The sequence below is a fragment of the Varroa jacobsoni genome, unplaced genomic scaffold, assembly GCF_002532875.2.
Source record: "Varroa jacobsoni isolate VJ856 unplaced genomic scaffold, vjacob_1.0 scaffold_1193, whole genome shotgun sequence".
NCBI classification, from domain to species: Eukaryota; Metazoa; Arthropoda; class Arachnida; order Mesostigmata; family Varroidae; genus Varroa; species Varroa jacobsoni.
The window spans coordinates 13,458-157,636 of NW_019214095.1; the positions used below are offsets into that span (position 1 = coordinate 13,458).

At 44.3% G+C, this 144,179-nt stretch overlaps 3 protein-coding genes across 7 annotated transcripts in view; all 3 read right to left on the bottom strand.

The window, feature by feature from the left end:
* Positions 1-4,692: 4,692 nt before the first annotated feature.
* LOC111267479 (uncharacterized) lies at positions 4,693-100,562 on the bottom strand. Of its 2 annotated transcripts, XM_022845753.2 has the most exons (4): positions 99,549-100,562; positions 73,116-73,469; positions 9,573-9,765; positions 4,693-9,320 (listed from the first exon to the last, which is right to left on the bottom strand). In XM_022845753.2, exons 1-4 carry the CDS (start codon positions 99,757-99,759, stop codon positions 8,081-8,083), a joined length of 1,998 nt encoding a protein of 665 aa, XP_022701488.1. In that variant the 5' UTR covers positions 99,760-100,562; the 3' UTR covers positions 4,693-8,080. The 2 variants fall into 2 exon arrangements, with proteins under 2 accessions (XP_022701488.1, XP_022701489.1); XM_022845754.2 differs by lacking the exons at positions 73,116-73,469; positions 99,549-100,562 and adding an exon at positions 34,540-36,065.
* Positions 100,563-127,108: 26,546 nt separating this feature from the next.
* LOC111267490 (uncharacterized) lies at positions 127,109-130,902 on the bottom strand. Of its 4 annotated transcripts, none has more exons than XR_002684656.2 (3): positions 130,182-130,364; positions 128,219-128,390; positions 127,109-127,556 (listed from the first exon to the last, which is right to left on the bottom strand). XR_002684656.2 is itself a non-coding variant. In XM_022845767.2 (3 exons), the coding sequence occupies exons 1-3, from the start codon at positions 130,447-130,449 to the stop codon at positions 127,416-127,418; spliced, it is 309 nt and encodes a 102-aa protein (XP_022701502.1). In that variant the 5' UTR covers positions 130,450-130,902; the 3' UTR covers positions 127,109-127,415. The 4 variants fall into 4 exon arrangements, 3 of the variants coding, with proteins under 3 accessions (XP_022701502.1, XP_022701504.1, XP_022701503.1); XM_022845767.2 differs by lacking the exon at positions 130,182-130,364 and adding an exon at positions 130,395-130,902 and having other exon boundaries at positions 127,109-127,497; XM_022845769.2 differs by lacking the exon at positions 130,182-130,364 and adding an exon at positions 130,395-130,893.
* Positions 130,903-137,142: 6,240 nt separating this feature from the next.
* The window catches only part of LOC111267488 (protein turtle), a 107,768-nt gene continuing 100,731 nt past the window's right edge, over positions 137,143-144,179 (bottom strand). The window contains exons 11-12 of the mRNA XM_022845766.2: positions 142,668-142,817; positions 137,143-140,955 (exon numbers count right to left, since the gene is read on the bottom strand). Coding sequence (XP_022701501.1) covers positions 140,741-140,955; positions 142,668-142,817 — 365 coding nt within the window. The 3' untranslated portion in view covers positions 137,143-140,740. The remainder of the gene's footprint in view (positions 140,956-142,667; positions 142,818-144,179) is intronic.

Genomic DNA, 144,179 nt, shown 5'->3' on the forward strand with positions numbered 1-144,179 from the left:
GTTACGCTGTTTAGAGAGAAGCTTTGTTCATTTTAAAATTCGGGTGACGAACTTGCCGCAATAAACATCAAGTACGTTTTAAACAATCACCTACCCAAACCTTGTTATAAATGACGAACACATTTTCAGTTGAAAGGAGCATGAAAGAACGGCTTTGTGGATCTTGCACATTGCTTACCTTACACATCATTACTCAACTACTAACGGCAAAGTTCTGTGTGACGTGAGAGTATGCTTCTTTTAGCATAACCCCAAACGAAGTACGAGTTATTCTTCAACCACAAGAACTGAGTCACGCTTATCTCCATTTTGTTCTTCGTGATTCAAACCTCATGGGCTCGTAGATATCTGCATGCCTTCACAAAACACTATCAAGTAGCTATATATATATATGACTTTGGGAAGTGTTTCTCCAAAGCGTTTCACGAGCTCAGCGGAACACTCGAAATGATGAATCGCTCGAGTCAATATATCATGACATTTGTATTCAGTAGTCTAAGACTGCCGGTTTAAGTAGCCGATAGCTTTTAGAACAACGATCAGTATTTTCATACCGGGTTTAAGTTCGTGCTTTACTACTATGGAAACAATAACAAAAGGAGTGAAAGAGGTTATCACAATGTATTTAATAGTCAATGATGTATTGTTCAACTGAAATACACGTACCACATGAAGTAATGCAGTGTTGCAATGCAATGCAAGGCAATACAGCATCAATTTTCGGATATTAAAAACGATACCAATCGAAATGTGTTCAAATGACTGATTTTATCCAGCAATAAATAATGACTGGGTACGTTGAATTAAAGAGATAATTTAGGTTAGATAACTGTGATGGTTTGCTACGAAACTTGAACTTTTGCGAGACCGCATGAAGAGCTGTAGCGTTACATACTATTCATTGTGACATATTGCATTCACAGATCCGAATCATCCATCGATGATGAAGTAACTACTATTGTCTTGGCCGGCGGCTAGTTTAGCTGGATGCTAAATTTACCGCCTAAATTTGAATTAGAAAGGTTAAGCACCAGTTCGTACGAGACAGGCACTGCAACGGCCAGCGGAAGTGAAGGGGCAAAAAAAAGAAATCATTTAAAATTTGCCGAAAAATTAGTCGAACTTGGATCGAAATGTTTGTATGGCGCTACAAGGAAAGGACTTAATGATTTCCGCCACCGGAACTATACAGCCTCAATCGACATAATATGCCTAATTCGACCATGTGCCATGACCACACGTAGCATCAAGCGTATAGCAAACGAAACAGAGTAATCTTTATCCAGTGATAGATAATTGTTTCATTCGATGCATACGTTACTATTCGTAGGCTCGATGGCAAAGCTTTCTGAACATACGCTGTTGTTCATATACACCTAAATTAAGCCGAAGGTGACTGGGAAGACACGAGCCAATAAAACTGAGTATTGGTAAATCCGTATTCATGGAACATCGTACAAAAACGTATTGTTAACCTGAGAAATTTACAATGTTGTAGCTGCCCCGACCGCTTGCGATCAGTAAGTTGCTTGGCATGTCGCCATAGGGAATGGGTGGTGAAGGGGCAACAGCAACCAAGCGAGTTCTATCTATATGAAATTATAGTGGAAAACGCATATCGATCGCTTACTTAATCATGTACCGGAATGGCTTTGTAACTGGAACATTTTATGTTGACAACGTATTGCAGAGAAACAGTTTACAATAGAATAACTGCAATAACCTTAATAAACTTCATAATCGTTCGATATCATAACATAAATTACGGTAGAAAGATCATTGGTTGTATTTTTCTCAGCCTCGACTCAACAACCCGCACAACTCCACCCCAGCCACTATTGCGTTAAACGTTGCATGCTACATAATGAACAAGCTAACTCTAGTTTATTCAGTTTGTCAGTATCGAGTCGACTCACTATATTATCAAGCACTATTTATATATTTTCGAGAAAGCATAGACCACGTTCACCCATGGAACGTTTCAGCTACAAGCACACTATAGAAAGTTACTACTTTATTAAAACTAATGCACTATCCATAAACCACCCGGCCGCACGTTTCAGTAGACGCGATAGGAATGGTCCAGAGCTTCATTTCTCTTTATAGAAATAAAATACATGAGTACTATCCAAGTGCAGGTCGACACCTGTCGAGCAAAAGCCCCATTGTCGAAGGTCTCGAAGAATTCTGCGTTACTTAAAGTTCTCTATGGGCCTCGATATCCTCACCTATCGGAAGAGACGTCGGGAGCGAAACGATTGAAAACAATTGCCATTACGTACAAAATAATAGTTATTGACATACACACTTCTAATTGTCATTAACAGGTGATTTGTACGAATTAGTGGCTGTGCATAGAGCTGAGCTTCCGGTCTACACCGAAACATGTTTTTATGTGCATAACTATGTTCGAAAACCTCTCGGGCGCCTTTATAACTATATGACAGTAGTGCTAGGTCATTTTGGGTTCCGTACCAACTGAAAATATATCAGTAGCTTAAAAATTGCATCCTTTAGATGAACGGGTCTGTATTCGTTCAAGATTCAAGTCTTTCGATATAATCCCTACTGCGAGCTCCTGTTTTCGTTTTTAATATATATATAAATTTCATTTTAGAAAAACGAATCACAGCTAACGCTTTTGTTCTATTTCTATACAGACATTTGGATAGTTGCGTTGTAACAATTGTAACATAATACAATCCGCAATTAGGGTTCAAGCCAATCAAGTTCCTGCATGTCTACAACAATCTCTAATTATCTTGTTTATATCGCTGATATGCTGATCTAGGTTAAACAATAGCCTAAACGGTTAACTAAAAAAGAGAACAAGAACATCCTACTAGTTTCATTGGAAAAAATCAAGCGTATTTCATGGAACTTGCAACAATATTATTTCATAGAAGTTCGACGATCTTGGTAACCTGTGTTAATTTATCTGACCCGTACAAAGGACACTAGTCCATACATGTTCTGCGTTTGTTCGTATCCTCGCAGTAAATGCCTGTTATAAAGAGAAAAAGAAAAACAGTAGTAAAGATGCTTTATTTTCCGTGTTTATACGCCCGAATTGCTGATTGATGAAGCTGCTACCACATGTACGACGTTCCACGTCGCACGCGTAGTAGTAACTTTAACCATAACGTATCCATCTTTCCCCTGGCGACAGCTTTCAAGCTATTTTCAACCTTCCAATCGTTCGTAGCTCCAACGTCAGACCGAAGGCTTAGATCTTATCTGTGCACGTGCGCATGAATTTGCTATTTATCTCTACTATTATCTCTACTGAATAGATAGTATGAGTTGCACATTCTTTCATTCTTGATCATTTTTGTCAATAAAAGGGTTTTTTGATCTCTAATTTCACAAATCGAAATAGAAAGCAAACGATTTAGGTTGGCTTAAAATATACCACAATTTCGTCTCGGTTGCAACAAATTTATGTGGGCACTGCGCATATATATATAGTCCAGTTAGCTGAGTACTCAGGATGCGTGTTATTTACATATATATATATTAATGCATCGTATAGGGAGGTGCTCATATATAATTATACATATTTTTAAGGTATTAGGGAAGATATTTGTGAAGTGAAAAAATCTCGGTTTGACTATTCTAATGCTGACCTAATTAGATTTTATATATACTACATATAGATCGTTTAAATGGTTATAAATGCAGTTTTTATTTACATATAATCAATGTTTAAATTGTGTAAAGATCTACAATAACTTTTCGGGTTACCGTAAACCACAGATTTTCAAAATGATTACCGTTCAGCTCGATTCACAAGCTTTAGCAAACATTTCATTCGGTACTTTGGCGCGTTCTCAGGTGACTGCAGCTTTTGAATCTTCCAGTGTCTTCGGCTTTCTGGCGTAGATTTATCTTTAGCATCAGGTTTGGGGAACAGACTGAATATTCAATGGGATCTCTTCGACGAATTCATCTGTAGAAAGATCCTCATCAAAATCTTCTCCTGCATTATGAATTCGAGTGATCGCCAACGGTCACTGTACTGTCAAAAAACGATGGCCTCATTAACTTTTTGCCTTCAATATCACCAGACACTGTGATTCCTGGTAAATTTACGTAGCATTCCTATGTAATACGTGGATTTACAATTGCCCAGCAAGTACAGACAGGTCTATTAATTGGATTATCTAGTTTTAATATAGCTTCATCGTCCCAAGCAATCTTCTGCGACAACTACGTATTCTGTTCATATTTTCCCAAATGCCCTTCACAATGTCGTTTTCTTCGATCCGGCTCACCTTAATTGATAGCATGTAGCATGTAATGTTGAAACGTAACTTTTTTTTTTATCTACAGCGTGGCAAAATTCGATGGGCAGTTGGTTTAATTGTCTTCTAGCTTCTTGGGCTATTTCGCTTTAACTTCTCAATAAAGCTCAGTCCGTTTCAAACCTATCCTTTATCCAATAGATTCTAAGTCGCGTAGGTGCTAAAACTCCGTGCTATATATATATATATATATAGAATGTGTACATGGCTTAGAAATTAGGTGAGATTCGTATAACTAGATGTTTCAGTTTAATCGAATTTCAAAAAGTGCGGCTATTTGGGAACAGCTATGTTCCACTAAACTTTTTCTTAATAATGAATAAGCAAAATTATCATCGCCATACTTTTTTACATAAAGTTACATTGTAAGAAACAAACAGAAAGCAAGTTACGTTTTATAAAAGTGGTTATTTTAAAGTTTATTACTAAACATTAGACGGGCAAGGGTGAGATGGGGCAATATGGGCCACTCGTATATGTGTATATGTCCAGTTATAATAAAGTATCGCATGCTTTGCACCATATGTCGTTGGAGTCAGCGATATATCACACGTGGTTACTTTTGAAAAGGTTTTTAGTGAATTTATCGTTACGGTGGACGTGCCTGTACGTGGGTCATTCCCAAAACAGCTTTCGAGTGCACAACAAAAATTCATATGGGTCTATGGTAGCAAAATTATAAGTTCTATCGAACTAGATATTGAATACTTATAAAGCATTGTGTTCGCTAGTGATAATCACAGCCTCGTCAGATAGAAACGTATTTCTCCTTGTCTTCCCTAAATGGCTAACATCTTCGCACGAAATCATCAATCGTTCATATAGCTTGCAGTTGTTTTCGATCGTACGGTTAAGCAAATTTTGGTCCATATAACCCAACCTTTTCTTATATATATATAAACGTCCGAGAAGTGGCGCTCCGCCGTCGTTCAAAGAAGATTTTTGTATTTAAATTTCGGTGATTTTCTGTGCAAAAGCGTAAGCGTAAAAGATATAAACGAGTATTTATTTCAGAATTAAACGGCGATGAAGCGTTACCTCACAAGTGCCAGAAACACTAACATTAACCTAGAGCCCGTAGAAGACAACTCGTTTAAAACATTGGAAAAAAATATTTTTATTTGACATACACTCGTTTCTCAGATGATTTCCTCTGATTTCAATACACTTCAACATATTTCCTCATATATTCACTCTCGCTCTCTCTTATAGCTAATATATATATATATATATATATATATATATATATATATATGGAGATTTATATTCATATAAAATTTATTTATACTCATTGCTTATAAACATCGGTAGTTTCCCATTGGTCTGACCGGTTTAATTATATCATGAGGTACAGAACTGTACAGAACAACTTATCAACGTCAATTTATTAAAATACACTGGCCATCGTCGTGCACCTACATAACTGATCTATCGTAGAGAGAAAACCGTGAAATAGTTGCCGCACGGTGCGCAGTGTCCCCGTATTTTATCTAGACTGGACAGTGCACTATAAACCGAGCGCAAAGGGAGTATAATCGTTGAAACTATCGGCAGTGAATCTACTAGGTTTTTATTTAAGGTTTCGTTCTTTAACATCAACGCTCAAATTGATATAGATCCACCTAGGCCGATCCATCGAAGTCTGCTATTTTTGCTAATCCAACAAAGTCTCAACGAAAAATGGTAAAAGTCTTGTTCCATTGTCATCGTTAGTAGCCAATGTCGGCGCGCAGCATGTAGCCTCTGTTCCTCTTCATAACGTCACAGCTTTCAAGACCGCCCTGTATAAACACTTAACTATATATATAATTAAGTGTTGAATATATATATATATTTCATTCAGTTCTTTTACCTCCTGTTTTCTCCACCTTCGCAATAGTGAGAACAAACAACTGTAACATTTGTAGCGTTTGCCGGGGGTTACTCGCCTGAACGACGATGGGTTGGATGCATTTGGGGTCTCTCTGTGTATTGTACGTAAAGCGGATTACGGTGATAGAAAAAAAGGATTATAGGGTTGATGTGACGTCTAAAAGAATATAATTGTATTACATATGTGTGTAGTTGTGACGGTTGATTCGCAATGTCTGCCCAGTTTCAAAAATGCTTCCGTGTTATTGATCGTCTATTTTTTATGTTGCGTGTGTGGCTAGTCTACAATCGAACGGTGAACGAATATATGACATATGTCTGATGCGACATGATTCAGACATTAAACAAACAAAGACGACGATGTCGCAACACGGGATGTCGCATTTTTATCCTTCTATCAGTGACCTGTCCCTCCCCTGGAGAACTTCTTCTTTTCCAGGGGAGCTGCGCTCGGTCTTACCTAGCGCTTCCTGGTCTCGTCTATGCTCGTCATCTTTCTCTATATATAAATGTATCTATATCTATGTGTATATGAAATTTTTTATATATATATATATATATATGTATTTATATATGTACATTTCCTATATACATGTATGTGTACGTGTAACAAAGGTTCTATGATTCGCAACGCTTGTTCACAACGATGATAGCAATTCAGTTAGTTTTTTGGGTTATCCATTTTCTATATATCCACTACATTCGCTTCTTTTATGGTTATCGTTAACATTCAGGGACTGCGCGACCTGCTGTGTTAAGGCTCAATCATATATGACCTACTCTAATTAGCATATACACGCGAAGCTTATTTCGCGTTTCGCACGCCTACAGCGCATCAGACAGCTGCTGAGTCCTTCCCGTTAGTAAAGGCCGTTACTTCATGCGGCTTGCCGCTACCGAGATTCTGTATCGTCACCATGATCACCATTTGCAATATCTGTATCACTCCGATTATCAGAAGCGCTACTATTCCCTATTCAAGTAACACCAAATTGATTGACTGGGTAGAATTAAAACGCGAAATCGCGTCCTTTCCCCTCACAATGCAGACAAAGCGGGACCGCTGAAGAGTTAGCTATTCGACATTCGTCTATCTGTCGCACTCTACGCATGTTGTTATGTATATTTGGATAGATATCGTGTAAGACGGAGGCCTACGAGGCCTGCATACGACAGTTGCTAGTCCCGCTCAACTGCATCAATGAAGAAACGCTCTGCCACGCCGCATGGGCTCTGTATGCCAGCGTTGCAGCGAAGCCATCACAGGTCGCGTGTAGGGCATTAGATCTCTTTGTTTCCACACAAACTAGTGCACTCGTGCTAAATACGACTTTGGAAGAAGCAATTTATTGATTCATGCATTTATTGGGGGAGCGAGGTTGGCTGCGAATAGGGTTCTCTTGTTATGGGTCCGCAGGTTTTTAGTTGACAAGAGACGGGTAGAATACAACGGGTCGAGAAAAATCAACTAAACGCGTACGTACGTAACAAACGAGCAAAAGAGACACGAAATATTACGATCAAACAGACAACGAAAGAAATGGACGAATTTTGAGATCAGCCTCGCAAGGCTACAGTTAGAGAGAATAGACACAGCGTCGAAGAGTGATCCTTCCTCAAAAATAGTCCTTGCTCCCCTGTATCTATGATTTTCACTGTGGCTTTCTTTCCCATTATATATATAATGAGGTCGTTGTTTTTTTTTTCGTTTCGTTTGCTACGGCTGTGATATTCAGGTATATATGTATTGTCCCTACTTATAAGCGAATAATTTCAGAGTATTAGGTAATCGTACTCCCTATTATTCTTTGTCCTTTGCCGTTACTCTATGACAACTTATATACAAAACTATTTATGTTCGTAAACGTTTCATTGACAATCCCTGTTCGCCTCTGTCTACAAAGTTACTGTAGTACTGGTATGGATTTCGTCGGCGAGAAGATCACTGCCGGCAGCTCAAAAGGCGAATATGGAGGGTTTGGGAAGGGACTTAGCGGGGGGAAGCCGGCAAACGGCAGTCCACTAGCAGGAAATTGAAAATGTGTTGGCGATGAGCTGCTTGAGGAGTATCTGGGTGAAGGGAACGGCAACCCCGGTGACATGGGATAAAAGGTTGGCACGAGAGCAGGCTGTGTCTGCGAGGTTGGTGCCTTTGGGACCGTCTGCTGATTCGGCAAGAACGGGCTGGTGAAAGTCATTATGGGTGTCTGCAGCGAAGGCATCTTCGCGTTCAGTGGCGATGGGGGTACCGGAATAGGAGGTGGTTTTGGTTTGCACTTGATCACGGATACAGAGGGTACCGTTGAAGAGCTAGAAGATTTCGGACTGGAACAGCTGTCCGTATCCGACTCGTTCTGCGAGGCAGCCTGCATCTGCGCAATCATGGCCTGTTTGATTTTTTTGTGGATGGGTAGCGGAGAGGTTGGTTGAAGGCCGGATGACTGTGACTGACTGGAGCTGACCTCATCAGGTTTGCGTCCCTCATCGACTGAGCGCTTTCGAGCGCTGAGATTCCAGGCGCCGTGCTCCGAAATCCCGCCCGCTTTACCTGTATGAACAGAGCTATCCGAACCTGTTCGGTCACGAGGTCGGACACTTAGATCTTCAGCATCGTCGGCGCTAGCTGGTTCGCTCTTGATCTGAGGAGGCATCTGGGGAGCCACCTGAGGTGGAGGCGGTGGACTTGTCTGGTCTTCATTCGCTCGCCTTTGCAGCTGAAGTTCCACCTGCTGCTGTTGCTGTTGCTGGTGATGCTGCTGCTGCTGCTGCTGCTGCTGTTGCTGTTGCTCGAGCTGCTGCTGGTAAGCGGCTGCCATCTTTATCTGGTGTTCATATTCACCCAGTTTGATGGCATGCTGGTAGTTCATCGCCGCCTGCATCGCCGCCTGTCGGACCTCAGCCTGGCGAGGACTTGATGGCTGAGGCACGGCTGGGTAACTGTATGACGCGATCCGCTGCGGTGAGTACCCACCGGGCGAGTACGACTCAGAACTATACGGGGGTGAGGGCTGCGACGAAATTGACTCCATCTTCACATGGAACGGGATCTTGTTTTCCGTCTTCACAACTTCGGGGAACGTGACGAACCGGTAGACAAACTTCTGGCCTAACACCTTCTTGATAATGTTCTTGTCGTAGTAGTACCTAGTAGTAAGAGGCAGAGAGAAAGAGAGAGAGAGAGAGAGGTAAATAAGGTAAGGGAAAAGACCAAGTCACAAGGTCCCCCGCGCAGCACATCAACAAACGCACGGGCTTGCTAGTCAAACGTTCAAACAGTTACGCGTTAATTGATCCTATATCAACACTCATCTGCATAAAACAACTATAGAGGAGAACGAATAAAGACATGGAACGAGTAAAGGTGTTTTGCGCCAAATACTTCGGATACCGTCTTACCTGAGCGCGCGGGAAAGCTTGTCATAATTCATATTGTGTTTGTTCTTGCGTAAACCCCATAGTCGTGCAACCTCTTCGGCATTGATAAGCTTAAATTCACCCTCATTATTCGTCCACGAGATGATATGTCGATGCTGATTGGAAACTAGCAGCTCAAGTAGAAACTGCCACAACGTAATATTTGTTTCCATCCCTGAAACACCAATAACGAAGTAATCAATAGAAACAAGAGAACGTATTTCGTTAATATAAAGTGTTGATCCGTAAAAGACATACAAATATCATGACCAATGGTGCGGTCCAACTGCATGCATATGTTGGTTAGCAAATACCTCTATGTTTCGAGTTTTAAATCCGGTATCGCTGTAGCCATTCCGTCTGGCTGAAAATGGCTGGTTTCCAGTACGAAACGAAGTCTGTCTTTCTACGCCCAAGTTCGAACCTAGACTACAACGTATCCCTGAGATTAGCTTAGCCCACAGGGGCTAGTTAGAAAATGCCAGCCAAATAAAACCTATCTAAGAGAGCAGAAAATAACAACGCTCTAAAGAACAATGTAGAATCATGTGAACGTCTTTTAATGTGTTCTTTCTCCCTTTTCCTACATATACATCTATTTCTTCTTGATTACGCCAGCGGTATCATACTGGAAGTACTGTAGTCCCACAGGTTTCCCTATTGGCAGTAGGACAGCCCATAATAAACGAGATTACGGTGATTACATCAGTCAGGATACAGTGGCTTGCCAGAAAGGGCGGAAATGGATGCTGCTTACTACCGAAAGGCAGCCAGTGATGGTGACAGCCACCACGTTTACGGTAGCACCGATATCAGGTAGAAACACGTTGCAGCGTTCCCTTTCGTGGTGCCGCTATATTAGAAAAAAGCGGAGCACGTCGTTCAGTCGATCCATGTCGTCACGACAGATATAAATGCATCTATCGTCTACCTTTTACCCGCCTCCCCACGAACGGCTTTTAGCCGATTTAACCACATTGCTGAGTCAGCTAGAGGTGAGAAACGTTAGCGTTTGTTTAAGCGAACAGACCTGCCACTGAGATTAGGAATAATTTTCCTAATCTGTTGTGTTGCTGTTGTCTTGGCAGTGCCGGTGGATGGCGAGAGGTATGACGGAGAGCCTTCTATTGACGGCGGTATGTCATGCCACCTAACGCTGTAGGCTCCGATACGAGACGTGGTGTGGGAGATCATGGAAGAAGTGAAGAAGGGATCAACTCGGCCACTTAACACTGCTCAATATCTCCCAATTTACTGTCTGTCCTTTTATGTCCTATTCGACCGGCTTTCGCTCGATTTGTGATGTTGACCTTTTTTACGGCTTGTTTAGTGCTGTGTCACAAGCAGCGAATCGACCGAGTTTCTCGTTTTGCCGCCGACAAGGTTGCTCCCTCGCAGGACGCCACCTATCGAAAAGCATCTATATACATACCTATTAGAATTACCAACTGCCTCTCTGCTAACTGCTAACGGAACTCAATGAGTTCCGTTTTTCTAGGCAGATATCACTATTTAGGAGATCCATACCGCTTGTTCTCTAGGCGTGTTTGGCATCTCACGTTCTCGTCAATGCGCTTGTTGTACAATCAACCAATAACAGCGAAATAAGACGTTTGCTTCTATGGCTTCGATTGTAAAAACCATCAGCATCGTCGTTGTCGTCGTCATCTTTGGCGACAAAAAAAAAAATACTGAAAATCGCCGCATTTTTTTCGCTCGAACAGATGAGATTTACGGAACAAAGCGACGAGGATAAGGCCAGCAATCTGGACCCTGTCGTCGCTAGAAACAAGGACGTTGTAGCGATTTGGGTGACACATCATTGCAATGGCATGGAGCTGCACCAAAACGCACAGAGCCTTACAGCGATAGAAATCGCTGCTGCGGCTGATTGTCGGCGTAAACACAGACGTATCATAGATACTCATTTTGTACGTTCACGTTGTGCCCGCCTATTTACCGGCCCGTCGAGGTGAGCAAGCGATGAAATTTGTACGGAGGGAGCCCAGATGACACAATCAAGGGATGCGTGAGAGCGAAGAAACGGAAAGGATGAACGAGAGAACGGTAAACGATCCAACCACTTCCGCCGTGAGCGTCTAACGTCGCAGCTGCCTTCGGCTTAAATGTGTAGACGTGGAAACGACGACATACGAAAAACGATCGCCGAGCAGTGATAGCCAATACCGCTTCAATAGACAGTTCATGAAGAGCCAAGCAGACGGATAGACAGTGTCAGACAAAGAACAAGTAAATGCGGGAGGCAGATTGGTCACGCGGTACTCTGACCGATCCCGTATGGAGGTCGTTAGAATAGTAATCGTGAGGAACGCAGGAGTCGTGCCAGCGCAGACAGTACTCCTTGCGCCCCATCAGCCGCAAGTGAAGAATAGTGACAATTTTTCCGTTTTGGCCAACACCTCTCTTCTATTTTTTCCTCTTAATCTCTCTGGCTAGATCCGTTTGTGTAGTTGTGGCGGGGACGTTGCTGGTATCACGCTGCGTACGCCGACGCTCATGTCCTAGTGTGCTTCCTTTCCGATACTGTTAGCACGGGCTGATCTTGTCCACGACGGTAGCAACAGTAACCGCTGCAATAATAACGTAATATTGCTATAATGTCGATTGTGGTGGATGGACATGGGGCTAATGGGTCCATACGCAGTGGTGATCATGATTGCGGTTTCCGTTATCGGTTCGTCGTACGCAGCAACTATAGGGCGTGTTTCTCATCTCCCAGTTTGCTACGAAAGCGTCTTCGCTATTTATACTACTATAAGCGGGTAAGCTTGCCGAAACCGTCTGCTGGCCTGCTACCTACGGGTCATGATCTCGAATGCTATCGTAATGTTCCCATTTATCTTATAATCCTCTAATTCGTGCCGACGTGTATGACGAGAGATCCACTCACGCTCATTTGACGTGACCAATCCACGTACGTTTATTTGACGTTGACTGAGGTTCAGTTCCATGGAGTCCGGTGGGGGGTGCACCTATCGCATTTTACCATAACATGCCGATGCTAGATCCGATCTCGTCTATAGCAAAGATACTTTAATGTTACGCCACGGCGATGCACGGTGGAGACGAGACGAGAAGCAAAGCCAAAAAAACTATTCGTACTCATTAAACGTCATCTACGTGATTGATAACGTTCCGTTTGAAAATGTTTCACATTTTACAGCATAGAAAGAAAGATAGACTACCTATATAAGTGATTGTTCTCAGCCGCTTTCGTGGGCCACAGCTTATCTGGCGCATTTTTTTGCCACCGTTCTGGCAGCACTGTTTTATTCGAATAAAGTTGTGAACTCAAACATATAACTAAGCTCGTAATTTTAATAACCACTGGCTAATACCGTGCTGGTTCACGTACGTATCTGTAGATGCGTAAACCTCATATATAACCGTTACGACAAAGACTAGTAGCTTTCCTAACAATTTTTCGTACCACCATCTCCCTCTAGCATCTGCTAATGTTAGCGTTCATTTTGATCCCTTCAGGAGCTCCAATTGGAATGATAATATACACGAGTGCCAGACCAACGGCGAGTATCCAGCACTACTGAGACGACATAGGTCCTGTAAATGTGCATATACCTGTAGAATACTTATTTCTAAAAAGCTGATTTCACACACGCACAGCCATTGCATATTGAGTCTTGAGCTATTACGCCCGGTCTATTCGTTTACTTTTTTTGGAGCTAGCTCGGTGTTTTTCGTCGATCCTAGCTCAGTAACAGCTACTGACGCCAATACTGTCCACCCGTACATGACTGGTCTTGTCGCAAACCAGCTACGCCATAGATAGGTGGCGACTATCGAGGAACGACCACGTCTGCCATCTTACTGCTGCCGATACCACTGGGGCGGCTTTCTTTCTCCTAAGTGTCTGCCTTTAGTACGATGATGCCTGGCAGGAGATGATAATGAGCGTAACAGTAAACGGGGCGACAATGACAACAGCAGTAACAATAACAACAGCGACGGCAAGAGCAGCTGCGCAAATTCGCAGCTAGCCGCTCGACGCTAGCGACAACGAGTTACACCAGCCAGTTAGGTGCGAAATCGTTTCTTGGTCACTTGCGTCGACGGTGCCCCGCTAAAACAGCGAATCGGCAAATGCACAGCGGCAAGATGCCGGATGCCGCTACTTCCGGAAGACAACGTGACACCATTTTTGGGGTGAGCGGCTGTCAGATGCATGGAAACGACGGTGATCATCACGGCATAACTAGCACGGGCGGCGCCATAAGCGATAGATTAGGCGTCGCTCTCGCCCTGTGTGCACCTTGATCTTCGCTCGTATCTATGTTACGTAGCCAACGTCATGTTGCAAGCGAGTTAACGTTCGAAATAAATGTCTGGGCAAAGCGATGAGGGGTTGTCGAAGGTAAGCGTCTGGATAAAGCAAAGCTACGGAACATGTTCTCACTACGGGTTTTGATCTTTGTTTCGTGATATTCTAATCGAACCATTGGTTGTTTTAGGTGCTGCTTTAAGAACATTACAATATAATTAAATCCAAAATTTATTATTTGGTTACATTTCGTTGACAGACAGTAGCTATTCGAAATATCAGTTTCATCCGGCAAAATTTGCACACTGACCATTTGCTTTCTCATGATGGCGATGCGCATACAAGATTTTATATCGACCAAGCGTTTCTACTACCTTCTCTCTGTCTGATATTTACAAATCATCGGAAAATAGCAGGTATCTAACAATAGGAACAAGGGAACACTAAAATTTGGGTATGATACCGGTACACGTAGCAGCACAGGCCCTCAACGGATCACTCCGGTCGTGCTCGTCTGTTTAAAACGCATTTGGTATCTGTGGCTGTCGTCAGACAGGAAGTGACCGCGGAACCGCTCATAATTGTTATGATTTATATATTTATTCGGCTCAATTAAGTGGCCGATGTTTTTACGAGTGGTTGTCTTTTTGCATGTACCCGAAAACGATAGCCGTCAGCCATCAAATATTCGATGGGATGCACTCCAAATTCAGCTTATCTGAGGCTAGGTTTGTTAAGGACCTCTCTTCGAGTGGCTAACGTAATCTCAAGCAACCGATTTCTCGGGTCCGCACCTAGACGTCTTCGGTTACAATGCTATGGACAACGATATTCGTTGTATTTGAGCGGCTCTACTTACTAACTCCATGCCCCGATCTGATCGGCCGCGTCAATGGCACAGACAAATCCAATCACCAGTACCTAAAACTATACATTATAGCAGCGGGTGGCTTAAAGAGTAATCATAGATATCCTAGACGATTCACGGAGCTAGTCGAGAAGGGCTCTTGCCAGTCGTTGTCAACGGAAGCATAGATATGTCGATAGGATGCCTGCCAGCATTATCATCTCTCTAGATGTAGTCGTCCGTTCAGTTCAATTCTTTGACACTTGCTCTGACCCTTTCGTGTTTTGCTTGGCCGCCTATCCGACCCTGTCTGTGGCGCTATTACGAGGTGACATTTTCCAGCTTATGCCCGTCCTTTGGCGAGACTTGCGGGGCACGCAGACTTAGCCGCAGCATCTGAGACACATTGACGGAATGCGAGACGATACGATGGAATGAGACACGCCGTCAAGTCGTCGTGCTGACGACTCACTGCGGGGCCGTACAGGACGAGGCGGAGATGGACGCAAAAGAAACTCACGACGGCAACGTCTGTAACACAAGCGCAGCCCAACAAATGCGTGGTCCCGTTATAGCCGATAAACCCGTGGTCTAACCGCGATATCGACCACTCGGCAACGAGATTGGGAAGAAGGCCAGATCGACCCGTAACAACTGCCAAAGCGCGTAGAAAGTGGTCATACGCATCATACGTCTGGAATGCCGGAGAGACAGGCGCCGATAGGAATATTAGTAGAATCGGATCTACCCTGGTAGGCCTTCTTATTTTTCTTTTAAAGAAAGGTTAATAGTTAAATGTCTAATGATATGCTGAGTCTGCTTGATACTGTGGGGTACCTGCTATAATGATGAAGTTCAACAGCTTAGACGGTTTCCTGGAACCACTTGCAACAGGAAACCGCTCATTGCGGTTGGCATATTTGAAAGTACGGACTTTCGCGTTAAAGGGAACCCATACGTTGCCGTAATCTGTAAAAAATCTCAGCAGCATCCTAACCAAACGGATCGTACGAAGAGGGAATACACAAAAGCGACCAAAATTGAAATGTCAACAGCTGACAAATGGATACAGCTGATGCTACCGTCACCAACATGAATTGATAACGTTTATAGCAACGATCAGAGCCACAGGGGAAGGCGACGGTAGAATGGCCGTCAACTTCATTCGTTTAATATATACCTCGAACGTTCTATCATGTAGTATGTAACATTTGCCGTCTGACGTAAGAGGGCTGTCGTCAAAACACAGTCAAATGCACTCGAGGAGCCTCTCGTGACACAATCGCTACGGATCATATGTGACTATATAGAGCAGAGGTCATTTCAAGAACTCTATCTGTTGGTGGAGTGAGGCTTTCTAGAGGCAAATATCTTCAGATTACATCCCATTGATATATTTTCCTCTCTCTATTTTCTTCAGCCTTTGTATTCGATGTGTGCTTTCTCGAGGCAACCTCTTCATCGTTTTAACTCTATAGGGATAACGGCAGCGCGTTTACTCGACCTTGTTAGCGACGGTTGGATTTCGAGCTGCTAGAAAACTGCAGGAAAAGAAGCAATACGGCTATCTAGTCTACTGCACGCGTTTGTGTTTAATGTAAGTTGGCGTGTTTTCTGTTTGCAGTGTCCCCTAAAAAACACACAGGATCAGCGTCAGGACAAGACACTGACAGAAAATCGGCTTAAATATCTCAGTATTTAGAAGCGCCAATGAAAACGGATCGGGATCAATTACGGTACGTCCAAGATACGCGTCCAGCGCGTCTAAGCTTAGCCCTCAGATAGAGGATACCGCCTCTACCCAATTGACAAGCACCTTTTCATTCGTTTTTGCCGCGCGTTGCATCATGACATTCGATTATTGGCCATTTCATACAGTAACCGAGCATACCACTCCTGTTACTTAAGCAACGATAGATGAGTAGTACATAACTGGTAATGACCTGCTATCATGTTTATGTCATCGTAATGAAAAAAAACGAAGCGACATGTCAGCATAGACAAAATTTCCGAACGACTAACAGATATCTTGCAAACGCCAAGTAGCAGAAGATTCACCCTCGTAATGATACCGCGCAAGGACAAAAAGTGCGACGGTTTGGACGGGTTTAGCTTCGCAATACTATTCCAATGGGCCGCTTTGAGCTAGAACACGCAAATAGGTAGCAGCCAAAGAGACGAAAGGTGACCGGTAGAAACACAGTCTCATCGACGTACAATCTTCAGCGTGTATCGGTCACACGCAGTTAGCCGGTCTACAGGTTCCAGAGCTTGTCCTGCCAGGAAGCTGTTACGTGTCAAGCGGCATGCTTAGTTCAAAGCTGCCTCCTAAGCTCTGTGTCCTCAAAGACCTCTGTATTTTGCTTATGGACCCTTTTGCCACGCAATACTTCCCAGACTGCCTACAGGACTAAATGAAAATGCAACAGGTGTATTCTTTTAAAAGAAATTTCAACCCTCGTGAAAGCTCTCGAAGGCAGCTTTCCAAGACAAAAAGATCACGTAGCAAATCACAACTTCTTCGTCTTCTACTTGAGATGACGATATGAAATGACAGATCCCGAGAGCTGAAGCAATTGGATGTAATTAAAAGAAATATATAAAAAAAAATCGTATAATAATGATCGAATAATGCTATACAAATTGTATGCGTTTGTATGTGAGCGTCGAGGATGTCGCTCCGGAAAGCGCTCACGGTAAACGCAGCTCACTTGGCGAGTATCGTTTTGCGGCAGTCGACATACGAGACATCGACTGCGTCGTATTATGTTCGCCACGGTCACTTACCCTAGACCGGTCAACGCCACACCATTTCCAGACAGCTGTTGCTAGTATAGCAGGACTCACTTTGAACCATTCGTCTGTTTTGTAGAGGAAAAGCCGCTGGCTGGAAATCCTTGCTAGGAGTTAGAATCGAGAACTGAGTATCCTATCGATGGGGCGCGACTCGATCGTAATACTATAGGTTAACGAATACTGAGAAAAAAATAAGTTTTCACACAACATCCATACGATGTGTGGAACAATCAACGCAAAATACGCAAACTTCTTCTAAGGATCTCATGCGTAAACATTGTCACGTGGTCACGATTATGTGGTGTTATGTTATACACCGGTAGAATTTACACGATGCAAGGCTCCGGGTCCGTCCCCTTAATAATCAGCCGCTAGTAAGGCAATGTCGAAAAGGATATTGGGAGTGGCCTAATCGTCGATAGGGGCACAGTTCACAGGTTGTGGGGTACCTTCTTCGGAGGTCTGAGGGTAACCTCCCAAATACTCACTAACCTAGTGAGCACTACCTTGATACGAGCTAGTTAGTCAGCGCTCAGTTGAGCTGAAATCAAGTACATCTCAGCTATTTATCTCCACCGGAGCTGGTAACGGCTACTCGACTCACACAGACTAAGGCTCTATGCCCGTGTGTTTTTGTGCCGGAGGCAACATGTCCGGTTCACGACGTCAGGGGGCACCCTTCATATTCGAATCGATTATCCACTATGGACACGACCGGCTAATGCCGTATCTATATGGACTGCCGGCATGCTATCACTATACAAGCTGCTGACTCCGCTGATCTAACGTCTGCTATGAGATGATACGATGCGATAGCGGTGTCAACAGTAGCATTGACGGCAGCGTGCACCTATACGAAACTATAATATCTCCGCTTATCGTAGCAATATTCATAGCCGTAGTAGAGGTGGTACGGGGTAAGTAGCGCCTTAGCGGCAACGATTAGACATGGCTGTCCATTGGGCTATCTTTCCGCCCGACTGGCCAATGCCCCATAGTTCCTGAACGGAACAGCGAACGATAGTCGAGTGAGATCGTGGGCGCGCCGAAAAGTATAACAACAAAATTTACCATCTGCCCGGCTAGCCATGATACTACAGGTCCATCCCATACGGACACGGATGAAGTAAAATACGTGGACGCGTGGCTTCGAGGAAGGACGCGCTGAATCACGGGTGGATTGATGGACCAACGCACAACAAATAAAAAGCGTAGGCAAGTCATCACCAGTGACAGCCTTTTTTTCCCAGTTCATCCTACCAGCTTCAAGACCTAGACGAAAAAGAGGTCTGGCTTTCGGTCTGTCTGTGTCCAGCGATGTGATGCCACTGGTGGCTATCCGTTTTGACTTTAACCGGTGGCACGACTATTATTATCGATATTAGACCAGAGAGAATCACCGTGTTTGAGAGGTGAACGGTTGCTTGCCGGCCCAGGCATTTCTGTCGGTAGTGGCCTATTAAGTTCACTTGCTGGCTGAACACCTTCGAGATGCATGCCGACTAAGGCAAAATAGGAACGAGGGAGCGAAGCCTGCCCATCCGGTCTGGCTATTCGAAAAGTTTCGACGTCATGAGAACGGGAACACAGCCATCTTTGACAAGAAAAAAAAACTTCGACGGCTTCGAAAGTCGCAGCTGCAGCTGCTGTTGTTATCGTTTGTGCATTTGTGTCCGGCGTTAGCACGCATAGATACTGACTTCTTTTCAATAGACATATGCTAGTACGCACTCTTATACGTACCGGTGTATGTAGGCCTAACAATAATAGGTGGTTGTTGGGCGCGACGCACGAGTGATGCGGCGCTGAGCCATACCCGCGAACAGAAGGACGAGTCTGCCACAACCGGTGAAGTTATCAGCTCTGTAAACTTTCAAGGATATTTGGCTGAAAAAAAAAACGAGAGAGAAAAGAAATTGCTGGGGAGGCGGGGGTGAAGGAGGCAAAAAAGCAAGGAAGTGTTTTATATTTAATGGAGTCCGCTGATATGGTGGAGTAGACGACAATGCGTGCTCAGCACGCATAAATGGTGCGATGACAAAGCCACCTATAAAACACAAAATACGTCTGCCAAAAAACAGCAAATCGTTCAAGAGTATTGAGCAGGAGGAAATCCGAACGGCGAAAAAGGTTCCGTAGCATCCCCCGCACAGCAAACGAGGTTTCGTTATACCCCATATACTACACACATACTAGTATAGCGGACTCCTGTTTGTACCAAAAGGAACTACACTTCAGTGGTATCCACAGCAAAGAATCATATCAATCTATCGAACACACCGACATAAACGTCCTTTTTTCTATTTTAATTGTTAGACCTGGATTGTAAACGAGCGTTGCCAACGTCGGAGCGTAACGGGGGAAATTCGCTACGTTACGCATGTGATGATCTCACTTAACTAAGCTTATTACGCATGAGGTGGGTACTGGAGGAGACAGCAAGGCGCAATATTATTTATCTATTTTTAGATACATCATGCAGTGCATTCAAATCAACTTGACGGGATCTACATATGAATGAAGACGCGAATGTATAGCTGGCCTCATACCAAGCTCATTCACAGTTTCAACTGCTGTCATTCATTCAAGCACAGGATGCGCCAACGCTCCAGAACGACTCAACCTGAGGTCCATTTAAACGAAGTTATGGGACTCCGATGCATCCACGGTAGAGCGGATACAGAACGAGTACTTGTAATGATAAAGCTCTGTTTAGTGGTGATTTGTTGTTCTTTGCTTTTCAGTATCAACACGACCGAGTAAAACCAGGGGCGAAATATCCGAATCTCCTCATATTATAAATACAGCCACTGGACTAAGGGTAAAAACGTTGAAATGAAGGTATTTCCTCTTCTCGCTCGGCTCGAAGCGCGATTTCAAGAGCGGATACAAGTCGATACGTGCATCTTCAAGCAACGACCGTTGGAGTCCGCTTCGTCGGGAATAAGCAACGCCAAAAGAACTCGACTGATGGCGCCGGGCACGTAAACAGTGCCAGTAATATAACTCAAGCCGGATTGCCGTTGGGGGCGTCCAAGCATGGCGGGCATTTAAACGAAGTCCTTCCGGCCAACCGCCGTTTCGCGCACCTGTGGATATCTCGAATTGTGCAGAGCAATGGGATGATGATGATATAGATATTCTGTAGTTCGCTCTGGTGATAACAAAAAAAAAAAGCAAGAGAACGAAAAGAACGTTGAATGCTGTAGTATCTCGTATCGTTTTTTCGCTAGATATTTGCGGATTCACTGTTTAACGCCTCCTTTGACCCTGTGTGACACTGTACGTATGCAGAGCAGGGACAAGAGGACGTGCTTAACTTTCTGTTTTTCCCATGACAGCGCCATTGTCGGCAGGCAAGTTGTACGAGGTTAGGTCGTCCGAAACTGGTATAGACGGAAAATTAGACGACGGTTGACTGTTGAAGCCAGCGAAGCATGCACTACGATGTGATGGCCCTGGCCGTTTTGTTGCTATGTCAGTTAAACCCAGTTCACTTGCTACGTAACACTCTATCTTATACGAGACAATGGAACTCAATATGAGAGGTAGTCGCTATAAAGGGTCGGTGTCTTTCGTCAACGGACACATTTATCTGCGAACGTTCCGACCAGTAAAGCTTACGAAGATAGAATGGGACAGAATCCCTTGTTTGAGGACGGAAGCCGCCAAAAGAACGATGCAGCTCATCAATTGCTGTCACCGTCAGCATGCACCAGCGATGCACCGCCAGTGACTAGTTAAGATGAGAATCTTAATGGAAAACAGAACAGGCACATGATAAAGTTGGAGGCAGCCAGGGCAAAGAATCTTACTCTATGCAGTATTCACATGTCTCGCATAAGGCGTACATGTGTGCTTGAGTCCTTGCAGGAAGACCATTTCTTCAAATATTAGGTCCACATGCCGTCAGTGTAATTTAAACAGTAACAACGATTGCAATACGTGCATCAGTAGCAGCGGCTCAGCCGTTGAACACCAACGGCCGATGATACCCCTTTCTCCTCTATATTAGGGAAATCGTTTTGGCTTGTTTAATTAGGTACAGCCTAAGTGCCAGTGAGTGATATACTATCTGTTCGTGGAAGTGCATCATACAGATCCTGTTTAGCGAGCAGCCGATCGGCACCCATCAGTTTCGCTCACATTCATTTCCTCTCCGAACTCACCTCCGTGCAAAGAACACCAAGGAGCAAAAAGCGCCCAACCACAAGCGGGCTTCAAGCATCGGACCCAAAATTATTCTAATTCGCCGCTATCTATTCCATCGGAATATGGACATGTGTATGCCGACCAGTCTGCACTGGTCGTTGTTGCAGTGGCCGGCTTAATGCCTCTAATGAAATGTCTTCGTAGCGCGAACAAATGCATTGAGAACGTCGTTGCCACCGATACCTCATATATGTAATACTAACACTTGTTAGTACTGGTGAAAGTCCTATGAGGTTTGTGAGGACACACCTTCATCCTCTGACCCCCAAATCTAATCTACTTTTGGTGCGCGGGACGCCGTAGTCGGCCGTAGACTCGGGTTTAACTACAGACGTCGGCAAGACTAACCCAACGAATGTGATGATTGACTTTTTCCAGTTTCTGTACGCTTGAACAACATGGTTGGCGTGAAAGTATATAGACGGATTTGAGAGAGCCAAATCATCACACCAATAGCCGCTGTTGAGCTGCTGGCATGACATGTCAGGAACAGGAGACGAAAAGGAATAAACCGATCACAAGAATCTTCCTTTACCACAGTTTACTCTCGCATTCATGTGGCTGCCGTGTGAAAGCGGCCAATCGACACCAAACCAACTGGCCAGCTGTCCAATCCCGACCCATCAATGCCCAGCCATCAAAGCGATGTCGCAGGTCGCAGTGAAGACACAACAAGGGCGTCTGGTTTTCCTTCATTTCCGCTCACTTCCAACAACTAAAGATTACTATACAGATGTCAGCGTTCCGTCCTAGGCGTGCCCATGTACAGAACACCTTTTACCATTGCTTGTTAGCTGCAATAGATATGTATGCTTGTTGATGGATATCAGTAGAAATCTCTTCGAGCTGTTTTATCGAGTGGCGGACTATTCAGCCGATAGCCGTAGCCGACGGGATCGGATCGATGTCAGAGACTCAACAAGAAGCTAACAACGGCACCGTTTATTCAGCGGACAGGAAGAATAGAAAAAGCCAAAGAAAAGCGCGACCTCAAGAAGCGCCGATCGTTTGCTACTATCGCTCTAGCTCGAGAACGAGCAAAGAAGGATTGGGCCCAATACTTGTGACCTATTCCTTGGTACCCTCTGAGCGTACAGCAGTGCAGGCTGTTAGCCTGTATGACTATGTGAGAAAAGGCAAAACGCCAATAGTGGCGGTGTCCTGGGAGCCGTCCCAGCAGTTTGGACCATAGTTTTACAAACTCTGGTCATTGCTGGCCATCCAAAGCCATGGCCGCTCCCCCTGTAGCCATTCTGCTATTATCGATGAACTCACCACTTCCTTCTCGCCAGATCTTAGGGCTCTGAGCAGGCAAGCAACCGCATCCGTCCGAAGTCGTCCTTTCACTCGGAAGTGGTCCAGACAGGCGTGCACAGATCGACCATGATTGTACCAATAGGCTGCTAGATCTGCGCGATGCCAGCTGGCGTTGTGGTCGACCGGTTAGCTGAAACACTTGCAGAAGCCAGAATGGTAGTGGAGTTCAACAGAGTTGCTTAGGAGAACCGCTTTCTGTAGTTGTGCACCTAGACAATTAGGACAACAAGCAGCAAGAATCATCACATCATTGAAGCCTCAAGATCTACTGCGCTGAAACGCCACGCCGGATAGGATCGCAAAGCATCAGAAATCGAACCTTGAAGCCAGTTAGACAACATGCATGGAATGCTTGGTGGCCAATTTAGTTCAAGCATATCGAATAATCAATGGGCCTGCTTGTGACCACGTTCGGCCGTGAGGCAAACGCAAGAGGAAATCCATGCCTTTTCCACGAAGTTGATGACTTCACATTGGTCGTTTCCTGAAGACCTGTAGGGTCACTAGATTTATTATTTTCCCAGTAGCTATAGCTGTAGCCAATATGAATAGTTAAGAAGGATCCATTCAGATAGAAATACTTATTGGAATACGAGATTATGAGATATATAAAAAATTTACACGTAATTCCAACAACAAACCAAGCACTTCGACTTGTCATCCCTGCTACTTTCTTGTAGTATGACAGTCGTCTGTTGCTTCCACTTAAGATGGCCACCAGACAGACATGAAAGAATGATTCGAAACTTAGAAACGCTTAACTATACTGAAAAACGTAATGGCTATAGTCAAGCATAAGAAAACCTTTGCCAAAGCATCAGAACCTAGGTATCAAACCAAAATTATTTTTTACTTATTAATGTTACAAAAGCCATTTTCAAGTTGAACTAAATTATAGCAATGAAATGGCTATCAACTGAATCTATCCGATTAAATCAACGCCCTCTCACCCGTATTCAGGTGTCTGCTACTAACAGACGTATCACTATTGCAGAGTTACAGAAGTTTCTTTTTCCAGGCACGTTGACCATCAGTTATCTCTCGCCACATTACATCGTACACCCAAATCTTAAAGGGAAAGCAAATATCGTAACAAGTCCTTGTTATGAGTGTAAACATCGAGTGTGTATACACTAGATAGAGTCCCACAAGTAACCGCCACCTCTGCCAACACCGTTCTCAAACCGTTAGCAGTAAGGCGTTGTCGTAGGATCCACTGCCTCTACCGCCGCTGCAGCCATCATCGTCTGTAAGTGATGGGCCGCTCCCTCTCATAAAGTACAAAGGTAGACCCCATCGGTAAACGACCATGCAGACATACAGCCTGGCTGACAGACAAAGCCCACAAGAGTACGACGGCTAGAAAAATCGAGACCCCAACATAGAGCACCCTTTAAAGTAGAACCGGTAACAGTCCGCGCATTACTATCGCATCGCGCACTAATCGGCGGCAGCCAACGACGCGACAGGAAATGAACCCTGCCAGGTTCACAGGTTGAACCACTGCGATCGAGTTATCTCACAAAATCGAAGAGCCGCTACGGCGTGGCCTTTCTACCTAAAAACTCTTTCATTGGAGTGGTCGCCGCCGCCGCCGCCGCTGTTGCAGAAGACTGCAGGAGTCAGTGGATTCAACCCAGGCGGGAGCAACGGCGGCTACAAACACCTAACAAAACTCATTTCTCTTCTCCTTATATAACGATTTGGCACCCATTGTGGCATTCACACTCATCCTTCTGCCTGATGTACCTATTCTGCTTGGATTGAGAGAATAAGGGCCACGGAAGAGGGATTCCTAGTCGAGTTAGACCGCTATTTTCGAACTGTAATAGGTAGACAACGACTGAAATCTTAGCAAGTCCGGCCAGCAATCGCAGGACGAATGCTGTTAAAACCTAATCGCACAGGTCTAGCAGGTCCCATCTTAGCAGCGCGAATTTATCAGCGATGCAGCTGATCCTGCCGCCTTAACTCAGCCATACCAGTTATCTCCGTGCATGTAGCGCTCTTCAGGATGGGCTAAGAACTTCGTTTCTTCCCCGCTCTCTAGACGAAACAGGAACACGTAGCAGTAAAAAACAAATCTTGCTTCATATGGCCTATGCATGCAGCATACGTGCTTGCTCGTACCATCCGCCCAAGTGTTTCGTGTGGTGTTCCGCAAGGTCCGAGGGGCCGCGCGGTGCTGTTTTAACGGCACTGGTTCACGATGTATGAGAGCCATACAAACCAAAAAGGCACAGAGAACAGTACAGCCAACAAGAGAGCTAGAGATCCCAGTCTTTTGCGGCGCCACCTGCTCGACTAACTTAAGACAAAACCCTATCTATTTGACGGATAACAACAACAGCAACGGCAGCAGCAGGCTATGGTGGCCTTCTAAAATCGTTCTTTGAGTTCAGGCCAGCAACAGCAATAGTGATTCAGCAGAGGATTGTCGGACATTTCTCTCTATTTTATTCTTCGTCTACCCGTTGTCGTCTCGGCGCTGCCGCCGGCTGACGGCCAATGAGTACCGGTAAAAGCACCGGCTCCAACACCGGCGAACGAGTCGAGTAGCGGCGACAACAACAACAACAGCAGTGGCAGTAGCAGCAGCAGCGGCGGCGGCGGCGGCGGCGGCGGCGGCGGCGGCGGCGGCGGTGGTGGCGGCGGCAGCGGCAGCAGGACTCGAACCAGTCTTTTCGCTAGTGAGCGCCAGCCGGCGGCAGCCGGCACCGTCGATCTGTTAGATAGGCATACACAACTTCACCACTCAGAGGAAGGCGATCGAATAGACGAGGGAAAGAGAAAGACTAGAAAACTACTAGCACCGCTGCTACGACTATAACTAGTTTTCTAAGGAAAAGTAATAGCAACAGCAGCGGTAACAGGCGCAGCGGCCGCTGGTGCGTCGGGAGCAGATCAGCTTCTCAGATCGGATCGGTTGGTTCCCACGCTAAGAAAGTTCATATGGTATAGGCCACCTGGGAGGGGGTGGTGCGTCTGGCAATCCCTGCTATATACCATAGAATATTATATAGAACAGTGGAAGGACGGCTGGCCCTTTTTCGCCCGTTGTTGCCGCCACTCGCCTTGGTGCTTGTGCTGCTGCTGCAGCGATTCGCTGGTCCTTTCTTAGCGATTGCTCTATTTGAGCCTTAGACTCGTATACATACGTCCATACTAGTTACAAACAGACACACACTTACATACACATGGCTAGATACATAGAGCACCTACCCACCTATCGGCATGTTTATGTGAGCCTCCCACAGTGACTAATACTAGGGAATGGCCATGAACGCTACTGTTATACTGCGGAAAAACCTTGTTGTTTAAGAATATATATATATATATATACATATACATAGCTAGAATACAGTGAGGCTGTGGTTTTGCTCAAAATTCTGCTTTCCACGTGAATTTTGCCATGGCGGGCAGAATGTTCGATACAGCCAATACGTAATGTTATCCTAGTTCTTTTAACACAGCAGCAGCATCGGCATCTTACCGTTTTATAGACCTAGACATACCTAAGGCGTACGGTGATTCGCTGATTGGATGAACCATTTCGTTGACCTGACGTCCTGCTGTGGCTTGGCCCACCTGTTGTAATAGCACCGTCGTAGGTCGCCTTGAAGATAACACACATATATACAAAACGCTCTAAGGCTTCTCAGGATATAGTCAGGAAACGTGTCCTGACGGGCGTCAGGCGTCAGCGCGATACTCCACAGGACCATAAACATTCAGATATTAGCATGGCAGTCTGCCGGCCTTTCAGTTCACTCTCAAGCACTGTGTTTGAGAGCTTCGCCTGGTCCTGTAACTTCCTTTTCTAATTCGTAGCCACGAAATGGCTAGCTTATAGATGTAGTTATTAAACCACACACCGTAGAAATCGGTTATTCAATATAAAACTTACAAAGCGAACGTGTTCCCAACTCGAAGCTTTACAAAGCTACATTGCTCTATTTTAATTAACAGCGACTTTCTCTGCTGTTTGATACCGGCGGGCCACAGTGGTCTGCATATAGCAAACGACACTGCCAGTACAATTAGTCAAAGTAACGAAGAACAGTTTTCGGAAAATGCGCGAACAGGTGTTTTTCCTATCGTGAGCTACATAATGTGCCACAGCTTGCACGTATTGTGAGGCTCGTGCATAAACACAGTTACAGACGGCCGTGCACACATTCAGACCAACAGAATAGCAACAACATAAAATGTCGATGGCGCGCAGTGCAAACCCTAAGGCCTGCGGCAAGCGAGGACGAAGGGGGAGGGGTGGACCAAGAAGACGAAGACCTTGAGCAGAAGGTATCGACTCTGTCTCAGTGTGAGTGAGCTGTTGAGCTCTTTCGTGCTGGCGCTATCGGTACTGGCCGCGTTCGTGTTGGCGACGGCACCAACGCACCTTCATCGCACCTGGGTGACCGTTGGCCTAAACTTCATTGTCGTCGTTTGCAGCAGGCGGGCGTGGGGGGGATACGGAACACCGCGGGCCACTCCACAATGACGACAACCGTGGCCTTAGCACGATTCTCTCATAGGCAGCAGTAATTTGACAGGCTAGCAGAAAGGAAGCAGAAATAACGAAACAGAAGAAGCAGCAAGAAGCGAAAACTGAGCGATACAACAACGAAAAAAAAACACCGCCGCCGCCGCCGCATGGCAAAGGAACGAGTGCCGTCTTCATCGTTTGTCGTCATCTTCGCCATTCTCGTAGTCATCGTCGTCAGATTGTCGCTAGTTTCGCCTGTGTGGGATTTGGCAGTTAGGAAAGAGGCAGGTCGTACTGAAGCAAGCTGAGTTGAACGGCAAACTGCCTACCTTTTCAACTATCAAAGCCCGTTCACCAGTGTTTCTTCTACAAGTAGGCGATATACTGCACAGATTTGTTTACTATGGAGCGGTAGCCCCACCTGAGTGGCCGTCGATGCTGTTGCTATCACCTTCTTCCCAGAAAATGGCAATATCCCAACCCAACGGCGGGTCGGATTGGGCCGGTTTGGCTGTTCTGAGGACGATGCATGCTTCTATCTATCCCTACGTAATAGGTTATTTAGAGCATGTTAGGTTATTAGACTAGCGACAAGATGGGGTGAACTGTCTGCGAGCCGAAACTGCCTGTGTGGAACGTTTGCCTATCTGGCTGCTGGTATGTTCGTTCAGCATTAGCAGAACTAGCGGTGAAAAGCTAGGCGATGCATCGCCCACCTGATATCGAATCAGCGTGTATCTGTCAGCAGGAAAAACGCGTCTTAAACTGAGCTAATCAGATAGAACAGATCCGCCGAGGAGTTCATTTTTCAAAGTATGCTATTGCTGCTGCCGCTGCATCCGACGTCGCTGCCGCTGCTGTTTCCTGAAGCCAAATCTCAACTCCAGCGCTGCTACTTTTTATCTCTCCGTAGCGGAGCAAGTAAACACAACGACGATACACATTACGTACATACGGCACGTAATGCTACGGACATATGTCGTCCAGCTATTAAACTTAAAGAACGAAATTATTAAAATTATTATAAAAGTGAGTGCGAAGGAAGACTATTTAGGCAGAACGAGCGAAATAACACGAATCTAATAGCTCCCTGTCGTGAACTACAGGAACGTATTTGTAAAATACGCATATACATACATACACACACGCAGCGATGTTGATCGTGTAATATGTGACATGGCCGTCTTGCATGTATACATCCTGCTGGCCTAACAGTGATACCAACCGTAGCGGGTGCTCGCCTTCCGACGAAGGCTGGTAGCTAACTGAATACCTTTAGAGAGGGCATTTTTGATTGTCATTTTCATAATCATTTTTAAAAGAGGCCGCTTCCGCTAGAATACGCACCGGCAACAATATAACGGCCGGCCGGCCGGCCGGCCGACCGACTGGCTGGCGGCACCACTGCGATCTCGGCGAATAAGTTGTAACGTCGCTTTTAGAAACGGAAAGAACGCAGGAAATTGGAAGCGTCATAGAATCCATCCTCATGCGAGCTTATTTCTCAGGCGCTCGCCCCTTCCAACTAACGCCGTGGGTGTCAACCTGCGACGACTCTATAACTGCGGACCAAGCAAAAGAATGTCGGAAACGCCTATTGGGCACGTAAACGCTGACGAGCTCGCCAGAGCCCTGCGCTAGGAAGAACGAGATAGTGTAGCAAAATGAATGTGTACGGTCAGCGACACCCACAGTGATCATGCCAAGTACGTAAACGTCACCAACGGCCGGAGGCTATTCCGTATGCTTAGATCCTTATGCAGGAGAAACTGTAGCGAAGATCAGCTTGTGCACAAAATGAAGAAAGAAGAACGAATTTATAATCTCGAATTTGAAACAACGTCAGTCCGGACATGTTGTTAGTAGTCAGGCAGCTCATACAAGAAGAAAAATATATTTCGAACTGAATTGAAGTACGCCGGCTCACGCGCGAACGGCATCGTTGTAGGCTCCGTCAGTGGTGCAAATCAAACAAACTCAGCTATGCAGAAGCAGAAACAAGTAGCTAAGTACCAGCGAAAAAACCAAGATAGACGTGAAAACATGGAGAACAAAGTCAATTCCGGGGGCGCTCACGGTTCATAATCGGTCGGTGTCGAAGGAATGTTGTTCCTGGCTAGCTAAGGTTTAGATAGTAGAAAACGACGGCAATTTGCTCAAAATAGGCAAAATCTAATACGATGCTACTGCGATCCGGTCAAAAGCTGCTACCAACGCCACGATATTGATCACTATTCCTACGAACGCCAATGGGTTCGCCGTCAACCCAGCAAGCGGTTATGGCTATGTAAAGTAATCGCGCTCTCGGTGTATTGAATGCATGAATGTCAACTAGCTCACAAAGCAGAGAAATAGCATAGAGTTGACTATGGATCCAAGCCCCGTTTTCGCGCCATCTTGATTCATAATTTAGTGGGTCAAGTTGAACCAGAATTTCTTTTATGACAGCGACAGCAGTAACGGAAGGACACCAAGTTCACCCATGAGAAATGATAGAGTTACGGCTAGTACTAAATGATGCAATAACCGAAGACGAACTTAACCCTGTACCTAGGTTTAACCGGCGGCCACAGGGAAATCGATACGTTTTCAATCAGCGTACGGAATTCCGGCCAAGCAAAGACCAAGGCTGTTATCGCTGATTGTTAGTCACACTGTTTAATTTGATCGTTACATTGTGGAAAATTCGAAGAGCATCCATTATTATGATGGTTATTATGACGATATGTGGATATTAAAACGCTCTTCCCAGATCGCGTCTGCTATTGTTTCAGGCCGTTCTACGTTAAGGTATCGCCTTGTGGCATCTTTGTTGACCTTTACCATAGGCGTCTCCCCCTGTCTGGGGGCAAGCGATGTTTAGCTTCATGCATCGTATTCTTTTTTTACATTTTATAATGACAATAATTGGATTTGCCTACAGCCAAGCGCCCATGCGCACCATGCACTAGTGCTATTTTGACTCGCTTGACGCTGCGCGCGTTCTCTACTCTCTAGAAAGAAATAGGGTCTTTCTGCTGCTCGGCTTAAGTTTATAATAGGCTCGTCGGATAGAATCGTCGTCGAAGAAGCCTATACCAGTTAACACAGCCATGCCCGTACAACTTAGTCACGGCTACAGCCTAACGATCGCACGGAGAGAGGCAATATTGGAACGACGACAACAGCGGATAGAGTTTTCTGCTGTTACTCGACGCTCGCTGTTGAATTTTGCTCGTAGGATCGCCACGCAAGTGACTAAGTCGACCTGGTGAGAGTCCGTCCGTCCGTACATCGATCTGAGTGCTGCGCCGTCTCCAGATAGGGGGCGGCTCAAGAATGCTTTTCCGCTCTCGATCCTGCCGCTTCTATGTCGGTTCAACTAAGAATCGAAGCAAAGGCTACGCCGGCTGGAGCCGCAACAGAAAAGTGCCAGAGAAAGACGAACGAACGAACTATCCGAGGGCTACTCGTTCGTTCGGTCGAAGCAAGTAAACCAGCAGACAGGCAGACAACGCCAGTTATGGTCGCTGCAGTCGTACAAGTGGCGACCGTGCCTGGCACATACACGCATGCACGAAGTAGCAGCAGACAACCACGACGAAGAAATAGAACATTTTTGTAGGAACGGGAACGATCGGGCGACGAGTAGCCACCGAGAAGACGACCAACGAACCAAGCGGGCAGCATCTTGTTGTCGCAAACCAGCACCAGAATCGTGGCCGGCAGTAGCGGCAGCGCCTCCAGTTCTCCACGAGGCTCAAATTGCTAGGATGGTTGCGCGCTACCTAAGTGTAGACGCTGAGCACCACTTCGAGATCTCGTCATCGGCGGCGACACAGCGCTTGGCCGATGGCCAAGGGAGCAGACCTCTCGACGAGAAACAGACCTAAAAGGGCGAAGAAAAAAGGAACACATTGGCGACTCAGTCCGCCATGAGTATGGGCGAAGGCGAAGGCGGAGGCGGAGGGCGCACGGTTTACACAATGGCCGGCACTGACCCAACCAGCAAGGAAGAAACGCCCGAATTCTACGTAAATTCTACACAGATGCTATTTGGTCAAGTTAAACGATCGCTGCAACCTTACGGGGCAGCTATGAACAACCAAAAATACAATATAAATCAAATACGCTATGGTTCTATCATTTGTGAATCAAAGCGAAGACTTTTTTTTTGCATAGTTGTTTGCTAGTGACCCCTTACTGGGTGGGTTGATAAGTATAATATGCAGTTTAGAAGCTGCTGCATGCAGACAATGACAACAGACGAAAATGACGTGTTGCCTCAAAAAGATCGTACGTGAGGAAGCGTTGCCTTCGACGACACGAGTAATGATTACTAATAAAAAAGAAAAAGCGCCTCTTACGGTTTCCTGTCTTCTTCATTGATCTGTAATCGTTCGTCAGTAGAAGCGAGATCGCGCTCAAGACCAGTAGTAATCTACAAAGCCGCCATTGAAGCGGCTGATGGCTGACAGAACCACCTGGTTTCTAATAAACTCGCTGCGAATCTTCTGTACGTTACCATAGTAAATGCTACTGGGGCTTTTCTTAACCCCGGCAGAATCAGTGAACTAAGCGGCCGTGTCCAACCAACGTCCGACATTAAGATGGACTCGAGTTGGCCGCCAAGCAGTTCGCCATCCGTCTTTCGTAAAAGGTCACGAAAACATTTCGAGACTTATCGAAGTACACACAACGCTGTTACAAGAAGGCGTATATACGCGCGATGCTTGATGCCCGTGAACTCTCGAATCACTCCCACAAAAACCAAGCTGGCTATCCCTATGAAGCCTCAATTTGCCTTCATAAAAAAATTCTCACGGCGACTGGTCGAAGGAATGCATGTATGTACACTCTTGAAAAAACGAAAATGTGGGTGGCAGACGGCAGCGGTTCACAACTCTTTAAAGATGACTGCTGCTGAACGACAAGTTCTATCAACTTGTAGCAAATATATGTATATATATATATATACACATATAGACGCATCGGTATATGGTTAGATTTCAACAACAGACTGATATAGCTCAATCAAGTTGATGTTAATCGACGCTCCTTAGTTCCCATAATTCTGTCTCTAACATTTTGCCTGGATGGCGAAAGACAGACGTTGGTCTGTCACTCGCCATCGAGCATCCCGTCCACAAATAATTCTGCGAACATCTATTAGGTGTAAATTAGATACGGACCGCAGGGCGTTAATGAGCCGCTATAAAGGTGACAACGAAAACAAAATGTCGCTATACATTGTGATCGTTGAAAAATGGCCGACGGTCATCTATTGTCGACCATGAAGACCTCGCCGTCTCGAGACCGGAGATCAAGGGACTAGTAGCAACGCTTGTCGCTTTTTTTTGCGGTTGTCCGTTTGCTCGTTCGGTCGCCGTCCGCGTTTCAGTAACAGCCGCTACTGCTATTGGAGTAGAGTGATATGACAGACCGCGCGTAGACAACAAAGGAAACTGACGGACACCCGGTCAAACGAACGGATGAATACGCTGATTAATTTTGAGGAAAGAGCATATTTTCCGGTTGTTATGAATGGTAAATGTTGCTTTCAGTCGCCATCACTTCTGTCGTTGCTAGTGGAACCGTCAATCAACGTGAGATAGTGGAGAAACTAGAAAATCGCATTGATGACTAACTGAGAACGTGTTCGTGAGGTGATCATGCCTTGATGGCATAGTGGTGCCTACTTCCTCCTGCAGCGAGGCCAGGAGTGAGTTGATTAAGAGAAAAAAAGAAAAAAAAAAAAGCAGCTAAACGTTAACGATAACGTCGAGTTTCCTTGTCAATATTAGTATCTACGACCACTGTCGCGACAGCTGCTGCTGCTGCTGTCCTCATATCGCCCCGAACATCGTGGACTGTAATTGTGGCAGCGGACGATTACGTACAATAGAACTAAAGCGCGGTGAGTGATAAGAGCTGCCGATGCTGCTATCCCAATTCAACAATGACATGACCTTAGCAGCAGTGATCGAATCCTATACGAACGCAACAGATTTGTCTTGGATTGTCCAGGATTCCTCTTAACGTTGCCTTTGCTCGCTACTTGACAAGCGGGGCAATGAGAGGTACCGTAGATACGGTGCAGTACCATCGCCGCCCGTTACTAACTATCGACAATAATACACGAGGAAAGATCCGAGAGCGTTAAAGTTCTTCTTCTTCTATTGTGGTCAGAGCTAAATAATCTTCAACGAGTAATTCGTTCCTCTTTCTGCCCGAGTGTTCGATGCAGTGAGGACATTCCGTTCACGAACCCATGAAACGCCTTTCGTTTGAAACAGGAGCAGTGGGAAAATTAAAAAACGCAATAAAAGTTCGTAGAAACACGCTATGTGGTGACGAGCGCGGGACAGATACAGGTTTAATATAGGATTTAGGTCTCTCTGCTTCGAGCGATCGGACTGATAAGTAAGTATATTCTATTGTTTCACCTAAACAATGACATTTAGTAATTATACAGACAATATGCATGGGTGATCGGGAATGCAGCGCGGGGTCTAGTGTGAAGGCGCTGGCCGTCTGGGAGTAAAAGAACCGGATGTAAAACTCTAAACATTTGTTTATGTGAAATTTAATGGCCATTTATAGAGATCTGTTTTACTAAAATTACAATAATTTTTCACATACAGCGGTACTGCGAATTGTTTGAAATAGGCCGGTTGTCGCAGGTGTCTACTGGTACAGAAGGTAGTGACACTGAACATATTTACGCTATATTTTCTCTCTTATTCTACGGAACGTCCTGTGCACATCTTTCGTAGTGGGTGTTTGTCGCCTATTGCGGAGGTCTCGGAAATTCGGGATGCAAAACTCCGTAGCCACCGGATCTCTAATGCCATTCAACCGTCCTCGATGACATTAAAATAGACTGAAGGCTCGGCCACTGAATGGTGAGTTGACCTTACTCACCTCTAACCTAACATGCTCATGAATTTCCGCTCATCACAAGAGTCATCGTGATGATTTAATTGGATAACTCGCTTCTGAGTCCTCTCACCTGCTGCTCCGTTTTGTTGACTTGAATCTGGGTCGATCTTGTCACGCAAGTCTTCATCTTCTTCGGCGAACGGAACAAATTTTAGAGGTGGCGGCTTCTTCATGAAGCGAGGCGACATCTTTACAGGTGCCTTAGGCGAGTACCCAATCGCTTGAGGGTTCTGAACTGAAGAATCTTGGTGCTGGGACTGCTGTTGAGGTGACGAGTAACTTTGATGATTTGGGTTGCTCTGTTCAAGAAGGGCAGTATTTACTGTAGGGGTTGATGAAACACGAGGTGGTATGCCCACTCGCTTAGGAGTCTGTCCTCCCAGACTGACAGGTGCCTGCCGATTACGAGGGCTCTGCAGGTCCATTGGTTCATCCTGCATTGGCAGATGGGCAAGATGAGCGATCAGTCCTTCGCCCATAGGCGGAACTCGGTTCCAATCCACGTCCATAACGACACAGCCCAGCTATTCTCCAAGTTTCTATAACAAAACCGTATTCGCTTCACAGTTCGCATAAATCAGGAAATAGGTGCGTGAATAGCACGCCCTCGTAACGCTGCAGCCAAGAGAGATCTCCTCTGGAGTGTTCGTCGATCTCAGTTCCAGCTGTCGGTTGGCACCACAACAGAAATTCAGTATCCGCGCACAAAAACATATACAACAAAATAGTAAACGGTAGATTCACATTCACGCACGATGGGCCGCCTCGCACAGCGAAACGAAAAGCTCAAAATATATAAGCAACGAGCCGTTGATTGATTGATCAGTCGGTCGGTCGCGTCACTTCACGTAACGTGTTATTCGGTGGCTCTCTTCTGTTAATGATGTCCTAGTTGATGATGAAGTATCCAGGCGTGATTGATCTTTCCGTTATTGAATAATTAGAACAATCGAGTCTCAACTCGCTCTCGCCCTCGGATCGCGCACAAACTCTAACAACAGACGGACACATGTGTCTTGCCCCTTTTTCGTATCTGATGTCTTTCGCGATACGCACGTCCAGTCTGACTCTCTGAAGATCGATCACTCAACGGTGATGCGGAGGTGTCGGCGTCGGCGACGACGACGAACGATGCTTGCAAGTAAGATGATTTGTACTAATGCAACTATTACGATTGATACAAAAAATCGCGATTGGCCGACGACAAAGATTCCCGTACGTTTCTTCACTAGTGTACATGTATAGTATACGCAGCGACTGACAAGCGCCAAACTGTCGCCACTCTGACAGAAGAGTTGACTTCTACGATACGTAACAACACGACGGCCTTATTCTAATTTCCACCTTACAATAGCGAGGGATGATGCACTGATGACGGACTCCCTTTCCACCGTCCTCTCAGTGTGTCTTTCGCGGAAAACAGCTCCGTCGGTGATCCTCTCCCTGTGACTTTTCTAGCTCGACTGACTAGACTCGACCCCTGTCATGTGCTTCGTTCAATGTTTCGCTGGCTCGCTAGGCAGCGCCAGAGACAGCCAGACAGCCTTGCTTCCTCTCTCAATGGCGGCCGTTGCCGCCGCCGCCGCTGCTACTGCTGCTGTTGCTGCTGCTCGACCGCGCTTGTGCTGCCGGCACTACTACTACTACTACTGCTGCTGATGAAGCTCTTTCCGTGTGAGGGCGCTGCACTCGACGCCTAGATGACAGTAACTCACTGCAGGCTCATTTGAGCCTACGGCTAAGTGACTACTAGCCTACTTCTACGACGGTTACGCCGCCGGCTATGTGGATTTGAACGAGTGCGAAGCGACGTCCCACGGACGGATTCAACGACGCTCTACTAAAGTACAAACGTCCCGCTAGTAGGCAATAGTAATAGCTCGCGTCTTCACTTCACCTGTTTGCTGAGAGATGGACCGATGGACGCGCCGGTAGCTGGTGATTTGCTTGTGGCGGGATAAACGGCTGGCGACGACAATAGAACGCCGTCAAGCAATACGCTTACCTTAGCTGGCTCGTGTAGGACCGAACGAGTACCAGCGATTGATCGCGGGGAAATTGGCTACTCCGACGGCTAGAGAAACCCAACAGGCAGCAACAGAATAAATATGACTGTGCACAGAGGCCCAGAGACAGGCGAAAGAACATAAATGGAACAGGACAGGAATAAGCCACAAGAGATAGAGAAAAGGGCACGGCCCAACAGCACTGCCAACGACAACAACGTCCTAGCATTCATCTTACATTGCCTATGGTATATACAAAACATTTGCACGTACGCTGAGAAACTCTCAATTCGAACGTCAAGTTAGCTATCGTTCCCCTTTTGCTATGTTTTTCCGATTTTGTTTTGTTTTACTTGTTTTCTGTGTCGTAATTTCTCAGACGATCGATTCTCTAATGGAAAACAGCATCTACAGATAAACTACAACGATGGTGGCTACGACAAATCAACGGGTCGATTACCGACGGGACACATACGAACGCTGACGCGGCTTGAACTCCCCTAAACGTTTACTCGACAGTGTAGGAGTCCCGCGGCGTATCTTTCTTTGGTGCGGTCCTCCATTACAATGCCGAGCGCACATACGTTGAAGCTAGAGACAGATTTACTTGTTTGTACGTACAACGGTCGAAGCGGACGCAACAGCGGAAGCTTCAACGTCGAAGAGGGAAAAGCGCGAAAAGGGAGAGTCATGAAGAATAAACCGAACTCGACCCAGCCCAACCTACCGATGAGCCGCTCACAGAAGCTGCCCAGGAAACTGCTGCACAGTATACGGTGACATACGGTAGGCGTTCGCGGTACACTTTTTTCTATACATTCTACTGTGTTTTCTATCATAGATCACAGTGTGAAAATGCCGTGCAACATCATTGTAAGGTCCTGGGAGGGCATTGCTCCATCGGTGACAAAATCAATGTGGGGGCATCGTCATGTTCACTGTAACGAATAGCTTGAAGATGTATGACGTGCTGCCATGTGACACCGGGTTGCCTGTCGTAGAACGGATAGACATTGGGGACGCCCATGACTTCGGAAATAAGCGAACAAAAAGTTGACAACACAGGAGATGTTAGTTTATCGGTCGCCTTATACAGTCTGCCCCTGTCGATACCTGCACATACATGGATACGGCTAGACAAACACACATGACCGTCTCAAACAACGGCCGTTTTCTGGTCCCAGCATATCCGCAGCGAGACAAGACACAGCGGGCCGTCGCTGTTCTGTAACTACGCTTCACAGCAATTCCTGAAGACGCCCCAGCTACAACCATCCCTATACGACTTAACGCCGGACCTAACCGCTCCGCCAACATTTGCGGCAGCGACGACGGCAGCCTTAAGCACGCACCGGATGTTCGAATGAGACAAACGCCGCAGTATCGCACATTGACGCTGATGACCTACGTCGGCAATATTAGCGACAACAGCACGGCATATCCAAAGGGAAACAGCGCGAGCAAGAACAACGCCGATGTTACAGGCTACGACATGTAAACGGCCGCTCGTTCCTTCAAGGGGGGCTCAACTACCAAATCCAAAGTAGTTAAAACAGAAGAATCAGCGAGGAGCCGCAGCTCTACAGGGACATGCAGGCGACCAAAGCGGTCGCCTGTATGTCACTGTAAAGAAACTCAAAAATTCAGCTTACAAAGGGGTAGCGGAACGGCCAACTGGCTTTATTCAGTCCGATGGGGCCCGTACCAAGGTGTCGGCGTTTGCCATAGACGGTGTAGTGACACTCAAGTGCTTCTGCACGCACGAGAACGGCTTCAACTTGTACGTGTACTCCTGGTGGTCCTATGGGGCCAGACGGAAGCAGAATCCTACGGCGGTGATGTCATTGTCATATTTAGGTTGTCCCCATGGATGGTAAGGCTGAGGATCAGTAGGATTTTGTTACTGCTGCTTCGCCACGCAGCAGCAGCAGCAGTAGCAGCTGTAACAAAAATAAAGGTTTTCATTGATTGAATCTGCGACGACTGTGGATCTTCACTATACACTTGAGCTGAGCTGAGCTCAGGAAAAAATAATATAACGGCCTAAGGGAGCGCGGAGTGCAAACAGGCAGCTGTACAACAGCTTCGAACAAGCCTATTCACAGTGACCGGAGCTTTCTACCTTTTAATGGATAGATTAGGTAAAATTCTCAATTGGAGTCAATTTTCACTTAGTTTTTATAACTAGATCATAATACGACCGCTGGCGCTGTTGCGCAAAGAAAGCGGTATTCCAATGGTAACCGTTTTTCTCGTAAATGGCACATGGGCAAAATAACTCTGGCGTTAGCAGATTGTTCGATATCTTTTGAACGCAAAAATCCAATAGTGCATTTTTCGAGTCAATAGGCAAAAATATATATCATACAAACTCTCAAAACTATCCCATTGTGGGTTTACAATTCAGCGAATATTATCAACGAGTTAAACTTATTTTGTAAGCCTAATCCGCTACCATTCGTAATCAGCTTCAGCTTCAGTCGGCTCGCATTAATATGGCAAAATGGCCGGTGGACGAAGCGGTGGTCCTCGGGATTGAGGATTTCCACCTGGCTGTGCGTACGTTCCGCAAAAATACGCAGTAACGTATCAACGAATACATCGATAAACAGTATAGCATTGCCTAAGCGACGGAGTAATCACAGACTTCAGGGAAAGTTCCTAGGCAGCACTTGTATTCGTGGCCAAGTTGATTGCTATCATTATCGTGGCTCTTGTTGTGTAAGGTATATCGTAGTGCTCAATCACTGTATTCTAAAGCACTCCTCCTCCGGATGGACAACATCTGAGAGCCGACAGCTTCACGTTCACTCCGAGAGGAAGTGTATAGGTTTGTCTCACCTGTGCTGGTCACGACATCGCGTGGGTTCACTATGTAGCTTTTTTTTTTCCACTAACCTTCTCAAAGCGGGCAAAGTCAGGTTGCCCCACAACTTTTTTGAACTACCCCCTACCCCGCCCGCTCCCCAAAAAATGAAGTCAGATGAAGTCGATGACAAAAAAAAGTCGTCATTGAAGATGAGCAAAGAGCACTCGGTGTAAAACATGAAAAATATCTTGTCTCTCTGAGGCCTATCGAGCAAAGCCTGCAAAAGCATGACCATAAACCAGTGCCAGGATATTTGTGCCAATAACCTGATGACTCTCGTCTGCTTACGTCTTTCCTGTTTTTACCCAATTTGCTTTTTTCTGTTTTTTAGCCCCCATTTCAATCAAAACTCTCATAAGGAAACCCTCTGACAATACCTAGCGTCCATGGTGTACTAGCCAGCCCACGGTTATGACATCAAAACATTGTGCCGTCATCTATTGTACGACTACACAATATGAATACACGGTCGAACCGTAATGCTGTGTCTCTCCACTCGAGGCGCACGTAACCTTCAAAGCTTCAGATCTCAGACGCGAGAAGATCCGGTCAACACAGCTATCGGTACCGCGACCAGCTTGAGATCTTCAGTCGCTATGCATCCCTCACGATCTATAATACACTAAGAGGTTTGCTATGCGGGGCTACCAGCGGCCGTATAGCCATCACTAAAGAGTCGGAGCTTCATCCTTCCCCCTTCGTTAATACCTGTTCAATTGCTGGGCCAGCTTAATAAACTCTATTGAAATTATTGAGTTCATCCGGACGACCAGGACGATACCAACAAAGACGTTGAGTCGAGTTACTTTAATCATGTTCGACACGGGCCCATGATCCAGTGTCTGCCCTTAGATGGGACATGTTTATTCTCGCCGCACACTCCTCTCGCGGTATCTGTATTTACTTACATGTATTGTTCTACTTTTTTTTTTTTTTCGTTCCAGTGTTGTTTGTTGTTGTTGTTGTTGTTGTTATTATCGCTTTTCTCTTTCTTGCTTGAGGTCAGTATAGATCTTGATACAGGCGCTCGCTCATTTCAGCCGCCGTCGCTGCCTCCTCCGCATCCATCGCTTGACGGCTGATCGCCGCCAAACGTAATCGCCGAAGATCCAGTGGCTGCACCGTATCTGGCTTCGCAGTGATTTGCTCGTTATGAATCAGACACCCTTGAATAGGAAACCAATACGATCAAGTGACCGAATCTCGCTCGCTCGCTCGCTCGCTCGCTCGAGCCGAATACTACGCCAGTTGTCTTGGGCAGGCCGACTGCTCAGAACAACGGATCGGTGACTAAGATCTGAGCTACGGCAGCAACAACGTTCAACAGCAGTGCGAGCGGCCCTGATATGGCGAAGGATGTGCGAAGCCAAACGATGCATCGATTCTTTGCCTACTACAACTGACTATGTACTATTTCCGAAATAGTGCCTCCAGTAATTAGCCATGAGGTGGATCAGACAGGAGAGAGAGAGAGAGAGAGAGAGAGAGAGAGAGAGAGCAAACGCCGCAAGGAAAGCGCCGCTGAGATATGGGGAGAGGCGGGAAGATACGGTGAGTGGTCGATAGAATGTTCGTCTCTTGACTCTTTAGTTCATGCTCCCGAAAAAGATTTTTAAAGCAACAAAGAGAAACAACTTCGTCGCCATCGTTTCTTTATGATGATGATCATCATCATCACCGAGATCCCATCGACATTAACAGCATCAATGTGCGGCGTGCGGTGCGCGTAACGCCAATCCGGCTTTGCCATGAAGCAAGTATCCGAAAGGCCACCGACGGCCGGTTAGTTGTCGGTCGTCTGAGAGGGGCTAATCCAGCTTTGGGGCGCTCTCGTGCGCACCCGTCGCGAGCTGAGACCCGACTCGACTTCAGGCTGAGTCGAGTTGGACTTCAGTTGAAGGCGATGTCTGATCAGTACAGCGCAATGCCATCGGCCAAGGCTGTAGGTTGTCTCGTGATCTTCAGTTACGCGCTAGTACCTCGCGATCCGATAGCTAGACGGCGCCTCTACGCCACGAAATGCAGGTCACTGTTGATGCCGATAATGCTGTAGTGAATGTTGCGCTGCCGATATCGTCAGCGTATCCCACTGGTCACAATGATGTTACTGCAGTCAGTTCTATCATAGCCGGCTATGTGTTTTAGTCGGGCCGGCCGATGAGGGGCGTTTAGAAGACAAGCACGCATCGAAAAGACTGAGCGAGCCGTTTGAGAGGTTCCACTTAGTACTTGGTCTGATGGCCCATACGCATATACATAGGAATATTCAAATGTGTCGTTTATTTATAATATTCGCCAATATTCTCCTTCAAACAGACCACCGTCTGACTGGGATAGTCGAGTGCTGGTGTTAGGTAGGGCGCGGGAGATACCGTGGGGTACGGAGCGATGTGGCATGTCATTTTACATCTTTAGATACGTGACTAGATGAGGTGCGCGGCTTTCTCTGGCGGCTTGTCCGGTTTCACCGGAGCCTGGCATTTAATGCCTGCAGGACGAATGCCAAATCATGGACGAAGTCCCACAGTGGGCTTGAGCGTGTCGGCAAACATTAACTTCATGAAGCTCCTGTCACTGCGGCAGCGTGACCTAATAGAGGTCATCCCTAGTTTGAAGAGGTGAGTCGATGTAACATCGCGATGTCATAGTACGCCGATTCGGTGATGCGTCAATGATACGTCACGTACCGGGTAGACAATTGCCGAGTCATATTTGAGGTTCCTAAGCGACAATAGACGCAGACTATCATCATATGGATTACGCCACAATGGGCACACGAGATCAAAAAGGAAACGAACATATTAAATAACATTGGCATGGGCCGGCATAAGCCAATCGCTCACAGAGTTAACCGGGACAATTTTTTCCAGATTTGTCGAAATGAGATCATTTTATTTACGCAGAACCTGTGCATGTTATGGCTTGTACCGACCTTGACACCCTCAGAAATTAAATCCTCAACGGCAATCAAGAAGATCATCTACATACATCAGTATTCCTCATTACAATTATTTTATTGGATACGTCAACAAACATAAAACTGTAGGCTGTTGTACTAAATCATTCCGTATACGAGTCATATGTGTGTATCACTATACCATATAACACTCATATTATGAAAACATCCCTCCGTAACATAATATATATATATATTTCTTATAACGCACTTACTTAGTCCATGTAAGCAGCCTTGTGAACTTGTACAAAACAAATCTGTCTGTGTACAAACACATCTGTCAATGTCTACTCTACACACACACACACTCGTATATATGTATATATAGCTACCCGTACGTACAACATGACGGGGTTGACGCCATCGTCGTCATAAATCGTCGTGTTAATTGTCTTCCCTTTTTGTTGGCTCTTAGTTCACATGACAAAACTGGGTGCCCAAAAATTGCATTTCGCGCGATACAATATCAGCTGCAGCTGCAGCAGCAGCAGCGGCAGAACGGCATTACGGCTCCAATGCCCCTTCTTGCACACATTACGCGGGCATCGTCGCCATGGTCATCATCAGTACTTTCTTACTGAAGGCGGCGTTGAACTGAGTGATTGTCGGGAAGTTTGCGAACAATCATCTAAGTGATCGGCCGATGGGCTGTCACTCGGACGCTTCACAGTGCAAGCAAGAACGGACTTGACTGACTTCGTAAACTGGCCTCACAGCTCGTTATCGCTGTTGTTTTTCCGACAGTGGCGGCGACTTCAGCTGCGACTACGAGCTTCCGGGGTGAAGGCCCGCCTGCCTGTACACCTCTCACTCAAACAGCCGCTCATAACCACTGCTTACCTAGCAGCGGTATCACGTAATACACGGTATACCATATATCATGCGGTATTCCGTATATGAATTTAGACACGACGGTGCGCGCTACTGCCAAATTAACCGCCGAAAATAGATAGCAAACAATAACTGCTACTGTTTCTACTGTAGCATTCGAGCAGCGGGTAACGAAAATGGCCGTCGGAGAAACAGAAGAATACTGGGAATTGATACTTTCCTCGGCTCGGCGACGAAGTCGTCTGAATTATTCCAGTTGTCATTACGCTGGGGACGGCGCTTCTAATCCAAATGCCACATCAAAGGGGGCGGCTGAGTACGCACGACGGAGCATACACCGCGGCGGAGAAGAGGTGTCTTGTAACAACCAGTTATGCCTTTTTGAGGGCAGTTAACTTTAATACAGGAAAACACTAGTTGGCGGCGACCAGCAATTCTCTGATTTATGTAAGGTTTTTGCATTGTCAATATCAATAGAGGGAACATAAGACGCATTATTGATTGCCAAGAGAGATGTATTTCTAGAGATGGTGTTATGGCCGTAGCATAGAAGCTGACGATGCTGCTACGGCCCGGTCGATGAAGGGAAGGGCCATCGCGAACGACCGCACTTTGACGCTGTAGTGCTCGTTATTCTTTTGAATGCAGTGAACTAGAGATGAGTTCTATATGTAGTGATCCCCTTACATTTTACGTTTTTATCACCGCTATTTATTTATTTTATTCTACTTTTCACCTGGCCTTTAAATCAGTGCGTCTTATTAGCAAGAACTAATAGAAATGCCGCCAGCAAGGAGCCATGACTTCCTGTTTAGTAAATTGTTCCAATGAGGAAATGCTCAATAATGTTAGATCGGCGTTAATTCCGAAGGGAGAAAAGCGGAGGTGCCATGCGTCTGTAACAGTGCAGTATCAATAGATACAATGGGGCTCACGAAGCACTAAAAATAGCAATATTCTTTACCAATAAATGACTTGCAGTCACGCAATTTGCATAGATTTTAGGTCAAGTATGAGTACAATGCATCGAAGCGTACAAGAAAAAGCTTCAAGGTCTAACGACCAGCCAAAGAACAGGCGTTACAAAAACAGGCCACCTAATTCGTGGTAACAATACAGTGACTTTATATCGTTAGCTTAGGAAATGAGGCTGAAATAAAGGCATTTTCACACTTATTAGATTATTTTTTAAAAGCAGTCTCCCGCCTACATTAGGACAAACGATTTTATTTTCCCTATGCCTATAAAGTAGCCCTAATTTTAATTACGCTTAATACGTTTTTACTTACGTTACGGTTGTGTTCGAATTATTAATTTTGCCTAAATAAATATACTTTCATACGAAAGTAGACAAATGCCAGGTTAGTGTTCTAGCTTCAGCCCTCCACTACACAACAGAAGCTATTCGACCGATTGGATCAATCAGACCTACAGCTTAAAATAGAACAAACCGTTACGAAGAGTCGTAAGGGGAATCACAGCAGATATATATATAGAGGACTTCGTCCGGTTGGAGGCCTTCACTCGGCATCGCTGTTATTCCGAGAGCAAAAACTGGGAGCAGTGTACGGCCGATAGACACCTGTTCTTGTGGGAGAGTTGGCTAACTTACCTGCAAAAGAAGTATTGACGACAATGACAAAAAGGATACAACAGAGGAAAAGAAAGGAAATAAACATTTAGTCAACTGGCATCAACAGAATGCACACAGCAGATAATGAAGATCGCGACGTCTTATCTGGACTTTCTGGGGTATCGACAGGTCAAGTGTTTCCTGCGATTCTTTACTTGAGGAAAGGGATGTTCAACAAGGACAGAAAGAGCATGCAAGAGCAATTCCTATTTTTAAAGTAGGTACATGCTTCCATCTATTGGACATAATCGATAGGGCCATCATTGAGCGCCTGTGTCTATACAGGATCCCATCTATTGCTCTCTTGAATAGAAAATTTGCGTTTCTAATAACCAATATACACAATCTCACGTATGTTTCGTCCACAGTTCATATATATATATATATATATATATATATACTTGAAATAATAAAATACGTTTTACAGTGGCATTAGTTAGTGAATGTTGTGAAAGGGTACCATTTCTAAAAAGATACCTGATTAATATAAAAAAAAAGCAATTTTCGGCTACGGTTTTATGCGGTTAATGTCCAGAAAGGACATAGGAGAACGTGATATGGGATACTTGCTATCCGTCTAATTCGATTGTAACGTCCCCAACTACGACTTACAAACATTACGTCAATGTCGTGTCTAACAATTAAATACTTTCAATGGCATTTTCTTAGCAAAATTGCTTAACAGTATTGTACATTATTTCTCCCCCATAACACATAAACGATATAACCCAGTCCACGAGCTGAAATCGCTCGCAGAGCATTTCTGTGCGTAGTAGTTGAAGCAGTACAGTGGTTCTGTAACTTTCTGCCTATATTTCATCCTTAGCGCGGTACGTTACCCTTATCAATCCACCCGTTACGGTATGACAACCGCGTAAGAACTGTTCGTTCGAGTAAGAACAGACCCATTGTTGGATGGCGCTAACAGCTTTGCAGGATGATTTAAACAGGGGCATCTTTGTTCATTGTACGTCATTCAGCCCTTCGACATCGTCTCTGCCGACTTCAATCCGGTGCGATTTTCTCCCTTCCCGACACGACGTAGCGAATCATCATCATCGTCATCGTCATCGTCGTCGTCGTCGAGACAATAATCCTCGCGTCACCCGTACGCTTGCGACTTACTTAAGACGTTTTACAACGGACGTTGAACATATCAAATTTTCTTTATTATTCTGCTGCGCGATGGTTCGTCGACCGCGTTGCATACGGACGCTGTGCACTGGCTGACGCTGACATTAAAGGACGTACGAGCGGGCGGAGGGCCGGCGAGCGCAAACAATGAATGAGCTAAAGAACAGACCGGTTTGTGGGTCGCTTCTCGAGAGACGAGCAACCGTCAGCGTCAATTGGCACTGGAAACTGAGCAATAGACATCCGCGCAAGTCGAATCGAGCCGGGCCGAATTAGCTCACCCGGAAATCGTCAAGGCTTCACGCGTCGTCCGCAACTGTAGGAGATGCGCGATGCCAGAAACGACATGACTGTAACACGATGCCCAGTCGCAATTAGTGCGGCGTTTGCTGCCGTGGGCATACTCACAGTACACAACGCGTACGGTGGCCCGTGTACGCGGCACCTCGTTGCGTTCTGGGCTCGCCGACTGTTCCGTAGATGATGGAAAGGTTGCCAGCTGGTTGTTCGTGCCGTTCTTTTAACGCCATCATTGTCACCAATGCTAACCACGCTGATGTAGGTGTATACGAAAGAGGCGGTGATAAAGAGAGCGAGAAGAGGCTAGGGAGGGCCTGCGCGGGGAACAAATCGCTGAACAAACAATGACTGGCTGGATTTTTGATCAGCAGGCCGCTGGTCAGCCTACGGTCGCTATCGTAGCGTGACATAGGGGGTCATCGAGTGATTAGCGCGGTAGACACACGCATAATTAACAAACGACGTTTCGAAATACTGCTAGTGATGAATAATTGTTCGCGCACTCATCGTCCGTACGAAAGTAAAGATCAAGTCCAGCGGACGCAGTAAATGGACGAATGCGACGACGAGCTAAATTCAAACAGAACTTTTGACGGCAGCGAGATTCCTAGAGAAGACGATATATACTCATTGTCCGCAACACGGTTCATTAGAGTGAGCGTTTACCACGTGTCATTCGATAAAGAGGTTGTTGCATTTATGGCTTGCTCTTATCGTAAACGGAATAGGTTAACTAACCAAAACTATACATGATACGCTCGAACCGTCCGATAGAAAAATCGTTCTTGCACCCTTTGAGCGTTGGCAGGATGCCGCACAATTCCATTAATCATAGAGCTTCCAGTTTGATCATAGCTCCGAGTTGCCGTATCCCATATTCGTCTCCATAGACACTTAAAGGGCAGCAGGGTATTCCGTCAATTAAGTCACTGATGCGTCTAACCGCAGTACGCTATGGGTGAAATGTTTGCAAGGTTCGACGGGTCTGATCGCGGCCGTTAACGATTTCCATTGGGAAATATTGTGACATACTAAAGCTACAGCTGAATTTTGGTGGTCACATTAAATTAAAAATAGACTTCTCCGATCTTATTGCCATTACATGACTCTGTTGATTCAAGATCGCCAAATCGTTAGCAAGGCTTTGCGGCCAACGTACCGCCACTGTACGGCCTATTTGACATTAACAGATCGGCGTAAATTGTCGCTTTCGTTGAGATTTGGGGATAATGTCTTATTCTTACTTGCGGTTACATAATATAAATAAATGGCTAACAGCGAAATTATGATGCGTGTCCAATACGGACGGCAAGATGATTGACGACGTAAAAACAAATGTTCTATCTTTGTTATGCTTCTACTCAAAGATAGATTGCGCACGCAAGTCACTAGGGGACCAGTCAGCCCAGCAAAGGGCTCGGTAAACTTCTGGTCCTCATTTCGTTGACGTATTCCAGTTAGCGTTCTTAGAATTATCATTTACACTAGTCAAAAGCGCGGCAGTACCCGTTTTTCAATCAAATGTATGATTGTTAACGATATATCTTTACCCCCCTTTATCACCCCCCTGTCACTGGGGCTTGAACCAGTAACGGCCGGTCCCAAAGATATGATACGAGTAGATAACAGCATCGGTTCCTGTAATGATTTTTACCGGTAAAAGATATTATCCATGTGACTCAGTCCTCTTGATCTGGCGGCAGATCATATCGTACTTTCCACTCAGTTGCTCATAACTATTATTATTGTGTGCTACGTGATAAAAGGATTGACACACTGATCTGTTGCGTAAAACTTTATCTCTATTGAACGCTTTTTATACATGAGCTTGTTTACAGACAGAGACGAGTCGAACTACGAAACAAGACATTATATATATATATATAGTTCTATATTCTGTATATTCTGATCAGTTTGTAGAAGGACACCATAAAGCAATTATATTGATTCGATTATACATGAGCTGTATTAAATTGGGATTTATTTTATGGGTCGGCTTGCTTGGCACGAAGTGAATTATTTTATTTTTTTTTTTTTTCGTATTTATTATATGCAATTCTATGGGTCTTGACATTGATCTAGCTACTTGTCACCCATACGTAACACTAATTTCTCAAATATACGCATCCTTTGTCGTTACACGGTACCTGTTAGCACACTTGGAAATTCTGAATAGATGGGCACCGTTCGCAATGAATGCGACTTGTTTAACTAACCAAAAATAATTACCAGCAAAAAACCTATATGCTCGTGTGATAGCCAGCGTATATTTATCTATTCTACCTGCTTATAAGGCATAGTTCGTTTAATCTCGGAAAAATCCAAGCACCGGAGACCACGTATCAGGCACCTGGACCTCAAAAGCCTCATTAGGATCATCTAATGAGCAATATTGTTGGCTGTGCTATAGCGTCACCTGCCACTACCGAAGCTCTCTCCTCCGAAGTAACGCATCGTTTGATGTAGCTCTTCATTTCTGCGTCATTGACATCGGGTGTACTTACTACACCTGTGACAAGTGCAACAGTCTTTCATATCAACGGTCCATCGAACCAAGAGAGCGGCTTATATTGTCACCGTCTTTGCTAGGGCGCACGAGTGCGCCGCGGTATGAGTGACCTTGCTAATTCGGATGGCCCAGATTCGTCAATTTTGTGATTCTCACGCGGCAGCTCTCAGCGGCAACGGCGGGGCAAACGCAAAGTAATAACGTCGTCCGCGACAAAGCAACGAACGACTAAAACAAAAATGAAAAGAACGAAACGGAAGAAAAATGATTTCGATCGTCAATGATTCAGAGGTGCGTCTACGGCGCACTTTTAGCGCTACTTTTCGACACTTGCCTTCATCACCGTTACCAGAAGCATCACCATCGGGGCAGTTGACCCCACTACTCACAGCTTTCGAAGTAATGTCGCTAATGTCATGGCACTGCTATATGGCTGAGTGCAGTTTACGAATAACGCCGGCCGCAGATGGTTATGATGCTGCCGCTGCTGCGTCAGGGGCAAAGTTGACTAAGACTCACACCCGAAGCCTTCCGCCGCCTTTTCCAAAGCTGCCCACAGGTTGGTTTCAGCCTCGATGTCGGCCACTGAATTACGCTGTCGTCGTCGTCGGGGCCGCCGAAGCACTTGTTGTGCTATCGAGTGCGTCTGTGGTGACCGGTCACTTTAGCCACACCCGTAGAGCAGTGATCAGTGGCAGCTGGCTGTGATGAAGCTGGCGCGTCGGCTATATTTCAATATGGGTAGATTCTCACGCATGTAACAAGTTCTAGTGGTTTATTACTGCAACGCTGCTGTTGTATTTCTGCACAGGTTTCTGTGCATTGTGACGGTCAAACGATACCGACGTGAAAGGAAGCACTGACCAGCGTAATCGACAACCAACAACGCTCAACAACAATATATCTGGGCAACAGATACATGCGACGGCGATAAATGACGATGATTAATAAACACTGCAGAAAGAGGACAACAAACGGAGCGGGATATATAATGACAATAATTATCGATACTGACAAAAAAAAAAGTCAGGCGGCTATAATTATTTCTAATAATATAAAAATACCCTTTTGTTTCTCAGAAGGCAAACCGTAGAGCAGACGTGTCACTCGTGAGTTAATGCCCGAACATATCAGGTGTGTCCATCAGAGACAATGCGATGTATAAGGTGTTCAGAAACGGGCGAGTCAAACCCATCACATGTCTCTCTGATCCTGTGGATCCGTGTGAATGTCCTGTGAAAACGGTGGATCCTCGTTACCTCAAGACCTTCAAATGACGTAGACGTACGTCGATCAGATTCTGTCATTTGTGCGATGAATGCATGTCTCTTGCGTTGAGAGGACCATGGGTGCGCGAAAACATCAACCGCAACTAGACGTATCGGGGAACGCAAGAACCGTAGCTGGGACCCATGGGCAGCGCACGATATTCGATTTTTTTGAGGTTAAATCGACTTGGATACAAGCAGGACCTCAGCAGATAACGTCTGACCAGATACTTTTGTCGAATACACGATAGAAACGTGACATTAAACCGCGGACCATTTATCGGTATATAACGAAGAAATATATGGTAAAGCAATTGGTGAATATGTCCATTGGTATTATCGGTAAGGAACACTGTATATGGGAAACACTACTGAGTCCGAAAGTTATTGACGTCTTAGGTCAAATTTGTGCCTTATTTGTATTTATCTGTGCATTTCAATTGACTTAATGTGAGGTAACCAAATCACCTAAACAAGACAGTACAATGCTGTTTGGGTAGTATCTGCTGATACACGCATAGCTTATCGTAAACAATACCGCTAATCTCCTGTGAATCTAGCTGGAACTTGGCGTATCTGGTCACGTCTGCAGTCTAGCATTCGAGAAAAGGCAAACATCAAACGCTCATGTGGATAAGACCATAAAATGTCAACTTTCTCTTGAAAAGTTAACCTGAATTATGAAAGAGCATGTTTCCGGGAACCTGCGCGCGAAACTCCTTATCACGACCTATATACATGGCATGTTACAAGAGTATGGCAACAACAGTTTTTCGATACATTGTCACAGATGCTCAGTTACAGATAGCGTTCTAGTATAAACACACAGACAAACATCATTCCACCAAATAAATGAACGATCTCTTTCTTCCTGGGCGGCTACTGGGATCTAGTGGAAGTGGTATTACCCCAACTAGCTGTCCTTTCGAAGAGACCCATTTGTCCGCAGATATTTATAAGTTATGATTATCTAGAACTTGAGAGTACATGAAACTAGTTATTATTTTAAGTTACTTTAGTCCCTAAGTCAAATGCGTGCAAAGTTATAATTCGCAACTGTAAGGTAAGCAACCGTTCATATATTGCCTTCTGTGATTTCAAATGAGGTCCCATTTAGAAACACAGCGTATTGTAGTTAAGTTAAATTCGACGTTTGTGTTTGCGTAGATGAGAATTATCTGCTAGCCGTTAAAAACAAGTACACATTTATAAGAAAATCTTATTATTTAGATCCAACAAGCATTGCCAATTAACTAGTATATGATACGTCTATATCTCTTTCCGTAGCAGTGAGACGCCGTATCGAACCCACTTGATTCGATTTATTTGTCAACTTTTTCATTTTTCATTTTCCATCCTTCGTCTACCAGCCTCGGTGCTGAATTTCATAGAAATCTTACAACTAGCCCGTTCCACAACCAACGTTCGGTTGTGATCAGGACAAAAAATATGCTGACGGCAAAGGTCAACAGCAGTGAGATAGAAGCAACGAATGGGTTGGTAATAACAAAAATCCTGCCCCCTTCTCTACCACGCTCCCTCCCGGGGGGCCGAAAAGGTCAACAGTAAATCTTTATCGGACGGTTTCTGGTAGCAGTAAGCTGCGTTGGCAACTAATAGTGTTCATAGACATATGGCAAACAAGAAGAGGTAGCGAGTACCTGTTCACTGCCTGGCAAGTAAAGGGGTATCGGGCCAACGAGTTCGTCTGATGACTTAGCAGCTGTAGTGGCCACCAACAGCTGGCTCAACATTTTATCTTTCATTCTGATGACGACCCCCACAACAAATATTTCTGCTATCGTGCTAGTAATACTGTTGACATTAGTGCCGCTACCGTCGTTACATCTACGATCTGCATTTGTATTCCCGAAATCTCATAGTCACTAAACATAGAGGAAATGCTGGTTTTGCTGCAACCGGGCCGCTGATTTTGCTGCTGTTCAATTAGTGGCGTACATTGAACAGGGAAGTTCCGAGAGCCCCCAGAACTTGTGAGCCAACGCTTTGCCTTTCGACAAGGGAACACAATCCTGAAGTTCATTTATTCGAACGAAAACCGGCCAATTGGCCAGCGAAGCTCTCGATGAGTGTTTCAGGTTCAAGAAACTCTCATTCAACACGTCATTAACTTCAGTGACCTCCCTATTAACAAACCCTTAACCCCTGACCAGCCCACACTACACCTTCCCATTGCCCAAGATCCCTAAGCTAATTTGCACCCAACGACAGCCCATGCCTATACGTGATCAGCGTAAAAATGAACTAGAGTTCTACTAGTAATAGAAAGCCGTGTTGAACTTAACTGATTGATCTGAAGTTTGACCGTACAGCCGCCTGTTAACTTAGTATAATAGTCAAGCACTTATCTAAAGCCAATTCAACAGCTCTTATTATACAACGATATTTATGACAGGTCTATTGTCCAAGCATCTAGCACATATCCGGGTTGACCATCAGATTAGTTTAGCGCAACTATTATCAATAGCGTCGACCGAATTTGGCCAGCGTCGATCTCGCTTTTATCCGTTCCGTTTGTCATTTGTATTACTACTGCGCGCTATATAATGTGTGCGTGGCATTAAGGTATTTTAATTGCGTCTATTACTAGGACACAATAATCAGCTGCTTCCATGGCCGTTAGTTGTTGACGGTTGATGATTACAGAAAAACTCTATCGCTCTTTCTCTTTACATTGTTTTTTGTTCCTCTAGCTATTAAAAAAGTTATGTAACAGTTGGCGCACGTTGCCGGCATAGACGTTCAGCGATGAAAGATTGCTCAGGCACTCACCCACTGACGTACACGTACAGCTCGGACGCTGCCCGGCCAACCGCCGCGACGAGTGCTGCATGAACAGTCAACGACAGACCGCCGCTAGTAGAGCGGATACCGTTTCAGAAGGTGGCAATGCGATGCCTCTTACAGTGCCAATTACGGAGACGGATCAGCAGATAGGAGTTAGTAACCACAGACATAATCAGGCTAGAATATAGGACATGTACAGAATCCTACTGGAAACTAAAAATAAATGCACTTTACCCGGCCTGCTGTCGCCGTAGCCTTCAACGTTGCTATGGCTTTTGTCCCTCCAAGAGACGTCCGCATACCGACTCGCGGGCAGGTACACAGATGGACGGGGCCATTAGGACCACTGCTCCGATACTAGCAACTGCTGGCAGCCTATCAAACCGTCGATCTGGACAATTAGCACCAATCCAATAAACGATAAGTAACGAGTGCAAGGCTGCCGCGGTCGTAACTATTACGGTTTTAATCATCGCTTGCCATATCGATGCTGTAGTTGATATTGTTGTTTATGTTGGCATGCACTCGGCGACGTTTTTGCGGAACACGTCGACTCGGTGCCAAGAAGCATGACACGGCTAAAAAGGCCAGATCCATCGTGCACGCATATTGTGATCGTTATATCCGGTACGTATGTGTGTATCCGGGTGTATTAAATCGTTGTACGTATAACAGTTTTTTACATCTCGACGCTCTGACGGATTACGATCTGATTCGTTGCCAAGTCTATTCCGCCGTTGTTGGCAATGGCCAGTGGAGATTTTTTTGGCACGTAAACCAGTTTCCTAATGGCTGTCGCCCATTCAAATTTTGTATACGCCTGCATGGTTGTAGTACGTTTCAAGTCACTGTGCTGAACTGTTACTACAGACAAGAGGTACGCCTATTTCTGCCAGCTGCGATTCTCGTGCTCCGGATGCTCTCGGGCGGAAAAGAAGGACTGGGGGAGATATGTTGGCAGAAAAATAGCCACCCCCGAGTTACGATATTATTCGAAATACAACAGCAATAGCAAAATATTGAACGACAAAGTGACATCAAAAATGGGCTAGTGGTAATTAGCTGATTCTAGAATTCTATTACAGATTGTTATGAAATGCGAAATCCTGTGGTTTAGGACACACGTAGAAAACGTTCGTAAAGATGAAAACGGCAACGACACGCTCACGTATATAAAGATACACTCGGATACATCCAGAAAGAATAATTGGTAACACCGACGACGGGTGCGCAAGCCAATAAAGTTAGATGGAAAATGTCAGCGGCGATAACATAAGCAGAGTATATTATATGACCGGGAGGGGGGCAAAATGTTGGTATTGTTCGGTAAACATGCGTTGCTAAGGTACCGCCTGTATAAGACATTGGCCTAAGTGACCTTAGAAGGTGGCGCTAAGGTGACTCACGGAGTGATCATCAACAAAGTGTCTCAGGTGTAGTCGTCCTCTCACGTTTCAATTACGTGAATCGGTATGAGCTTTCCTGTATCGGGCGGAGAACGTACCTTTTGCAGAGATTACAGTACTGATCCAGCTAAGTGAACATGGCTGGCAATTCACCATTGGATAAAAAGATCAGCTAGCTACTTCCTTAATGTATAATCAATCCAAAACAGGCGGTAACAAAGGTTGCTCTCTTAACTAATAAGCGTATAGATATTATATAACGTTATATTTTTGCCATTAGATGATCATCGGTCGCACCGGAAGGGGAGCGACCCTTCTGACAGGAAAGTTCGTGCCAAAGTTGTGAATTTACGCGGTTATAGAAAATCGATTTTTATCGAGCGGGTAAATGCCGGTATGCGTTCGCTCGTTTAACAAACGTCTGACTAATCTTTTGGCTAGTTCCGTCAACAAATGCTTAATTAACTCAGTAGCGGCTGTGGGGCACTGAACAAAAAATAACTTAAACCGCATGGCTGTCAGGACCCGTGCCAAGCCTGAATATAACAAGCTCGCAAATATTAAGTAGTTCATATATATGTACATATTAATACACAGGTGCCGTTTGACAGACACATAAGCAGGCCTTGATAATATACCACATTATATCTGGAACAGTTGAGTATAGGTTCATTTTAAAGATGGCGCGGGTTTTAGTTGACGCCGTCGCGAATTTTGCTTTTGTGAAATTAATGATTTGAAATCAATTAATTTTAAAGTTTACGCCGTGACGGTATTACCACTGTTCTATGCCTGCAAAATACGTAACAGAAAATCACACTGATAATTTTCTGAGATGTTGTATGGTCGCGAAGGATTGCCCTGGTTGTTAAAGAAAAATAATGCCAACTAAGCATGCGCAGTGGTTGTGAATGTATCATAAAATCAGCATAAAGACACAACGAAAAATAGTTAAATATTATCGGGTGAGCATAAATTGTTCTTCTTTGCCTATTGTTGTTGTTACGTGTTAAATAACGCGTACTGTAATATAGTCAGCTGCACACCCTTTAATACGACACATCACTGTGCACGTAGAAATTGAGCATAAACAAATCCAAATTAGGGTTTACAACATTTGCACGTTACTAGCGCTATTGCATGACGATGCAGTGGCAATGTACTAGACACGCTTCATTTCAGGCTGGTAGGTCTCAGCTATCTAAAACAACCCTTTACGCTAATAGTACTGAACCTCAAATGCAAAAGATGTTTTTATTCGTTGCTGAGTGATTTTCATTTAGTGGGATGGCTCGCCCTGACATATACAGACCATCAAGAACTCGTCTCCTGCAATGACTGTTTATGGCTCCGTCCGATCATTTGACCGATTGTCATCTACCCGTCTATTGGAAATGTCCTTGATTTACTCATTTGACATGCAACAATAGTGGGACAGTGGGTGCATCGACAAGTTCGTTGTCTTTATTGTTCTTTGTCCGCAACGGGGGTGGTGAATACCGACGGTTTGAGAACAAACCTCGGACACAAAGGACACTACCAGCCCGCACTACACGGCGTAACTACACCGTCCTGAGTACGAATTAGTGTGGATAAGCAGCCGCTATCATGGCGTCGTTTTTTTTTCATCACCGAGGTCGCAGTCTATCTTAGTGACAACAGTTAGTACGTTTTGCCGTGTGTTGCTCCGCGTTACTGATTACTACCAGGTGGAATGGGGCACCCAGATGCAGAAAGGCCGAGAGAGGTGTTTAAGGATTTTTTTTACTCGTTTATACATTTGTCTGCTACTTCTGTCTGTACAAACTGCGTCTTCCTTACCAGCCAATTTCTCTGGTTAACATCACTGTTGTTGTGGCTATGATTGATTCTGCTGTCCCTGAGAGGTTATTGACGTCCAGGTCTTCTACCGGCGGCTTTCGGCTCCGGCGACCTACTCCACTATCGCCATCTTTGCTATTGCTATGATGACAATCTAAACTGTTATAACGGCCAGCCAGCGGCCACCATTCGGGCTATCTTCTTTTCCATCTTCTTCGTCAGCTTCTTAACTGTTCTCTCCCCATAGTGGCTGGGCCTTCGTCATCAGAAGCGTCAACGCCAGGAACTCCTTGATGACGAACAAGAAACCCTGTCACTTGTGCGGTTACCATAGAAACAACATACAAATACGCCGTTCTCAATGGGCTTTCAGGCGGGCTGGGGGCTGCGAAGTTCTGGGGGCGAATCGTTGTTATGAGGTGGGAGGATGTAATGCCGATTCACGGTGACGAAAACGAAGACGACGAAAAAGCCAAGGACATAATGGGAAAAAACGGAGCCGGGGTCACTGCGGCACTTCAACGTTATAGCAGCGGTCGCTGCTGCGGTTCAGCCAGCTGCAAGTAGTCAGAAATCGAAGCACATGTGCCGGCCGTCAATATGGCCGGGCACTCAAGCTATTCCGATGCTGCTACTGCCGCTGGCTACACCACTTGTTGTTATTGTCGCCTTCATCTGTTAGTTTTCAGAAGGGCCGATCAATCAACGACGCGAAGTGAATAGTGAATCGACCCAGCGGTGCTGGCCGTTCGCGGGCAGCCCGAACAAAGCGGAACCTTGGCCCGCTGACGTCGCTGGGGTTCATTGTGAGCGTGGGTTTTGCCCCTCCCCCGTGTCCATTTCCCGAGCCCTGGGACTTTGGTTGCCTAGGGATACACATAGCTCGTCCAACCAGCTAACTGCACTAATGGCAGGGGCAGCCATAGCCTAAACAACAACAACGACTACATCATCACCATCTACGTCGCCATTATTCCAACAGAATAGTTCATTTAGGGTTCTTCAACTAGCGAAAGCAAATGGTTCGCTGGTCAATGTTGTCTCCGTGTGTGTGTGTGCCTACAGATATGGCGTGAGTACCGCCAACAACTGCAACAGCTAGCCTGGGGGCCATCTAGGTGGCGAGGCAAGAGCGCCGTAACTGTTAACGTCTTTGCATTGCCGCCAGCCAAAGCGGTGGCCACCATTTCTGCGTTTGCAGCACTTGCATTTATGCGTCTGTCCCGATAGCGTTTACGCTGCTATAGCTGATGTTGTTGTCGCCAATGCTCGCCAACGTCAGCGGCAGCACTATTACTACCAGCGGCAAAAGCACTGTTTGGGTAAAACTCCCATCCATCACCAGCTGACACGGCCGTTACGTCGCAGCGGTACGCCGATGCCGCTACAGCGGATCGCGGAAGGATGCCGTCCTTCGAGCAAGGATGTGTTACATAACAGCCAACAACAGCGGCCCCAATACGAGCAACAACACCGACGACGTCGGGGAGCAGCAGACGCAAAAAGCACCAGCAGTTTTTTTTTTCTTTTTTACTACAGAACGGCTGCAGCGGTGAACAGAAGTAATAGAAATTGTGATGATAACAAAGCAAGTGACTAGTAGACATCGGCTTGACGGCCAGATCGACTTCGTCGGTTTGAAAGATGGACGATGGATGGTATCGAGAGAAATCAATGGGGCATATATTAATGTCTAATTGATAAATCCGTCGACCCGTTAGCGACTTATTGGAAAACTACTAACTACCGTTATTATTATTATCTGGATGGAGGCAACAATGACGGTGCTCATACTGAAGCTTGGCTTCATTGAGGGCACAAGCTAGACACGACTGAAGACGGCTCGTCGTTTTTGCCAGTGGCGTTAAACTAATGCAATCTGGTAAAACACCATAAATTAAAACCCTGGTTCTACAGGGTTCAACAGTGATAATGGTTAGAGAAGATCATTTCCAAGTAAGTATTACCAACGTGGGAAAGAAGGTAGCGAATAGGAACAGGTGTAACATGCTCTTACGTAACGGAGATTTTGAATGAGCAGTAAATGAAAACGACTGATTTTTATTTATTAGTTGTATCATTTACGTGTAGTTCGTGTGACAGTCTCCAACAATCGGTCTAGTCCAACAATTTCTAATAGTTTCTAGATTGCCAATCTCAGCGTACAATGTTATTAAGTGTAAACACTTTTAGTAGGTACATACAGTATGGCTAGTGACATCAAGAAAATAACGTTCCTCAGCGTAATATACTACCTATGGAACGGGGAATTAGTTCAAATACACCCCGCTGAATGGATACGATATTTTTGTGTAGAGAAAATGATCATACTTTAGAAAGTTCTACCTGAAGACAAACTCACCTAGTTTACTTAGTAAGACACATGGTTATGCAACTTCAAATGATCAAGTGCAACACAATATTAGCCATTAATCAAAGCACGGTCTGATCGTACTCCCTCAGAAGCAACCGAATCTTAGATCTGACTAATACCTAAGCTTCACTTCATCCTGCAGTCTGGCAGCCCGTTTGTTTGCACGCATCGCTAGAGTCGCCACGGTCAAACTGAACACTTTCTCTGTCTGCATTGAGAGCTTAACAAAGAACCTGAGAGTACAGATCCTTCTTGGACCACACGCGTATAACATACTCATGTTTCGATTTGGACCTCTTTTTCTAAAGGAGTCTCGAGAGCCTCGTCATTTTTTTTGTACAGCAGCTTTCTCGAGTGCGTAGGCTTCTCTTATAGGACCCTTTCGGTTGCGTCGGGGCCTAATCGCACGAATTGGAGTTCAGTGGCTGAGAATGTTTGCGCAGTGAGCACATGCCATCGCTGAATTGCTATATCGCTGGGGTCATCCCGCTGCGCTTTCTTCATGACATTCACTCCCAAGTAGGACTAATGCTACGAGTGTTAACAATGGTTGCGTGGCTGAAGATGAGCCCCCACTGACCCCCCGCCGTCTCGAATCCTCCTTCTTAGGTCGTGCCGCATAGTTTCTCTCTCTTGTGGGAGCGACAAACATACGTGACCTATACGCGAAATTTGTGATTAATTCGATGCCTATCAAGACACCTCAAGACAAACCTCAAACCGCCCTGAGCTTAACCTCAAATCGCACCTTGACCTTCGGCGTCACCTCCTCAATCCGGTCTTTTTCAATCGCGTTTTTATTTCGTATAATGCATACATGTGCTACTGTTCAACACAAATCACTATAATATAATATTCAGACGACAATCAAAAACAACGGTGAGACAACATGTAGGTGAGAATACATTGTGGACGAAGAAATTGCCATTATATAGAAGATGCGTAAGCGTTGCTTGTTGAGACTGTAATATTTATCTTAGCTCTTTACAAACCTCATAGTCTCCAAGTATGTACTGTCAATCGAAAAGTAAACATGAACGTACCGAATCAAATTTTCTGATGTACATAAATGCGAAAGACAACGCGATTGAGATTAGGGGATATCTGTCCATAGCGGATTTCTGATCGTTGTCTACCAAAAAAAAACACAGGTAGTGAACGACCAGTTACAGAAGACGCAACAAAACGCCTAATCAACAGACCGCCATAGATAACAATAACAATGTCCTTCCACAACATCTATCAGTATCAATCATGAGCCCTAATCTGTGCCCGCCAAATGGGTCCATCCCCACAATGAAATGTAAGGGGTCGATGTTTCTAAACCAAGCAAGATTTTTTTGTATCATAACCAAACATCACATTGAGCAACCGTCTGTCTAGTAAGAGTAGCGTGTAACAGGCACGTCAGCACGTATGTAGCGAGGGGTAAACCGCCGTAAAAAATCGCGCCGCGGCGTTCCACGTGATTCTCCGTAGCAGTCCCGCATTTTTCTCTCGAGCTATTGAGCGAAAAGTGTATCTCTATTTATATCCCGACGATATGTGTCCCGTCTATTAAAGAGGCTACCATCTTTTTCCGCACCTTTTTCTCAAAACGGTGAGTACACACTACACACCTCATCGAGGTGCAGCTCTTCCTCTGTGTTCTCTTTTTCTGGTAAAAGAGGTAGCAGTAGCGAGCACTAAGACTTACGTACATTTGACAACGATGTCTCGAATTGGAGACGTCTTCATAGGTCGCTTGAGCTGCGCGAACACTCGGCTAACAACCGTTTTGCTACTGCAAAAAAAATACTGTATCCATCTGCGGTATACGTAATTATAAGCGATGGCTTTTGAGTCGTGAAGCTCGCTGAACGTCGCCTACATTGAAGCGTTTCGCTCCGCTCGTGTAGTCTTCGAAAGACGGCCGGGGGCTGACTGCTACTGAATGACTGAAGAATGGTCAGATAAGCGCCCCGTTCCCCCGAAAAGCAGCAGAGGAACGCAGGAGTGAGTTCTGCCCCCCGGAGGCAGAATGGTTATATGGTACACCACTTAGGAGGCACTCCGGCAAGGGGCATAGCAATTGAAGAAAACAGAAGGCGAACGCCAACGACGCCACACTACACGTACAACAGCTTCGATATGTAAAGAAACAAGTACAAGCCGAGTTTAGCGTGTAGCTCTCTGTGGCCACGATCACGTGAGTACAGTACCGGTGGTATTAGCAATAACTAGAACCTCAAACCTCCGCAGTGCCGGCGCGGCTCCAACAAGCGACCGTTCATCTGCCATGTACATGTCTATACCTCTGAATCCGCTGAAACCGTAGCCCAAACAGGGTCGGTTCATTGTTCGTCATACGTCAAGAAACAACAGCGATAACAATAATGACGATGGCGACAACAACGCTTGCTGCTGCTGTTGCGGCCACTATGGACGCAGCGGCCCTGAGGCACCCCCGGCATGACGAAGCCTCGGTGTTCTGTCGCTGCCTCCGCCATAATGATCAAAGTAAAAGACGGACGTTTGTCACAGGAAACATGTCCCTCGAGACGCGAGACGAGAAATGTTTGAGCCGAAGTTATGCCCGTTCATGTATAGATATGCGTGAGTGCTAAAGCCTCACCGTGTGTGGACTTCGTACTTGTACGAACGCTGTGTCTTTTTGTGTATGTATGTGTGTCTCTGACGCGAATCTAGCCGTCTTCCACACCTCAGCAGATGTAACACCTATTGCATGTAGCCTGTGCATCGATTTCTCGTTCTGTGGCTCTGGGTACGCCTGCATCGACCGCTGCTGTTTGCTGGTGTCCGTTCCTTAGCCGACGACAACATCACCGCTCCTCGTCACCTCGCTCGTTCTTGATTTCTCTGTTGTTTTCAGCCAGTTCTTGGCTCTTGCTTGTGTGCACAGCGTGAACTTCGCTGAAGTGGCAATTGCCGATTAATGCTGGTATTGAATCTGCTCCTGTTACAGTTGCCGCTGCCGCCGCCGCCGCCGTCATTACCAAGCGCGTCCGACAAACGTTACAAACAGCATTTCTATTAGAACTATTTCATACGGGCGTAGCCAAGTCTTACCATTAGCTTTGTGTGACTCCTCTAGCCATATGTTTGTTTCTCTCCGATTATTTTGCATGATAGAAGGGTAGAGTACGAAGCGGCCGCTCCGTCGTCACGGTACTTCGTGGCTGCTTATGAATCTATCGGGAACGTGCGTTCCTTTGTTGCTGTACGGCCTATACTGAACTTACTGTTTCATCTACCTTCATTGCTTGCTTATGGCGCCTGACCTATATTATTAGATTTATGTTTCAGAGGGTGTATAAAACAACGATGATAGATTTCGTTGCGTTTGTACGCTGATTCGTGTGCACCAGCCATTCTATTGCGACGGAGAGTTAGACTGCGCTCTTCACGCGTGCCAAGGACAACTTAGTAAGTCGACGGCACTATCATGCATTATGTGATAGTGATTAGACGCAAAGCAACGAAGATCTCGTTAAGCATACCTTCCTTGCATGTCTGGCTTCTGTTTGTTTTTTCTTTTTTTCTAAATGTAAGCAGAATTTGTACACGTATGTATACATACATACATACATATATATTCCAAGTGAGAAAATGCCTCGATACATTGTAAGTGCTTAATCCATACGACGTTACTTTAAATTCATTTTCAATAATATAGTATAAAGAAAAGGAATTCAGTCTAGATATAATGGCTAACACGGCAGAAAATTAAATCGTCATTAAATATTTGCTGTAGAGGTCTTCTTCAAGAGATTGAAAATATTATCAGTCTGCACCGAGGCCACAATAATTATCATTTTTAAATTGCAAGTTGTCTAGAGAGTCGAAAAATTCAAGAGAATCGTGGCTAGAGTGAGAAATAAAACCGTAAGTGATCTACTAGAAACGGATCTCTCTTGAAGTATGTGTCGATGCCAGCGTTTCCGTCAATGGCAGTACGTATTTGACCATACTTGTACATACGAGCTATGTCGAAGACGACCTGTACATATAGCGTCCGTGGAAGCATTGAGAGAACGTAGACGCGTTAAAATTGTAGCCGGCCAGGATAAGCATATTTCTCGTGGATTATAGGAAGGGTATCTATTGATCTACCTGTACGCTAATATATCAGCTGGCCCACAGGACAAGTCAGTTTCCTTTCGGTCTAGTTCTACTGCCCGAACATTATAGGACAGCCAAGTTAAATCGGCAATATTCATTACCGGAAGAGCATGTGGAATGGCGGGCTAATCTGTTTCATTTTCCCACCCATCTACGATACAGCAGAAACATATTCCAAGCTAGATAAGATCGAAACATAGGGCCGTCAACAGCTTTCGAAATTGTCATGACTATTAGACGAGCGTTCCCAGTCTTCTTTTTTCGTTCTTTTTTTGATTCGCTGACGAAACGACTCAGCATTTGCCAGCTGAGATCCTCATCCGAGTGACCACGACGATGACGGAAAATCTACGGAACGCCACACCCAATTCGTAAAACCCGGATCTCAGCTCTGCGTGGATGGTTGATTTTGGCCGAACTGACTGAAAGGTCTAGCAATCACCCGACAGTCATGGACAATGATCTCATACGACATTTTCATATGAGTTCACAACTCCCAATTTGGAATTAAAATCCTTCCGCATGCCACGAGATCACACTGAGCGTATGGAAAACTGCAAAGTTAACCTGCCAAGTGGTAAAAGCTACTGAAGTAGTCGAGTCCAAGTGTGTCACTTATAAAATCCATGGGCTCGTAGGTGCAGTCCAATGTCAGTACCTTCCTGACGCATCAGCTATCTTCGTTATTTGTCAACGTCGAAAGTACGATAGCATCCGTGACAACAGCAGCGGCTGTACACCCCCTCTCGAACGAAAACTCAAAAATCAATACATTCTCTACCAGAAGCACCAATGCAGAGTTATTCGACTTCTGCCTGGCTACCCTCACGATAGGGTCCGACTGGGCCCCATTCCGTCCGGCCATCCGCTTTGGGAACAGGATTGGTCATGCGTAGCCCCGCTATGCATTCAGTAGTCGCCAATGTAATAATGTCAGTTGACTAACAATGAGTTCTGAGCGCACAGTTCACAAAAAAAAATCACTCTCGACGACGACCATCGTTCAAGCTCATGATTTTGCGCGGGACGACGTGACCGCTGAGTGGCGTTTTCCGTCGTGGATTCGACCGTGGTCAGCCAGGTGTGAACCTAAATCCCACTAAGTAGAAGTCATAAGCAGAAACTGCTGATGGCTCAAGAGGATTGTTCGAAGGCTTGAATGTCGAACCTAGTAGCTAGCGGGGTTTGTCGGCCTACTAAGGTTCAGGTCCTTACACAGAAAAATTGTACATTATTTAATTCTTGTATCGCCTAATGAATCACTATTTTTCGAAAGTAATAACATATGAGAACATTAGTTATACAAGGTCCGTATCGAACCTATGGAGTCGCCTTATTATCAACAATTTCCAGTTCGATCCCTGACTAATAGTTTTCTCTATACTTGCTCGTGAAGTTGCTTGATATCTTACTAATATCACTCATCATAATCTATTGAGCTTAGACCTATCTTGACAGTCACCTCTCCTCTCTAAATGAGAATTAACCACAGTTTACGCTATGGTCTCAGTTCATTTTAAACAATACAAAGCGATTAATTATAAGACAATCTATCCATCTGAGTACAAGATTTAACCTCACGAAGGCTAGCATAGCGGAATAAGTTCATCCCTGATAGCTGCCGATATCAGTGTGGGCGCGCTTGTATGATTCCACAGTTATTGACAAATGTCAAAGACCACAAACTGCCCAGCTCTTGCACGTTTATATTCAGTACGGCATGAAGTGCGGCAGTATGGCCGAGCACTATAGGCATTCTAAACAGGCATTGAGATGCACCGGGGTTCAACTCTAGATGGCATGTATACGTACCTTTTTCAGAAATCTGTTCACCTAATTCGCGCACTCCTTCAACCAATGAGATCTCTGCATCCATACTGGGTTATTATGTACTTGTTATGACAGTGGGAAACATTCAATTGGTAAATTTCTTTAGAAATGTCCTTTGAGCCCTTCAAACATCTTTGTTCAAAGCTTCTTCTTCAATTACCAACTACTAAATAGTGTAATAGTTAATATGTATGCCGATACCGTTTCATAGATTGGCTAAATCCATGGCATCAGCTGAACGAGGGTGCATGGGGCGGTTATTCTTCCAAGTCGTTAGGTCATGCCCATAAAGTGTCTTCTATCATTGTTAGTGTTGCTGGCGCTCCTCTTGTTGTTGCCAAGGGCCGTTGTCTTTTAACATTGGCTGTAGCCTTTTTTCTTCGGGAAACTCCTTTTACGAGCCTTACCCGTTATTACCAGAGCGATAGCAGCCTGCGACCGTAATTCTGCCATGACAATGTCATTGTGAACATCGCAACAGAATCGCACGACTATACCTTGTCGTTACGATGGCTGCTGCGCGGAACCGGTGTTCCATGAACCCCGATTGCTTCGTAACACGTCAGCTCCGACCACCGTTAAGGCCAACAGCAAAGACAGGATCAACATCGACTCAGAGACGTCATTGCCGTAACAACAATATAATGGTCCTGGCAATTCTGGCATTGGTGGCCATCTTTTCGCCATCTATTGCTACGGTCTATCTACTCGATGCACTGTCTATTGTGTTACCTTCTCTGATATTACATCTGGATATCTGGGCGCGGATACTCATGCGCGATAAACGTTGTGGCAGTTGTAGCAACAAACATCAAATCAAAGCTGCCGCCAGTGCTGCTGCTGCTGAAACAGTGGCGCAAGCATTAGCAGCAGCGCGAGTTACTGAACGATCTTCAGGAATCTTCGTCGTCTGCTGCTGCTGTTGTTGTTGTTGTTGTTTACTCTTGATACTGGTCTTATTACAGCCCTAAGCCAGTGAATCTTCGTAGCCACCGCCTTTGTTACCTTTGTCAACAATTTTGTTGGCGTCATGAAGTTCTTTGTCGAGGAACGTGACGGTCAAACAGGCGCGTCATTGAATGTCGTGGCAGTCAGACCGATTGGCGGTAAAATGCACACGAGGGGTAATTGTAAATATGTGTTGGTCGGGTGCATTGTATAGACTTCTATCTGTGCACGTGTGTGTGTGTGTGTGTCTGTGTCTCTGCGTGTGCGAGGGGTCTGTGGGTTCGTGGCCGTGTCTGTGTGGATATGTTAGTTCGTTTGGATTGAACAAAGACTGCTATTTAGGACAAGTCCATGACGACGAAGCAATTTCAGCATAATCTTAAGTCTGTAACAGTGGTATCCCTAGCGGCGGCCGACAAAATCGATGTTAAAAGCACCGACGAGAAATGTTAAACAACGCCAATGAAGACGATTAACAACCACTTGCCCTGATCATACGTAGCATATCAGCCTACCTGCTTCTTGCCTGCCCGTTTGCCGTACCCAGCTTAGCTGTGAGCTTTATATGCTGTTTCCCGACAACAATGAGATAGTGGAGACTTTTTCTCGATGTTTTAAAAAAAAAAACTGAACCAACAAATCCTCGCTACCGCCGACGACCAAATCAAGTCTTTATAGATAGAAGCGACCCAAAGCCGGCACCATCACCTCAGCCGTAATCTGTCTCAACATACTAACTAAACGCAAATTGGGTCTGACCTTCCGTTCATCAGCGATTCGGCCCCACTCGCCAAGGTTACCTGTGCATGATTATACAACTCTTTGTAGCCACTGACGGCGCCCGCAGTTGCGGGCAGCGTGACGAAGACAAGGCAGGCAGACGGCCGCATTGGAGCCGGGGTCGCGCTTAAATAGCCTGAGCAGTGTGAAAGCCGTGGAACAAGGCGAAAAAAGCAGGCCGAATTAATTGGCACTTCATCATCAACAGTTTTAGGTGTGGTCTACAATTCATTGCAGAATATGTAGAACGGTGGGAGATGTGCCCAATTCAAATATCTGTCGCTTTACCTTTACATTCATGATGTCGTAATTTTCTATATAAGTCACACTTACGACAGCGTCTGCTTACCTGTGATGATTGAAATACTACGAACCTTTTATGCTATTCTCACCTAAATTATTCCTAGTTTATCTATGTCATTATCATTATCATCATCATCGTCGCCGTCGTCGTCATCGTAAAAATGTGTCTTTAGATTTTTCGTTGCATTTGTTTGCTATGATGTCCGTCGATTCAGGTGAAAATCTGTCATTCATCCGCAGTGAATCAGGCTGAGTACGGTTCTGGAAACCCAACGGGTTCTGGATGAAGTGGCCTGCAATATGCCTGATAAACTGATAACATCTACAAACAGATGTCAACGTTAACAACAATGTAGTTAAATGTAAGTCGAGATGTGATGTGTTTGCCAATCTTTCATATTTTTATGACGCACAGAAATCCCTTGACACCGAAACACCGTAAAGAGATAAACGGGAAGTTAGCAGAAACAAACTAATACCTAACATCACTTTCTAACAGATGCGCTTTCATATGCTAAAGCTACTCATATGGTCGTATGGTTACAGAGCGCTGATTTTTTACGGCCTACACCAAACCATCCCAGTAGTCCTAAAACGGAGCTAAAAGAAGTTGTCTCAGTACTATTGAAAAACTAGCCTTAAGTAAACATCTCATTCGACAGCCCGGACGCTACACGACAAGTCAGCGGTATATTTCCTTTTCCTGCGTTATTTTACGAACATTTACCTTCTCTTCATCTCTTAATCTCTATGAGCGCCTCTTTTTTCCCGGATTGGGCTCCTTTACATTCTACCTTCTTGAATGCCATAACCACCCACCCGTCTGTCTGCTTCTCGTTCGCATAAAGAAGTTACAACACTCGTCTGATCGCTGATCATAATGGAACTCCTAAACCATGTGAACGACGAATGCCTTCGGAGTTCACGTCGGAGAGTCGAAGCAAGGGGGCAGCAGATTCGTGTTGTGCTGCTAGTTCGAGAGACGCCGCACGCAACGGGTTGTACGAAAACGAATAAATTCCTTCGGTTGTGCTTCCCGCCGCAGTCCTTCCGTCGAATACATTTCTACTTCTTTCTACTGCTGATCGTTGTTTCCCACTGTGATCTCTCAGAAAACAGAAGCAAGCTCTTATCGTGTCATTCTTCTGTAGATCTTTTCCGTCCACTTAGCTTTAAACTACAGTTCGCGTCCTAGGTTTTATTCGGATATGTGCTTGCCTTTATATTTCTGGGGGACTATAAGGCGAGGGCAGGGGTGGGGGCGACTGTATGCATGTATGTGTTAGAGCTTTAAGGGCATTTTTTTGGGGACGGCAGCAATAGCAGAAGCAGTAGCAGACAACGGAAAGTTAGCTCGAAGGTGATTAGTTAGACAGCATCGGCCTTTTCGTTCAGTGCTGAGTTTTGAACTCGAAAGCTTAGGTTTCACCTCCCGCTGGTGCTTGCGGCTGAACGGAAGGTAGCGCAACTCGTACTAATTCCCATTGCTTAGTACAACCTACTCTTTAATAGCAAGCGCGCTTCGTTTGCTTGCTAGATTCAATCGTAACCGAAAAGTGTCACTGTCGATTCAGCTTTTTGAGGGATCGCCGAAGCGACGCCAGTCTCTCAGAGTTCACTTTTCCAATGGCTCACAATAAAGCTAAAGTGAAATTTAGGTTCGGATGAGAGGTAGTCCTTATTTAACCTGGGTTTACTTTCGTCTGTGTTCCAAAGCCCAGGTGCTTATAGTGAGTGCACTTGTGAAGCAGTGCTTCGCAGCGCTGCCGAAAGTGGAACTCAAAACATTTATTTACCTAACCGCGCCGAGATCCACTCTTTAGATGTCATTATTCAAAGAGGATGACTGTTAAAGTTGGATTCAGCATGTTCATGCATATACACAACTACAGGTTTACGTGCTGTATAAGCGGCGGCACAATTCCTTGTTCTCCTGAATATGCCAGTTTGTCAACAATATATGAATGAATTCATACATGCGACTATACTCTATAGAGTACCTCTTCCTACGACACAAGGTAGTGCGAAGGATACAGCGGTGCGAGTGGATCCGAAGGTGTCTTCATTCGTTTGGAGTGAGAGCTCATGCAGCCAGGCCTGCCAACGTCTGCATATATTCACCAGGTGTATACGTGAGTCTTCCAAGTCTCTGGGTCTATTTGTCTGTACCGGTACATATGTGTTTGTTTGTCTATATGTGTCTGTGTGTGTGTTGCGGTCTGCACCTGAATAGCAGCAGCTGCAATAGGTGAAGGTTGCAGATGACTATGGCTCAACGAGCGGGCAATGTGCGATCAGCTGAACGAAGCGAGGTGGCATGAAGATTTGTGCGTACTAGCTACGTTTGTTATTAACGCTTCTACAATGGCGACTTGCCAGTGTATCCTTCTAGCTGGCACTAGCTTGCGCTGGGTGCATGCCTGCTATTCCTTACAGGCTTCATTAAGCAACATATCGACATTTCTCGGTTTCGATTTGAGTAGGCCCGGATGGAGCTTTTACTAGTCGAGCGATCTCTTATTTCTCCCTATACCCAAACCTTACTTCTGATGCTACATCCTGAGGCGTAGGTCCGTCAATTGTCAGCTGGTGTCAACACGACCCTTTCTACACTCTCTCTCGGCCTCTCTAAACTCTTCCCGAAGTCTGCCCAATAATTCTGGCGTCCTCGCTGCTGCCGCTGCGGCTGTATCGATCCGAGGGGAAACGAGCGCGCGATAATCATACCTCTATTAACCGACCAACCGTGCGTCCCTCCAATCAATCAATGCAGTTTGACAGCAGTAGCCACTTTAATCTCAGCTTCGATAATTTCAGCATCAATATAGTACTAGTATAACAGCGATAGGACAAGCATTGCTTGCAGGTCTATGTCGAGACGTTAGCGTCAGGCGGGTGCCTTAATAGCTCAATAGATAATCAAGTCGGCAGCTGACCGCTGTTGATATCACGTGAATGACAACGGCCCTTGTGCCTGTCTATCGGCCTGTGCGCCTGTGTCGCATCATCATTCGCGCATAGTCCCCCGCCATCGGTAGCCGCGTCTTCGATCGATTTATGCGACTCATCGCATCCCTGTTCTAATGACTATTTTCAACTGTATGTATTAATTCTACAGATAATCACAATATAGTAGAATAATTATAGAAGAATAGTGGTTATCATAACATATCGATTAGATCAGTTGTATGAACTGTAGAAGTTATTGCAGCCGTAACGATAACATATACCTTCCGAAAATATCTCTAGCGACACTGGCATTGTGCCAAGTGTTACACGCGATAGAATACGACATCAACAAAACTCGTGAGCCGAAACAGCGGCAAATTCATTTCGTCATGAAGCGCTAGCTTTCGTCTGCCGCGAGTCCTTCGGGTTATCAGAAGTCGGAAAACGTAGCAGTAAGGCAATGGCGTATTTGATCAACAAAATTACCATGACATATTTGTCGATACAAAGACGGAGTGCGATCAAAATCGTTGGTCAGTATAAAATAAGATGGGGGGACGTTTTTGTCAATTTTTCGTACGATGGTACGATACACTGGAGGTAAATGTTATGACAATATCTGGCTGAACTATACTGACGACGCGTAAAATCCTCCGGTTTTTTGGTGTACAACTGATTGAAAAAGATGGGACTAACCAGCGTGCAATATTAATACTAGAATGATGAAATGAAGCGTGCGTTACTACGATTGCTATGATTCACTGACTAATGACTGAAGTAATTTTATATTGAAGTTTAGTAAAAACCTCCAGCGTTTTTTAAAACGCTTTTCAACTACCAAGCAATTCACATACAGCAATTAGTATTTATCTAACTAACTTGTACGTTTGCCCCCATATGTGGCCAACATCTTTCGTTGGCTAGTCGTCGAACTTCAAGATCTACCGCAAAAAAACAACTTATTTCTAGACAGAAAAGTCAAATGAACAGCCGAGTACGCGACACCGTTCTCTCAACAAATAACTTGTTTCTCAGCGGGAGAAAAATAAATGCAGGCAAGAAATCCTTCGCCTTTTTAGCAGGAGATATCTTTTACTCCTGCCGTACCCCTAAAGTAAAGAGCAGATGCATCCTAAAACGGTCAATGTCACGTAACAGCCTGCAACAAATCGATAAAGGTAGGATTGTAGCTCTTAAGTGGGAAGCGGCAATCTCAAGTGTATTATAATGATTTCTGCAGCTTTATTTGTAGCCATTTGACAACGCAGCAAATGACACACGAGGTGAGGCCGTGTCCGTGCCTGCCAGGTTAGGTGTGTTTGTATTTAGTGCTAGCTTGACGTACAATCGACAGTGACGAATTCTCGAAGGCTGCCGACTCATTGGCTAAGTAAATGCTAAACTCGCCAGTGATCAACCCCGCTGAGCGTGACTGAAAGAAGAGGGTGCCATCAGGCAGTCTGCTGACTAGTGGTTAATAACTGTAAAGTCATAATGAACCTATTATAAAGACGAAAAACAACTAATTGCTGCCTAATGGTGAGATAGCGAGTCAGGGTGCAACTAGTCGTTCTGAATAATCTTGCGATGCAGGTAGAAGACGATAGAAGATAGCACGTTTGAAGTTATGATTTCCGTAGGTCACTAAGCGAAACGTACAGAGAGTCGTGTTCCAGCTCTGGATCTGCCCGTACAAAAAAAAAATGGTCGAACACAGTATTTTCACCCGCTAGGAGCGACGTTATCGGTCAACAGGAATATTCACTCTAGAAAAACTATCATTATTTTTTTCATATATTTTAGACAAAAATATTAAGCAACAAATCGGATATGAATCACCTTAGCTCAAACGGTTCATGTGATCCTCATCTAGACCCACCCCCAACAACTATCTCTATAATAGCTCAATGGAATGCTTGACCATTTTAAACCTAACAGATATCATTACTTTTCTACAAGCATCCTTCATGACTAGATTAAACCAGTTTCAAAGAACTTTATATCCGCCGGATGTTTTCATCAACCAAAACTCCCCTCGAGAAATTTAACCACTGACGACGGGCCTCGTTCTATGGCTCACGCTCATGCATATGGGTTTTTAGCGGTCATGTGAATGCCCAGTGATGTTCCGTTCGTCTTCTTGGCCTTTCTCAAGATCTAGCCGAGCAAGCCACTCGTCCCTCCCGCACCCCCGCCCCGCAGACCCCTTTATTGCCACCGCAATACCATTAACATATACTAGTTACTTTTGGCCGTGGCGATAACGGCGACAGTCAAGTCTCAAGCTGGGTCGGCCCGGTTTAAGTTAGGTTAAATGAGGCGAAGCTGGGTTATATTAGGTTGCAGGCGGACCACCCCCGCCTTCGACCGAAGCTAGCTGACTTGATATCTAGAGCATCGAGGCAACAATAGTAAGTGATTTTTTGTTCGGCGAAGTTAGGTCGTCCATTTGTTCGATCGCAACAGTTGAGCTGCGTGAGTCCGGCAAACTAGTATATGCCATAGACGTAAGTATGTAAGAAGTTCTTCCCGCTTCGTACCTTCGCACCCGCTTCTATGCTGCGTATTCCGCTCGTCTATTCCAAAGATCCGCCGCTCAATTGTCTGGAGGCTTACTCATTGTGTCTGGTTGGGGGGTGATTCCTCCCCCGCTGAAACATTCTACTGAGTATCACGCCAGGGAGCGCACCAGCGAAGCGCGTATTGAGAACATACGACGAAGGAGCAACAAGAAGAGCGGCTGTCGTTCAGAGAAGGGGATACAAACGAAACTCAACGAAACCCTTCGTCAGATCCTGTCGCCCCTCGTCTCAAGAACCGTTTGCTTAGTGTCACCAATCCGAGGGGCGGCAAACACGGTCATGCCTTCGGTAACGTTCACTTGCACCAATTGCACATGCTCATGAGCGAGATACGGGCTCGCAGCACCAAAGGCGACATTCGCCGGCGTGCTGGGGATCGACTGACGGGCTATCAAGACTTGTTCATGGATGGAGTGAGAAGGATGACGACCAACGTCGACAGCGACAAAGAATCCTCACCTAGCTGCCCTTAAAACTTTTAGCACAGACATTTAGGTCGAACAGCGCACATCAGAATCACTATACTGCGAACAATAAAAGCGAGAAAGGTAAAAACAGGTAGGAGTAGTTTGAAACACTTTGAAGTTTTACATTTACAAGGCTGCGCAAGAAGTCAGCGTTGCGAGATTAAAATGCTGCTAGCAGGCTTTGTTATAGGCCAGTAGTAACTGATCTGACACATCGATAGATGCAAGGAAACATCAGCAGTCGCAAAAATTAAGCCATTGCAATTTAACAAGGCGATGCAAGATTGATATGGCTTGACATTTACATGTGGTTTGCTTCAACGCCGTGCAGTCTCTTGTCTTCCTAATCTTCTCGCACTGGTTTATCCTTAGGGCCGGCACGTTCCATGCAGCGGATGCGTATGCATTTTTTTTCCAGTGCGGTGTTATGATAATCGTAGACGTGCGTCATCGCTGATTCAAGTATCGACGTTGGCCAATGATCACGATGACATATTAGTATCATGCTGTTTTATGTGTTTGTTGAAAAAAAAATCATAAGCCTGGCAAGGACCTACCCAACTAGATCTTCTAATGGTAGGTAATTTTGAAGACTTCTTCATACAATAAAAATGGCCTGGAGCGTGAAAAAAGTGTTTCTTTTTAAAGGGGAACACATTACAGCCCGTACCATCCCTCTAATCTTGGTAGCGCGTCTTGCGAATGAAACAGATTATCTGAAGCTACTTCGACACTTTCCTTAGAACCAACCTGAATAGGATGCGGAGGATAAGCCGGATCCAGAACTTATTGAATCGCCCGTATTGCGACGTTCCCCGGTAGGATTTTGGTGATCTGGCAGGTGGTCTTCGGGGCTGGGTGACCTTTCTGGGGTGGGTGATCGAGCGCGCGGAGCCAACTGAAATGGCCCACCGGTAATGACAGATACGCGAGCTGGTGGTGGAGTGCCCGCTGGTGAAGCGGAGGCACTCGACGTCGACATCTGAGGAGATGGGCACTTGTGGGGCTCGGAGTCTGGAGAAGATGCTCGATCGCTCCCACCACCGATGCTGCTAGCGTTACCTGTTGAGCAGCTCTTTCGATGGAATTCGATGACAGGTTGGCCTGGAAAGGCAGACATGAGACGAACGTTATTTTAAACTACTTCGTCGCCATTCCAGCTATCTGAACAAAGCTTCTGACACTGCGCTGGTTCGAAGGAAGTGTACTATACCATTTCGAGTTTCTTGTTTTTTGTTATCAGATCAGATATAGGAGCGAGTGCTTAATTACTCGCACTCAGATCAGCTAAGCTGATTTGTCACTCCTTTGGGCATTGTCGCTTTCGTGCATTTCCAATATTTCTCTAGAGCAATGCTTAATGGCAGGACTGTTTAGTATATCGTTTGAGTATTTACTAAAAATGGCATATGTCCTTTAGGAAGTTTTCGGACGGTAGCTAACACACAGAACTCTTTGCTTTGCTTTGCCAACCTAACAGAGTCAATCAGCGGGTCCGTATTTCAAACTGTCTGAACCCCAAGACACGCCTACATAGAGTAAATGAGATCGGAGTTAATTAGTTTCCTCCTCATAACTCGATGTGCAAGAAAAAAAAAACCAGTGTTTCCCTTAGCAGATGCCACGCGTAAAGGCAATTAGCCTTGGATCTATTACTACAAACAATTCTATCTCACTACGTATACATTCAATCAGTAGATACAATCAGAAAGAAAATATCCGCAAGTGCCAAAATGGACGATAATGAATTTCCGACAATATTCTATTGTTTCATTGTACTAATTCAGGTAATAGCGATATTCGAGTCGCGTATAGTGTCAACATAGCAGTCAATTGATGAACGGTGTCGCACTAAATCTCTACAAGGCCTTTTTTGCTTTTTAGTTAAGCTGCTCTTCCGCTAGAGGAGGCAGGCAGTATCTAAGTTTGTCGAAACACATGTATCTATGCAACACACAGATGTTGCAGGCTCCGCTGTTTTTGCTCGATGGTGCAGTATCTATCTATTATTATCGAAGTATAGTTATTTTCTGTTCCACCGATCTTGTTCCTAAGTAGCGCTACTCTTTGCTTACATCATATCTTCCGTTCTGCTGATTGCTTGCCGCTGTCCCCGGATTGGCCATTCTGCGCACGACATTATATTTACGATCACCCAGACACCCGTAATAGTTGCCTTTGCCACCTCCGCTGGCTCTAAGAGGACGGCGCGTCTCAGCGAACGCAGTGAGCAACGATTTGCCCGCGTCGGCATTTTTCTGTTCTCACACTGGCGTCTTGCTAAACAAGTATCAGCTCGTTCTCCCTTTGAAAGCAATCTGCACAGGACAACCGACCGCGTCAGTCTGTGCGCCGTGGAAGCAACTACTATATAGTCGCCATGTCAACAAAGTAAGTGACGTTCCAGCGAGCACCCAGTGCATATTGGAAGAAGCCACTGTACTTTTAACCATCGAGGAAACTTCGATGGACTATTGGCGCGTGTTCCCGTTGATTATGACCAACGCTAGCGCAGTTGCACCAAATGAAACAAAACAAACCCGGCCATGTACGTACATAAGTGAAGCGCGCGGATGTCGCCACAGCCTTAGATGCGGCGGCATACATTACCACGACTATGAAGTGCGCATCGCTCCAATATGGTCGTACTGCGGCGATTCAGCGGCCGACAACCTGTGTCAAGCGTTGGAAGCCAGCCAACACTTCCTCCTTTTGAACGGCAATGGCTCAGCAGAGGCTGCGGCTGCGACGCGAAAGAGGGAGGAAAAATGGTTCTTGGATTGTCGTGCTCGATAACTCCGTGTCGCCGCTTACGGACGCTCAGAAGCTCTGGCATCGATTCAAGTCCTTCTTGTGTCTTCAATCAACCACACGCGTAATTGACGGAGAGACACGTAAACGATAGACCATACCCGGCCAGCATATCAACATGGTCTCAATGCGATAAGTACTATTACTGCTGTTATTGGTTATTATCTCATTGAATTTTGTTACGGGCCGTCCAATTCGGCAATGGCGGTATTAAACGGGTAGAAACTCTGGCGCCTGGCGAGCACCTCGTGTTTCTTTGCTTTTTGTTCCTACATCTAAAATGGTATTATTGAGCTTACAATGAGGGAAGTGTGTAGCGGCAGTAAATGCTAATGCTTGTCTTATAATGAAAAAAAACTCCTAATAGCCAGCAGAAGAAGATAAACGAAATGGGTAACAGTCAATAAGCAACAACCGACTAGCAATAAACGAAGATAAATTGAGATAAGGAAGATCACAGTTATAATAGATAATAAAATCACGGTATATATATGCTAGGGTTTTTCATCCAAAACAATCGCTTACAGATGCACCAGTTCAGCAGGCCACCATAGCAGCAGGCTTCGTTCTTGTATTGCTTCGCTTCTGGAGGATGTTAAGCATACTTTACAGTCTATAAACTGGCAAAAATAATTGATAGCACTTGTCGGCGTCTACGCAAATAAATGCGTACCGCTGGTTCATGTAATGTCAGCGAATGAACCCTGAAGATTACGCGGTCTAATTAGTCAGATGTAACAATTAATCTTTACTCATCATACGGATACTAAATAATTCTGACATACATGATTTTCCGAAGACTTGTTTAAAAGGAATTTTCGTTGTTTATCTTGTAGTAGACATTTATATACCCGGTTTACCTGTCATATATTTTCTTACTTATTTATGTGTTATTTATATACTTTATAAAGGCCTGTCGTTGTGCCCTTTCAAAGCACGAAGGGTACTCACTCGCTCATACCGCTCGAGTTCTGAACTATTCAGCCAGTTATGTTTAACATTGAGACTGAAGCCTAACGATTGCTTGTCATAGTCGTACCTAGCAAACCCTCACGGACCAAAAATGTAAGGGGTCAACATCTTTGCATGGATCTGTTGTTTCATTCATCGGCTGCTCTCGTGACCCGCAAAACGATCTGGTTTTGCTTTTTCTCAAAATCAAAGGTTTCTTTCTTCAACAATCCATTGATGTCGCCATGTGCAACGTTTAAGACGAAGCCTAGTTCTTCTCCGTTTGCTGCCGCCGTCGCCTCGAAGCGCAGTTCACAGTTCACATCATTTTCAGCTACTCAATGTCGCGATCCTCCCTCCTTCGTTCGCGTGAATGTCGCCGTCGGACATCCTCCACATCCTGTTCGATCCTGTAGAGAGACGCTCCTGCAGAGGTCTTACCAGTGACTGCTTAGCGGGCGATCAACCTGATTCAGCCTGCGATAGTTGCTAGTCAAAAAGATCTAGGCAGACAGGATGTTAGAGGGATGTCGGTCACGCGCTGAAGTCGTTCGGTAGTTCAAATCATTTCACGGCCGTGCGTTCGTTCAGACCCGCGATTTTCTCGTTCCTTCTCTGCTCCGTCGTGTCTCTGAGCCTTCGACAGAGAAATATCCTCAATCTTCAATTCAGCCTTATTCGAGTAACCAGTGCCGAGGATCCTACCATAAGTATTGGTAAAAGTTCGTAGTAGTTAAGCTAACCCTGAACCCGATGACCTCTTGGCATCCTCGACCGATTTCGGCCAGGGACCTTTCCAGCTTCTGCTACTGGGTGAGAGCGGCTGGCGCAGTTGCACACCAGGTTAGAGGCAACAAGCAGTGCTTTGTAAGTTACTATGGGTCAGGCCCAGACGTGATTCGCCTGTGCACCAGGTAGGTTTCTGTCAGGGCCTCGACTAGGATACAGCATCAGGCGATTCAACTCGGCACACTAGGCTGTGAGTACCAGCAGTAGTCATCGTTGGGTATCAGACAGTCTACTTTCCTGCGGAGATGCGAACACCGCTTCTTGTACATGGACTCAGAGAGAATAGGAGTAATGTTCGGAGCCGACCTGCTCCGATCTACGCTCTGTCTACAGCTTTAAAGAGAGAAGGCACAACCTGACCGGAAACCTGTTGTTGTTCAAGCTGCAGAGAAAGAAGAGGATTCGAACCCGATGCTGAGACGCAAACGTGCACTCTCACGTGCATATAGTAAATAGCAAGTATCTCTATCAGATAGAAAATATAAAGCCTCCTCATCAGATCGTGCTACATAACCATCAAGCATATGGAAAGTGGCTCACATCCTCCGATCTCACCCCAGAGGAGCAACTTCAGGTTGCTTATGCTTCGGCCGGCGATGCGCGACCTGTGAAGAGAGAACTCGCAGGCCGTAGATTGCTGTCTCAGTGCCCGGAGCGGCAGTCGGCGTAAATTGAAGAGCACTCTGCATATAGTGTTTGAGTGTATAAGTGGGGGGTTTGGGGTACGACACATCCACAAGTAAGCTCATAATTGTGCTGGTAGGCTGACAAGCAATGGAATCGTTGTGCGAAACGTACAATATAATAGCATACCAGATGTGTATCCCTATGTTACCAGGTGGTAAAGCGAACTAGGATCGACCCACATGTTTTTGATTAAACATTCAGCAATAGGAACGATACCTATATGTAAATATTAACTAATTATCTATAGTGAATTAGGTATGGTTGACTAAGACGCCGGCTGCTAGCCGAACCCACACCTGGTTATGTCACAAGTCGATTTGCAAAAAGGAGTATTTTCAAATGATAAAAAAATTAAAGGGTATCGAGAAAATTGAGACCTCTCAGCACCTATGGCTGTGATGATCAATAAGGCTTGTGGCAAGGCAGACATTAGTACGGAATCCACTACGAACAGGGGGTATAATGATGTTCGTACTACTCGAACACAAATGCTTAATAAGTTCAAATTTAGCACTCAAACAACTTGAAAAAATAATTAAGTTTTAACTGGAAATTTTTCAAGTTCATGCTTAAACATTTGGACACTCATCCACTTTGCCATCGAAGCGGTTTGCATATATATATACATATATATGATGCTTTGCTTTAGGACAAAAAAAAAACTAAAAATATTGTTATTCATTTCAAGTTATATATTTTAGACCCTCTAAATCCAACCTGAGAAAATATTTAGAAGAAATTTAAGGCAAGTACAAGCAAATCGAAATTTGGCCAACAGGCAGGTTCGTATTGGCAGGAAAAGAGTTCCTAGCGAAAAAAGGCCTAGACATTTTTTCGTGCAGGTTCTAACACAGCCATCTTTTTGGACTACAAAATTAACTCAAACTCATGCATCACACGATAATGGCCGGCGATTTTATCTCCAATTAACAGGTAGCTAACGAACAAACAAATCATGGATGACAAAGGCCAAGCCATGCAGCGTAACGGTATCATTAAATCTTCATCCAGTTCCGAATCCCTTCTTGTTGTTGCACAGAGAAAAAGAAGGTTGGGATAGTGCGGGTCCCCTTGAAACCCTGTAATTGATTGACATTCTGACCATGAGTCAATCAATCAGTTACTGAAATCCAAAGTAACGGGTGAGCTCGTCGTTCTGTACCATGTCTGGTTGGGTTTTGAGGTGGAGTTAGAGACGCAAGCTAGCGGAATCAGATTCGGGTCGGCGCTCGTCCAAATGTGTTAGTCGCCATTTGATTGACTTGCAAGCTAAACGTCACTCTCCCGAGAAAGGGTGCTTAACCTTAGTATGGATTGTCAATGCATAGGCTTTAGTTAAAACACGTATTTGTCGACAGCGTTGCATTGGAAGATCTGAAGAGAAAAGCAAACTTGCAGGTGAAGCTTCCTGGACCCTGACCCTACAGAAATAGAAGTTTGAGATCGTCCGTAAAATGTCCTCGTCAGTGTTACGACAAATGCCCTGTAACTGCTGAAAATTTAGCCAGTAACATACGGCCGTCTAAAGCTGTAAAAGTAGCGGAGAACACGGAGAAAAACCCTCGACTGCGCAAGATCATTTCGGGGCAACAAGGAATAGCCCATATTTAAACGTATGTGCTTAATCAGAGCTTCGCGAATAGGATCGAGGGTAAAGCACGAAATCCAAATCTCCCTGGCCCCAAGAAATGAAACTGTCAATCTTTGATTGTCAAAGGAGATTTCAGGGCACATCGAATCCCAAATGACACCGCAACGCGTGAAACAGTGTTTCTTTATTGGAAACTTGCGCGGGTCGCGAAGCTAAATAAGGCTGAAGACGACGACTAATGCTGAAATTTTTACCTATAGGGGCTTTGCAATGTTCTTGCAGGGTTCCGGCATTATCCAAACCGACAATGCTCTAGCACTACCGTAGGAGTGTATGGGTTTCGTGGAGGGTCGGGGTACTACGGAATTGGGTTAGCATAGTCTGCACTAGTCAAGGCACAGCCAGCGGAAAATGAGAGCACGGTTTGAAAATGAACGGTGTAGCTGGCCAAAGTTCCAGCACAGTTTAAGAGTCCTGATGAAGCTCGAATGAATGACGGTGAGCTCGTACTAGAAGCCTGCTTGCGCTCTTGCTACTATTGCTGCGGCTTTGTACTATTGTAAAAGTTTAACGTCGAACATTATAGAGCTATAAAACCATTACTCCTCGAAGGGGAAGGTGACCATATAAATAATATATAATATACGGCAGTCTTCACCATTCCTCGATTGGTGCGGTCCATATTAGTATAAAAGAAACTGAAAAACTGCTGGATGTCAAGTAAATCGCAGTAACGGTACCTATATATATATATATATATATATGCCGCTACAACTGGCTTACTGCAACTTATCATCATGGCGAAGGCAGGCAGCATGGGTGAAGACTAACTGCTGTCTAATTTCATTGTTTCGGCTGAATCTGTAAAAAGATAATGCATTCAGAATCCCTGATACGGTAACGTTTTCGGTTCATGACATTGATGATAATTATGCCGTTCCCGAAAAGCCCGAGAAAATCTTTCGTGTGTCAAGATGAAAAACCCACTTGGCAGTAATTAAATTGAAAGGGTCGGAGAATAATTAAACGGAGCGCAAAAATCAATTTCTGGCGGTCTCAGAACTGTTATGCAGTTGTAAAAGACTGTTGTCGAGAGTAAGTTATCTATCGCTTTTAGGCTTGTTTATGTAGTTTACTTTTTTTTGACTATTTACTTTCTTTCGATTTTTTTCTTCTGCTATCCCTTCAATTTTTAAAACTTCTGGTATACGAGCGGTCCAAAGTTTGACCCTGTTGTGTTTTTTATATGTACCGTCTTTGATGAGATCTGAACGAGTCTAGACGTACCAATTACCTCGTAGTTACTATTAAAAACTTACATTTAAATAACGAATTTTCAAAATTATTTGGAAGTTGGTCAAGCCTCGAATCGACGTCTCAAATGAAACGAATAGAGTAATGTCTTAAACAAATATGTCGATCAGAGAATTCTGTAGTCACATGCAAAAGGTGTCATTCAGAGATCTGTCTTTCATTTGCCCTAGTAAACAAGTGTCATTCTATTCTGTCACAATATAACCCGAACACCCTGTATATATATATATATATATATATGTATGTGTAACGTCTTTGTATTTACAGAAATATATATATAGCATGAAGCAGTCAAGCAGTTCTGCGTAGTCACGAAGACTATACTACAGGTCCGCATTTGTTACGTGTGTGCTTTTTCTGGTAAGCACGTAATCGTGGGTACGTGCCTAATCTGTTTCCTTGGCAAGTTTGTTACCCCCGTCGCCTTGGGTTTGTGTTGTTGTATAAATATCTCATTTAGGCGACTACACGCGAGCATATGTTTTATGCCTTTGTTGTTGTGTGTGTGCTAAAAATCCACCCGTACAGATCCATCAACTGCCTCGTTTATACGCGCATACCTATATATATATATATATATATATATAAAATCAGCCGTAACCCTGCCTTTCCACTAGGGATTGGGGCCACCTCTTACTGGCAGCAAATGCTTTGTGGACCGGAGCTCAGACTGCTTGCGTGTGGTGGTTGGGTAGTTGCAAAGTACTCGCGCTTGTACCTAGTAGATTAGGGCGTGTAGTAGGCCGTTCTATTGGTCAGAGCGAGCACCAGCCAACATGCCGTCAGCAGCCGAACAGCACCGACAGTAAGAACTGGGTAAGCTGGGCATCAGCTGATTTAGACCTTCGCCAGCTAAAATTCGAATCGCTGACTAGCGCAGAAAAGGGTTGATGACATCTACCCCACACGGACGTAAACGCAGGTACGCCGTTTCTCCTCATCCTCTTTTTTCTCTCTCTCACACAGACTCATACACACAGAACTATCTAGATACAACTATAGACTGTGCTGTTGTGGTTGTTGCTATTTGAGCCTATTTTAGCGGGGTCGATACGTCACGGCGGAGGCGAGCCAACTAGTATGTAGTAGTAGTAGTTGGACACTGTCTATCTCATTTACTGCTACTGCTGTTTCTGGGAACGAACCGCCATGAACTGTCGAAGGACTACAAGCTTTGCCGACTGCTCCGCGTCGCGAGAAGCCGCCGTTAGTTCATCGAGCGAAACCACAACGAATCGCGGATCAACCACCAGCAAAAGTAGCAGCCGCCGGCCTCTGCTTTCAGTGTTACTGGCGCTAGCCTCTCTGGTGCCGGGTGGTTGACCGAAAATGGGGTGAACCGTTTCTGTGAGATTCCGCTATTCGACTACAGCAGAAAAAGCAATAGTGGAGCAGCAGTCAACCGCAGAAAAACACAACGGTGGTATCGCATCAGCGGGTTTTAGCTGCGAAGTAAACGCAGCGCTTCATGAGAGGTCCGCGAGCCCAGGACCCAAAGAGCATTGCATCGCTTTCACCCCGTCTGTTGTTGGTCGACGCCGCGCAAGTCCAGCAGGATTTTCAGGTAGCCGCCGGGACAGCATTACGGTGCACACACGAAGCCATGATCACTCGTAGGATCTAAGAACGCGCTACATATGGAGCTACTGCGGGAGCGTAACACGTATTGTCTATCTGAGTCAGAGCTGGCTGGCACTCGGTTGACGTCTTTGGTCGCCGGTGTCAGGTTGATTCGTAGTAACGCGTCCGTCCATCTCCATGTTCTAGATTTTCACCCTGGGATCTCATCTCCCAAATAACACTAACGTCGTGGGGCATTAGTTAGTAATCCTTTATCTCTTCGTTAACAACGAACATTTGATTAGAGATACGTTCACCAACGCGCTACTGAAGGGTATCGCGCATTTGTCTGTTTCCGCTCGACGAGTTACCTGATAAATAGATAACATAGAACGTGCGTGGTATCGGTGCAGGCAGGATTAAAGGGGGAAAATAGTGGCCTATCAAAGACAGCATATATACGGTTTCAGTGAGATGTTGTAAATGAGTACTCTTGACCGCTAATTGGTGACAGAAGAATGACACAAACGAGGCCATAAATAAATACTATATATTAAATGATCCCCGTTAAAACAGGATAGGTTAATTGTTTTATAATTGTCACTTATACTTGACTAATGGGTGATTACAATTTATATGTAATCATTACTAGTCATATTTAAATCAATTTTAATTTTTGCTATTATATTCTTTTATGCAGGCAGTTTGTTGAAGGTTCATAGTATTCCGAACAAGTCTCTTTACAGCCACGATCCGCTGTAAAGATACTATTTATAAACTGCGAGTATAACGGTCGGGCTGCATTTATTTTATGCAAGGTGCACATATATGCCTTCACAGTGTGAAGATGAGGATACGGGTCTCCGAGGTTATTCTCGAAGTACTAACGGCTGACTGCTAGATGCAAAGGGTACAACGCAGCGGTTGTGCACTGTTTATTGACACAAGCGGTAATGAGACATATACTGCACTAGCTGAATTTCCTGTAGTAGCAGGTTATCATACTTAATCTAGCTGTGCGAGCGTACTCCCCCTCGGAACTCAGAAACTTCCTCTCCAAGTTCAATCACAGATTCGGCTCTAGCAGTTCAAAGCCAGCATAAGCAGTATCCACTTAGCTTCCTGGCAGAACCGAAGAATCTGAGAGTGGCCTAAGGTTAAGGACCTCAGGAAGCCGTCAGGTTTCTGAGATCCACAGGACATCCTGCTTTTCTGTCGTACTGTCTACATTTTATTTCCCACTGTATATCGGGCTTTGCTTTCTTGTTCTCATAAGCTTTTCCGTCGCACCGGCCAAATGCGATTGAGACAAGAAATGGCAGGAGTTTCAATAGCGACATAACTTATGGAAGCTACCCCTCGAAAGGTCACAAGCTATCCCATGCTGGCCCCCCGGACAAAGCCAGTGTCCGCTGGCTCGCCAATCAGCCAAAAACTTTCACTTTTCTCAAACAAGCTTTCCTGCAGCTTAACAGCACTAGCCGCGATGCCACAGAGCTATGACCGGGAATGAATAAACATAAGGAAGCTTTCAGAGTTCGCTAACCTTCCGTTGTTTCGTCCACTAGCTTTCCTCCGTCTCGCCTTCCCTTCGCCGTTAATGCTATACAATTTATGCCCCTTCCTTTTCCGAATTCGTTTTCCTATGTTATTTAGTAGATCCTTCGAGCAACTAGTGCAGGACAGGTTGCTTATCGCGACTGTATCTCAATGCCTGTGCAGTCTTTTTGGGGGCGGAGGTTCAATCCGCATTTCGCATAGCGGAATACAGCCCCCGACGGTGCCTCTCGTTCTCGGCGCTCATATTCGCGCAGTTCTTCTATTATTGTTTCTTTCTGATCTTTTGCTTGCCTTTATTCGACCGAGAGACAGCCATACAGATATCAATGGCACACTAAAGACACGTACATGGATAGATAAATACACATGCCAGTTGAGTGTTTCCTCACATGGGGAGCCTCTTGTTGAGCGGTAGCGGCAGCGACGGCGACGGCGAATCTCTCCAATGGTAAAGTGGTAGTAATCTCAATAGTAGCATCACAAGGAAAATCATTCTAGCACCGATTTTTCATAATATAGAGAGATGTTCGTGGAGTGGATTCGTGTGTGGATCTCGTAAATTCATAGCGTCAGAAGGACTCCACGAGCCAGCTAATCGAGGTGCGAACGCCCGGTCTTCTTCCCGACTGGTATACAAACTCTGCCCACCAGCACCCTAATGCAAGTGACCCGCCTGCGAAATTCAGGTTAAAGGGCCTAACAGTGACGTCTAAAGGATGCGGATGGTGAAGGAGCGACTATAGTACACTCCACATTAGATCAGGTTCACCGGAGCCATCGCTGCTACCAACAATATCGCCGTCACAAACGCCGCTTGGAACCTTCTCGGTTGCGCTACCAACTGACCCTATGAGCCAGAAGCAGAGGTTTAACGACCGTCCGGCGACTATTCCTCAGTCGACCGTGAATGGTGTACTATGGAGGCCGCAGACCATGGTGGTGAAGCAAAGAAGTATCGTTTGTTCACCACTGAACAGCAAAGATCGCCCCTGATTAGCGAATGGCGCTAGCGTTTGAAGATAAAACGCGTTTGTGGAACGCCGGGAAAATCATGCTCGACAAGACATTGTCATGAGATGCTGTTTGTCGCGCGTTGTTCGGCCACGGGTAAAGAAAACGGCGAGATTACTGTGAGGGTACGATCTCCTGTTTAACGCGATTTGTGTTTCTCCCTGCGCAGCCTTTTGCTGGCTTCCTTTCGTGTTATCCTTTAAGGCCATCCTCTGACGCGCGACATTCGCATCGCGTTCGACAGGTCGTTGATGTCGCTCTAGCTCGAGTCAATCGACATTTTCATTCGTAGTGGTGTCGAGGGCCGACAAGGAGCTTCTACGCCGACCTGTATATAATCTATTGACTATTGGGGAATCAATACGGCACCGCTACCCGGAGCAAACCCACTGAATTGAATACAAATGCACACATTCACAAATACACTCGCCCAAGAGGATCTATAGAGGGTAGGAAATCGATTCGATGCCTACGGTTTTTTGCGTTGGGATGGGCCGGATGAGTCTTTATAGCAACTGGCAGGCGGGACGCATTAGAGATCGTCATTGATACGTATAGCGGCGATACTCTTCACTTCGAGAGAAATGAACCTGTTTGCGCTGTAGCCACTGCTGCTACTGTCCCCTGAATAAGGAAAGCCACCCCATCTTGTTATTTCCTTTTCTCTTCGTTCTGCTATAGCTGTTTGTTTCGGCCGAGTTGGCTTGTTCGTCAACTTACGACGCGTTTCGAATATTACGATGCGCGGCTGTCTGTGGCGAACCGTACGACCATTTAGATGATATGTGCCTAATACATCCTGTGTTGTCGCTGCGAAAAAGATATCTCTGCTAAAAGATCGCCGATACACGTTTAGCTACAACAGCCAACAAACAACAAAATGAATCGAGCCGAGTAAATGCGCTTGATGCACCACACCAAGCCTAATATCTATATACGTTATTGGCATTGAGATGACGCCAGGAAGTAGCAATTGAGCACGATTGAGCTTTCGCGATGCGATGAACGAAAAAAAGGGAAAGAAAACGAAAGATAGGAAACGTTACCATAAAAGAATGGTTACGTTAGCGCCTCTCGACGCCTCAGTAAACGAAAACAGAACATCGGCCAACGAATGTCTATCGTCAAATGTGTGAGGATATTGCTGGCTGCATGAGTAAGTTCTGGCGACTTGTAAACCCAACCTGATCAAGGGAACCGATGTGATAATTACTAGTGAAGAACAATATAGGTATAAAATAAAGCTTATAAACACGAAAAAAAAAAGGCGGAGAATTAACGATCTTCGTAGTGTTGCATTTTTCGTAACAGCTAAATAAGTCGGCGCGTCTCCGCCTCAGAATGGGGCGACCGTATTGACGTGATTCGATTTCATCGGCTACAACTTCCCTCAACGTAAATGACCAACCATTGATGATTTCTCTAATGGTTACGGAACTGAGTGACACAGAGGATGACATCGCGGCACATTATGTCACCGATTAATGTTTCTATATTTGATTAATGATGGGTAAGCCGTATTTTATTGGTGAGGTTCGTGTGAAGACAATGCGATCTCAATGGTCGAAAGGGACATCCGTCTGCTGAAAATTTCAACGTTTATTTGTAGGTTTTCTAGATTCTCTAAATGATCTAGATTTTGTTAACTTTCAGAACTATTCAAGACAATATCGCCATCAACCGATGACTAGTATTGCATAATAGTATCGGCTATCGATTTTACTCAGAATCCTTTGTGTGAGACTTTATGTCTTGAAACGGGATGATGAAAACTCATATATCACTTACTTATCGGCACCGTTAGAATTTGTGTTACTCTGAATTATTCGTTAAGTATAATGAATGAACCTTGCGTTTTTATCTTGAGGAAGGTGACGTTCTCTCAGTGGATAATGCTCATGCCCATAGTGCTTTGCCGTAGTAACAAGTAATTAGCAGAGAGACAAGCTCAAATTTGAGATTCTGATAGGCAAAAGTTCATAACCACAAAAGTAAAGGGTTGACAAAATGAAAGAATTGTTAATTATTAATAACTGTTTGTATGGTTGCCATGCCTTTCCTAGGCTCATTGGACGAGCCCCCCAGATAAAAGTCTAGTGATACCCACTATAGTTAAACCGTTCGGAGGAGCAAATCATTAGTGCTATATCTAAAATAGCGGTTTCGAAGTTGGCTCAATAAAAAGCACAACTCTATACATGTCGAAAAATCAAGGAAGTATAAAAAATAAAGAAATCAAATATTTCAACCTCTACTGGCTATAGTTTCGTCTCGCGGGAAGTAGCAGTTGAAGCGTTCATCTAGCGCCGACGTACTCTCCGACACACCGCCCTTTAATCCAGCCGTAACTGTAAGTAGATGTTATGCCAACTTCTAATATAGCCCTTTTTAAAGGAACCCTTTAAATCCAGCGATGATAAGCGGCTCCCAGGTTTTTCGACGCCACAGCCATCACCACATCTGCTGCTACCTTTCTTCGACACTGTTGAATGAAGCCGCGGGTCTGTATACATATGACCATAGCAGAAGCAAATGTAGAGACTTCTACTTCAAGCGCAGTTATCACAAAACACTGACAGAACAAACTGCTGCTTCAGTGCTACAGCGTAGCAAGTGCGTCTGCTTGAACGGGCACTAATGGAAGGGGCCGTGGTACGTTAGAAAGCCTGTGCGATATCGTAACTGTTATCTGAGGGCTGTATAGGCGGCAGAGATGTTGACCCATGATAAATCTTCCAACCCACTTCTCCATCTGTGATTGCCCCCTGCTGTTCACGGATTATATTTACTGGTCTACACGTACGTGTAATACATACGTATTATGCACCTCATATTTATTATTATGATTTAATAATAGCAATAATAATCACAATAATGTTAACTGATGCCAGGACAATGATTATTCTATTGGTAAATTTGAACGATACCGATGATGATGATCCTGAGAAGAAGGCCAACGATGACTTATGCTACGGTCGACGCTTTCAGATATTATTGTCAGCAGTGGCTGAGAGTATATGAGCTCATAGATATACATATGCGCATAGATTGACGATACGAATGTTGTTTTAATCAAATCAGTCCTGATCAACTGATCAGAAGACAGCTCCGATTGAACGTAAACAGCAACAGCAACAACGACAACGACAAATAGGCCGATTCAAACATCGGTACAACTATTGGGCAGCGGGGGCAGTGGTACCCTTCCATCTACAGCGCTCACCTACAATAGAAGTCCGTCAGAACATTCTGTTACTGCTGCCTAACTTCTGTTGTTACTACGGCCGCTGATCATACCATTGTCACAATCGCTGCCACAGCCGCCGTAATGTGATGGCCTATAGCCTAGAATATGTTCAGCCAGCCAACAGGGGGGCAAAAGGCGAAACAAATCGTATCAGCAATAAATGGTCGCTCGCTCGCTCTTTTGCCTCTTTCTGCTATTAGCATAAGGACACGTCTTGGGATGTGATGCTTTGTTGCCGAGTTGGTATCGTTAACTCGATAATTCGCAGTTGCCCCTACTGCGTGCCTCTCCCGTCCCATTGCCCTTTATGAAGACACACACCCGTACGAATCGTCGTATCGTGCATAGTGTCATTTGATTATGTGGGCCAACGCTTTTGTGGGCGCTGTGCTAACTTTTGCTGTTGCAGTAGTAATTCATTGTTAACGTAATCATGCAAGGCGGTACAGACATATGACGGCAACTTTAGGCCGATTCAATGCTACCAGTATTGATGCTGATGTCTGGGTTGTAAGCCGGTGTTGTATTGGGCTGTCCCATTGAGCCGTTGGGACGATTCCAGTGGAGCAGACCATGCCCACGACGTTACGTGTTTCAACAAACAGACCCAAAGTAGCGTCCCGTCACTTCGTTTGCACTCAGATACGCCTACGTATTCATCGTGCCTGCGATAGCCATAAACTTACTTAATTATTACTAAACAGCTTAAACTATTGTTCAGGGGTACTGTTAACCTAATAAATTGGAGATCAGCACTGTGACCTGTATGCGCAAAACAGTTTGACTTTAGTTAATAAAGTGAAAGTGTTCGTTTTAATTTTTCTTTTTTTCTCTTTTACCTATCATTTGTAGAAATGTTTTTCTGTTCTCGACTCCCTGAAAACGCACCTTGTCAATTTCGCAATGGACAAGTGTCTATTTTGTCTTTTATCTATTATTTGATTAACGGCCTCATGTTTAGCTGTTGTACCTTGTTTAGTAGCCTATTCTTGCACGTATCGGTGAATCAGTTTGAGTTTCTTCGTCATGAGGTCTACCCCCAGTTTTGTAGTTGCTACATCACCACTATAATAGGTTGATGGCCGGCCCTGTCCGAACGTTCTGTCTTTCTGTGAACGAGGGCAGACATTAGCCCCTCGCTTCTGTGTGTCACCTTCGTATAGATGCGTGAGTGTATATATGTGTGTGTCGCCACCGAAACGTCACACGTTGAACAACAACCACGGTACAGGTAGTAACGCGAATTCACACACGTCCACGTTCATAACGCGTTTCTGTAAAGGCAACCCGTAACAGCAACGACTTGAGCGCCACTGCCAGCCCCGGTATGGTATGATCTTACAGTGTAGACGGCAACGCGTGTCGGCGAAATGGCTGGAGGCGCACTGTCAGATTGACGCTAGCTATTGCCCTCTGCTTTACTCAATAGCACCAGCGATCGCCTTCCCCATAAAATACAATATCATAGCCACCGTATTCCCCGCCACCATCGCGACTCTCGCTGTCGTCGCTGGCCAATCAAGCGTCACTTAATGGCAGTCAGTAGTCCATCAATCCTCGACTAGCGGTTTTGCTCCGACCCCGTGAGGGCCTATCCTCTGTTACGTGCCCGTGTAACGGCCACAGCAGCAATAGAAATAATAGTAGTAACTGTGCCAGTTGTGGTAATTCTGCCGTTACAGCTATGGCCACCGCCACTTTTTCTTGAAGGGCGGCCCGTGTTAGATAACTGACCCTGGCCCCTTTTCTTATCTACCCTAAAACAACAGCAACAAGAGCGCCATTAAACACCGGCACAGACAGCACTGTCAAAGCAAACGCTACTCAGAAAGCCGGCGGCGGTGCATTCAACATTAGTACTAAAGGCGGAAGCAGCATTGTGACGGACGAGCCAATGACGATTGTTTGTTGTGGACTGCGACAATTATGTTACTGTTGTTGTCGCCGCTGCTGCTGACGATGCTAATGACAAAGACGGGTAATAAGCAATGCTGTTACAACAGCTGCCGCAGGCATTACCACTGCTGACGGTGGGGGGCAAACGAGCCTTTGCAGCGCTCACGCGCCGCTCATTCTGACATTCACGGGGTTTTTGACGCGCCACGAAACACGGAACGTGCTGCCAATCGCGAATGCGCTGGTACGGCCTGCGAAGAGGCCGCTGCAGAGTCATGTCGCACCAAAGGCACAAAGATGTCCACCGCACTGTCGATACCTGACGCTAACGCAAGCGAGAACGAGAAGGCAACAGAATCAACGGTGTCGTCGTCGGTATGAATACTACAGCAGAAACGTTGCGGTCATGGCGCTGACGAAAACCGATAAAAGTATCAGCTGTAGACGCAATAGCAGAAATGGCGAAGCGGTGAAGACGGCGACGACAGAAGCAGAAGCACCGCAGAAGTAAGGGGTAAGCAGAAGTGGCCGAAGTAATAGTACATAACAATGATCACAACGATCATAATGGAGAGACAATAGCGTCGTAATCGATGGCAGCCGTAAAAATTAAGTCGATAAGAGCAGCAAATATAAAGAGGCTGCAACAGGCCGACGTGGTGGCCGTTCTATTACGATAGTAAGAACGGGATGAGATAAACAATCGTATTGGGCTTAAACATCGGCAGTTGTCACAGCAATAGAAAATGCCACCAAAAGCTAAATAAGGATGTTGCCTTGACGGCTGGTGTGAATGGTGCTGCTGCGGGAAAGACGTTCGATTACAGAACGTAGATGGGCTAAGGTAATAGTTGTACAATCGACGTAGATAGCCTGGCAGAAATCGAACGTATGACTGCTTTCATACGTGATAATTATCAGATAAGAACGTGTCGGATGTACGAGTAATTCACGCAAGACTATCGGTTTGTGTACCAACTTGTTCCAATGGCTTCAGCTTCGTACAAGATATTGATGTATGACAAACCTGGGTGTTTTCTAAAACAACAAATCTAGCCCCGTCTAATGGTGTTTGATATAGATTCTTATTAGATAGAAATCACCGTATCGATCTAGAACTCAAATTCAATGTAGCTTTTAGATATCAACAAAAAAAAAGATAGCTTTTTTTGCTATTCTTAAAATCGTACGCACTAGATCCATCGCCGCTTAACAAGACTGTATAATTAGCTAATGCTACTCTCGTATGTTTTCTTCAGTTGTTTGCATAAATGGCCGAATTCGCGCAAGGTCTACTCGTGTGTGTTCAATTCAAAAAAGGCACCTGACGAACTCCGGATGCTTCATCTAGAAAATAAGCACCATGGTAGTAAATTATCTTCCTGATTTTTCCCATAACCAATCAACACTGGCAGCATTTGTTGATGTTACGTTAACGAAAAGAAAAAGGAAAAGAAAGCACGATTAAGATGTCGTAAATGGCCGAACTGTCAAGTAAATTAACCCAGGCTGGATGAGATGAAGCTTTCGCTCAACGCTGAACAAGAAATATCGTCTATTTCTTTGTTTCGTCCGACCATTCTCTCTGATTGACGGCGGAAACATCTATCGCCATCGCTACCATTCATTACCCTCTACAATGTTTCCTCAATGAATTAAGCAGCCAGAGGAAGCAACTGACAGTGCCGTTTCTTGTCGTTCCGATCGAAACTGCTCTCTGTAACAGCATCTACTTTTGCCCTGTCGCATTGATACTGTAAACGGACATATTTTTTGGACGTTCCCGGTTTTGAATACGATCAATATTGAACGAGTTCAACTAAAGGGAGTTAGATATACATGTGCTAACCCTTTAGTGGTAATGTGATTAAATGCTACAGTTTGTTTGGTCACAATCAGAGCGGTTGTAACAGGTGTGGGTCTTCCTAGAGATTCATTTACGAACAAAACAGACGGTCAAACAAACAGATAAGATAAGGTAAGATTAGATAAGAGCGTATGTGACATACAAATAATTACAAAATAGTAATTTCTAACTTCTAATAGTAAAGTTCGTTAGTTCTACTATTAAGCTGGACGTCTTGAATGTTCGTAACAATTAGCGAATCTAACTTGTTATACTAAAAAATACAATAACTTATATTTGTATAATAATAAAAAAAGCAACTCATTGACGCTATTCTGTATCAATTAATCTATAGTAATGCAACACTTCGTGGCAATGTAATCGATGTTCGTTAACCTAAAAATGACGAAAAAAATAAACGTAACAAAAGAAAAAATACTATTTATTCGTTCAGCGTACGTGTCGTCCTACGTACTACTGCTATACCCAGCAACTTTCAGCCGACGTCTTCATCGAGTTAGCCCCACTCATGGCCTTCTTAACCTTCTGGCCGGATGCATTTTGTCCGATATTACCACTGTCCGCAGAAGTTCCGCGCTGAATTTCAAATGAGAAGCAATGACACCACTTCCAAGGATAGTCGTCATCAAGTATCTCACTTTCAGGCGAGCTTATTCGAGTTAGACAGGGGTTCTTCTTGTGTCCACAAACCGTGTCCTGCACCAGCGAGTAAACGTTGCTGAGGGGTTCCCACAGGATCGATCTTCTAAGACCAGTGAACCTAGTCTCTGTCAGCTTCTTTCTGAAACTCGTAAAGCAGTCATCAGGCAGACTAAGCATGTACATAACCGATGCCGCCGCAAATGATCGCGTCGAGATCGAGATTTTTCGGGTCTCTCTCTCTCTCTCTCTCTGTCTAATGCCCGAAACATCTGTACCTAGTGACGCGCCTTGTTGCATTAGAGTCATTGCTCCATCTCTCTATGACAGGACTTTGGTCGCCATGTCGAGTAGTAGATCCATGAGCGTCGAGCTCCCACGCAGGGGGGCCCCAGGCTCAACTTCGCAAGATCGTGTATTGGAAGTAAATGCCGATGTATAGAACTATTTATTTATTTAATAGCCATATAGATGTTTCAGCATGCATATCCATATTTTTATGGATGATGTATTTATGTAGCGTGGCTAAGATTTAGGAAGTAGGGGATGTTGGACACTCGAAATTCATAGTAGTCAGAATGGTTTTGTCTCCATTTGTCGGTTTCTTTTTTCGCATACGGGTTTCAAAAGACAATATACCTGCGGACCGTGTGAACTAATCGTTTCGTACAAACAAAAGGCAGTTTGGTCACCTCGGCAAAGCAAAACGTAGTTGTCATTTGTGTTTGGGCTTATAAACGATTTTGTACGATACTTTAACTGCTTCATGTATGTGATAGTTGGACAATGTTGCTAAGCTTGATTTTATATGTCAGCATTTACGACCCGAATCCGGAAAGTCGTATGAACGTGAGAGCCGTTTGCTATAGCTCGCTGTTTGGCTTCGTGTTCGTGCTATCAACACGGTATCTGTAAATAAAAGATGCGTTGCTGCCAGGCGCCTATTCGTGGGAGCAACATCTCACCATGAACTATTTGTATGTAGTAGTCCATCGTATATCTTTGCGCAAACCCCATATTGCCGTCAGCTATACAGTTCATACCTCACTAAGTGGTTTCAGTTGAGAAAAGCATCAGAAGATGATATTGTGCTACAAGGCTTTTTTGGCCGGGTTAAGCCCCTGACTTCGTTTGACAGCAGTCGAACAACGCCGATGGCATCGACTGCCCCACCTCAGGAGCTTCGTTCAACGGTGTGCTGTCACGTCTAAAAAGGAAAACTATTCATCGACATTGTTACAATGTCCAAAGGACCAACGGGATCTGATAGCTGCTTGTCAGCCAGACAATCCCTGCGAAGTAACATCGGCACCGACTTCTGTCCGACCATGACCAACGCAGAAGCACTAGAGTTCAGAGGCAGCGCCACTGAGCGTCCTTCTGTGACCAGTCCATAGCCTGTGTAACGTGTCATGATAAAATGAAGTGATTCTGTAGTGAGTAACAGCTGCTTGGTGCATCCATGACAGTTTCCTAGCTTGCTTCTTTAATGGGCACTCCTAGTGCGGGGCGGCTCGACACATACATATACAGTGGCTACACGACGTAATGGCTCTAAGCGTTCATACAGTTGAGTGACGTTATCGTCATCATAACTGCTTCTGTATCTGCCAATGCTGATGGTTCTAGAGCCCGGAGCCCGTATCGTGGCGGCCAGTGTCGGAGCAACGATTGTGTGCCGCCATAAACCATACGTATAGTAGTTTATAGTCGCTGGCTTCTTGATGTTGGCAAGTGTTACGCAAGCGTTTGACTCTGGTGCGTCGTCCCTCCGTGGTCTTCAGAAGCTGACGTGGTGCGGGCATCGAATGGATTGGAAGTTGGAAATGAAGAGGGTGAGCAAATGATGGGGTAGAAGAACTAGGGGTTTTATCCACATTCATCAGACCCAAACAGACAGCTAGATAGTAAGTGGGGTATACACTACGACGTCCTGCCTCAAGCCTTGTCCGTCTGTTCAGATCTGAACAGAACAGTTAGGCAGCTACAACTGTTATAGCAGCCAAGCGTTGGGTTAACAGACCATCTAGTGCTGGCCGGTCGTATAGGATCAGGGATGCATATTTCGGGGAGGTCACAGAATGAAGATTGCTAGCAACTGAAGCCGATAGTAACAACGTTGTTGTTGCTTGCGGTATAGAGGATAATGTTGACGCCACCGCTGTCACTCATTACAAAGCTACTATGTCAGCAGTTATAAGTTTTATTATTATCTAACAATATCTACGGGCTCGCATGCTATACTGAGCTAAATGGATGGATGGATGGATGGATGGATTGTAGGCTGAATAGCTAAGATTCTAGAATGGGTAGAGAGGGAACGGAGAGCAGCGTACCTTATGCTTATCGAGCCAAGGTCGTTCACTAACTTATGTATGCGTTTTTCTATCTATAAGTGTATATTTTTATGTGAGTATGTGTCTTTGTGTGAGAGCGTATGTCTGTTATAGCTAGCCTGAAATGCATGATCTGTCCTACCAACAAGCAATATGGAACAAAGAGCTCGAGTTTGAAATCGGCGTGGTTAATCTTCGAAAAACGGCGATAAACGTAAACCGAAAAACCATCGATGCACACACATACGTTCATAGGTATACACACGGCGGTCGTAGCACACCCTATCATAATGTAAGACCCACAACACAGAATCTATGACGTGTTCTCGGCGTCACACGATATGCCCCTGTTGCGCGCCCGCCATGTGCAGTCCCCACCCATGTGCAACCAGGCATCTCCTAGTGGACATGGGGTAAAGTCTGTGCGGCTCTTTGGTCAATTCGTCGTCTTCGTTTAGACTTATCGATCCATCCATCCAACATACATACACTACCAATATCAGATATTCACGTATCGATGGAATAAGCCTTCGGTGTGTTAAGTTGGTCGTAGCTAGAGCCCTGGTCGCCATAACAATCTGCAGTCATCGGCGCCGCAGCGCTAATCACTCCCCATTAAGTCGCTCCGTCGCTCGATCGCTCTTTCCGTCACTGACCCGCATTCGGGACGGAAAACCTTCGCGCACGTCATTTTACGCAACAGCGGTATTAAGACCAGCAGTGCCAGTTCTCGGCCATTAGTTGGCTTGTCGATCCCAAGTAAAGCGCCGAAGCCAGCAGCAAGCAGACCACTCGACAACAATAATAGTAACGCATTAACAGACAATACTTTAGTGATACAAACGACAAAAGAACCTCAACGAGGAGGCAACCCAGGCAAGCGCAAACCCTAGGTAAGACATTGGTTGTTATCGACTTCGGGGAGGACGATTACGGCGCCGCGTTGACCGGCGCGGTCAAGCAATCGCGGACCGGATAGCACAGCAGAATAGCTGTTACCAACGAGAAGCGTACACTAACGAGGCAAAGCACAAGTACGAATTTAGCCACCGGCGACTCCGGTTGATAACACAGCTGCAGTTGTTTGGTATCGGCAAGATCCGCGCACGGATATAATAATAATAGTATTTAAGTAGAATTATTTGTGTGATTTGGGCACAGAAGAAGCAGGGGTGGAAGACTGTAAGAATAAAACAACAGTTACCGACCGCTAGTGACGCTGCAGTTCGACAATGCGGTAAATGCGCATTGTGGATTGTTATAGTTATTGTTGATGGTGATTACGATGGTTGACATGTTATGAAACTGTAAAATAAGGCCAATATAGGCGACAGCAGATCGACGTATGCCGTCAATCTACCGGGGTCAATTTTGTCGTGCTTAGTGTACGGTCGCAGCGCAGGGGTGGAGGCGAGGGGAAATCGCAAGGCTGACGTTTAACCCATAGCATAAGCAGTAGACGAATTATGAGGGGGTGAATTTTAAACTATTTGCTGCTTTGTACCGTGCCGTGTATAGCATCTGGGGGGGGGACGTATTTCGGACGAGCAGGGCTCCTCGCTCGGAATGAAATGGCCGCATGGCTGGCACCGTTTCTTAAAGTGGCAAGAATATGCAGAGACAATATAGCTCTGGTGTGACAGAGTCTGTGTATCTGTACATAGAATCTGTGTAATTACAAACTAAAACTAGCAATCTGTTGCGTAAGTACTGGTAAAATCAATAGAAATCAGGCGGATGATGAATATCCCGCTAATGAAGAGAGTTTTACGTGCCGGCTTTTTTCTATTCAGATATTCATCATAATCAACGAAATTCTATGGAAACAAATAGACAAAAAAAGAGACAACGATCCCGCGTTTCATCGAAAAATCATACACTGTCGGAGACAAACCTGCTTCTTTTTATTGTCTGATATTTCATGAATAAATTACTATTTAACGATGATACGGAGTGAAATCAGAATATGTTTTGTTATACACAAATAGGTACCCAAAATTTCTATACGAAGATGCGTCCTTCGCGAGGTTAACATTTTTCATCCGAAAGATTTGATGATCAAAGATATAAGAAACTATTACGTTGCTTACTCAGTCGTGATTATTAAACATAAACGATACTGGGAAAAATACTTCAATAATACAAAGCGTAAAATAGTTTTTTCGTTAGCCACTGATCAGTGAAGCTTTGTAAGTAAAATAATTTTAGGAAAATGACGTCCACCTTAAAACCCTCGACGTATGCCCATCTTTGAGTTTACTACAATTTTCACACGTCCGGTCACCTAACGAAATTGAACGGCACGTATTATGTCTGGTTCAAGTGAACGAGTTTTTTTTTTTGAAGGCTGCTTTGGACGAGCGACGACTCCAAGATTGACTCCAAGTTTTACGTCCGGCACTGTCGTTTCGCATCCAAGCACCAACCAAATAATGCCTACGGCCAGAGTCGAACCTAGACTACTACGCATCTTAAGAATTAGCAAATATGTTGTCCGCTAAGGTAAAAAATTTCCCCCGTGTGACACCCCTTATTCTTGCCCTCAAGGGGTACATGTATTATATGATTAGGGTTTTCATTAGCTGAACTGTCTGGCTTATTCATAATTATGTTCACTTAAGCACAAACGCGTCTGTAGTTAGTTGATGAATATTGCTCACTTTCTATCCTGCTGCTCCTACCCGGGTAGAAGACGGGAAGGTACTGGAAACCACTGAAGCCGTGGTTTCACGCTCGATGGGTATCCGTTCCGTAGTGTACATGCGACGTTTGTTTTATGTTTGAGCACATCTGTCGAGTAGTTCATGTCTTTGGTAGGGCCTGAATTAGCAGCCCAGGGCTTTTCAGCAGGAAATTCGGTTGTCGAAGTCATCGTGCAGGCGTATGTAATATGTATATACGGCATAAGGCCACTTGTACGAGTTAACCACTGGGTCACCTTTGAAGCATCGGAGATTGTACAAGTTGTCGTTCAATGAGCGATCTGTTCATTCCAAATGACAGATAGAAGCACTGTATTGCCCTATTGACTTGAGCATAAGCTCTTATAGCCCAATCATGGCTATTTATGGTTACGTTCTGGTTAACTGGGGCAGATATTCTATGACACTTGTAGACTACTAAAACATTCTAGAATACTGCATAGTAATATGGTTTAGGATAAAAAGGCATAAAAAAAAAATATGACACACACTGTATTCTTAAATATAATCGATAATAATGGAGTGAGTTGATAAGAAATTGTAACTCCTCACGCAACATTGTCTTTAGAGGATTTTACATATGTGTCAAAGTATAATGGGCTGGCGTATAAATAATAAAATCAAAGAAAAGTTAAAAAGAAAAAATAAAAACCCATCCAAAACGCCGTCATCCACGTGGAAAAGCCGCTTCAAAACAGCAACATTGTAGCTCGTATATAACTGTCTATGACTAGATCGCCACAACAAATCTGCTCCTTTAGGGTCGGGGGCTCATTACATACTTTTAGTTCTACGCCCAGCTTTAGTATAATTAAGCATTTCTACAGACCATTGGTGTGCACAAAACAAACCGTGTGTCTTCGTCCGTTCCGAACCTAGGCCACCTCAGGTACCTTCAAGTTTGATAGGCAAACGCGTTATCACTGTACCATTACAGAGACGAAAACAAAATTGCAGACTGCCATTCGATGCCAATTATCCACAAACTGCTTACATTGATTTCGAAATTCTGCTGTGGCTCCCCTTATAATGTGGATGGCTAATCAATCAATAAATTAGAATGTTTTAAAAACAACACAATATCAAATCGATACGAGCTTCTGCTATTTTTTTTTCAGCGAAATAAATATGAAAAAAAGCCGATATCATAGAGGTGCCCAAATAAATTTTCAGTTTGACGTCGGTCATGTCCTATCACAGATGCGAACTTGTGCACCAGGTGAAAACTATTATAAATTAAAGGCGAATGCACGATTATCGATGAGTTGTTTAATACATTTTTCAATTCAAACTCTTACAGACCATAAGGAGCTGAAGACTAAACAATCCGACGTAGAAAAAAAAAATAACTGCCCCTTTTCGGTCGGCTGTCCTTTACTCGAGCATTGAGTTCCGCTCATTACGATACGTGTCCATATTCCCAAAGCAGACGGCTACTCATGTACTCAATAGTAGCTTTATAATCAATTGTCACATGGTTACAGGCGATGGTTAACATGTTGTACACATTGTACATGGTCTATTGCGCTAGATCCGAAGATAAATAGCAATAGAGAATTGTCTTACTATTATTGTACACTCAACAACCGAAAAGTAACTTCTGTAAAACTACTAATACAAACCTGATTGGAAGATTACCAACGCCACTGTCTTGTGCAGATCCTATATTCTACTCTCTGCTAGGCTACCTATTGCGTTGCAGTAGGCGTAAGCTTTAGTATTTAGTTGCTTTTCTAGCATAATTTTAGCAAACACCTATTTTGTCCAAGGAAATTCAATTCAACAGTAAAATATGCCCAGGAATTATCTGTATTTTAGCATTTCTTATTCGAAATCCAAAGTAAAACTAGACAGGGCAGCTGTCACTTCGAACATTGACGCTCGTGAGCTCCTGATGGTGGCCGACTTTCAGTTCATCGACCACTTCAATCGGAAGTTCAACCACAGCGTCAAACGTAGCCTTCTAACAACGCGCTATGAGAAACACTGTACTAGCTAAAAACTTAGAAAAGTTAGAAACTTGTATACAAGTATGTAGTAAACTAAAGCTCAGCTGGGCAGCGCTGGGTCTTGAGCACATTCAACATCCGCTCAGGCAGAACCGAATAGAAGGCGGGGGGGGGGGGGGTATCCTTTGTTTTTTTCACAAAAATAATTACATCCTGGACACACTCTAGCCGATTTGAAGCAACAACTCAGCTACACAAAAACACGTCACTCACGTATGGGAACATGATGATCGTCGACAGAAGAACTGGTGGAGCCCTCTGGCGATTGGGAAGACCAACGCTCCTCTGGTATCCGATCAGCTTCTGAGGAAGATTCTGGTGTTACCGAACGACTCCTGCTGGGGGAGCTAGCTCGGGGAACTTTTGTCAGCTTTTTCTCTTTATTTAATGTCGCAGCCGAATAGTCCTGGACGATGACAACCATGATGATAAACTTCGTACCACCTTAACCTCCCTTTGAAGACGTTCGTAGTAGTTTCAACTATCCGAGATTCGATGCTATTAAAACACGAGGAATTTTATCATGTTACGCTCACAATTATTCAACACAATACAGTTAGTCCTTGCACCATTCAAAATAATTAACAAACAAAAACAGGGGAGCAGCGGGACGTAGATCTGAGTAACCGTAGCTGAAAAAATTGCTCAATCAGATCAAGCGTCGACCTCAACTTCGACTTCGAGAAATCGTAGGAATGTCCAAATTTTGGTGGCTTGGTCGAGGATTGGCGGGTTGAAGAGTGGAGGTTTGTTGAAAGGAGGTACACCTCCAACGCCTCAGCCACCTCGGTACACCTAACACATAGTCTTCAGCATTGCGTTTTGTTTAGAGACAACATACACACATATTATATTCCAAAGTGTAAGGGGTAAACGAACAGCTTCGTCAATCGGGGCCGTTCTTCAGTTTATTGCTACCACAGTTTCGCTAGTCAGTGCATGACTTCGACAAAGCGGCCGTGCGTGTGGTCGACACGGGCAGTACTACTTCGCTTTGCCTCACTGCAGCCGCTGCTTGTCGCCCGTCGCACGACTAGAACTAATATAACTACGGCTTACAATAGGCGATGCTGTGACGTCTGCGCGCGAACACTTCAGCGCGACGAATACCAAACGATACCGTTAGCGTCGAGCGCCCGCCGCCAGAAAGAGCTGCGGCAATGGGGCGGTCGAAAGAAGAAACGCTGACAGAAACAGACAAGTCAAGCACACAACACAGGCTACAGATGTACCCTTACCAAAGCAATGGCTGTTCATAGTGGTAGTGCAGCAGCACGACGTTGCCGCATGATGAGGAAAGGGGGAAGGACTCGCGTGAGCGAGCGGTTCTTTTCGTAACGTTCGTTCGTGAAGAGCCGAAGAAACAGAAACAGCAGATTCTGCCGCAACAGCCGCACAATGCAGGCAATGTGGCTGTTTCTGTCGTTGATGGATGTGATTGACAACAGCAACAGAAAGGGGTATATGCTACCATAAGAGAAATGCTAAATGTATGTGTGTATGGTGTTTGCGTACCGCTTGTATGTATGTGTTTACAGACATCGTTGGCCGGTGTTCCGAGCATTGCCGGTGACGCTGACGAAACCTGCACCGCTATAGTTGGAGCCGACAGCCAGGGCTTCGGGACTCCGGGCGGGAGCAACGATCGAGAAAGGTTGAGAGGGTGGTGGGGTTCAAGGAGGGAAGGGGACTCCAGAAGGATACAGACAAAAAAGAAAGCGAATAAGAAGGCAAAAGCCAGTAGCAATAGGGGGTGTCGTATATAGTATCGTTATGGTAGAGCGTATGTTTTGGCGGTAAGATGCAACAGGTAACGGTACAACCACACAGGGAGTGAGAACTGCGAATGTACAACACGATAACAAAAAAAGGAGGCCGTAAACAAAAAAAAAAGAAGTACCAGATTCCAAGTGAAGGCTGGCTCTATCATCTCGATGGCCAGCATTATTGGCGACTGTTATTGCGGCGTTTGTTGTTGTGACGTCAGCCAATAAGAAGAAGCTAAAAGAAAGAGAGTCAAGCAAAAAAGATTGCTACTAGTGGCGCTTCGAGATCAATAATGCTGGGGATGGGGGGCGGGGGGATATCACAGGAGCGCTAGAGTATTTATATGTCAGCAATTTTCGAGCCAGTCGATCAGTGGGTAAACAATCAGGAAGAGACCATGTGCAAAGGCAGCGTTTCTTTCCATTCTGAGGTCAAACAAAATACATCTTTAATTATAGACGAGATACGATAGAGAAATAGTTAGCCTCCGATGCGCATCGGACTTGATAACAACCAAAATTTCAATAAGGAATGGCACAACAAAAAATAGTTCGTGATTAGTGTCAGAAGCCGATTAGCCGGATGAGAATGGGAATATACGAGTTTCTCAGGGTAGACTGCACAGGCCAAAAAATCTCAACGTTCAATATCGTCGATACCACATCGGTGATTACTAGGCCAAGAGATAAGCGAGTCGTCGTGGGAGTAGGCATATCGAACGATGAATAGGAGCGACCAAAAATGAGCTCACAGGGGGATGAAATCTCTTAGTAGTCCTGGAAAGAACTCAAGTAGAACTTGAGTGCTTGCTTGAATTCAGACATGGACCATTTATTTCAAATCACAAATATACGTTATATATGTTTTTTATTGGAGTTCGCTACGAATGCCGATCCTGGATTCGCCTGGACCCCTGGTCCTGAGTGCGCGTGCCCAGTGTTATACCACGCGACTTTCATGTGCAAGTCCCACCATCCTCATTTTAATCTTCCTTCCTTGCTATCGAGATACGTCTTGTAAGAAAGGTATGCTTAAAAAGGTCTCAAGCTAATGTCTGTATACGCTTACCGCCTCATGGACACGATGGCGATTCGCGTCCATGAACGGTGGTGGCCACATGCTGCAGGATACCATTTGCAGTAATATGCCCTTTTCGGTTTGCCAGACTGAATTTAAATAAATCAGAACTAGGTTATTTTAGGGTCAATCTGCCGCTCGAAAACTAAATTCCCGAAAGCAAGCGGTTTCAATGCTTGTATATTCGTCACTTATTTTCTGTAACTTATTGAGAAATTACCCGAAATGATGCTGATTCACTTAAATTTCAGCAGGCTATAGAAATAGGTCTATCTGGACCCGCAGTTAACGTGTACGCTGTTTAATGATAAAGCTTTCAACCTCATGAGCGTTTTGTGTTGGAGCGTTTGAGTATCAGAAGTCGCCTTCGTGTGGGTTGCCTATAAGATTTTCGTACACGATCACCTATCTTCTACACCGAACGATAGCATCCAATTTTATAAAATGTCAATACATTCAAGCAGATTCATTGCCGACAAAAGCTAATCAGCATTAGATAGGCTGAACTCCGGCTGGAGAAAGCGATGAAGGATAGAATGCAAAGTTTTTTAGAGAGCAAAAGACAAACATTGAAGCTGACGACGTAACTTATGCTGATAATTAACATTGAGCATATCGTGCGAACTTCAAAGTATCTGAAAATGCTGTTGCAACACTCGAGTGCATCAGTAGCTGTGGTACAAAACATGGTACGTTTTTTACAGATACGGTAAGTGTCCTATTGAATAGGCGAAACGTACGACTCGACCTGTGTTACAGGAATCGGTCATCAGTACCGAAGTCGCGGTGCTGATCGTAAACAACTCTAAAATAGAAACAGTATCCTGCGATCGTAAGACATTTAGTTCAATGTTGAGTCTAAACGAACTTTGCTGAACTAAGAACACTTTTGGTGGGTCCGTTTATATACCGAACAGGAAATTCAACAATTACAAGTTAAATGTATATATCTCACGCTTCTATATATAAGCATGTCTCAGCTTTTCGCTACTTTGCTCCCATCTTAATTGGGAATAACCGCGCATTCTTCGTAATGAAGGAGAGGTGCATTCAAGAGATTAAATTCAGCGAGATGCCCGGTTTTAAGGCACTATGCGGCATACAGAATGCCCGTTACAAATGAATAGGACCACGTTGGCTTTTTTGAATTAGTATAACTTCATAAAATAGACAGTTACATCAAGCCTGATCGTCTTAGTGACGTCTGTAGGACGACGCGAGATGTTAGAAAATAGGACTACAAGCCAATGTCAACCACAGTATAATTAAAGCTTCTGCTTTACTATCAAACAGATCGCTTAATTGAGTTAAGGTTACGTTGTTAATACTTGCAGGCTTAATTACATGTTCGACGATGTTCTATCCATAAATATAATTTGTTTTTGTGGATGCGCTCTCTTATCACATACGCTCCATAATAAGGCTATGCTTCACTTCGTCCCCATGTAAATTAGAATTCTACCATGGTATAACAATTAAATGACACAAAATCATATTTAGTACGTAACAACAATCAAATCATTGCTATCGTTGACGTCGTTTTTTTTTTTAATTAAAGTAGACTGCAGTGCGGTCATTGACATTCAGGCCGTCGGCCCATTTATGTATTTTATTGTGTGCTGGTTACTATTAATGTACCATATACTTAGGATAAACATCCGTGGCCACAAATTCCTCGAGCATTTACTTTTTCTTTTCATTCATTCTTACATAGAAATGACTCACATTTGTTTTTGCTCTCAGTTAAAAAAAATCTACCTTTGTTTGGCTTTTTGCATACTATTCATGAAAGGTACATTGGATAATGTATGCAGTCAGACAAATTCGAAGGCTTATTAATATCAACTTCAATACTCACCCATACGCATCTTTCCTGATTTAATATACAGTATAGAGACAAGCCTCAATTCACGTAACGATACATATTTCTTACTTATATATAAGTACTATATATAGAGCGATAACAGATAATTTTGTCTACGTATTCTGCACATTCTTGACACCCATCTGAATAGGCTCTACAGGTCCTGCATTCGCACTCATTCTTTATTTTAAACCCGACCTTTTTTCGTGCTGAATTCTATTCACTATTGAGGCCCAGTACTTGATGCGATGTCATCTAGGAATTGAGCGATCGATCGGATTGTCTGCCTGGAGAGCATGCTCAGTATCTGATACAGTGACATGCAGCGCTCATATATAAAAGCGCTCAGGCTTGCCCGCAATATTCAAACTTCTGTTAGGTACGTTTTTCACATAAATGGCTAATTCGAGCACGAAACAAAACACATCTACCTGCCTCCTCCCCCCAACTTCGAGCTTGGTCCACTTCACTATACGCTTCAACTGAAACACACGGCAAGAGCTGTTCGGATACTTATAATAGGCCTAGAAGAGACAGAGTGCTCACTCTACAGAGGAAATTGAACGCAGATTTGCCAGAGACCCTACGTGTTTTGTGGTTCGAAGATTTCCTTCTGATGCCATAGAACGTGTTGAGTTGATACAGAAGCTATTCAAGTACCTTTAACCCAAGTCAAAACAAATTTAAATTTAGATTGAAAATCCTCGCCAAAGTAAACTTAATGGAGTAGAAATGACAGTTAGCGTACCCTTTGGACAAGATTAATAATTAAGAATTACCTATTGAAATTTTCTGAACACTGTTCCCTTTTTTAACTTGTCTCGTCGTTTGAATATTGTGAAACGCTTGGAGTGAGTAAAACGAAGATAAGATCGATAGGTTGGTTATCATTAAGCACTTTCCTAGTAAATCAACGTGAATATGATTCTCGTGGAGGAGGAGATTAAAAGGATTAATTGAACATGGCCGTAGAACGGTTAAAAACCTTTAAGGGCAAATTACCCACACTCAGCTAATCGTAACAAAACTGGTCGACCACCAAGAAACGCTTTTCTGTTATATGTAAAGCTCTTAATAGAAAAGAGATCATCGGAAGCGTATATCACTTGAACGTTCCTTGTCATCTAAAAAGGGCTTCTACTGTAGATTATCTCAGTATAACCTTGAAGTCAACTGACCCTCGTTAACCAATTTAATTCCACCTCCCTCTGAAAACCTCTATTGATGTCTTTCAATTTCGCCCACCTTAAGGCCACCGCAGAATGGTTGGTCGCGTCCGAAATCGGGCCGCCAGGCGCTTGGCACGATCAGTGGCTCTATTAAGCAAATCAGGATTCCCATGCAGCTCGTCAAGGAGATTTCCAGATGGCACGCATTTGTCTCGTTGCACGATATGTGGGCACGATGCACGTTGGATGGAATACAAATATACATATCGGCTCGATAAGTTACTGTCTATGAAAGCGAATATTTCGACGCGAAATAATAGAAGACTCAATATTCAAGGGTATATGTAGCTATTCATCGTGACGCGACGAGGTAGATTATGACTGAAAAATTATAGAGAAATAGATAGAAATAGAGAAAGGAACGGCGGAAATATATAGTCATTAGCAAAACCCTGAACTCGAATGTTACGAGTTGGCTGATTATTTATTTCAAATAGCTGAGACTTCTGCTACCAACTGAAGAGAGAGGTCAGCTTCGTGAAAAAGAAATAGTCTGTGCATGCCTATTTTAAACTCTCTAGAAATTACGTTTTTTCTTTGCTACCTAAGAAGTACGGAATCCCACAAAAAACTATTTATTTGTTTATTTGTGAGGACTATTGAGCGGTCACAAAATCGACACGGGTTTTTATGCCTAAAAAAATCACACTTTCGCTTCTGATTCCATAGTTCCTTTAGCGCGGCGCCAAAACTGGTGGCTCCATAAGGTTTACCCTGTTTGCTCCTCTTCTGTCTTGAGATAATATTTCTCTCAGTTAAAAGCGCCCCGTCTAACTATGTTTTATGGCTAGGGACACCTGCCCTTATAAGGCACTAGGTGTCGATTGTAGGGCATTGGGTAGGCGCACAGGAGCAGGCGCTGTTGTCTCGGAGATATTATCGTGCCACGTCGCTTGCTCTAGGGCTTCTTTTCCAATGAAGCCGTCGAGTGTGACGCCCCAGCTCGCGCTCTAAATCAATATCTATAGAACGTGTGTAGGTTTTTGTACTTCGAAAAGTTGCTAAACAGAGTACGTTTGGCTACCGAAAAACACGAAATACTGAATATCATACGACGAAGTAGTCAGTCTTTGTGTAGATCTCACAGTTCTGTAAGATATAGAACAGAAATTTTCTTTTTATTTCCTAGGCAAATAAAAACCCATTCTAACTTCAACATTGCAACTGTACACAGCTTCTATATCGAACGCAATATTTCAGCGATTCACTGTAAAAATATATTGGATTTATGTCACTTCTCAACAATTACACAGTTGCGGAACCATTCCCAGCTGCCCGTAACAAAACAAACAGCCGGTTCGCAGTGCTCGAATCGGTAAAGTCCTTCGGTCGATAATTCTGCAATTTAATAACAGACTTCTGCAGTTTTCTCGGAGAGCACATTCATTTAGAACGAAAAAAAAAATTAGTCAACTGTCCCCATCGCCGGCTCAATCCTGTTGATTTATTATCTAGAACTTTTGGTTGTGGGCTTGGCCTATTCTGAAGCTGCGGAAGCAATTTCATCGAAATAGGTCGACGCGGCAAAATACGCCTTCGGCTAGAAGAGATCGAATTATTAACGAAGTAAATACGGTTTGTGTAAGCATCACTGATGTGAGTATGCGCATTCAAATTCTAGGTGTATTCATCGTTTCGGTGTCATATCGTAGATCGGTACGTGTTTTGTGGAGGCAACAGAAATTTTCTATCGCCCGGGAACAACCCACAGCCGCACGATACACTGAAGCCTAGCAAAAATATTAAATTACGAATTTACGTCGTAACAAGATTTGCGTATTTGGCCATGATATGTCTGACAAATTTGTGGCTATCTGGGAACTCGATTGGCGTCAGTTGGGATTTATGTACGAGCAAATCCCGTAAGCATACGAAAACGAAGCGGGTAAACGTGGTAAGAACCATCTTGGTGCAAGATACGGCAATATTTCCAAATGTTCTACCTCGACGTCACATCACCGGCTTGAGAGACAGCGGTGAACTTCTTCTCTGTCTTTCTACTCGCATTATGTTTGTATCAGCTGCCTTGCCACTTCAGCTTTGTTATCTGTGTTTTACGTAATATGCTTTCATTTAACACGGGAAGATTCCAGACGAGTCGACGTTTCATCCTAATGTGTGCTATCGCAATTGGTAAAAACTGTATGGTAAAAATCGTGTATATTTAATGACCGTGTTTCAAATGAGAGGGAACTATATGTCGCGTACGATATTCAAAAACCGAGCGGTATTCTTTGGATGGCCTGAAGGTTTCAATATCTTTTTTGAAACTATGTGAGTAAATCTTTCTGGGGTTATGATATGAAACAGGCCTGAGTGACCGACCGCTTTGGTTTTGTTTCTGGAGATAGGCAACCGCTGAAACACTATACGATTTAACATCTGAACATTATTAAAGGCCTATTTCCGTGATGCCTCGTATAGTGGACACATGACAATTCGACTTGCAAGTCATCTCTTGCAACAGCAGAAAGAGTTACGATTTAAACGACGGCAGGCTCAATCCTCCTTCTCTACGTATAACTAAACGGCATATTTCTTCTATAAAGTACGATTGCCACTAGAACATATGCGTAACGGGACTTATCTCAGATTGCTGATGCTGTTGCTGGGGCTCAGACAATATTAGTAGGACGCTCATGAGCGTCCAACCAGTCATGTAGACCTTACCTTTTTCAGGCGAATATGACTGGTCCCCCTCCCTCTTCCAATGCAAAACCGCTACCATGATGATAATAAATATAACCATGATGATAGTGGCTACGTTAAGAAGCTATCGTATGCAGTAGTTAACGCGAAGGTGTACGTTTGTTTCTAAAGTGATTTTACACACCTATAGTTACATCGCGAGCGCGATGGTTGCTTTTAGACAATAACAGGTCCTATACATAATCCGAAATTTTCTTCGATAATGCATCACAAATGATACCTATATTGTCCAATCGTTTTCGCCGTAATCGTATTTTCACCACAAACGGCACAGGCTCGCCGCACGTCGACTATTCGCCCACGACCCACGTCCGTAAGGGATCGAGTATAGCTGCTCTCAGCCACACCATTGAAGCGGAAACAGCTATTTTTTTTGTTTACGCTTATAGTACGATGTGGTACTCAGCCCTTAGCTCTCAGTCGGCATCCTACATTGCCCATTATACCGCTTCGCAATTCTCTAATCGAGATCCGAGGTGTCAGACATTGGCGACTGTTTATCTTTCTTACCTACAACTTTCTAATCGTTAAGCGGCTTTTGCTGCCATGCCATGCCAGTGGTACCATTTCGATTGACGATATTCTTGTTGCTGATACGTCTGCAATGACGTTTTGACGCCGAAGAACTAGCTGATAACGCCTTTACCTACAGACAGTACGCAGTTGGTGTAAGTACCTAGTAATAGTTGTAATATGGTGAAAGCGGGAACAGCTTTTCCTTCACGGCCGCAACTATAGCGGTGCCGGTAGCACCAAATGATGGCGGCCGGTTGCGGCCCTTGCGTGAGAAGGCTTCTTTCTAGCGTCATCGAATCGGCGGAACACCACTTCTGTGATCGTCGTTGTTATTGTACCAACGATGTGCTCTTCTACAGGGATTCGGATGTTTCTGCAATTGCCATTGTTAATGCGAGCGACTGGATGGCAGTGGGCCGCTAGCGGCTCCACCGATCGAAGTAAGTGCTCAAGTGTTCGTTTACTTTCGCCTGTTCTGGCCTCTCTTGGTTCATCCCTTCATCTATCCGCAATAGACGCATTCAATTGCGTCGGGTTCGACGGCCGTGCGATTGCCGTGCGTTGAACCTGTGGCCCGGTCTTTTGTTGTAGTTTGCTATTGCTTAAGGGAAGTTGCTACCTTCCTTGCAGCAGAGCTTCCTTGCAGTAGCAGCAGCAGCAGTAGCAGCAGCAGCAGCAGCAGCAGCAGCAGCAGCAGTAGCAGCAGCAGCAGCAGCAGCAGTAGCAGCAGCAGCAGTAGCAGCAGCAGCAGCAGCAGTAGTAGCAGCAGCAGCAGCAGCAGGAATAACGAGATTGTGGAACACGTAAGCAAGATCGCATAACACACACACACACAAACATACAGCAGAGACTGCCAAGTTAGGTAGTACCGGAGCACCGAAGCTCTGAAGCGCCAATGCGAACTCTTCTACTCCGAGGAAGAGCAGAAACCGGGTTTGCGAACCTTAGTCGCTGGTTATTGTTGACTCAATGGAGACGATCCACGACGACGAACCGCCGCTTCTGGTAGGCCTTTTGGCTTACACAAACCCGCATGAAGTAAACGTATTGGCTTACTAAATGACGCACCGGTCTGAGAGGCGGGTAGCATGCCAGTGTCCATCGCGTCGACTCCCAATCGGCTTCGCTCCGTTTCGCCGACAGCCGTAAACTCTCATCACTTCGTCTGTTTTTTTTTTATATGCTTTTGCGTTCATTCATTTTCGGCGGCCCGTGCTTCGTAATGAGTTGCATGTAGCAATTTTCGCTATTGGGAGTGCACGGCTTTCTACGGGGATCACCCTTATATCTGTCAGTTATTGTCAAAGTTAGATGCTTCACTGTGTAACTGCTGTTTTACTCGCTTTTACTTTGCGTGGAATATTGCTGATGACAGAAATTACTGAAAAAGCGGAGCTTTCATATCGATGATGGACAATACGAGCGACAGTTCTCGTATAGTCGATTGCATACTGGTGAATCTTCCGAGGGGCAGAACACAGTGAGCAAGCTGCGTCTACACCTAAACAAAGTAGGCCGTGTCTGGGAAGCTATTGTTAACACCATTGTTCTAATTTTCAATTAGAACTAAGGAGATCCATAATCTCAAAATACGGGAATTTTCGACGTTTTTTTCGTATATTCCAACGAGGCAAAACCATTTCTTCTTTAATTTTGCTTCACGCAATTCAGTTTTCATCCAGATGAATAAAGCACGCCATAAAGTAGGTTGTCTTTAGCAGTCGAAACTTCAGTCTTCCCAAACCTAAGTCATACCTCATGAGCTTTCTTATAAGCCTAGCGCATGTTCTTTTGTGTTTTAAAACGAATTCTACTCAGTGTTACTTACGTTACCGCAATTGCGTTCTACATGCACGTCTTTAGGGGGTAGATAAGCACGTGTGAATCATTTGGCCGCCGTATTGTCGAACGGACGTTCCCACCACGTGGCTGTATGTTTACCTACTTGAGGATACAAAAACAATTATTGATAAATAATCGCCCTCCCGTCTCATTCATCGCAACAATATAACAAGCTTACTTAAGTATGGTGGTAACTGACTACACCTACGCGGGTCAATATCGAACCAATGGGCAACGTTTAGTCACAGCGGTAAGTACAGTGACAAGCTCAAGACGACGTGCAGTGATGACCTATAGTGACTCGAAGTTAACTCACTAGCGGTCTACGTAGCTATCGCGCGCATATTGATATCACCAAGCTTCTATGCAGAAATGCGTGCATTATCTATGCATATACAACGTAACGTACAGGTAAACTGAACGTGCCATGGTGCCACGAATCTGACGGGGTCATTTTAATTCGAAAATTGTTGTAATATGTAAAAACACATGAAAGACACATTTGTAAAGACGCAAATCCGTCAGCTTGATCATGAATCAAAAAAAACGAACCGTATTACGAGCGGTTAAATCTCCCTACAGTACTTAGCTAGTTGTACCGTTGCTGCTATAAGGCGGGGTCTGAAGTAGTGACGTAAAACACGAAAAACCTTTTCTTTTCGTTCTGAAGGGAAACTACCGTCCCACAAACCACATTTCGCCGTCTGCTGCTCTATCCGCCGCTTAGACCACACAGGGCAACATTTGGTCCGCCCTATAATATCTGTAAATATCAGCGATAATCAGCCTTCGGAGGTGCCAAACACATGCAACGTTCCTCTGGACAAGCGAGTTCGATAGTCTACCAGCCGTTTGCAATCATGTCAACTGTGCTCCTCTATAGTCACCATTTTTATTCGAAGCTTCTATTGATGAAACGTTTTGCTAAAGCGAAAAATTAATCATTGATAACACTCCCCGAACAAAACGCAGGTAGTAAGTAATAATGGCGCCAAATGGCGGCTCGGCAGACACGCTATAATAAGCGTCGATACTCTTCAATCATCAACTAGAATACTATTAGTAAATGAAGAGAGGTGTAGAAATTACCTTCTTGGAAACAGAAAACTAATTGAAGAGTGCAACGTTGCGGCTTGCGTGCATCTGTGTCTGTTTGTGCGCGTATTTTGCCAGAAGCAACAAACAAGTCCACTATATATACAGGAGTACATAGAGCGGCCTCAAACCTTCATTCCTGCCTCAACCAGCCTACCATGGCTGTTCTTAACACCATGTGTACCGTATATATCAGCCCAATCGTTTTATAGGTCACTGCACCTCGTGGCCTATCAAACGACTGGGCTGATTGTGGCCTCGTTATCCTAGTGATAAACTAAGCAAATTCATTTAACGATAATTAATTGCGATATTACAATTAAGGGGTCGATAAGTTCTAGTTCCGCTTCTCATACTCATTCAACTCAATTAAGCTGTTGCCGTGCCGCGCATCTTCTGTAACGTCGACGCTTCTCTGTGTAGCAGTCGATACGTAAATAAACGCATTAGAAAATCGCCTTCGAAAAAAAAAAAAAAAAAGAAAAAAAACAGCTAGTTTCCCTTGTGCAACTTCTATGGACAGTAGCAAGCGAAGAACGATATGTGCTAGAACAAAGGATTCCTCCCGCTGTTCCACGTGTCTTCTAATTTTGAATTTCTAGCTTTAAATATTCATTATAAACTGACTAATGAAACACGAAGTGTCCACTGAGCTTCAGTACTTGGATGTGGTTGTATTGATATATCTGTGTGTCCACGAGATTAGAACGCGTCCTTAAGGACCTTCGTGCATTATTAATAGCTGATTCTACCGTACATTAGAAAATTGTATAAAAATACTTTATTACTATTAACGGCAATGCTTCTTCTGTTCATTTCAGCCTAGTGGCTTTCGTCAGTCCCACCGAATCGTATCCCGTGGCACGGGTTTATCTAGGTAATTTTTTTGTAACGTCCTTCCAACTACTTCCCTGTTGACAGCGATCGTGATTTCTTTCCATGCATCTACCGTGACCCATACAGCTGTACGGTGAAATGCTGATACAAAAGACACAGGCTCATCTCATGCAAAACGCGCTAGATCTGTTTCACACAGCGTCAACCAACATGCTATCTATCCGACATTGGTAGCATCGCTTGTAATAGCTCCAATAAGCACCGCAAGAGCAAGCCGGTCGGCTGTTCTCTCCTTCTGTGTTCTCTGTTAAAGGCTTCTTCATTTTCAAAAGGCCGAGCTTTCCCCTTGTGTTGCAGGAGCGCCGATGTCGTTTGCGATCTGATCACTTATGTGGATCGTTGTGTGCCGATGTGTTTCTGTGTGAAGGGAACAGCGTCGGAAATTCGTCCGGTCACTAACCCCCCGACAATGCTCGGTCGTTGAACTATCCGCCGCTTGGCTAAAGTCAAACCCTTTGCCAAGGGATTGCTGGCGCAAGATTCTTTCCTGCCGAGCTGGTTGGTTCCTTTTACCGCACGAGTCGCTCTGCGGGCCTCAACGCGGACCTGCAGCAGAAAAACTGAAGCTATTTTTGGGGCCGAAGGAAAAGGAGGAAGAAGATTGGATCTGAGGGAAAACAACTAACATCAGCGTTTCACGGCTACTGTAGCTACCATAGTTTCACCGACGGCTGGTCAAAACAAGTTCTACTTGTTAGACACACAAACACGCTCACGGATTCTTTTCCGCTATTGCTAGAACCTGGAGCAGCGGTAAAAGCACATAGATGAAATGGAGGCAATCCTGCAACCGCAATAGTGCCGTCGCTGGCTTTCTTCGTCAATCGCATCGCAAATGTCGCCTAGAAAGCTGTGATGTTCGGACTTGTTACATTTGTATAACATCATCAGGACAATGAGCGTCAGAGTAGACCGGACGCAACCAGTAGTGAAGCCAGACGTAAGCAAAGAACAGCAAAACACAAGGTTTTTGTTGTTAATTAGTATTAGCTCGTCCTTCGGCAATATGCGCTAATCTAGCTAAGATAGAGAAAAAATTGAATAGCGGGCAACCTGCAGCAGGAAATTTCGGTGATAGGACCGCTGATAGTACTAGAGACCAGAACTGAAGACGTCAATTAAAGCCATTGAAGCCGGTGGAGAGAATTCAAAACCAGTCATATACAAACAAGCTGCAATATATCCGCCGTAATAAGAATACCATTCTCACATCGAGTCATCACTTACGTGATGATCTTTAGCTTTCGCGGAAAGTTTATTGCGTTTGCCGCTCTCCACAGGCCAGTCCTACATACCTTTACGGAAATACTACAAGGCAGCCTTCAGATGCGCTTGTTCTGTTGCCTCGGGAGAAAAATACAGACAAGGAGCTGATGGTCGAATCTATTGGAGCAATCACTATTTGCGCTTTATTGACACTCTCGGCAGGCGCTCGGGACGCCAAGCGCACCCGTAACTGTCTATTACAGACGGATGGCGTCTGTTACAGAATTATGAAACTGGAAGGCTGAAATGTTACGAGAACACAAGGGAGAACGCAGTCAAGGAGATAGTCACAAGATATGTGCGAACGTAATACTGGAATCGGCGGTTTACAGTTGATGTGAATTAAAAAAAAAAATCCTTCCTTTTTTTTCTTATCTCACTAATGTTGGCGCCTACGAAGCGGATAGCACCTACAAACAAGATCCGCTGTCCGAGAGACCCGATGACCCGGCACGTGCTATTGGGTAAAAATGTCTTTGTACATTACGTAGATGGTGACAGTATGACAAAAAAATTCTACAAAGATTGCTCTGAAAATGCTGGTCATTGTATGGCATATGCGTCCATTTGACGCTATTGACTTGATGCTTAAATTAGACGTAACAGGTAGCTATCGCGTGTCTATTTTCTGCCAGAGGCCGTAGAAGTCCTACTTGAGCTTAGCAGTGTCAAATGGACTCAAGATATTGATTTTGTTTGATGGAAGCTAAGCATGTAGTACCTGAATATTAACGCTAAATATTCAACAAAAAAATTGTTTTGAACACTGCTTCTTCCACTTCGTTTCTAGCGATCAGAAGAGGTCGAATTCTGACCGATTATGTTGTCAGTTAGTCGATATAGCTAGCAACGCTTATGGCACGGGGTTCCTGTTCGTATTGTACAAATCATTTACACTATGGCTGTATGGCATGTGAGAATGATCACTGAACGGAAGTATACTCCTTCCAGAGTATAATAAAATGTCGGTACTTGATATTTTTACTACATTAGTACAATTTATACCTATACTACCTGCTAGGTTAAAAATCAAAGAGTCAAGAACAACCGCAACGGTATCACTTGACATTCATCTATCTAAAAGGTCATGCATCTTGAGAGCAATTTTTGCTTTCTTCATATATATATATATAATTTGTGTGTATAAATTAAACATATGTGCGTCTACACGTCATGCCATGTTCTACTGCTGCTGTTTTAAGTTATATTGTTTCGATCAACACTATCCAGTATCAACATTTGTCCTATTACATTAAGAAGGCCTATTTGCTTTGGCAAGTCTTTCGTCACTTGGTTTCCAGCGCCACCCTTATCAACAACAGCAGCAGCATCAGAGGAACAAACGAATGCTCAAAGTCATGGCGCACTCGCGCCATGATCGCGTAACACGCCACCCCTTGATTACCTATTGATATTTAGCGGTACCTAACTGCTTTGACAATTCTGTTATGACGTCCACCCTAATGATAATGATTATACGGCTCACACAACGTCTGCACACAGCTACACGCGCGGATACGGACACACAATAGGGTTATAAGCGGCACGACGCCCTAGACAGGACGCTGCGGACCGCCTCTGTCTCCCAGTACATTTCTCATCGCGTCGAGCGGCAGCTGGATCCGACGGCGTCTGAACGCCGTTGTTGTCGTTGCCACGGCTGCCGCAGAGTTGCAACTGTGTCATCGTCCGGATTAACCCCGCCTCGCTTCGACACACGAGAAGGCTCTGGACACATTTAACTGCATTGCACTATACCAACGAAGTGACTAGTATTTTAAATACACTTGTAGTTGACTACAATAGTTGGTCACCCCCAGGCCACTAGCGCTGCCAGCACTGTCACCCTTTGTCGCATAGAACGAATATATTTTCTGCTTGAGGCATTTCTCTCAGCCAACAAAAACTTTGTTAAAACGGGGTCTCCTGTACCTCTCCTCTGTACATTGAGTGAGCTTATTGGCGCTTCACTAGAATTCGAAGGAGACCAAGAACCATTCTCGGGCACGGAAATGGATAAAGGGTACAGGCAGTATACCGATGTTAAGGCGAGTTGGCTGGTTCTTTCTGACCATTTCCATTCCCATAAATATAGGATTGAAACTAGAAAACTTTCGTAAGCTTCTGTATCTTCAACAAAAAAAAAAAAAAGACACAGAGGACGGAATGCATAAACCACTCACCTGTAAGCCCTTTTAGTTTAACCACGCTGAAACCCGCAGTACGTAATTGTGAATCTGTGAGTGTAAGGCCCTACCAAAAAAGGAAGGATCTGTCAACGAAGGCTTGCCCTGCTGCCATTGTTCGTCTGTTGAGTCTTTGCCACAGACACATAACTTTAGACATTTTTGTCAAAAACGCAACGCTCACGCCGATTAGAGCTGTCCCAGACCTTTTATCCCAGACCTTTCACTTACTGCTCGCTGTCGTCTAACTGACATACGGACTGTGGATGGCCGCTAAATCAGTGATATACCATGTGGAGGATGTGGTATCACGAGTATCTAACAATACACAAACTATATTCTGGCAACTACTTCACTAAGATAATCAAAGAACAGACAATAACGGCGAGGACAACAAACTCGATGACGATGATGATGATGAGGCGGTCTACACTGAGTCATCCCAATAACTCATAAGTAGACGGTAACTGAAGAGGGGCAGCTAGTACCTTAAACGAAGCTTTCTAAGAATACTGTCGTCATCGTCATTACTGTAATTGTTCTTGTTAAATTAGCCATAGCGATAGTGTAACAGCGCTGCGGCTACGCGGCCTGTGGCCTTTATTGTCCGTGTTGTTGCTGTTGTTGTTGTTGTCTCGTCCCAGATTCCCATATATCATCCGCGGGGGAAGCTTTTCCTAAAATATTGTCTTTCCCTTCCTCCTTTCTCCTGCGCTTTCCACATCCTGGCCTGAGTTACCGGGCCGCCATTTTATGTCCCAACTCCATCATCCTGTATGCGCAAATCGACTATCACTGACACCATAGATGCGCAAAACTCCGCTAATATATCCGAAATGAAAGAACGCTGCGGCGGGCCTGCTGATATTTCTCCTTCGTCGTCCGCTATTTCCGCCATTGCCACTACTTGTGTTATACACTATTACTACTGTTACTCGCGTTGCCGTTCCTGGTGTTTCGCTACTTTCAATAATATAATAGATGGATGGGCCAGACGACGACGGCGCGAAGCAGCTCTGCCAACAGCTGATCACATAGTCACAGTAACCCAGAAGTGGTGCGGACGTTGTTCCACTAGCGGAATAACAAGCGAAACGATGCAGTTCATCGACCGCGGGCTTTGACCGCTGACGCGCGGGATCAACCTTGTGCGCGCACAACCGTCTGGCGTCGTCCGCTGAGCTCATTGTAGACTCGTACTGCGTCGACGGTGACGCTCCGTCATTGCTACGTGTTGCAGGACCCAAAAACCACTTTTCGTTCTACTGTTATTGTACAGCGCCTTGTACAAGCATCGTATGCCGAGAACGACAATTAGAGAAAGACTGTTATTGTTACTAAGGCGTGTGCCACTCTTATTGGCGTAAAATGCGCTGGAACATGCGCTCCGCATGGGAAATATTTCCCACAGGAAGGAGGCTAACGTAGAAAGAGGAACCGAATGAGTAGCCCGTAATCGACAAGGAAAAAGGGGGAACTACGCATGAAATATGTGCGTTCTGTACAAGCGGCAAAGAGGATGTATAGAACATATATATATATATATATATATATATATATATATATATATATAAGAAAGTATAGATACATGTGTACGTACGTAAATAAACACACACACAAGTACACATACTTACAGATGCAAAAAAAATGCAGGAGCTCACAAGGGTGTTAGGAAAAGCTGATTGAATATGAGATGGGGGTACGATGCTGGGGTTTGTATAGCGTCAGAATGGTACTGTTTCAAAGGGGAGTTCGTAGAACTTTAGTCGAGGCCCTGCTGGCTGGCTGCCTGCCTGTCTGCCGGCTGGTGGTAAGCGGTTGACTGGGACCGCCAGTCAACTAAGTTAAGTGAGGATCTTGGTCAGACTAAAATTTAAAACCAGTGCTGCTTTACAACCAGCGTTCTACAGAAAGAGTACGCTACTTACGTAGCTGACACCATATTTGGGCCACTTGTTTACGAATCGTTGATATAATTCAGGTAAAAGTTTAGGTTGGAGTAAGGTAGAGGAGAATTTTAATCATAATAACGGAAATGAATGCTAAATTAGTTTAACACTACGTGAAACTTTAAATGAACTCTTAGTACTATGCTTCATTCCTGTGGTAACTATCAAGCAAGGGAAATTGGTAATGAATAAGAAATAAATCAAAAAGATGGTCCGCTGTAATAATCCCCTCTGTCTTGCAGCTACCCGCGAGGTAAAGGAGAAAACTTAGACATCTTCTGGGATACTGAAACCTAATAAGGCCACGTGGAGAAATTCGAGTTTTTCCATTTCATAGAAAATGAATCGCACCACCCATGCTGGCCATAGACAAAGAGGCCTGTTAAAATAACTTCACCGAGTTATTAAGTTAGATAGGCTTTAGCGAATACATATATACGCATGGATGCTGATAGGTAAAATCCTAAATCAAACTAATTTCCGTAGGTAGCTCATGTGTGCTTATGCGAACACTTATATCAGCAAAAGATTGTACAAGCTTTAGTTAACCCCTTGCCAAGTCAGTAGATAATGCTACTAACGTAATTCAAATTGGGAACACTTCTCCGACATCAGTTTATTGCTAACCTACCCATGTTTCTCTCTTGTGTTTTTTGAAACTTTCACTTCGTCACCTTTGCCGAAAAGTCGTTTCAGCCGCGACTACAGCTTCTATAACGTACATTAGTTTTGGGCAGGTCCACCCTTCCTACCCAAAGTATTCGGAGGCTCGCTGGGTGAATAAATTCTAATAGTATACATATAGTTAGTTGTTCCCTAGTCAATAAAGACTTCTTCGCGCTGTATAACTCTGGTTCGTTGATTTAGTTTCTCCAAACAGTTTATGTCCATTACGAAATAAACACGGACATGCGCATATAGGTTAAGACATTATGCCGTCCGTTTTACTGTCGTCGTGCGCTCCATCGCATCCACCTAACAGCTTCCCCTGCGCGAACTGCGGCTCGCCGTACTGTCTTCTCTGGCCTGTCCTGTCCCAATGCAACCCAGAAATGTCTCCTTTTTGCTTCCGTTGGGTCGACGAACCCTGCTCATCGTTGAATGGCCCCTCCTATTGTAGACTCCGTCAGCTGTATGGCTATTCGTTGTAAGCACGCTATTGCGTCCGCGTAATCGTCGCTGCCGCTATTACTGCAGTGGTGCACCACGAAGCTTCTTCCCTGCTCCCAACAAGCAGTGGTGTTTGTAGCTACGATTTTCCCGCTGCTAAAGGTAGTAGCTAGAGCAAAAGGCGGTCGGTCGTTCGCTCCTCCATCCGTTCGGTCAAGAAGACGGCCGAAAAATATCAGGCCGCACGAAAGAGATGTTACGAGCGTCGCAACGATGACGCAGCTCAGAGAGAAAAGAGCCGGACAGAGACGAGGCTAAAAGGACGAAAAGTTGTAAAAGAGGAAAAAGCCAACAGCGACGACGACGATGATGATGATGATGAAAAACGAGAAGGATACAGGAAAAACTGAAGTTTGACTACAATCAAACGGATAGAAGCCAATACAAGTTGCAGTGGCAGCTGTGGCGGTGATGCTAGCAGCATTTCAACAGCAGCAACACCAGCAGCGATAGCAGAAATAGTAAAAAACGGCCCATACACACACACGAGGAAACAAACGAACGAAAACAGGAACGGGCATCGCTCTAAACAAGTGTTGTCAGTAGCCATTTAGCGGGCACCTCCGTAGCAAGCGTCGATACGCCAGTAGTGAAGCCTATAATAGCGGTCTAACCTACGATATTTACCGCGAATCACAGAATTAAGAGACAAACGGAGCTCGATAGCTGCGCGCAACATAAAGAGTACCAGCGATGGACCGCCGCCGACGACCGCTGATAGTAAACAGAGGCTTCAAGAAGGTGAGAAAGAGCGAATAGCAGAGGGAACGGAGGAGTGCGATAGCAGCAGCAGCAACAGTAGAAAGCGGTGTAGCGTCATGAAGGAAGACGATAACAAGAGCAGAGATAGAGAAAACGAAAAACATGTAAAGTGAGCGAGCAGTAGTACTCCATGGTGGCAGAAATATAGAAACAACGCACCGTCTGCACGAAGCTTCTGAACCTTCTGGTGTCCGTGCCGCTTGGTTCTATGTGGACGCGACGACTCATTGTGGCCATGCAGTAACGATACTCCTAAGGTGCTAATTGTAGCGGTCGCCGATCGTGTCAACCCCGCAAGTCGCACTACCCCTGCTCCCTTTGTTGGGTCTCTTGTTGCCTTTCCAAGGGTAAGGGTGCCCATAGCTGTTGAACTGTGGCGACGTAAATGACAGCCGCGGCAAGAGAGCGGGTCGCAATGGTCAGGCCGCAAGCGAAAGTCGTTTGTGGTTCTGTTGTTGCTTAAACGATGAAGTGGCCGATGAGGACAACGACTCCGGAGCTGTGGGGCATCGCCGTGGCGTCTGTAATGATAGCAACAGAAGCAGCGACTTCGGAGCTAACAGTGCTTCGAGGGGTGAAGCGCAAGCCGGAAGCCAAAAAAATGTTTTCATCCGCCCGACAATATTTACATCGATTACGCTATTGGGGCAATTTTATGCTCATCATGGACGCGGCGTGATGGCAGCTGACGCCATTTAACCTTTGAAGTAAATGTACCTTAAGATTATGTTGTGACAACTGCGGTATATCGAGACTATTAATTGTTTGTGAATTCGTTCCGCCTCAACTATCTAGATGATTCTTAAGTTATAACTTCAAACTCGTCGACTGTGATTGACCTAATATTTGAAAGTTTTGGTTACTTAGAATATGAAAAATAGAAAATAAACAGATTTATGCACAATATGCTTAAACTGCATCAGGTATAGGCAGATAATAAGCTTGAATCTATAAATAATTAAGAGTTTTCAAAAAATCGAACGGTCATGAGGTGGTGGGCTAAGCAATCATTTTTAGCGTAAAATCAAATCTATTCGGCCGCGCAAGTTATACTATATACTCTATAATATATATATAATACTGTATATAATAAAAGATCCTTGTGATGGCGCATTGGTAACGAGTACACTTTCCGTAGACACGCTTTGTTTAGTGCTGAAAGAGAGGCTAGCTATGTAAAGTAATGCCTAAAACAGGTATTGGACGTAGAGGTCGAAACATTCATCTTGAAATCCCATCTACAGTGGCTCATTATTATGTGCAGACATTTACAGAAACACGGACGCTCTTCATAGTTATAGGTGCCACCTTTTTGTTTCCAAACCATGGACCAGTCACTCGTCCGTTCAACTTATTCAAGTGGCTTGATACTAAAAAATTACTAGTTTTCTTATTGCATACACTTTCCGAACCTTAAACAGTCTCTTCTGGATCTCTTCGAACACTATTCTCTATACACCTGTACCGCTGTTGCTATTTTTATTATTATTTTTGTTACTGCTATTATTGTAGATACGTCTAAGTTCAGCATTGGTCATCTGGCGCCGATCCTCGGTTAGTTTGCCAATTGATTTCCTCAACTTGTTTCTCTTGAACCTTGCGTTCGTCTTACTGCTACCGCTAATTCCGCTGGCCGCCGCTCCGACGGCCCACGCTGGCTCCAACAACAACAACTGTGTGGCGTAGCGTGGAACTGAAGCGTAAGTAAAGGAAAGAGGAAGCCATGATCCCTGGCATCATGATCAGTGACATACATTCGCCGCTAGGGGCCGCTGCCGGTTCTGCTACCACCGACATTCAGTTTAAATTAGTAGCAGTAGACGGAACAGAAACACAAAACTAACGACAACAGCTGCAATGGCAGCGATATGGTCCACAAAACAACAGAAGACACACAACAGGGAAAAGCGAACGCTTTGTAAAGCGTGCGGCGGCTGGCAGTAGATCCGTGCCACCCCCGAGCCGGGTGATGCGAAATCCTCATTTTCAACCAACAGTAGAAAGCTTCCGCAAACTATTGAATATTCAGTGCATTTCAATTATCTATAACCGTTTATCTGTTAGGTCCCTTCTAAACGGCTATCGAAAACTTAATGATTTGTCTCTATCGGCCTGGCGTCACATAATCGGGCACACTAAAATTCGCAGCGATTCAATCAGCAGTAGCTTGCACGGATATTTCCCGTTCGTCAAGTCAATTCGCTATATCCTCTTAGAACAATGGGTTCTAGCCCCGAACAGGGCCCCGAACTTTGGTCAGCGGACTCATCATTTAGCAACCGAAAATTGCTAAACTCGAACGAGTGCTTTATACTGTTGGGGTTTGCAGCCCCACTGCCAGCGGTACGCCCAGCAATACATAACTAATAATGGTTAGATTAAAGTAAAAAATATGACGAATATATCTATTCGTATATTTACAGACCGTTCTGAGAATATGGCTATGATAACTCGCACGGAAGAAGTAACGGTATAGTACCGATGGAGCCCGATTCCCGACTGAAAAATTCGCTCTTCCTCTGCGCGCGTGTTTCGAAGCAGCGCTATGTGTTAAGATGTCCGTCGAGAATTGTTTCTACGCTAGCACTCTTCCAATACACAATAACGCACGTAAAATGGTAGACAGTGCTTTATGGTACCGCTTTCAAGCAGGAACTAGAATTATATTCAGGGTGGTCGAGCTGAGAGCCTAGAAATCAGTAGTCCGGCACGCTAGCCGCTGTCCCAGTGCTAAAATGCATGTGATACCGGATAGTGTTTCCTTATCGTTTGCCTACCGTATATACGGCGGTATTCAGACCTCAAGCCAGTCCTGGATGTATTTCTACGTCAGCGTATATCTATAAGGGCAATCTTGACTTTGTATGTTATGGCTTCCCGATTATCGACTGGCGCGATGCCGTTGACTGCCATTGATAGTCGTTGTCGGAACCAGAACACAGTGACAACAGAAAATATGGAAAAACTTAGTTTCAGCACCTCGCAGTAATCGATGCCTTGTTGAGTGCAATCGGCCGTAGTCGTATTCATCTGCGTGGATGTCTACCGGTGTTGGGGTTCCTGAAACCTTTCCAACGCTGTTCATCCGCTTGTACGGGTCTCATTTATCACCTGAAATAGAACTGTCTAACATTGCGAGCTCTTAATTTGCTGCCGTAGCTAACAACGGCTTTTCTATTTGATTCCGGGTCTCGTATCTGCAATCACACCTCCGATAGGTTATTTGCAGTCTTCGAGCGAACTGCATGAACTGATAAAACGAACCTCTTGCATTATACCTATGCAAACCGAACACTGTGATCCTATGAGTCTTCCTCGAGGAGTTTCATATATTACGGAAGAAATTATTAAACGTGTTTTCATTTGAACAAGCTATACATTACACATTTTAAAGTTTTCTAGCCGTATTTTGGCGACGATAGTCGTTACGTTTTGTCACGAAATCGTTTAAGGCATCAGCACTTTTAGACGCGACTCGTGAACTCATAAATTCAGTAATCGTTCGGGTGAGGTTTAGGTTGAAGCTGTGTCTAAACCCGTTCGAAATTAAGCCTAACGATAGAAAATCTAAACCCCCGGCGACTTATAGCCCTACAGTACCGAACTTTACATTTCACAGCAATGTCTGGTCTGCATTTAAACTCGTTTAAAAAAAATCATTATTAATTGACCTCCTGGGCAATCTTTGAGCATATCATTTCTACTATTACATTAAGAAAATCATCTAACATTTAAATCGTGACTAACAAAATAGACAGCTTTCATCGTGAAGGAGAAAAAAAAAATAGATCCAACCGCCAGAACCGTTACAGCAGGGATAAGAAGATTTCTAGGACGCCCTGCTGCATGAGGTTATTCAACGGTTATCGAAAAAAACCAAGCGAGATTTACTACTGTCCCTGCTTCTAGAAAAGACTAGGCGATTCATAAACATTATTAGAGTACATACAATGTATTAGTAAATTGAATCAATGAACGTTCATGCTTCGAATAAACTTCGTCGTCCTCAATGCCTTCAAATATGGAACGTTATAACAAGACTCTCTGTAGGGTTCTAAATTATATCATGGATACATGCGAATTAGCTAACTAAGGACTCAGCCAACTACTATTAATAGACTTATTAGCATTACAAAAAGCCATTTGATTGCTATTGCTCAAATTGCGTAATTGGGAAAAAAGTCAATGGTCTTAAAGGAGCTTCATGAGGTGACAAGTTGTCTGTACATAGGCGACAGACCAGACTGGTTATGTATCGAAGCCTTTGTTGACCTATTTTATACATCTATGCTCAACTGATGTTAACGGTCGATGCGATATACGATACAGTTATCGGCAGCGTAAAAGGAACAGGACGCTATAACGTGAGGACACAATGAAACATAAATACGTATTCGACTTCATCCCGTATTTGTCGTACTGACGAAAACGGGGCGGGAATCGCTAACACAAGTCGTTACATTACAAGCCTTAGGCTGTAATCAGCTTTGTGCTTGTAGCTCGTCTGCCCGCTAGACATTTCTACCTGTGGCAGGAACTCTTTAGTAGTAAACAGGCTATTCTATTCGTAACAGCATAACAACATTGTGTGAGTTGCTTCTAATTTTTCGAAGAAATTACGATGTGCCACTGTAGATCGTAATCACCCCCGTAACGTAAACGTAACAACATTCGTATGGGCGGATTGAGAAAAAACGCATTGACACTTGTATATAAACAATGTGTGTCAGTATCTCTCTTTGGTAGAATTTACGCATTCGTTTCATGGGGCTTATCTGTTACACAAACCCCGGACATGTTCGATGAAACTAGCATCGATATACACATTGAGTCTACCAAACAAACGTACACACGATAGCTAGGTAATGTACCTGAGAACGATTATGAGGAATAGGTGTGTACGTTATTAATAGAAAGTGCAAACTTTAATAAAAAAAAAAGCCATGATAAACATAAATTCGTCGTTTAAGTCAGGGGACCAATCTACCAATTTCTTTCTGCTAGACGCCTCCCGAGTCAAGAACGTGCGCAATAGGTCAACATTTACTTGCAATGATTGTAAGCCCATCAATGTTGCGTGTGTGTAGAGTCGTCAGTAACGTTATTTAACGCAGCGCCACTGTCCCGGAACGCAATGTATTTGCGTGACCCAATGCCAATCAAGAATGTTGCACCGATGTTTTTAAGTTCGCTATCTAGCTTACGCTATAATCACGTAGTTAGTTGTTTAAGTTACTTTTCTTACTTAGACTACTTACCGTTTTGATATTGTTGCCTTCAGCGACAGACGTATGCCTAGCTATGATCGTGGTTGTAATCTTAAGTAATCTTAAGTGTCCATATATCTTAAGTAAACCATCTTGAAAATTAGCCTTCACGTGTTTTCACTTCAGAGAGTTAGTGGAGAGTAAAAGCTTGTCACTCGCGTAACGATAAGGTTGACGCCTGAAAAGGCTTCGGATGGACATGCTGCACCCCGCGTGTGCTCTAGCATGCAGATAAAATATGATCTTATTGATTAATTCAATTGAGGTCTATACATTCGGCTAGCCATGGACGGCCATCTTTTTCTCTGCTCAAACACCCTATCCTTCTACATATATATATATAGTAATAAGTGTGCAGGTGTGTTATATTCATTTTTGCTGAGTTCACTGACTGTTTTTACTATCCTTCCAGCTTAGTGCTCCCCTCTTCCTCAAGCGGCATTGGCTTTGTTTTTACTTTTACATTCGTTGCGTATTTAAGTGCTCGTTGTTATAGCGTCGCATATGCCGTCTTCTATTCGGTTTTGCTGTATGCGCCGAAGGGATCGACGCCCCCTAAACGGCCCTGGGGTTTGATGCAGTCAACGCAACGCTTGCTTCTTCTGCTTCTTGTTTCCTGCCATAACCGCTGGAGTCCATGCTCTTCGTTAAGGACGCCCACAACATACTGACAGTCGGTAAGCGAAGCTCTCAGGTGAGCTGAAACTCATAACAATAGGTAGATCTCGCGAGCTTTCATGCCAGCCTTGCTGTTTCAACTGTTGTTGTTGTCGTTCTGAAGGTTCAAAGTACCCCTTCGCTTTACTTCATTCCCCACCTATCCAACTGAAGTGTGTAGTAAAACTGCGGTTTCACCCTATCAATGTTTCGCTTTCCTCGTCTGTCTAGAGTTTAGATCTTTCCACACGTTCCTATTGCATCGTATAGCTAGCAAAATCGCAGGTATACTGACGGAACCGAATCGCTGTTGTTGTCTCGTTGGTTAGCTACAGAAAGCTACTTACTGCTAATGCTGTTGTTGCTGCCGCTGCAGCAGGAGGGGTTCCGTAATGTAGCTGGTTGCAGTGCTTATACCGCCACCGTGCTGAGGATGGCGTGTTCTAGAAATGACTACAAGGGTCCGCCGTCAACGATTTCACCGATCTGGAAACGCGATTCACGAGAGTTTAACGTCCTCGCGATACGCGCGAAGACCGCATCCGATGTTGACGCTGTTGTTCACGCTGGGCTTCTGTTCGCCTGTTGGGCTCCGCAGCCACGTAGCGATGGCAGATGTCTTCCATTTACTATTATCGTTGATATAGCGAGTAGTTGAGTGGGTTCTGTTGGGTGGATTTTCTGCATTGTGACTGATTCTACGTGAGTGTGCGTTGTGTCCGCGTGTATGTCCATGTCAGTGACGTCTTTCGCCGGTACTGGCTAGAAGCTGCGGTTCGTCTTTATCGCCGACAACGGCCCGTCTCATAGGCCGTCTCGAGTCAGTCCTTCATCAAGCATCTGTCATTTTTTCTCTGCGTCTACCGTCGTTGTTACTGCTGCTGCTGCTGCTGCTGCTGCTGTTAGAACTAGGGTCATCGATGTCATCGTCATGGCTATCAAATGCTCTTGTGTCAACTGGTCGCTTTGATCAATGAAATGGTGTTGGATTTTTGTGATGATTGTTATCGCGGATGGTATAGCAAGTTGAGCCTCAAGTTCGAAGCTTAGTAAATCTAATAAAAAGCACGACCCTGTGATTGTAGTAGACTGTAGTAGGACGCAATGTACAATGCAATACGTCACAATGGCACCGATAAGCATTTGTAAGAAAAAAAAAAATAGATACATAAATGTAATGATGAAACATCTGTTGAAACCTAATGAAGAGGACGTTTTTCTTCAAATAAAAATCACTGCTTCGACAAGTGAAAGTTCGACTCCGTTCCACATAATCGTATAGTATTTCACTGAACAATCATTATACTAGGACCCACAGTGCACGTACGCAGGTGGCATAGCGTAACTTTTACGTTATAGAACTACTGAAGTATATTTAGGTATGTTCTCTCAAGGAAATCCGCTTATGGAGAGTTCAGTCTCTATTAGTAGACATCTATAATACGAGCCCTGCCAATCCAACAGCGAGAATACTCGATGAGTCCTTACGTAGTATTCCGTTTAACTCAAGGGCTCACATGTTTCTTTTTGTTTCATTTACTGAATTAATCTTCTGAGTTGAGCTTTTATTTAATTTTTTATCAGATTTTCTTTTCGACTAGAATATGATCAATAAAATTTTCTATAATAAGCAGAAAATGCGACGCGTCACAGTGATGCTACCATTTACACCATTCATATATCTACCAAATTCAAATAATAAAAAAAGCACAAACATTATCTTACTTATCTCGTACGGATTAAGAAAGCAGTTGCTACAGATGTAACATAAATGTTGCGTTGTAAAACTGGTTTCCTACTGATCGGCGTCATCAGCTCAGCATCTTCCTAAAGCTGGCGCATCCCTGGCCATCGAACTGGTACTTCATCTAAAGCCATTATAATGCAATCCGTCATGTTGCTGATCCGTCTGGAATAAGCTGTTGTTGTATCGGACGATCAGACCTTTTGACGTCGTAATCCATTCAGCTAAAATCAGGTTCGAACAATGTGTATTATACGAGACGAATGTTCATATGATACTTTCTATAATTGATTAAATCAATAATATCAGGACGCGCAGGAGTATCTGGTAGCGTTTACGTTAACCTGAGGAAATTATCACAAATATTGTGTAAATCAATCGCAATACAATCGTATAACTGTGCGTGTCAGACTGACGCGTCCGCTGGACGTGGTAACTTAAGCTGCACCTAAAAAGTCTCCTTGGGTATACTACACTACGGAACCACGTACCACAAACCTTTATATCTCTGTGGCTTACAAAGGCCGCAAATTTCTACGCAGTTCGTCGTACGCTGCTGCTAGCTTAAATGTGTGTCTCTAGGCCGCCTTGCTAGCGACGCAGGCCGGGTGCATAAATTCAGCGAGGAAACTACCAATGAACCCTAGGCTACCAATAAACCTCGACCCATTTTTTTTTTTTAATGAAATCTAGATAAAACGCTGTCGTAGTTCGGACCCAACAACAGCTCGCCAAACATCTAATAGCTCTATCCAGAGACATCAACGTCGAGCTATGAACCACAGAACAATGCCACCGGAAACGGCTCGGCTGGTAAGATTCGGGGTGGGAGGAGTCGTAAGAAGAGCAGCATTAACGTGAACGGCCGCTGCTCCAGTCTACTCACCGCCGTCTGCCATATTTGGAGATTCTGTCGATGCCATCGATCTGTTTCATGTGCTGCTGCCACTCATACAGCTCGATGAGCGTTTCGGGTTGGTCTTCTTGATCATTGTAAGGTCTTCCGTCATCAGAAGTAGATCGCAGGAGAAGGTCCGGCTTAGCCCGTTTCTCGACGCCTAAAAACAGGCGGAAAAGCGGCCAGATGGCCAGCAAAACCATTTAGACCAATTTCCATTACGAAAAGTGATTCTCTCGCAGATCTTATTAGCATAGGGCAAGTTGGCTTGCACGCTAGATAAGTCTGGATGAATGTTCACTGTTTAATGCTGGCCCAAAGCAGTTTTACGCCATGACAGTACGTGCAGCTTTCGCTCAATGGTGCTCCCGCGCCTGCGCCTGCGCCTGCGCCTGCGCCTGCGCCTGCGCTTCTATCCTATCCTACATATTTCCGTGTGTGAACGGTCAATCAATATATAACTTACGGCTATTTTATCGATACGAACGTGATTATAATGAAACTAGCAGGCCATATGGTACAAAGGTAAGTGTTGTTGTTGGTGCTACAACACCCTACTGCTGCTGGAGGAGTATTACGAGAAAAACAAAGACGCCATTCAAAACAACTGTGTCTATGAATGTCGTCAGTCACTAAGCAATCTGCTTATTTTACAGAGAGAAAAGACCGCTTTGTTCTCCACTTGTAGGTATCCTTCGTGCGCGATTCCCCTTTAGCGTCAATAATTAACTTCACGCAGTCTGTGTTTTTCTACGAGTTACTAACAATGGCCGAATTGAGTGTTTCGTTATTGCACAGTTGATGATACTACGACGCGTGTTGCCGTTGTTGTTAAGTTAAAAGTTTTTCGACGGGTTGATTAAGAATACCGGGAGATCTCAACATGTGTTGCTGGTCTTTGGCGGACTCGTAACCTCATTATACAATTTCTCTCGTAGGCGGCGTAGGGCAAACTGAATTCTCCATATCCGTTATGAGCGCTCGATATACTGCGTTCGAGATTACTGTAAACCCATGTTAGACACGACTGAACGGCTATTTGTTTTTCCCGAGAATTCGATCCGATTAACTTCTATCAGGCCAATTGGTTTCCACGGCGTACGTTATACAGCAAATAATGATCTGTCAGACGTTCGATACCTGGTACGTATCTAGGTACGTCGACAATTATAGTGTTCAATATCATTTTTACCGGCAGCAAAAAAAAAAAACAGTAACTGAAATGAAATCAACAACGGCCAGTGACATTATGATGAATAGTAAATAAATATACAATCAATAACCGTTTGCGTACATTAACGTTGAGTGAGGTTGACGCGGATAGCACCTTTTACTCGTTGTTTTCTCCTATCTAATTTTCCGTCTCGTTTCTGTTACCACTTGCTCCTGCCACATTTATATATACACTGACTTCTTGCATCTGCACAATGTCCATGTTGTTTTTTTTATGACAGGTGTTTGTACTTCTAGTTCGGCCCTCATTATCAGCTGACGCACCAGATACGTACTGTAGTTATTCTGTTGTAATAACTTACGTTATACACATCAAGCTATCATTCCCACACAATATATTTGCATCGGCGACGTTATCGCCATCTGCTGCAAAAATGGCCAACCATTGCTTAGCCAGTTATATTGTCTATACACGTGTCGTTTCGTTGAAGTCTTGCGCAGCGTCGGTCCTGCCATATTTTAGTTCGAGGTTAGTTTTTCCAAATAGCTACTACCTATCTGTTCGTCGAACCGTTGGTCGGAGAGGCGATCGGCGGAGATCTATTTTGTTAATGATTGTTGTTTCCTTTCTACCGCTCGACCACGGCTCGTAGACTAGTCGTCTATGATAATTGACTTTGCATCGTTCCATGTATGTTCTCACCATTCTCTAGTGAAAAAAGTACCCGCGAATGGGGCCAGATCGAGATCACAGGTGGCTAAAGACGAAAATGCTTACCTATACTTGTTTGACCGTTTACTATTTTCTATAATTTGCCGCCCTAATAGTCTCCGTACTTTTACTTGCGGGTGCACCTTCACAGCATGTATTATATACTTTTTTTTATGACGACAGCGTGAACTCGGAAGCTTTCACTGCATTTAATACTAATAGTAGTAATATAGAGCTGGCGACAACACTTTCAAAAGCACTGCTGTCAACCGTACCAACCTGAGGCCCCCTTTTTGTTGTGTAGCTGCGTGGTTACGATTTGAAGGTCAAGCATCTCTTCTACATAAACTCCTCCATGAACGTGTCTACCGTTAGGGTAGAACCGATTCGATTTCTTTACGTATAGCTCCGCCGGTAGCAGACAACCAATCTGGCCGCGTATCGTTGAAATGAGTATGCGCTAGCTATATCCAGTTACGCTTGTTATAATCATCACTACGCATACTTTCGACTGGAAACCTCTTTTCTGCTGCCGAAACTTCTGTCGCCATCTGTAGTTACACACAAAAACAACCTCTTTTGCTGTCCCTCTCTTTCTATGTCTCCCCTGTGTGTGCGTGTCTGTGAAAAAAAAACACTGGCACTCTCATAATCTGCAGTGTTCTGGTCGGTCGGTCGGTCAGTCGCTCGCTCGCTCACTCGTGATGATCACTGTTGTTACCCTTTGTCTCCCTCAGGTACGACGACTGCAGTTAAAAGGCTGAACGGCGGCTGACCAGATGTGCGATCGGAAGAGTCTAATCTTTTTCGTCCGAGACGTGGTGGATACGCCGCAGAGATGCAGTGTTCGCCCATTTGCAGTGGAAAACACAGTTGGCTACCGTTACAGCGAATAGTGATGAAGGGGCGCCAAGGGTTGCAGCGGCGTCGTGTCACCAGATAAACACTGGATGATGAAATTTTCAATTCGACCGAGAGATCGAGCAATCTGAACGCAGCGAACGTTGACGTAAATTGACGACGTTAGTTAGCTTTCAAGAGTTAGGCGCTTGCAGCAGCGACTCGGCCGAGATAGCCGCAATAACACGACGACAATAACAGCAGCAGTCACAATCGAGGTTTATAAGACTAACTGGGGAGGGGGGTGACAACAAACAACGACCTGATTACGTGTGATGATCAACAGTGACCTGTCCGGCTAGACCAACGACACATTTAGTTTACCCGTTCTTGGCACGCAGCGGCGATTCACCCGCTATTGACGTTTATGCTGGACGGTCCCAGGAGACCCAACCTTTTTTCAAGGAGAACAGACGTTCGGTGACGGCGTCCGAGCCATGCCACCCACGTTTTCGTTGATCCTTGATCAGATCTTGCTCCGATTGTTATCTGCGTCCGAGTTGTCATCAGCGTCACATGCCTGGTATTACTTAATGGAATGGTGACGGCAATGAAGGCGTCCTATGGTCAACGTGAATGGTTTCAAATGATTCTTGCTGTATTCTGCACTTCGTGCGCAGCGGCTTTCTCGTTGTCGGGGTGGAACCAATGGTTGGAAGACAGTTGGCGGAGAAATTCACACGAGATAAAAGAAGTGTAGGAACAGCTAAAGAAAGAGACTCAAGACCTACATAGAATAGCTGGTTTCTGTGATTCACTGTCACCAAAAACAGAGCCGATTGGCGTCGTCATCGGTTGAACACTGCAATAGTAGGATCTGTAGAGTTACACCCGCGTCTATCAAATTTGGTGGAAGCAAAAGCAACAATTTAATGGGCTCACCGTGACTGATGACCCCGGGGTGAACTGTTGCGTTACTGATTCAGACGAAAAGTCTACGTAGAGTGCTGTGGTTAAGTTCCGAGGGTGTGGCGATGGTTGGCGCAGTATAGGTTCAGAAGGTTGCCAAAAGGTGGAAATCTGATTCAGATGAAAGGATTTTCGTAGTTATTTGTTGTAGTTAAACGAAATTCATTCTGAGGCAAACTTGTAATTTCCTATAATAGAAACTATTGCTTTATACCCATTTGTCAATGGTAATGCCATTATTCAGATTTTCTTCAATTTTTCTTCGACTGGACAAAATATCAATGATTCTTAAATTTCCGATAGAAATATCGGTTCCGTAATTCTTCGTTAGACAGTCAGTTAGTACTTCTAATGAGTATTATATTAGTGACAAAAAATTTCATATATAACTTGAAGTCCAGTTACCGATAAAATTTTATGGTTTAAGGTATGATCAGTTTTTAGGCATGTTTAACCCATATGTAAGAATGGCTTAATTTTAGTAGACCGCTCTTTGCGGTAATTTACTATATCCATCACTGCCCTCGCTGCAGGCAACAATTGTTAATGTTCTTACTGTGATGAGAATGTATCAATGGCAACATGACCTTGAGGTAGTGTTCATCTTCTTTATGTGACCTTACTCCATCGCCTCCTACCTTTCCCGATAAAACGGCCGATAGCGTTTTCTGTGAGACTTTCTCTCTTGTTGGTACCCAGTAACCGAGTGCGCGGTGCGAGTGTTCGCCCGCTATCGGCTCCATCGGTCCGGTCGTTGACGTCAAATTGGCAGCACTCCGACGTCGGAAGAAGACACCCAAACTGTTACTGTTTGTGTTGCTCGAACTTACGCGCGATAACAAAGGGCAGCAGACCCACAGAAGACACAGATTCAATGGATCGACGTTGTCATAGAAGCACTTAGGAGGCGCCACTTACCAGGTGATGAGTAAATGATGACGCAGCCGGGACGCGGTCAATGACCGATAGTTGACTGGATACCGTTATGCCGAGCGGTTGGTGTGCCATCATCGTCGGTGCCACTATTGCAGCCGCGCGACACCGAGCCCAGGATAGAGGCACTGATATAAAGTCGCGTCTGTCCAGCGTTCGCCTTCAGCCGGCCTCAAGTATTGGTTGTTAGAAGGTGGTCGGATGGTCAGCTCAAGCTTGACGTCCATGTAGATATAGGCACATACAGCCTCTACATGTTGTGTGTAATACACAACCATTCTGCTGAGTGCTTGAAGTCATAGCAATCACGAGCACTCATGGTGTTCCACCATCGCGAGCGCTAACATTGCCCAAAGAGCTGCTGGTGTCATGGTGGTTTTACTAAGTAAGCCGCTACCACCGTTCGCGATCATCCACGGTCATCCCCGAACTTCACTTACGGAGGTCTGTGTTTCCAAAGACGGGTCGTTGCCTTGCTCGTCGCCGATGTTGCCGCCGCCATTGCCATTGAAAACGGCAGAAATGGCGACTGTCGGTGGTTCCGTCGGCGCCATGATGCGTGTGCCTGTGTGTGCGCAAGTTTGCAATCGTTCAAGTATGTTTCTGTGTATACGTGCAGGTGTATAAAAAAGGCGGCCTCATCGACAGGCGATAGAAGTCGCAGTGGCGCCAAAAGATCCGACGTCGTTTGAGGAAGCCATTGCGGAAAGTAGTTGCCGTAGCATCTGGAAGAGAGGGAAGTTGTCTCACAGTTACAGGAAATGATGCTGGTAAGAAGAAGAAAGAGGTTACAAAAGCTCACATTGAAGTTTGAGTCAGCTATTGGGAAAAAGCTTTTGAAGAACTAGCGAGACAGAGAAGATCAACGAAATGGAATAAAACTGAGTAGATGAAGTGGATAATGAAGCCTGATGGGCGTCGGAAGCAGATACCATTAAGTAGCAGAGAATCCTGAAGAAACCTTATCCGTTTGAAGAGATTTTCAAAATGCTCTTCATGCTTCTATAGCGCGCTCTTCGTTGAAGAAGGTTGCTTCCAGAATTTTCTGCTTGCCTTGCCAAACTACTCAACGTACGTAACGTCAGCTGCCACAGCTTAGCGTTGTCAGCTAGGCTATGAAGATGGCAAAATCGTAAGCTGTTCTGCCTTTCGTAAAATCCAACAAAGCTCTAAAATGTAGAAGAGATAGCGAACCAACGCTGACATTTCCTCTAACTTCTGCAGCACCGACAATGACGAGAACGAAGTCAACTGCAACAGAGAGATCCGCCATAAACGATTGTGGAATGAACGGTACGATTATACTCTACCGATGACGAAAGTACAGTGGAACAAGGAAAAGTCCTATGCAAAGCCATGCCTACAGCTGATTCTCCAGGCGTCGCTGGGAAGAAGCGTTCGGAAGTTTTTTTTTAACCTTTCTCTCTTTACTTTTCACTCTCCGCTTTTGTCTTACCAGAAATCGGCGGCAGTAGCAGAGCAACAGTCGCTGCTGACGGCAGGTAAGGCGATGCAAAGCGTCAGTTTCTGCCCTCTGGATTCGTCAACTGCTAGAGGTAAACGTCCTCGCGTTCCTTCCTCCAGGAAGTAGGACGAAAGAAAGCAAAAGCTTTTCATATTTCATTCTTTCTATCCGAATGGCCGCGACAGCAGCCGAAAAAAGGAAGATGACTCACGCTCTTTCCCTTCGGCAATTGCACTGCTACCCGTCTACGCACGAGTTGAAGGAACGGACCTACGGCAGCTGCTAGCAGCGGCAGCGGCAGACACAGTAGCCAGAGTAACGTTGCATCGAATAGCCATTGCGATGATAGTGGTGGCCAGAAGAGCGGTGGAAATAACGATCTAGCTAACGGTCAGCGCACTGGACGTTTGACGACGATATGCGTTGTAGCATTGTAGTAACTGCATTAGGCTTCGGATGGAGGTTTACTTTGTTTGCGTTGCTTCTGAGGCAGCTTTCGGTCCGACAGAAGCACCAGCAGAAGCAACTGCAATATTTGCAGAAAAAAAAAATTGATGCTTTTTCTACAAGTGCCACATGGGGCGCTTGACATCGGCGGTAGTATCTTCGGAAGACAGACATACAACAGCAGCAGCAGCAGCAGCAGCAGTTAGGAATTTCTAACTTATTATTATTATTGTTGTTGTTGACTGAAGCAATGTTGTTTTGTGGTGGAAGACAAGTTTCGTAAAGTTTTTTTTATGATTATACGAAAGATGTACGGGTACTTTATGTTCGTAGCGAATTCAAACAGAAATAATAGGTTTGTCGCTTTTGTTATATTGTGGGGTTTTCAAATTTGGCCAAGCTAAACGAGCTACGTCGATTCGCTATGCTTGATCCAGAATAAAACAGTGAACTTATCATTGCAGAATCTGAACGAAAAATAGCTGGGATCCGATATGTTTATGTGCTCAAAAGTCCTATCGACGTTTTACCTGGAAAAAATCGCTTATGTTATTATCAGTTTTTGAAAAATTCTACTAGGCAAACGGCACACTGCCCAATAGAGTTCAGAGCTAGAGTTGAAAACTTGATCAAAATGCTTGGCTGGTCATATATCTCTGTGTGGATAGTTAGGTAATAAATGCTTTTCAACAAAAAAAATTATGCAGATTGTTAGATTACCCTGAATGCGAATTACACGCGATGATCCAACAATAGCTGTCCTTATGTAGATTAAATGTACAGGCTAAAATTTATGTCGAAGTTTTGTAACGTCGAGCACTCAGCTGATTTTATCTATACCAATAAAACTACAGTTCTAAGTTATTTTCCAGAATCTTAGCAAGCTCGTCTCCGATTCATATTTGCTCTGCGTCTGGTCCTGTGTTGTTTGAATATTATTTTGAGGTCACATCATAGGCCGAGGTTTACTTCACACGACAGTTGAGAAAAACCGCTCCCGCAAGATTACACTGCCGCCCTCCAAAGCTCTTGTGATATAGAAGGAACTATATATAAATAAATAAATAAACGTAAAAAAATATTTAAGAAAAGAATATAAAAAAGGGTTTATTCGTTATCGAGAAACTGGATATTAGAAAAGTCCGTATCTTTGGTTTCTGTCTAAGGTCAGAAGCAGGGACCGAAACTTTGGCTTCATTTTATTATTCAATTTGTTTGTTTTTCGTAATCATTTTAAATTAAATTTTTTTTAAATTAAACTAGTCTGATCCCCAATAAGTTTTACTGGGCAGTGTGGGGTGGGCTTTTATATGTATGTATGTATGTAACTCTGGCAAGTGCAATAGCTGCTTTTTTTTTTTGTTAGAAAATCGAACGAGTAGTAATAGTGCACTGTTGTAATGTGTTTCAATACGACTTGATAACACTGAAGTCGAATCCCTGTACAATTAATTAGTAATGATGCTAATCCGTGGTCCAGATTACACCGTATGTGATGCATTTATTGACGATTTGTTTTATCTTCCCCAATTTCCCCAAACAACGGCCCATGTGGTAAAATCAACAGGAAAACACGAAATCTTATAAATACATACGTGTATATATATATATATCCCAACTTAAAGTAAAATTCATTCGAACAAAATGAACATCATGGCCTTGAGTAGCGAGGAAAGAGCTTCTCGAAGCTTTCCCATCTCGGTAGAATGGCGAATTATGATAACTAAACGAGCTCTAAGTAAAAACTATCATTACTTCCTTATGTAGTGGCTTCTGTGATTTTCTTTTCTTTTTTGAATTGAGAAGAAAACGTAGCTCTTGAAGTTGTCCAGTTTTAGTAAAAGATTACACAGTTTATTCGAAAAATTTGCTTTTCTACTACTTGACAAACAACGATGCTTGGCGATCTTTGATAGGAGCATTTTTTGGAAGAAAAAAATGCATATTGCGTAAATCTTCCTATTTGTGCTAAAATGCTGATGATTTAACACTTGCTGTTAACATTAATGTTTTTTCATCAGAAAAAAAACTGCAGCTTTGTTCGTATACTATCTTGACATCTCCTTTTGTAAAAAGATAAAAGGACGGTGATAATAATAATAACAAAAAGATATTGCACACATTTGTCAATTTTTAATGCAACATTTTATATTTTAAACTATCGACTTTTCTGAATAACTGTTTTCGTTGAAAGAATCCCCATATGTTAGAAGGACTTGCACAATTTCGAAAATAACTTGTCAAATAGTGTCCAATAAATAGGGGGTCTAAAATAGACTTTTGATCGTAGACAGAATATCCGACCAAGGGCTAGCTAGCTAGCTAGCTAGCTAGTTATCGGAACAGGCCGCTTATAAATCAAAACACGCTAAATTAACAACTAACGGTGTGTCATTGCCTTTTATTGTCTTATTTTTATTTACAAATCTCATTAGTTCATCTTCTATTCAGTAACATTTTCTCAATGAATCATCATCAAAACGAGAGTTATCATTTGTCTGTGGACTGTTCTTTGCAGTTGTTGGCTCGCCGTTCACTCTCGATACCCCGCTAGTCTGATTATACGTCGGATATTGTTTTCAATTTCGAGCATCTGACATGTCCTCCACAATTTTGCCTTTCGACAGAAGCCGACTTACCTGCACCCCTTCGCTCCTGTCGCTTATCTAAGCATTGATGCTATGCTATTCGTGGCAGACTTTCTTCCCGTATTTCCTTTTTGTCTGTCGCATACACGCAGCATCAAAAGGACGTTCAACACACCTATCCCATATTATATTAGCCCTGCTAGGGCCTTTTCTTATTTTTCACGTTTTTAAACCTATCGCGCTATTTCTTTTATCTCTGTCTACCATCTATTCCTCTGTTAAATCTATGCCTATCTGGCCCTTCTTAAAGTATCAATTCACTTCGTTAATTGTTTTTTTATATCTTTGTAGAAATATTTTAGTAATTTGCCTTGTCAGTCATGAATCATTCCTTGTCGAAATCATCTTGCAGGCGTTCGTTTTCACACTGTGTCAATAATAGATCGTTTATTATCGACTTTTCCCCAATTATATTTGTCTGTTAGAGTGATTGACCAGTTTAGTAGGGGTTGTCCGCATTATTGCTATGATTATTATTACTCCAGGTATCCAAATTGGCAGAGAAGCTGGATTTCTGTCGTTTCTTTCTCTACTTCTCGTTGCATCAATCCTGGATTCCTTAGGGTCTTTTTTTTTTCTCTATTTTTAATGGATGGACCCCTCTTCTTATTTAGTATAGAACTGAATGAAATCGGAAGCCTACTTTAACCTTCTCCTATTTTCAGAGGAGATAAAAGACCTGTATTATAGGAGTTTTCTTATAATATGATAAGTCTGTCTGTGTTTATGAGTGCTTTTTTCAATGCATGTCTGTACATTTGTTTGTGTGCATATCGTCCGTTACCATCTCATCGTCACATTGTTGGCAGACGCGTTCATACATTATATATATGTATATATATAATCCCTTTTCGCTTTCTGCACGGCCTTAAGCACTTGTCTCTGGTCGTCTGCTAACATCTTCTTCTTTTCGGCCGGCGTATGTTATCTCATTTCGGTTAGACTTGCACGTCGTCACCGGTGTTTTTCTTTCGCTCGTTCAGCCTGTCTTTTTCCACTCTTAACAATCGTCGGGTCGCCCATACACGACGCCATATTTTGTTTGTGGTCCACGGTGTGGTTGTACCAGCCAGCTTAGTTAATCCCCAACCATGGGTATGCAACTTTCGTTCGACTGACCTCGAAACTAGAAAAAAAATTCTTCATTTATATCAGTGCCTGTATGTATCTGGCTGTACTTCAAGAAGTGTTTCAGTCAAACCAACAATATCTTCATCGGAAAAATCACTCTTCGCCATTTCATAAGGTTTTCCGGCTTCATTCTCGTAGATTCACTAGACCTTCAAGAAAGTCTGCTTTTTGTTGTTTTGGCTTTTTCCCGCCATGGGCCAAATTCGTTCATCTGTAGGACCTAGAGACACTGAAAAAGATAGTGGATTTCCTTTAACCGCTCTGAGTATTGCATGTCTTTTAATTCACTCCAAATGTTTTCATTTCGCACATACCTGTATATTTATACCATATTTACAGCTTCGCGGGTGTATTAATTACGTTTGTGTTCCGTTCGTTCGTGTACATGTTTATCAAGCTTGTTACTAGTATCCATATTTTCATAAAGTCCATCTATTCAATATCGTCTGTTAACATCTCTACAAGTTACCGATCTTGATCTATACATTTTCTTTACAGCCGTTTTGTTACTGCTGCTAAATATACCTTTTCATAAAATATCAGATTTATAACTTTTTCTAGTATCGTTTATTAGCGTCACGGATATCTTCTTCTATCTATTTTGGATCAATTATTTCAACTCGTCGGTTCGTATTTGATTCCAATATTCTCCGTCTTCTTGATCAGTTCTCTAGTGGGGTGCGAGCGTTCTCGTCCAAACATCCCAGACTATACTTATCGATTCGTCAGACTTCCGTCTAAACATAGCATCTGATCAGTTGGAGGAGAAAAGCGTTCAGTATCTGAAGGCCCCAAGGGGCCTCGTTTAAACATGATTCTTCTTAGTCCTTTGTTGTCCAGCTCGGTTGTTTCTTGTCTTCTCTTTTTGGATTCAACAACTTTGACCTGTGACAATTTTGACAACGCAAAAATCACGTAACACATATCGTCTAGCAAAGGTTATCACTGAATGCTGCTTAATAACTCCGCTTTATCTTGCTGCTGCTGCTATTGGTCGTTGCCGCTGCCTGCAAACGAGTTTGGCTATCTATATTAATGAAAGAGTATTACAGCATACTCAACTGCAATTTTATTCAAAATCTTCTCTCGAATTCATTATTAGGATATCGCGCATCTAAATGTCTCATCTACATGTTTCTTTTTTTTTTTTCTAAAAAAAATTAATTTTGCCCTTTTCTAATTCTCTTTTCCTGCACAAATCTTGAGACTGTAAAATCATGTTTATAAAAGAGACATAATACGCCTTACCCCGGTACGTACCTCTCAGACTAGATTTATGTGTATATACAGTGATATATTAATATATCACTGTTAGTTTGTTTCTTCGTTTTTATTATGGGGCATCATTCTGTGATCTTTGCTATTAATCTCGGCGTTTCCACTGTCTCGATACTCGATGGTATACTCTGAGAAGACATTCTATGTAATGTACAGATGATATCCTCCTAGATGCACGATTTTAATGCACGTAAAGTCAGTTCCCTTACTTTTACGAACGTCAGTTTTTCATCACTCACTAATGTAAGAAAAAGGCAGGTAACTACATAAGAGTAAATCGACTAATCTGGTAGCTAGTATCTAACTCCTAGCGCTAGTAGTGGACATCCTTCTCGTATTTAAATCCTTTTGAAGTTCGTCCGAAGACACTGATTAACGGTTGCTTCCCAAACTCGCATTTTGTACGCTTAACGTTGAGGTCCTTCAGTGTATCAACTGGTTGGTGTTTAATTATGATTTGCGTTTGGATCATTGTGCATGAGGTCGATGGTGGCTATACGTTGTCCTGGTTTCCCTAATCCTACATTTCGAATCGTTCTGATTCCGTCCAACACTTTAAACGCTAAACACATCACTTATCTGCAAGTTTCTGCCGCGTACACGCTTGAACGATTTCATCAGTTTTCAGGGTCACCTCGGCTAAGGAGTCACAGCAGTTTGCGCACGTTTACACTAATCTTTGTTTACCATCATTATCGTGTTATTCAGTCTGTTATCTACATGGTGCCGTGGGACGGGTGTGTCTTGGCGCTGCCAGTCTGCTGTTACGTGAAATCGAGGTGTAGGCCGTGGTGGTCCAGCCTGTCGAGCTCAAGTTCCTTTCCAAGAGCTGTTGTGGTTGTGGTGGTTTGTGCCATAGTGTCGATCGCGGATAAAATGCTTCCCGGGGTCGTTTCAACCCCGGGGGCCGTAGGTTACTTTTTTATAGCAAGGGGACTATGCGTCTGCGTGTGAGAGCAGACGTCGGCTAGAGTGCCGGTCGAAATTGGCCCGGGCTCCGTACCTTGCGCGCAGGTGACCGTCATATAGGCCTTCTCTGTTCGGCGTCGCTTTTTCTTGTTGCACATCTTTACCGCGCAAAGTGACACAATAATGGCCGCGACAAAGAAGAGGAAGCCCCCAACAATGCCTGCAATGACAGGAGAAAACGGGGAAGAGCCACGTCATCAAACGAGTAGAAGAGATCACTTCTGTGTTAGTTGAGGACGGCGTGGACTCATATACACATATACGAGCGCACGAGGACACGAAGTAAATGCTTCAATTTTTTTTCAGTGTGTTTCTTGTAGAACAAATCAGAGCTGCAACTAATTGTATCTATTTTTGATTCTTGATATATGCCTTTAATAATTTCGTAGGCACGAACACCATCACTGAACGATTACGGAGTGGAGTTTTTCTGGATGGGAGGGCATCGGTGAGGTGATTATTACCCTCGACGTCCTGTGTCTGTGTCTGCAGATTGCTTAGGAAACTATTGATATAGCGGTTCGTAGAATGTCAATAAAAGGAATGATTTTTTTCCATTTGATTCTTTCTAGTGCGCCATCGTTATTTCTAGGCCAACACTATGAAAGAAAATAGGTCAGATCAGAGGAATTTAATTATAACATTTCTATAATCGTAGAAAGAACACAGAGCATCGTATGCGCGCACGTACGTCTCAATGGTATGTGTAAACTTATTGAACTTGAGTAGTTGCTCTACTTGAACTTGAATAGGTTACTATTTACGTGCTATTAGGCAAAAATCAACATTATGTCGGTTACTGATAGAAGAAACATGCTTCGAACCCATTGCAGCTGATAGTGTGGCGTGTAATCTCCGCTTTCGATTGGACGTGCCTTGGATAGATTCGACGTTACTGTACATTTTATGTGATTTTGTCCGTTGAACTAGAAAAATACATTGATAATTAGATTATTTCTCGCAGGCTCCTGCCAGTAGGCTCTAAACACAACATCCGTTAACTTGAATGTAGTAAACAAACCCGTTAGCATCGCACTGACCTATACCGTATAGCTGTATAAGACTGCAGCAGCCGGATTACAATGCTCTCTTGGTGCAAATATCCCATTCAAAGAATCGCCAGCTTCCGGTGAAAATAAGAAATATATGGAAAAACACTAGAGGAAAAAAGCGTCTATGATAGATTAGCGTAAGGTCTCTGAGACATTCGTTCGAAATCAGTATTATTAAAAGCTACGCTTTTATTCGTGTTAGATTTATAAACACGTATAGTCCAACAGGGGATAGTGTAAACCCTGTCGTTAAAGATCAGTCGTCATAATATCAGTGAACAACTGGTGTCTTCAGCGAAGGTTGAAGCACGGCTAATCTTTGCTTGTAGGGGTCTTTTTATATGACTTCTCTATGTGACAATTTGGCTTGGCGGCATAGAAAAAACCGAGCCAATACAACAGCAATTCAGTTTCAACCAATCAGAAGTTGTTTTTATCTTCTGGAAATCGTCTAAATAGCATAGAATTAAAGAAAACAGCATCTAGTATGAAATGATCACAGTATCTAAGCTTGATAAAGCAATCAAACTGCTTTGGTCGGAAATAAAAGGCGCGTCTTTGCCGCGGATATAAATATCACTACGCATGGCAAAAGATATATTGGCAAATTTGAAATTATTAAGCTTACAATACGACTATATCTCCCTACTAATATTGCAAAGCGATCAGTTTTCGTTAATCTGTATCAAACCCCGCAGAAGTTCGTATAGCTTCCATATTCGATGAAGGCTGCAAGGCTATGTCTGCAAACACTGTTATGTTGTATGATTTTTGTTTTTATGTTTTTAACATACATATATACTGAACTGAAATGGCTTACCGGATACAATTGCCTGATCTCGTTTCTTTGAACTCCTCTCATTGTCCGGTAACAGAAGACTAATTTCTGGCGAGGCTTGAAAAGCTCCCATCAGCGTGTATCCCACAACGCGAATGATCAGTTTGTGGGCGTGAGCCGGATAGTCTGTAACTGTAACACCAAATAATATATTACACGAAGGTTAATTCGTTCCGTAACGCCTTAGTTCACCAATTACAAAGGATTTCGATAAGAATTATTTTTGCTCATAATGAGTGCTTGAATAAACGCCGATATTCGTATCAGTGAGATATCACACGAAGTGCTACTGATAGAAACATTACGTATTTACATGTGTGAAAAAATGAGTTTGAATATACAATATTCTCAAAACTCTACTATTTTTTGTGTTTAATATTATCCAGAAATAGGTTTTTTGAACTAGGGTAAAATGCTATAGTATTACGCTTCCTTTGATGTTAACGGTTACTTTGTTGTATCCCCCCTTGCCACAAATAATTATAATAACTGAAACTACGGTCTAGTTATGGTGTTCCTTACCAAATTCACATAAAAACCTCGTATTCCTCTAGTGAAACCTAGCTGAATTTACCGCTAGGTTCTGGAATGCATTACCAATAGGTATTCGCTGCTTGGAGCTAACGTAGCCCTTAGGCCGCGCAAGTTCCTAGGATCAATTGATCTATATATATACCGTTAAAGAATTTTGCCTCATATTTGCAGTGTTGACCTTTCAACTTCCTAGAGCAGATATGTTGAAGTTTCGCATCACGATAGAGGATCATATAGCCTTTTGGTAACCATTTTCAATCCATAATTACAATTCTATATATAGTAAGTAATTGATAAAGTTACAATATTACATTAAATAATGGCCTACGAGGTTTGTTAGTTAGTAATTCTCAGAACTACTATCATCATAGTTCTAATTATTCTAGTATTAGGTAAATTTAGTTTAATGTCGGTGTGTTATAGTCTTATATATGCAATAGAACTTGTCAACAATACCTAGATGGTTGCTTGTTTGCTGTGTTATAGGCATTTTGATGAACGTTTGTGCATGAAAGGATTCTGGCTCTACATACAAGCATATAACTGACTCCTATGCATGGTTTTGTTCGTTCTGACTGTTTTTAGGGTAAATTTTCTGGAGATCGGTCTCTGAAACGTCTGAAACCTTTCTGCGTCTATATTAACCCCGATATACGGCTTCTAGCCATTACAAGAGTTGGGTACAGGGGCGAAAGCCAATTCCTCTCAGACGGTGAAACCTGCAAACAGATATGCAGGTATAGAGTTACCTAGACAGTGTTTGGTCCTATTCAGGATAAGTCCTGGTTTGAATGAGGCAAAATCCGCTAATTCAAGAATTTAAAATGATTTCGTCTTTCAACAAGAACCTAATTGAATTAGGTTAGATTACGAGCACGGTATTAGCTTGCGATATCTGTTTGTTTACATGTCGTAAATATATATTTCGAACTACTCTGTACGTGCCGTCGGCCATAACTA

Bases quoted from the DNA above. Each gene is read 5' to 3' on its own strand.
- LOC111267490 (XM_022845767.2), bottom strand. From the start codon at position 130,449: ATGCTTGACCTTCAAATCGTAACCACGCAGCTACACAACAAAAAGGGG. The intron at 128,391-130,394 runs GTTGGTACGGTT...GCCTGTTTTTAG, and splicing joins CAACAAAAAGGGGGCCTCAG to GCGTCGAGAAACGGGCTAAG. The intron at 127,498-128,218 runs GTGAGTAGACTG...AGCTTATTCCAG, and splicing joins TCCAAATATGGCAGACGGCG to ACGGATCAGCAACATGACGG.
- LOC111267479 (XM_022845753.2), bottom strand. From the start codon at position 99,759: ATGGTTGTCATCGTCCAGGACTATTCGGCTGCGACATTAAATAAAGAG. The intron at 73,470-99,548 runs GTGAGTGACGTG...CTGCCTTTCCAG, and splicing joins CGATCATCATGTTCCCATAC to GCCAACCTGTCATCGAATTC. The intron at 9,766-73,115 runs GTTGGTTCTAAG...TTGGTGTTTCAG, and splicing joins ATCCTCCGCATCCTATTCAG to GGATGGAAACAAATATTACG.